The sequence below is a fragment of the Phalacrocorax carbo genome, chromosome 6 (assembly GCF_963921805.1).
Source record: "Phalacrocorax carbo chromosome 6, bPhaCar2.1, whole genome shotgun sequence".
In the NCBI taxonomy this organism is placed as follows: domain Eukaryota; kingdom Metazoa; phylum Chordata; class Aves; order Suliformes; family Phalacrocoracidae; genus Phalacrocorax; species Phalacrocorax carbo.
In genome coordinates, this window is record NC_087518.1 from 53,409,206 (window position 1) to 53,536,616 (window position 127,411).

Genomic DNA, 127,411 nt, shown 5'->3' on the forward strand with positions numbered 1-127,411 from the left:
AATGATGACCCTTTGTAATTGCTGTCTCAGTCTTCTGCTGCTTTCTTCTCTTTTGTTTTCTGCCTGTGATTTTGCTTTTGTTCAGAGTGCAGAGGAGATGGGGTGACATAGATTGACAGATGGGAAAAGAACTTGGTCTTTAAGACACAAATTTCTACCAACCTCAACATCTGTGAGTGCTCCAGGCAAAATGGAGCAAATGTTCACCCCAGGCAAACCATCCTCAGCACAAGTAATCTGCTGTTGAGAAAAGGTGTATACTGGAACCAGGGGAGGTCATCAGACGCATCTGTGTAAGTGTTTACATAACAAAATAGATTAGTAAAAGCATAACAAGGCAAACCCAACAGGAAATTACGGAGTCTGTGTTTACTTATTGTCTCCTTCTGAGGTTAGAGGAGAAAGGTGGCCTCTCATAGCAATGGCAAAGGCACAAAACACGAATTACAAATTTGTGCCATGTATTTTCTAATGCATGAATAAAACACACACATTTGGGTATGGAGGTTTTACTGCTTAATGAAAGGCTGTCATGGTGATCATCAGGTTTCTAACAAAACTGAATCTGAGGGTGTAATCAGTGAACTGCTGAGCAAAACGCAGGTGCTTGGGACACAGAATCACAGAATGGCAGGGGTTGGAAGGGACCTCTGGAGATCACCTCATCCAACCCCCCTGCTTGAGCAGGGACACCTAGAGCAGGGGGCACAGGAACGCATCCAGGGGGGGTGTGAATGTCCCAGGGAAGGGACTCCACACCCTCCCTGGGCAGCCTGTGCCACTGCTCTGGCACATGCACAGGAAAGGGGTTTTTTCTCATGTTTAGTTGGAACTTCCCGTGTTCCAGCTTGTGCCCATTGCCCCTTGGCCTGTCATTGGGCAGCACTGAAAAGAGCCTAGTCCCATCATCCTGACACCCTCCCTTTAGATATTTATAGGTGTTGATGAGATGCCCCCTCAGTCTTCTCTTCTCCAGGCTGAACAAACCCAAGTCTCTCAGCCTTTCCTCATAAGGGAGATGCTCCTATCCCCTGATCATCTTGGTAGCTCTCCAATGGACTTGCTCAAGCAGTTCCATGGCCTTCTTAAACCAGGGGGCCCAAAACTGGACACAGCACTCCAAATGTGGCCTCACCAGGGCAGAGTAGAGTGGGAGGATAACCTCTCTCGATCTGCTGGCCACACGCTTTTTAATGCAGCGCAGGACACTGTTGGCCTTCTTGGCCACAAGGGCGCATTGTTGGCTCATGGTCAGCTTAAACGACTGCCCTTTGCTCGCTTTATTATGGTGAAAGGATTTATATTTTGTATGAATAGTTTCATAGATCTCTCTTGAGAACTTCTCTATGCCAGTAGTTCCACTGTGTGCTTTTTCTCAATAGCAAATTTCATGTGTTCGGTGTGGCTGGTTCAGCAAGCGTATTTTTGTAAACTAATGGCCTTTTTGTAAACTAAAACTGTCTAAAACTTCTTCCAATCAGTTGTGAACATACTATCCTCCTTCTTCCTCTCCACAGCTGGCATCTCATTTATGCTAGGGACCGGAATGAAATGAAACCGCAGTGATAAAAACATCAGGACAAACTATTTTTTCCTTCGTTTAACTTTATCTCTTCTCTTATTCCCACCTTTCTCTTTCATACTGTTCTCTCTCTCACCTCTTCCTGCTTCATTTTCATTTCCACTTCTTTTTAGGTGTTACAGTACAAGGTATGAAGGTATTGTCCTTCGGGACCAAAGGACAGCCAGGGAAGGAGGAAAAAGATCTTATAACTCTTCTTTTTTAAAAAAATATATATGTATATATATTTATATAAAATTTTAATTTTTCACTTTTTGTATTCTTTTCCTCAGGATCAGAGCAGGAGAAAAAAACACAATATATATATTACATAGATACAGACGATAGAGTGGGCTTTCAGTAGTTTGATACCTCATGTTTGTGTTTAATATATGCACTCACTGGTCAGATATTGCCTTCCTCATTGTAAATGTGGGAGCTTGATGGTCAGTTGTTACTCTCGGTCTGCTCTGATCCAGGTTCATGCATTTCCCCGGCTATTAGTGCACACTGTGGGTCTTAGTGTTCACAACAGGTTACTTTTTTCTTAAGTGGGATGTGGCTTTGATTTCTTCATGCTATTTGGGCAGAATTCCTGTGCATGATGTCTTATAATTAATAATATTTTGACTATAATTAATTAGTTGCTAGTGAATTTGTTATTTCTAATAGCCATGATGGATAGTTACAGTCTTTATGGTAATGCTGTAATAGGTAATATGGGGCAATATGGTGCTGCGCTGACATAATGTCGTGAAAAAATGCAAACACCTGCTTCCTTCTAATTATGAAAAAAGCATGATTTATTTTGTTTTTTAATCTTTGATTTCAATGTTCTGGCCTGGCAGTGATTCAAAATGTTATAGCAGATACTTCTAAAATGAGTGTAATTTGCTTCAAAATATCTTCAAGAATGTGCAGTGATCTTTTCTCTTTGCTATGAATTAAAAAGAATTGGAAGAAATTCAGGATTACATAGACAAAAAAATTGTTTGGAGACATTTTCCCGGACTGCTAGCAGTCTAGTTGAACTGCCGGTAAGGTAAGTAGGGATCAAACACAAAAACAGTCTAGGGCATTCTGGTGTCTAACTGTTGTAGTAATGAAAAATAGGGTAAAATATGAGAAGAGGAGAAACCTATTAATTGCTGAGAATCAGAGGGCATCAAAAGACCCATTATAAATATAATTGGTTGCTTTCACCTTGCCAGCTAGTTCTGTCCTTACCAGATATAAGTTGAGGCAGAGGGAAGGACTAGGGAAGAGAAGAAAGCTGTGTCAAGGCTGTGGTGGGAGGGCGAGTTATTGAGGTAGGTCTGGTGCTCTGGCTCCTGTGGTGGCCATGTGCTGACTGATGTGGGGAGGTGGACAAAGCAAAAGCATTAGAAAGAAGCACAGCATTTGTTTGGAATGGAAAAATTACTCTTCTTGGCCCCGGCTACCTTACCATCATTTGAATAACTCTTGCTTATTTAGAACTGAAGGAGCAGCCTATTTCTCGTACACAAATCCCTGTACATGTAATCTCAAGCTCAATAAAAATTAAATTCTCTCTCTTGTTCCTTAAACTCTCTGACAAACAGTATGTCTTAACACCATGAGTCATATCTTATGCCCACTTAAAAATAACGAATAGTGGATAATTTCAGAAAGGACATTCAGCTGGAAGATACCATTTTTCACTCTTTATATTTTCTTCCTCAGGATCAGAGCAGGGGGAAAAATTAGTAGTTTTAAGTAATCTTGCGGAAAAAAGCTATTAATTTATTAGTAAAATAACAGTTTCTGTAGCTGACAGATTTTTTTTCTGTTACACATTGGGAAGCAAATTCCTATATATTTGCATAACATTGATTTAAGATCACTTATGCAGGAGGAAAATTTTAAAAGAGTAGAGTGTCAAGAAGGATTCAAAGGATTCACAGTAAAGAAACTAGGCTCATTTACTGAATTTTATGCTTTATTATTGGCCTGAAAAATGGAAGATAGGATTTATTATGGCTGGAGACACCTATACTCTGTTGATGAATTAAGATAATGAGGTCCACACGTCTCATCTCTGAAAGAACTGATTGGATACAGATTAAATTAGCCTTTCTGGTACTTAAGATTGTATTTGTGAAGCTTGTGTTTTACAGCCTTACATACATGCTTTAAATGGCTGCAAGAAAACACTTTTTTGTATTATTCATTGACTGGAAATTGATCTCATTGAGGTAGTCTATTCAATAAAGTCATTAAGATAAATCAATTTAACACATCAAAACCTAATGAACAATAAGACCAAACCAATTATTCTGTCATTAATTAGTAAGGATTAGACTAAGAGGTGATAAAGTGCTTTTCACCTGCTAATCACAAATCCCTTTGCAAGTCAGCATCACTGGTCCACAGAGAGAGACTGATGTGCTGAAGGTCAGTAATAGTAAATGGGAAATAGGACACAGTTCTACTGGGTCCCAGTCCCCAGAAAATTGCAGAATTAGCCCAATTACACTGAGACGGCTGACCTTTTCTGGAAACACTGCTGAAACTAATGTCATGTATTGCTGCTGAAAAACATTTTGACTTAATGAAAAAATTCCATTTTGAATTATTTTTTTTGCAATCGATAATGTTTTGTTTCCGATTACTGTAAAATTACTCTTCAGCCTTGGTCAGAATATTCAGGAGTGGAAAAATGATCTTTCATTTATTTCAGGATAGTTTCAAGACGTCATGAGTTGACAAGGGAAACCCAGTGTTTTTAATTCTGAAAATAGAGAAATAGATTTTGAACAGGAAAGCTATCTTGTTTGATGTGCATCCTCAGGAAGGAGAACAGAACATTCCCCAGTTCTCTGCTACGGTGTCATTTATATAAAAGGATGGAGTGGAAATGGTTTCTGGACATCTGTGCAGAGCCTTAGGAAAATCTTAAAGGAATCAAAAGAAACCAATAACCCCCACAACCCTTGCATCTTCACCCCCTAACAAACCTCTTGGAGTAAATCTGATAATTTGTATCTTTCTTATCCTTTCTTAAATACACATAAGGGGGACTGCAAACACAGCTTATGAAAATATGATCTCAAAAATTAACACAATAGGGTCAGGAAATGCTAGTTTTAATTTCTGCAAAGATGTCTTAGTTTAAATTTTTTTCTTTTTACCCAATTATGTGTGCTATGACGTACTTGCATGTCACACTTAGCAAGCGACCTGGTAGGTTTTCCATACAAGCGTGGAGGAGAGCACTAGACCTTCAGTTTTGGTGGTAGTTGGTGTAATGGTCCACGCAGAATCTGAAGCAGAAGGCTTCCTTGGAGAACAGGCTGCGTACTGCAACATCTCTCAGTTCTTCTGAAGCCAGTGTGAGCCACTGTGGGGTGCAGGACACAGGGAGAGCTCTCCCCTGCTCTGATGTCACTGTTCCTTTGAAAGACCCTGTTTACGAAGGAATTGCATTGGGTTTTTTTTCTGACTACTTAATTGAAACAAGGTATGTGATATTTCTTATAAATTTGAGTGGGAATCTGATATTTATAAATACATTTGAATGCACACTCAATTTTTAAGGAAAGACTATTAAAATAATCTCACTTATGAGTCACAGAGTATGGACAGGCACAGGTCACTTCTCTCCTGCTCTCTTGGTGGCTTCTTTACATCCTCTGTTCAGTAACTGGGCCCAATGTCTATCATGATATTTTTCAGTGGGTTGACTCTTCTCTGTGCTTTACATGGAGCAGAAGTCTGTAAGTACACATTCAGCTATATTTAAGGCTGAAGACTGTGCCTACAGGTTCTGTCTCTCTTTTTGTTTGTGTAAAATCCCATAGGAGTTAGGTGGAAAAAATAACCATTATGGTACTGGGATTGCCTATGATACTGTTGAATGGTTTGGAATAACCCCTGCAATAGAACAAGTGGAATGCCATAGTTTGTATCTTGCATTCAGGAGCTGGCAGCAAGATGTGGAAAAAAGGGTAAGGGACCAAGATTAAACAAATGTATTGCCATGAACTCAGACCTTAGGATACTGATGGAATGGGTTTGATCGGTATTTCCTGTGGACACATGCTCTCTTTTGGGTGATATTTTTGCCAGACTTGATCTACGGAAATGTTATATGTCTTTTTCCTGCTTTCTAATATCTGAAAGTCTTCTGAACCCATAAGCCAGTTCAGTCTCTTTTGTTACTTGGGTAGGGAATTCCCTTTTAACCTGGAAATATTTTTAGAAACCTGCTTCAAGTGCATGATTAAAAGTGGTGTCACTGTAGTATCAGATGATAATTTCATTTCATAGTGATGTTTTTATCCTTAGACAAGGGCCTTCCCTTGACCCTTTGGCCCTTTGGAATTTCTTCAGTTTTCTGTTTTTTCATTCCGAAGGGCTCTAGAGTCACATCAATGTTATAATGGATGACTGTAACTCACTCTATTTACACAGGTATAAGGACTTCTTTATGTTCACTTGGCAGATAGTTAGTGTGGCTTGAGATGTTACTGTTTCTCTCTCCAACCGAGCAAACAGAGAACGTGTCTGAGCTCCAGGCTACAACCTGGCATCCAAGTTCTAATCCAAGTTAATCAGGAGTTTCATCTAATACGGTGTGGGTGGGAGTGAAGGGAGAGAGGGATTTGTTTGGGTGACTCTGAAGTCAAGGGCATCTGCGAGGGGACTGCAGAAGTGGGGAGCACCCAGACCCCTCACACAGGTGAGTGTGGATCTGCTGTGAAACGGTCCTGCCTCAAGGGGAAGATCCAAGGCACAGATCTTGTCCTTGTTTCTGTGTATTTCATTTTCAGTTTTGGTCACGGTTGTCACTGTAACCAAAAGTCAAAGTCATGGAGTTGCTCCCTCTCCCTTTTGGCTGTGATTACTTCTACTTCATATCGGGTATAGCTGAAGCTTTTGCTGTTTCTGGTTCTGCTGCTCAGGTACTTCAGTGGTGGTTTGTGGGAGCCTGAGCGTAAGGTGCAGCTGACATCTCTTCTGGATTTTGTTTTGGCAGCACTATGTGATTAGCTTCTAAACATAGCTGTGAGCATTTCCAAACCACAGAATGCTCCAGTTATTGAACCGATTAACCATCTGCTTTCTTTGATGGCAACAATATTGTTATCATGAGTCCCCCTTGCTGTACGTATTCATTTACAATGAATTATAACTAATATTTACTTTTCTTTTTTTTTTTTTTATGGCCAGTGTAATTTGGTAGTACTACCTAGGAAACAGACTGTTAAGAAGGGATCTTTCCAGAACAGTAGTTTATCTTGAAAAACATTTCAAGTGGTTTCATCTGTTATATTTTTCCAACCTCCTAGTTCCTTATTTAATGGTTTATTTTGTGTTTTGGTGTTCATTCTGCTCCAAATGGCTTTTTACCCAGAAGTGTCAGTTCAACAAAGATTCTGTGACTGTCCTGAGGTTCAGGTTGGTACTTCAGAAATGTAGTACAGTACAGAAAAAATAATGACAAGAGGTCAAGAAACATTCATATTTATTGTCTTTCAGTGACTGTAGTTTTCATCTAAAACAAGTCGGACTTTTTTCTTTGACCTGTCCTTCCTTTCTTTGTTCCTGGTCCTTATGGGTGACTTCAACTACCCAGGTGTCTGCTGGAAGAACAATACAGCAGCTCGCATGTCATCCACCAAGTTCCTGGAATGTTTAGAGGACTGTTTCCTCATACAAATGTTAGATGTGCCAACCAGGAACGAGGCACTGCAGGACTTGTTATTCACAAACCGAGAAAACTTGCTTTGTAATATCTTGGTTAGTGATAGCCTTGGATGCAGTGATCATAATGTTGTGGAGTTCAGGATCCTGCTGAGCGTGCTGAAGGTCACTTCTAAGAGAAGGGTTCTAGATTTTCGAAGAGCAAACTTCAGCTTGCTCAGAGCTCGGTTGGGAGGGATTCCATGGGATGTTTCCATGGAAGGTAAAGGAGCTAGTGAGTGCTGGGAGTTTTTCAAGAACTCTCTCTTGGAAGCACAAAAACAGTTTATCCCCTATAAGGGAAAGGGAAGTAAGTGGAGCAAGAGGCCCCCTTGGCTCAACCATGACCTCCTGGGTCTACTCAAATCCAAAGGAGAAGCATACCAGAGACGGAGAAGTGGAGGATTATCCATTGAGAACTACAAGGGCATTGCCCTTGTAAGCAAAAGCCCAGCTTGAATTGAAACTGGCCATAGACATCAAAAATAACAAGAAAGGGTTCTTCAGGTATGTCAACCACAAGCAGAAATAGAAGGAAAACATAGGCCCACAGTTAAATAGAAAAGGAGAGTCCAACAATGCTGAAAAGGCAGAGGTTCTCAACACTTTATTCTTCCCTGTCTTCACCAGCACTGTCAGGTCCCAGGCTTTGGGAAAAAAATTCCCAGTTGATCCAAACACCGACCCACCATCAGTGAAGGAAGAGGTAGCAGGTGAATTATTACAGGAGCTTGACTCCTACAAATCGATGGGCCCTGACGCCATCCACCCAAGGGTGTTGAGAGAGCTGGCTGACATCATTGCAAGGCCACTCTCCATAATCTTCGAGAAGTCATGGAGAACAGGGGATGTCCCAGAGGACTGAAGAAAGGCAAGTGTTACCCTTATCTACAAGAAGGGCTCGAGGGAGGATCTGGGTAACTACAGGCCCATCAGCCTTACTTCAATCCCTGGGAAAGTTATGGAATGAATCCTCCTGGGGGCCATCACAAGTCAAATGAAGCACGTGATTGGGAAAAGCCAACATGGCTTCACAAAGGGCAGATCGTGCTTGACAAACCTGGTGGTATTCTACAAGAAAATGACTTTCCTGGTTGACATGGGGTAGGCAGTGGACATTGTCTACCTGGACTTCTCCAAGGCTTTTGATATGGTTCCCTACAGCCTCCTCTTGGAGAAATTGATGTGCTATGGCCTAGATGAGTGGTCTGTGCAGTGGGTGGGGAACCGGCTGACGGGCTGCACCCAAAGGGTGGTGGTAGATAGCTCTTTTTCAAAGTGGTAACCTGTCACAAGTGGGGTCCCCCAGGGATTGGTACTGGGCCCAAAGTTATTCAACATCTTCATAAGTGAGCTGGCTAACGGCATCAAGTGTAGCCTGACGAAGTTTGCAGAGGACACCAATCTGAGTGGGGAAGTAGACTCTCCAGAAGGGGGTCCTGGTGGACAGAAAGCTCAACATGAGTGAACAGTGTGCTGTTGTAGCCAAAAAGGCCAATAGAATGCTGGGTTGCATCAAAAAGGGCATCGCCAGCAGAGATAAAGAAGTCATCCATCTCTACTCAGCACTTGTCAGGCCACACCTGGAGTACTGTGTACAGTTCTGGTCCCCGCTATGCAAAAAGGATGTGGACAGGCTAGAAGGGGTCCAGAGAAGGGCCACCAAGATGATCAGAGGACTGGGAAGCCTCCCATACAAGGATAGGCTGGGAGAGCTGGGTTTGTTCAGCCTTGAGAAAAGGAGGCTTCAAGGAGATCTCATCACCATGTACCAGTACTTAAGGGGTAGCTACAAAGAAGATGGAGACTCCCTTTTTACAAGGAGTCACATGGAGAGGACAAGGGGGAATGGACATGAGTTGCTCTTGGGGAGATTCCGATTGGACACGAGAGGAAAATTTTTCACAGTGAGGACAGTCAACCATTGGAATAATCTCCCCAGGGAAGTGGTTGACTCGGCCACATTGGACACTTTTAAGATTCAGCTGGACAGGGTGCTGGGCCATCTTGTCTAGACTCTGCTCTTCCTAGAAAGGTTGGACTAGATGATCCCTGAGGTCCCTTCCAACCTGGGATTCTGTGATTCAATGTGAATTCTTAAAATCAATGTATTCTTTTTTTCCTCTTTCTCCAATGGTGGTGGTGTATGTCTAACAGATGGCAAGGCTTGGTCTTGCAAGTGGCATGAGTCCTGTTTATAATCCTCTTCCCTCATACTGTTGCTGAGCCAACAGCATTTGCAGGAAGGAGTGGTGGTAAAGGGCTGTTGGTTCAAACATTTTGGGAGCTGTGACTCTGGATATACTAACATGCCCTGGAAAAGACTTATTTCTCAGAAAACAGAAAAAATGAGGGTGTTGGAGTTACAACTTTTGTGTTCTCTTGTTTGACTAAGCTAACAGAGAGGTAAAAGGGCTGTGTTTAATGGACATGCCTTTGAGAGATGTTTGTAATATTCTCTTCAATGGTGCAACTGCAGTGGTTTTCCAGGTTCAAGTCAGATGGTAGAGAAGACAATGGCTCAGACAGTAGGTGCAGTGCTTTCTCCAGCTTTTCACCTTTTTAAAATAACAATGTCCTCTTGCCTTGTACTGTCCTGTAGAAGCAAACTGATCTGCTGCCCTTAGTCTCACTAGGGATCAAAAGCTTGAAAATATTTCTTGACAGTAAACATCCATCACAGTGTTGAGGAAACTGTGCATATAGTTGCAAATGAAAGAAAATTCTGAAGGCTGAATCCAGCTTTCATAAACCTCAAGTGTTTTCGCCTTTGCTTCCCTTGCCTCGGTAATCGGATTCTGCATCAGGATCTGTGTCTGAACACTAAATTTCAGTGACACAGAATGAGCATGAAAGACAACTGGGTGAAAGCTTCTAATGAGCCAGGGAACTACTTTGACACAAAAGAGCAGAAGTAGCTTGCCAAAAAGGAATGGTGAAAGTAAAGTTATTCTCTTTCATCTTATATTCTCAGTCCAAGATTTTTTTTTGTTCCAGAAAAGCTGGATTTCTGTAGAAAAATCCAATTTTCAGCCTGTCTCTGTAATCAGAATTTTCACAATACAATTTAATTTCTCAAGTACAGCCAATTGTTTTCTTTCAGTTTGCTTTAAGTCTTCAATAGATTTTTTTTTTCCCATAAGTAAAAATTCTCACTGGCAATTCCTGAAGAAATGCTCCTTTTATACTGACAGGTAAAGTTATCCTTAACTATGTGCTTTAGAGCTCAATATTTCATGCTGGTAACCATTTTAATGTTTTCTGCTTTGAGGCTTGCAAGTGTTGCCCTGTGAAGAAGTGCATTTTATGGAATTGCTGCTTGTTGTACTTGTCAGTGGAAGTGCCAAACCAAATCTGACATACTTGAACTGGAGGTTTCCATGCACTTTCTGTTCCATTCCCTTGTAAACTTGGAGTTTTCAGTTCAGCCCCTGAATTGTTGCACACATCCTAGTGCTCAGCTAAGAGTGAGAGGTACTTAGTGTGTGTCCTGGTCCTTTCAATTCCACATGAGTTCAAAGTGTTCGTAATGTACCTTTTAAATGTTTTGCTGTTTGATTAAAACAAAAAAATTAAAGAAAAAGAAGTTAACCCACTCAGATAATCTGAGCAGTCCTTTTCCCCATATCTGTGGAAAGGAAAAAAGCAGAACATTCAAACAGCTCTTTTAAAATGCTGGAGGAGGCGGGGGATTTATAAAGTCTATAAAGTCTGCGCTATCATGTGGCTTTAAAGGCTCACTTGACCATTTTACGTAACTCTTGAGTAACTTTTCAACAAAATATTTTTCAGCTGTTATTTCTGTCTCTTCACTTCAAAATCTTGTTTCTAGCAATAGTATTCAACAATTCTGTTGCAGTTGCTGTGAAAACCTCGCATGTCCTGCTTCTGCAGTTTTTCATTTTACCTACTGATTTTTTTCTAGGGAATCACAGAACAATTTAGGTAGAAAGACACCTCAGGAAGTAATTTGATCCAAACCACCAGTCTAAGCAGGCCTAACTTTATATCAGGTTGCTCAGGGCCTTGCACAGTCAAATCCTGATTACTCTGAAGGATGGGAATTTTAACATCACTGGTAAAGTGCTGTTTGATTTCTGTGGTGCAGGACTTGGGCCTAAAGTATTTTAGCCTAAACACTTTAATCCTCAACATTCAGATGATCACCAAAGTTGGGATTTCTGTGATAAACCTGTGGCTTGGGACAGCCCTCAGAAAAGAGTTGGATTTTGTGTAGCCTGAAATGGCACAATGAGAAAGTAGTACTCAGGTCGTAAATAAGGGATGTTTTGCTGTAAACCAGCAATCAGTATTGAATCAGTTCATCACTAATAAATGGTTCACCAGTATTGCTGCTGTGTAGTCCACTAATACCAGGTTATTGTGACAAGCCAGTTTTGAAGTACTTAATACAACCGTATATTCTATTACACATTTGAACTTCGGTGACTTCAGTTTCAGTGGGATCTTGTTATAAATTTATTTTATTGAAGAGCATCCTAATATCTCTTTTTCACTGAAGAAATTAATCTCAAAAATAAATTTAAATGGATTGATTAGTAGGACACTGCCATATAATACTTAAAGAGTAAAACCCACTATGATGTGATTTTTTTTTCTTTTTGTGTATAATGTATACTGGTGTGCACACATGTGTAGAGAGTTCAGTGCAGTTATTTTACTTCCCCCAAAAAAGCATCTAGCCCAGCTAAATAGTCTATTCAGAACTTATTTCTCCTGGCTAAATTTATCCATCTAAAATTGTTTTAACACACATTTTGTCTATAGAAGTACTAGTGTATATGGAAGCTGCATATAGGATATTTGGATTGAATATGTCTACTTCTACTAAGTTACTGTAGATTTGCATTAATGCATGCAGTTCTCCTAAACCAAGCTATGAAAATATACCTCTTATAGAAAAACTAAGGCAAATGATTACACCTTAGAAATGTTGATATGCAGCTTCTATGTTGACATAAAGCAAAAGATGACAGAACAACTTCAGACACAGAACATGAAAGTGGAATTTAAAAAAAAAAAAGTTAATATCATCTATATATTTTTTGTGATGTCTCTATTCTTTCAAACCCACAGGATATATGTGAGAAAAAAAAGTTGTGAGTTTCAAAGGTAAAACACAAAATTTATTTTCTCATGTTTCTTTTGGAGTTCTTGGTATGTAGATGCTCTTTTCAGGAGTGGGCAGGGTTCTATGGAAGCAATCATCTTCTCAGGTTTCCTCCTGGGGGGGGTCTACATCATCAGGGTGCAGTGAGGAATGGGACAGAGCATCTAATATCAGGAAACTAATTCAATTTTATTGTGACCTATACTGTGGGAAATGTGTAGTCATATTGCTTTCCTAATTTCTCTTTCATGCTGGCTCACTCCCAAACAAGATTTAGGAAGACCAGATTCATCTGGAAATGTACTTTTTTTTGTTGTTCTTGCTTTTGCCAAATTGTCAATTAAAAGTGTTCAGCAAGCCAAGAAACCTGCTTCTACTCTCCACTCCCCACCCCCCTTTTTTTCGCTATTTGGAATGTTTTTGTACTTATATAGCCTCACTTTATGTGTATAAACACAAATGTTTGAGAATATTTTCCATGGAGAGGCATGATAGGAAGAGTCCATAATTTTTAGAGAGCAGAGAGAGATGCCAAAGTTCCTCTAATGGGGGCAGCTGTGTAGTTCATGAAAGAACTACATGAAAGAATGAGCTTCCAGTCCTAAAGAGCAGAGCAGGCCCTTACACGTGGATCTCTTCCACTCTATATGAACAAATTACCATGTGGATTATATAAATCTGTCTTATAAGGAATCTTTCTCTTTTAGGAAAAGGGATTTGACACCAATAAATGTCAAAACCTTAAAATCCATAGTGAATTATATTCTTGTCACCGGCCAGCTGTACTTTTTTCTTCCCTCCTTTTCCCCCCATAATTTGTTTGGCCCTTCCTAGGAAAATGGGAAAGCTTTTTGAGGTAGTTCAGTTTCACAGTATTAAAAGCATGGCTCTAAATCTAAAGCATGTAATAACAGCCTCAGTAACAATCTGGGACTGGTGACTTTTCCTGTTAAATGAACAAAGAAAAATGGGATTTTTCACACACAAAAGAAACCTGCATAAGTTAGACCCTGTCTGGTAAAAGACTCAGTGTGATCACTGAAAAGCTATTCAGGTATTCTGTGATCATTTACTTGTTAGTTTTCGAGGTAGAATTAAGTCATATGAGCCATTATTCTTCCTGTAAGAACCAGAGCATTTCCAAAGAAAAAGACCATAATGTGAATGTGACCATTGACCCTTCTTAAAATGCTTAAATGAGAAAAAAGAAAAAAGAAACCATAAAATCCCCTGTCATCTTGAAAATGTTTGGGGCTGAGATGTGCTTGTGAAGCGCTTCCTCTCTGATCCTTGAGGAGGAAGGGTGAATGGGCTCTTTGTATTTTCTCTGAGCAAGAAACTAATAACATTTAATATAGTGCTAAAATGTATACTGAGCAGGGAAGAGGGATGACTCCCCCCAGATGTGATGGGCGGCATGTTGGTTGACATCAGGGAACTCACCATGAAAAGGTACAGCTAGGAAAATAAAGGTAAAGAGGGAAAAGAGCTTGCTGGAACTGGAATAGGAACACTCACTGATCAGTGCACAAAGGAAAAGTAACGCCTAAAACACTCCATGCAAGCAAGGAACTGCTGCTCCTCTACTTGAACGCTCTTCCAAAAGATGGCTTAGTTGAGGGGTTGGGGCAAAAGCAAGTGGCTTCATCAAAATTTCCACTTACTCTTTTACGTAGAAAGAATTCAAAAAGGGAATAAAACTAAAGCTGTCCACCCAGAATTAGACAAAGTTTCATCTTAACCCCTGAGATTTTGTGCTCTAAATTAAACAGGTCAGTTTCTCATGTGGCCAGAAAACAGATAGCTTCTGCAAAACAGGTTGCTACCTTTTACACAGTCTCAGTGCCAGGTGGTATGAGCAACGTTGGCACTGGAAGCAAGATGCCAGCCAGACTACTCTGGTATCCAACATTGAGCTGGGTAATGTGTAGGTCATACAGTTTAGTTTAAAGGCTTCAGACCTCTGTGTTTAAATAGGTCTATACAGTTGTCTCTTGTTCTAGGTAGTAGGTAGTTAAATGACTCTCTTGTCCAAAGTTCCTGTGAGCTCTCAGTAGGGAAATGCCCCCAAAACTCTACTTCTGTTTTGAAGACATCTGTTTTCTGTCACTAGAAAATCCACAAATCCTTGAGGGCATGAGAAGGAACTTGGTCCAAGGCTGCAGTCTAGCTAGACTACCCTTTTTACAAAGGGTTGCTGTTAGGTAGTTTGGGAAGTTCAGGACGGAATCTATGGAATTAGCATTTAGTGATATAAATGAAAGTACTGAGAAGAGACTTTGAGAACTTATGATGTTCTGAAATGCTTAATTTCATAAAATATCTGGAAAGTACATGTTTTTGAAAGCAGTAATTAAATAGATGTGATGATGATCCTTCTTGGGCAGCTGTTTAGCCATGACGAATGGTACAGCATATACTTGAAAAGTGTGCCAGGAGCAGAGGCATGTGCTTCTCCAAATATTGACCCCCAAACATTTATCTTTAGAACTCTGGTCTCTAACTATAAGGAAGTCAGAACTGGAAACAGCAACTGCATGTTTCAAGCTATTGGATCTTCAAAGTGCTTTTCGTTTTTCTGGTGTAATTAAGTCATATTTCTGAACAAGCAAGAAGCTTCCTTTCTAAAGAGGAATCATACAGTAAAATGCTTTACATTTTACTGTGAATACTAATTTTCAGCAAAGTAAAACATGGCAATACTGGGGTCTCCATTAAGATTTCTGAATGCATTTAACAATATTATATCCCTTTTTAAAATTGATCTTTAGTATGCTGTGACTCTCTGATGTCTTTTTAACATTCAGTTTCTTTCAGTCTTTTTGACTATGAAGTTATTGGACAGAATAAAAAGCAGTCTGAAACTGAACCTCGTGTTTGGCAAGGGGAATAATTTTTCCATTAATCTTTCTCTGATTCCTGTCAATTAATCTTTGCCTTCAGTCTTCAGAGATAAGTAAATACTGCCCTTTCATACAGATAGGTCTCAGGGACCTCACACAACCACATCAAACAGACCTAACGCTAGAAATGAGTTTCAAGCATCATGGCTGCAGCCTCACTCTTTTAGCCACACCAATTCAGAGTACCTAAGAAGTCACCCTGAGCCCACTTTTGGCATGTTTTCTTTACTGCTGAAATTGTGCTGGTTCATCGTCTCAATTCTCAATACTGGCAATCAAAATTGCATGGTAATATGCAGGGGTACCTTGATTCCCTCAGGTGCAAAGAAGAAATGCTTAGCATGCCCTAGGAAGACCTGCTGTGAAGAAGTAGAGTGTATTGTCCTTGGGCTCTGAGCTCTACAGGGTTTTACTGTCACCTTTCCTGAAATGCTTGGCAAAGGACATTGCCCAAGAAGTTTGTTGAATCAAACATTAAAAAAAAAAAAAAAAAAAAAAAGGCACCTTTTATCTAATCACTGTCTGAATAGAGGCTAAATAGGTTAATGTGAGAACCCTGAGGGTTAGTCTGGAAAGAGAGTAAGGACATTTATTGCAATTTAGGAAGTGTATCTTTGAAATATTGAAACCAGAGGGTTCCCCGCCTCCCATATTTGATCTACATTAAAGACTAATTTCAATCTCAATTGTGTTTCAGGGATCTATTGAAATTGTATGCCAGGAACTAAAGACAAACATCTTCAGTACATAAATGAAAAGATTTTTTTTTTTTCCTGTAACTGCCAGCCTAGCAAATTCATTTTTAGTCCTGGAAGTCAAATCATGTTCTTTACTTCTATTTTATTACCAGTAATAAGTGGTCAGCAGGTCAAATTAGGCTCCCAGAAAAGTGTGTAATCTGTTCTCATGGCCCGGTAGCATCAAAGCAGGAGCAAAACTGGTCTGTCGCCAGGCAGCATCTCTGACAGCACTGCAGAATAATAGATTCACTGGAGCAGCAAAAGACTGATGCACAGTGAAATATAAAATGGTGTTAGGACTACAGTGAAGTTGTATGGCTACATTTTAAAGGCACAGATTAGGGAAATAACTAGTAAGTATAGATGCTGGAGGAATATTTTTAAAAGAAGCTATTTTTCATGGAGAGATGCAGATACCTCAATGGTTCTAATTCTGACTCTTCACGTGCAATAAGCTTTCACTTGGTGCAGGCTTTTTCACACTGTAATTGTTAATATGCATTAGTCAAGGGCTGCTGACTGGCAGCTCCTAGGGACGGCTGTCTCAAAAGGACATTTCTGCTGAAGGTGCTCTGTGCACTCTAGACCCATCCCTTTCTACCATGGCATGTTATCCCCTGCCCTCCCCTGAGCACCCCCTTTCTGGAGCTTAGTGGATCAAATTGTTTCAACAAGCACCAGAATCTGTCCATGGTTTTGTTCAAAACCTTCAAATCTGAGTCTAAGGTACCTCAGCAGTGCCTAAGCTTTGCTCACTTGTGCTACAAGTGCTGAGGAGGCTTTTGGGGCCTCTGTACGGGGAGAGTGTAAATTGTGTAACTGCTACTGTCAGCTGCTTCCCACACCTGTGCCAAGCGCAGGGCAGAGTAACTGAGAGCTGCTGCTTGTTTATTTGTTCACAGCATCAAGAAGGCTTTCTGTGACGGATGTTGTAGGAATGAATGCTACTGTTCATTGCCATGGACACAAGCCACAAAGGACCATGATACAAAGCCTGAGTATGAGGATGTGTCTATAAATGTATATACACATGCATGTGAGTATATATTATATATGTAGATAGCTAACGTTTCTCCAGAGAAGTGAATATGGGAACAACAGTGCAAATAATTTTCAAGGACAAATTCCGAATAGCTAGCCATTTTACAAGACCTGATCTTAAAGACTTTCACAAAGAAGTATTGTTTCAAACCAGCCTATTGGACAAGCAAAATTATGAAGATGTGGATTTTTTTAAAAGGCCGACTGTAGTTTTAACACATTTTGGTGTTTATGAAAAGCTGTCATATTTTGCTCAGGAAAACACAATAAACATAGCAGAACAAGGCAATAGTAATTGATGTTACATTTTGACAGGCTCAACTTCACTGAAGATTCAGTCAAGTTACTCAGTTTTCATTCTGCTTTTCACCAACTTATGCTAGATTTGTTTATGTCCTTTTATTAATTTTGGTGGCATTACTCTCAATTTGTACTATCATAAGAGTAAGGAGAGGTATTGTGTTAAGAATAATGGCTTAGTCAAGAAGTGTTTTCATTTAATGTTGATCAAGGAGGAGAGGGTACTATGCTATGCCCTGGTTTTTCGCTACTGACTTGTACTCTCGTGCAGGGTGTACATTCAGGACGTTCTCCAGCCTCCTTCCCTCTCTCCTTCTACCTTGTGCTGTGATTCTTTGTTGGTATAGAGAGATTCTGTGTTGATATATATTCTTCTGTCAATAGAAGACCTCTGATAAAAACATCAGCATTAAAAGAAATAATCTGCAAAATATTGATGTGTGCAATATGACACAGTGTTCTTGTATCATTCAAGTCATCATGAAAAAGAATTAGTTTCAGTAGCTTCAAGGAAATGTTAGCTCTAGCTGCCAGTATTAGACAATCATTTTGGATCACTCACGGTCTTATTTCAGCAGTAGAAGAAAGAAGTGGGAGCTTCTTTCAGCGGGATGCTGAAAGTTGCTAGCAATGGCAGGGGCTTTCCAAAAGATTTCTGGGAATTGTTTTGTTTGTTGTTTTTTGTTTTTTAAATAAAATTTCCTGGGAATTGAATTTAATTTATGGTTGAAACTCATGTAATAGGCTCCCTAAACAAGTTGTTCTGTCAGGTCATCCCACTTTCCCATTGAAAACTGAATTTTGCCTTGGATTAAACTGAAGTTTGAAAGTATCTTTTTCTTAAAAATAACTAAAAAAAGGATTTTAAAGAACAGAGGTTTAGTTCCTGTTACTGGAACCTTTCTGGATACTAGTCTCAAAAAACCCTGAAGAGATTTAATTGCATCTTTTCTTTCTAAAACCATATAAAAATTATTTGGCACCAGTTTTTATTTTTACCCAATGTTACACTTTTCTGTGGCCTTCTTTGCTTTATTGTCCAGTTTGGGCACTATAGTTCACAGAGATAGTCAGACTCATGCTTATATTAATTTTGATTAAGTACTTTTATATAAAATTTTCTTCCCCCCTTATTGCTTAATTTTGCATGCAGAGACTGAGCCCATTTATTTTGCCTCTTAGCAGATGGCTGGGAAATAATGAAGAGCAGATAAAGCCAAACTCCTGTCTTTAACACACCTGCCTCTGCAGCCAAGCAGCAGAGACAGTGCAGTGATGTAAATTGGTCTGGATATATTTCACAGTGACTTATTGTGCATGAGAGCAGTGGGGAAGTGTGCAGCAGGCAGACTTTTTTTTTCAGTGACATCCAGGCTTCTCTTCTGCATTATGGAGACCGCAATGTTGCCCCACTGACATCAGAAGAAACCCTCACCCTGATTTCTACAACCAGTGTGTCAATGGTTGGAAGAGTGGAAATCTGTTCCCATGAAGACTTTGATGCTTTTCAGTCTCATTTCTTTGGCCCCGTTCTTGGCAGAAGATGCACAGTCTGATATAGGGTTCTTTTTATTTTTTTTCTTTCATGAAAGAGCTGTCAACCAAATTTTTCAGCATGCTGGATGGTTCCCTGGAAAAGCTTCTAAGTATTCATTTCTCTTGGGAGAAAGAAAAAAATTAATGTAAGTCTCAAAGCTGCTGGACACTCCTTACCTCCTTTCTCATCCGATCCCACCTGGGTTGCCAGAAGCAGTAAGGCCACTTCTGCCCAGCTGCGTCATAACCTGTTGGCTCCGTGGTACGTTGCTGTGCAAGGGCTCTTCGTACTGTTCATAGATAAAGCTCTTTTTTCTGTGATACCAGTTCTCAAGGTTACATGAAGTCTAACACCAAAGAGGTTGCTTAGCAGTTAGTTCTAGAGAAATCGCAGAGAGCAATGCCAAAAATATTTTTTATATACCCATAACTGCAAATTACATAAAGCCCATAGAACTTCTCAGTAAAGAAAACTTCATCCTGCTCAGGAGGGTCCACCCGCAAGAGGATGAAGACAGAGTAAGTGGGGAGTTAATTTTAGAGAAAAATTAATTTAGAGAGGAGGAACAGAATGGTGAGTGGGGTATATAATTTTTTCCTTAGAATTTTATATCTTCTTTTGAGGATTACAGGGGGCAGTGAGTAAGTGTCATCAGTAAATGCTCTTTACAATAGTGAATAAGCCCAGCTCAGGTCTAGATCCAGACATACTTTGCTGACACTGGAATGAACCAATGAAGCACAGCTTCTGTAGGGATTTGCTGATTTGTTTTTTGCCTTGAATTTTACCCCAGATTTCGCCCCCTCTGTGGTTTGCATTCAGATGGCCCTAAAAGCTCAAACTCAGACTCTGCCAAACTGAAGACATGAAGCCAGGTTACTGATTGTAATCGTATGAGGGTGCTGCATTTCAGTGTACTCTGCGATCACCCAAACACTCACACAGCTTGACTCATGGTGACTTACAAATCCACGCAAAAGCTTCAAGAACATTTTTTAAAAAAGAAAAACAATTAAAAAACCCGAGGCTATTTTTCGGATTTATCATGAAATCAAGGGAAATTTCTTTTAGATCCAGATTTCCTAGGAGATTTTGCACTTTATATATCCATGGCCATCCTCTGTTTAGGGCTGTGGAAGCCTGCTACCAATGTCTGTGTTTACTCATCATGCTAAGAGAAATGTGCAGCCTTTGGTTTTGAAATCAGTACTGGGAGAGTTCAGTTGTTCCAGTAGCAGCAGTAAGAGTGCCGGGAGAGAACTGCAGGAGAGGATGCCTTCTCTATTCTTTCACCCTTTGCAGGGTAGTCACTAACTCGGGGAAGAATACAGAGCTAAACTGACTTCAGTCTGATATAAGACCTTTGTTTAATTCTTGTGCTTCTTTCAGTATTCCAAACTTTTTTATAGGTCAGAAATATAAGAGCTGCTATATCATGAAAATATCATGGATTGGTTCCTCAAAGCTGTACATTTTTTTTTCCTGAGGGAAGGAGGGAATTAGATTGCACTCCTTATGGAGAACTCTTATTTTGCATTATTGGCATCAGTCAACACCTTCAGCAGTTTAAAAGGAATATAAAAGTACAATGATTGTGTTAAATGGTAATTGTGCTATTTATCTATAACTGCTTTTAGCAGGTTATCTATCCACCAAGAATTATTTCTGTTCTTACAGATCCAAAATATATTGCTTTTTAATGGAATACAGTGCTTTCCTTTTGTATTCGAATTATGTGTTGGGGTGATAATCAAGAAATAATTGCTTCAGTGTGTCTTCAATGCTTTTGCTAAGTTTTCTGGAACTGCTCGAGGACGCATCTTTCATCCTTTAAAGACTTGCCTTACTATTGGGGCTTTTCTAATACCTCACGTAAGCTTTTCATTGTGCTGACTGATATATGATCAGAAATCAGCTACACAGATGTTGTTAACAAATATATTGCTTAAGATTAGCGTTGCTGGCTGAATTATCTGCATTTAGCTTGCAAGCACAGGTCAGAGGTGAGTGACGGACTGAAGCTAGAGAGGGTGAAGCTGCCAAGTTTAGCTTCCTCAAAACCTCAGTGCTCAAGTTCATTTCCCCTGTTAAGCCCTACACATATAGAAAGGATGGAAAGCTTCTTTTCTTGCCATGGGAAACAGAATTCCTAAAGTTTGCCCCCACAGTGTGGAATTAGAAACAATAAAATGTTCTCAATTGAAATTTCTAATTTTTTTTTTTTAGTTGTTCTTGTCACCATTTTGGAGCACTGGAAATCTATGGGAAATAGGCATACCTGACTAATATTTGGAGCATAAATTGTTGCTGCTCTTTTATTCAAGAAACACATTTGAAGTGTGATCGGTACCCCATCCTGTTCTGGGATAACCCCACACTTTACCAAATGACCATCACACTGTCATAAAACAATCCCATGTTTTCATGACTTTTAAAAGCCTTTCAGCTGGGCTGAGGTAGGATTGTCCTTCCTCCTGCTGACACTCCTTGTTATAGCACTTCCATTTTAAAAATTTGAACATGCTCAGGAAGGAAACTAAAACATTTCTAGGCAGAAGACTATACAGGTCTTGAATTCCTTGGTCTGCTTTGAGTCATCCTGAGCTAAACTTTCAGGAAGTGCTTTTATGAAATTCCCAAATTCTAGACAGGCATCAGCCTTGAAGGAGAGACACCTGAGCCCTGTCGCTGCAGCTAAAGGCTGCAGAGGGTCCAGCATAAGCCAGAGACTGAAAGAAACAATTTAGTTTCCTTGCTTGATGTTGTTGTGCCTGATCATACGGCTACTGGGGAGAAAACACAGGAAATGAAACAATGCCATGTCAAATACGCCTGCAGAAGGAATACCAAGAATACTTGAGAAAACAGTGATAAGCAGGAGATGCAAAACATCCCGATGGGGGAGCGAGGAGGAGCTCTGCTCACCAGGCATCTGACCTGGCGGCAGCCAGCCCTTGCGATGGGGAAGAGACCTTTCTCCAGATACCACAACTGACTCTTTCTCAGTGGCCATGGGCGTGCAGAAGTTACACCGTGGGCTGTGTGGCCATGTAGAGGTCGCAGTGGGCAGCGACGACGTGCACTGGTGGCTGTGCTGGGGCCAGCGTGCGAGGTCCCGTAGCCTGGGGTAACATGAGTTCCCCAGCACCTGCCAACGAATCTGACAGATTCAGGATTTTTGCTTTGCCTTCTGCTCACAAAACGTAACAGTGGAGAAATAGGCTTTACATATACACTTAAAAAAAAAAAAGGGAAGCCAGAGTATTACAAGCTATGCATCATAAACAGGCAAGGGTGTTGTGCACCATAGCACAGACAATATACTATGGGGGCCATCTTGTGGTCAGAGAAAGTTTATTCTCTGTGAGCATAGAAAAAAAATATTCCCAGAAATTTATTCTATACCTGAAGATACCGTCAGTTAGATTGTAATTCTTTGAAATTGGTTCTGATCTGTTGCACAGAGGGGAGCTGCTCTGCTGCTGGTCATTAATCGGGTCATTAATCCTCATGTGACTGACAGCAGGGTTAGCTGTGATGCTGTGCCAATGAACAAAGTAATGTGTTCCACGAGTTGGGAAGGCTGTTGCAGATTAATAACTGGAGTCAGAGTTTTCCCTTGATGAATATTTTATGCCTATTTGCTTTGGAAATTTCTTACATTCTCTATATTGTAGAAAAGCTCTTTGAAATCCATGGATTAAATACCATCACAGTGCTGGAGTTAAGAACACTATTAGGTATTGTCAAATAACAGTTCAAACTGAGAATAAACATCCTTTTCATGGTTATCATCCAACGAACCCACTCTGTGTGAGATTGGTTTCTCAGCTGCACAGCTCTTTAGCTCTATATGCCTGTGTTCTGGGTGAAAGACTGAAATATTGAATTCAAAGTGAAGCCTGCCCTTTCACATCAAAAGTATTCTCCATCACAGGCACGGAAAGCTGAGTATGATCTTTTCTATATCACCTGATCCACAGTCAGAATTACTCCATTTCCCTTTCTTTGTGTGCTTCCCAGTGAATCCAGATGCCTCCTGAAGAACCCAGGAACTTTTATCTAATGCTTCCCTAATGGGAACTGTCAGCCAACAGTGCTGGGCAGGCACAGCTTTGCTTAGTTTATAGGAGCATGATCCACGGTCAATTAACCGGGCTTCTTTGGTTCTAGAAGAGGTGTTTTTACCAAAAAAACCAGCCCCACCATCTGGTACCATTGGCTGTAAGTCTGCTGTATATCAGTCACAAATATTTTTCTCATTTGTCAGCCAGCCTTTGTCCACACACAACTGACTTTTCTAATAACATTAAGTGTTCCTTATTGTGCCATTTTACTGCTACTTATGGATTATTTAATTCTTTTAATGGCTCTGCAATGGTTCATTTGCTTTCTAAAATTATTCTTTAAAGTACTTGTGCAGAGGGAGAAAGGGCTGATTCCTCCTGCAAGGAGCTGTTGATAGATTCAGAGATGCTGGCTGCTGAGCACTGCTGTAAATATTCACTATCTCAGCTCTGCAGGCTTAGCCTCTTTGTAGGGTGTTTGGGAATATCTGATAGTGCAGAATATAAAAGCAGAACAGGGCACAGCTGCCTTCAGCTTCCAAATGAAAATGATTGATTATAAAACCTGTATTTTAATGGCATTGTCTCTCCCAGGGACCTTTTGAAAGTTAAGCCAGCAAAGTCCCAAGCAGACTTTATTGACCAGGCATATCCATAGGTTGTACAGGCATGTGCCATTCACAGGTAGTGTATGTACTGATTCACAGACAGATTCACAGGGAGTTTTATAGCTCTCCATCCATCTTCTCAGCAGTGCTACCAGCTGCAGGGTGTGGAGAGATGCGTTGTCTACACTAGTCATGAACCAGCCCATGAGAGATTTCACTTGGAAGGAGGTTTCATCGACAGCAGCTATCCAGCAAAGACTCAGTTGGCCTTCCTGTTAGGAGCATGGTGTGATAAAACAGTCTGTCTCTTGGATATCTGCTCAGAGAGGGAACCACTGTCACCTTTCCAGGAGGAGAAATGAGAGAAGCATCAGGAAAACAGGCACGCATCCGCTGGGGCGGATGTCCCGTCTCCCTTTCCAGCTTTTTCTGTGCAGGACTGTAGCATATGGTGCTTTCACAGTGCCCTCTGCTGCAGCCTCGTTATTTAAATCACAGCAGAGCTCTGTGTCTGCTGTACATCGGTTGGGAAAGTAGGTGTTTCTCAATAGGTCAGTCCCCAACACTGAAGTATGTATATGTGCAAAGAAATCCTTGACACAGTAAAGGGATTGTGAGCTGAATGAGTTGCGGCATTAAAGTGTATTTAATAACTTGTATTTTTAAAAAATAAAAAGATTTCTTACCTCCATTTATCAGAGTATACAAGTATTAGACTGCTATTAAAGATGTTGGTGAGTTTTCTTGCAACACTGAAACATTGGGGCGCTCTGTTAGAGGTGGAATACACAGTCTGGCAGGAAGCATACCAGATACACATATATAATTAGTGTACCCAGCACACTTTTTAAACACTCTTGAATGGTCTGGTAAGAAATAAAAATTAAAAAAACCTTAAGAAATTCAGATTAGAATTAGCTCAAATAAATAGGACTTTTAAATGAAAGTGGGCGCGCACACACACACATATGTATGCATATATGCAACGTGCTATTTATTCCTTGCTTTCCACCTGAAACAATCAAGATCTTTGACCTGCAAAACACTTGGGTCCAAACTTGCTCGGGACTCTGTCAGTGTATGAGAACTTGAGGGGGTATTTTGACATATTTCTGCAGCTTTTGGAGGGGTAAAGATACTTGAGTCCAAGGTCGATTTGCAGGACTTGGCTTCATTGTATATTTAGTTGGACTTTTCTCCTGCAGATGGAGGAAACATGATTCTCAGTTTTCTCAGGGAACCTTTGCAAAGGAATGGAGAAATCAGTGGCCTGGCGTAGGGCAGAGGCCACCTCTGAAACCCTTTGGCTGTGGATGGACCCTGGTGTGAATGGGCTGTGCTGCTGAGTTTTCTGTCTTGGCTAGAAGAGAGGCAGGGCAAGAGGCTGAGTCCCCTTTCTGACTGCACCAACAGGATTATTTACTCCTTTCTGCTTTTCGTTCTGCTGGAAGGGTGACAGGATTTAAGTCTTTCTCCCACTTCTTCATTTCCATTTCTGACAGCATTTGTAGTAAGTGTCAAGCACACAAAATTATAGCTCTTTAGTGGGTGAGAAAGCTGCTTGCCGCAATCGAAACGAGACAATTAGACACTTGAAAACAGACTTTGGTGCTTGCACAGAGATCAGAATAAATGAGACGTGTCAGGAATGATTCTGATGCCATGCCCAAAGCTTTGGGTGCATCATGCCAAACCTCAGGCCAGATGTTTAACCCTCCCATCTTCTTATGGCATTGCCACTTGTTAATAAAATGTCATCAGTTAAAGGAAAAAAAGATTATTTCCATCTGCGACTGTGCTAAATGCGGTTTCTTGTGCTGAGACATTTCAGAGGGTTTAGTCTGTTCTTTGGAAGGATTGTAGCTGCATTGCCTTCCTCTTTGTAGGGAATAATTGCCCACTTGCAAGAAAATATAGTCAAATACTATCTACTACACTCTCCAATAAAAGCCTTAGCAAATTTTCATATTACAAATAAAGCACGTTGCGCATTTACATGTGCCTTAGTATTAAAATGTTAGCAAAGATAGGAAAAATTAACACTGTCCAATTCATGAACAAGGCCTCATCGAAGTCATTGTTAAAATCTGGTTAATAGTCATTGATATTTTAACTGTGCCACAGCTGGCTTGTATTTTAAATAAGGATAGGATCACATATAGTTCAGAAATGGTTAATACAACTGATCAATTATTAATAGCTACTTTGATAAAAGCAGACCATCATGTTGTTTATTACAAACAACATACAGACCAGCAAACTGGTATCAACAGTATATATCTGTACCTAGTGTTTTCTACTGATTTACTTTTAGCTCTCTGAAACTTAAGAGTATTCATGTGTAAAGCATGCTCGTAACATTTTAATTAATTAGTTTATCTAAACCAGTAATATAAAGCAGGACCCTGTGGCACTGGTGCTGTCTGGTTTATTATCACCCTGCTACCTTTTTGGCAAACAATGCACAAATTTCGCTCTGTAAGAACTCCCCTTGGATTTACTAAGGAGCAGGAGGAAGGGAAAAGAGAAAGGATGTAGAATAAGAATGCTATGTTTGCAACTTGTGCTCACTTTTTGTCCCCTGTGACAGTATAGGTTTGATGTAATATTTAAATACAAGCAAAGCAAAGTCATTGATACAATTTCTTTCCTGTGCCATGATCTATTTGGGCTGAATTCTGTTGACAGCTGAATAACACTGTTACCTGCCAGTATGATTACAGCAGTGTCCGCCTTCATTTTCAAATCCAATTTGCATTTAATAAAATGAAGGATGAAAGCCACCTGGCTGAAAGTGCATCATCAGCACCGGCTTGCTGAATAATGGATTTGAAAGACTGGAAAGAAGTCACCAAACTAGTTACATTGTTGGAGTGAATCTAGGGCAGGGAAACTTCAGCACGACTTATTGCAAGCTGATGACATAAATCATCCAGGAGAGGCCAGTGAAGACCAGCTACTGAGCTTATTTATTGTAGAAGAGATTGGCGTTAATGAGCCGAAGGAGCAGAACGCATTCATCTGGGATCAAAATATCAGCGCGTCCTTCAAAGTAACAGTGACTATTCAGAAAACGCTATAACCAAGGTGTCCAGAAAGACCCCTTGCTCCAAAAACATGGCAGTGTGTCCTGCTGACTGCAATGTCATACCAGCATGTTACGTTGCCCCCCTCTGCAGCACCAGGAAACACACGAGCTGGAAGTGGTCCAGCTGTAATATCATGGGCTAATCCATGGCACTGGCAAGGTCAACGGGTCTGTCTGGGGAGTGGAAACGGGGCTGAATGCTATCGGTGTTGCTCTTTTTATAGCTTGGCTTTCCTGGGTCCAGCTGACGTTACCTATTTTATCCTAACTCTGACTGCATTTCCTTAGTGCTGCCGCTGGTGTGGGGGTTGTGGGGTAAGCTTGTGGTAGTATTACTTACAGATTGTATTAAACCAAAAATCAATCCCTAGTGAAAAACTCTGGGTATCCCTCACTGTGATTCTTATTTTTGGGTACAGGCAGAGAAAATATTTGAGCGTTGGTTCATGCAGGTTGAATTATTGCTATTTGCCGCCTTTGAGCAGAGAGGATTGAAAGTTTGTGGTTTTGGAACTAGTCTTGATTAAGGCCTTTTTTCTCCTCCGGGGGATAAATATTCAGTACTCAGCTGGACTGGGATATTTTCCAGTGCAGTTCTGTTTTCAGCTGTGATTTCCATTTAGCTTCTATTTCTAAATCAAAGACCTTTACAATGAGGATACTGGATGCAGAAAATGGGAGTGGTTGGGTTGGGTTGAGGGGGATTGGATGTAAGGCACATTCCCTGACAATGTACACATGTTATTTTCTTTCCTTTATCTGCTGTACGTTGTAAGGCCTATTACCTAACTGTCATCTTCCTGGCTAGATTTCCTGTTTTGTGTTCTTGTCCCAGGGTATTTATTTCTCTTCTGTCTACACCTGGTGCTCGTAAGTGTCTTAATTTTGTTTTTCCTTGACATGCTCCTGTGATGCTTTATTTTATAAAAGAGGACACCTGGCAGGGAAGCCTTGTTTAGCCCAAGAGTGTTTATCGACTCAAAGAACTTCCTGATGTTTCTGAAGGCGTAAATGAGTTCAGCTACATCTAATATTCAGAGTTGTAAGTTATTTTAGTGGTCGCCTTTTGCAGGAAATGATAATTACACAAGAGTCATTTCTTTCAAGTTTTAGTATCACATGGATTGCAAGGCATGGGAGAAACTCTTTGGTTTCAAAAATCTATGTATCTTAATAGGGATATGACTTTATTTGGGTATTACTGCCGGCATGATCCCTATAATGCTTGTCATTTTAACAAGCTGAAGTAAGTATCCAAAAATCAAGCTATATAAAACATACTTCTGAAGCAAGGAAGGAGGATTTGAATATACCTAACCAGTAAAGATGAGCAGAAAAACTATAAATCTTACTCAGGGAGCTGATGTAATGGAACCAGGATATCAGAACTTTCAAGGGCCTGACAGCTATCAGCTGGGCCTTAAGTGAGGGGAAGCTTTTTTTCAGTGGAGCTGATGAACAGTTTGCTGATGTTAATAGGATATTTTCCATGTACTTTGAAATTTTGGACTTTGAATCAGGTCTAACATTCTTACTGAATGTGTGATATTGCACTCCCTCTGTTGTCATAAGAATGACACCTTCTTCAGAAGAGATTATTTTCTTTTGGAAAGGGAGGGACCACGAAGGAAATAATTGATAGTCTTAAATCCTGTACTTTGGAAATTCAAGTTCTTTTTTATAATCCTCACAGAATAGGAAAAATGACTAGCAACTTCACAATACTTAAAGCACACCTGATAATGGCGTAATTATTTTACAGAAGAGCACATTCTTTATTGCAGAGATGAACATTTAGTTCTATCTATACACAGCTTTGTAATAAAGGTAATAATTTCCACCAGGACATGTATGATTAACTGAGCAACTCCGTATAGAGTTGTCAATCCTGAATGTTCTGGTAGCAAGGAAAGAACAAGGACACCTTGTCTCTGATTATTGTTATTGGGGTAGGGGTGGGCAGAAAGATCTTATGAATAGTGCCTCAGCTCACCTTGGGTGTATCCTTTATATCCACAAAATGCAGAATATAACTGAGAATGGGGGGTAAGGGGAATAAAAAAGCTAAAATGACTGCCTGCTTGCTGCTGAACAAAGCTGTCCTTAGGAAAAATCCAACTTGAAGCAGAAGCAAAAGGTGGGGGAAATGCATGATCTGTACCTAAGGAAAGAAATATGGAAGCAGAATGAGAAAAATTAGCACAACTTAACATTTAGGAGAATAACATTATCTAAACTAAAATTATAGTGCCTTGAAGACAATAAAGATATTTTAAACCATGATTTTCCCCATTTTGAATCTTCTGGGTTTTTTTTTGGTTGTCCCCCCCCCCCCCTTTAAATTAGTAAGAGTCAGAAAAGTGAAGTTCTAGGTCATTCTGTTAAAAGATGCAGGAAGTGATGTTATTCTTTCTGATGGTACATATGAGTGGATTAGTGAAACTTTAAAAAAATAGATTTTTTTTTTTGCCACTGCTTAAATTGATAATGAACATCTGATACAATTGATGAATTGATTATGAACAACTATGTTCATAATCTATTAATGGCAATGTTACTTTCCTGTATTTTGGGTAAAAGACATGCTCCAAAAAAAGAAAAAAAAGCATTAGGGATGTATAGTACAATCCTCAATGTGCTAGTAAAATACTTGAATGGAACATAGTCGAAATTAAAGCAAATTTTTAGGAACAAACATTTGTAATTTACAATTTATATCAAAGGTGTGTCTTCGGAGAGCTGTGGATCACAGCAGCAGTCCCTGCTGTGCCTGTTCAAACCACTAACCTGGTGACATCTTTGGAAGGTGCCCGCCGCAGCACACTTCAGGGTAAGCAGCTTTCTTGTGCTGAGCACTGCACCTATCACCACGACACAGGCAATAAAGCAAGCTTGTTTTCTCATCCCTGAGATTTTGTATTGTGTGGCACAAATTCTGATTAGCTTTTGCTTGGCATTGTGTAAGCAGTGGAACTATCTGCAGTATTTCAGTTTGTTGATGTCCTGTGGCACTGAATTCCACAGGCTGCATTTGCATGAAGTGGGTTTTTCTTGTGGGTTTGTTGTGGTGGTTTTTTTTTTTGTTTGTTTGTTTTTTTATTTCTTCTGACTTTCCTGTTATTTCTCACTTCCAACATTGGGTTGGGAAGACAAAAGACTATGATCTCTGTTTCCTGAGCCCTGTTGTAACAAGAGCTTTTTTTATGGGAACAAAGGACCGGCGGATGACAAGGATGTCTTTGTTGGTGAGCTCACAACTGTAGCAAAACATGAAGAGCTGTGAGCAGTTTGAATGTCACATCAGTGTTTAATTTGCCCATTTGCTGGTTTGCTATTGTCCAGGTGCTGTCCTCTTTGGTGGGAGAGTGGGGTCTGAACTCTCCATCCTCCCGAGGGCCTCTTGACTTTTGAGGTGTTAGTAGTTTGCTACCTATGCTTACACAGATACTTATTGGTAAGTGAGGTGTTAACGCCTAAAGGAAATACTTGTGTTCTGTAAATATTGAGAAATATTGCTAAGAAGAAACCAGATGTTTTTTAGTACCAGGTGTTCTTAGTGATGTAATTTAATGTTTTCTTATACAATCTGAGAAGGTTTGCTATGGCACGTGGTTTATTATAAAATGACTGAACAAATACTATTGATCTTGATTTAAAGAACACAAGCTATGAAATAGCACTGTGTCAGCAAAAGAATCAGGAGAAACATTCAGTCACCCTCTCATGTTTTTGAAGCCTACACATACTGTGAAGGCAGATGCTTATTAGGTTTGAGCTACTGAAGCAAGATGTTGTCCTCTGTAACATTTCTCACCTTACCTATCTGGACTGGGCTGTATGTAAACTTTGTCACCCAATTATCAAACTGCTGATGAAGGTTAATGCATCTTTGTTCATTCTTGGCAACAGGAAACAGTGAAAGCCATCTCATTTTAGGAATCTATTATTCATTCTGTTATTTTCTGCCCCTCCAAGCTGCTGGTGTTTTCATTTCTCTGTTGAAAGGAAATGTACAGGCCATAGGGAAGCCTATGCCAGACCCCAGCACTCACTAACTCACTCCTGCTCATTCAGAGGTATAGGTAAGTGCTAGAAAGCTGTGGATTTGGGATTTAAGGAAATCTAAGCCTCTGCAGTGGAAAAACTCCCCTGTGACAAAAATATAAAGCCCAGACTGCTTCACAGTCCAAAGCTGCAGACCAGAGTGGGAAGGAACCATCCTTAGACACGTACCTTTTTTTTTGACACACAGATGAAAGAAAGCAAATGGCACCCAGAGAAACTTCACAACCCTCTTTCTGAAGTGGATATACTAAATGAAATAGGGACTGTAAGGTATGTGTGAGAGGAAAGCCAAAGTGAGTCTTAGCAAACCTGATGTCCCTGAAACCAGAAAGGATGAGCCATACCTATATAGGTGATATATTCATGTGGGAAGGGTTGGGTTTAAATTTTACACTGGTTAAATCATGTTCTAAGTACACAAGAATGATCTCGGAACCCTTGACTTCTGTTGGTTCAAAATCTACTTACATGTTTTAGTTTGTATATATGCATAGAATTGGTGATTGGATCCTTAACATTTCTGCTAGGCCCCTTCAGCCACCTCAGGGAGGACTCTTCTACATCCCATTCTCTGATCAGCTGAAATCTTACTGAAATCCCACCCTTTCTGCAGTGATAGTTTTAAGAAGGGTTTGGACATAATGAAGCCCTTTTTTTTTTTTTTATCTCCCAGTTTGGTCAGAGTGGAAAAATACACTTCTTTAGATGCAAATATAGCATGAAGATACATAATTTTCCAAATAAATATACCTTAAAAGGAGCATTTTCAAGAAACACACAACGAGGTCTGTCATTGAATAATTGAACCCAATGCTTGTATTTATGAAATCATATTTGTAGAAGGAATTTACAGCACCTATGGTGAGCCTTGTATTTTATTGTGAGCAGAGTTATTGCCTTTTTCTTAATTCAAAATAATTCTATTTCTAAGGGATTGTAGCTGTGCTACCAAATGCATACCTATACAGAAAGCTGCTCATTCTGCACAGCAACTGTTCATGAGAAACTATTCGTTTTCTGTAATTTTTTCCTATTGATTTTGGTTTTGCTGATCAGTTATCTTCCACAGTGAGATAACTGAAGCTTTGTACAGATCAGTTTAGTGAGAAGGGCTGAATGACAAACACGCCTAAAGAACTTAGAAAATAATTTCCTTGTCTTTTCAGGGAACAGTTTATAATCTCCTCATTTCAGATAGTGTGCCGTGTCTAAAAGAACTTGTGGGTCCCTCTCGTTAAGCACAGGGCCAGACTGCATCAGTGATTGCAGGCTGGTGGTTTTGTCAAAGCACCCCTGAGATAAGAATATTTTAATTTCTTTGGTTAAAATCTCAGCAAGGAGGGAAAAATGTTATAAAATTGCTGAGGAAGTTACTCAAATCAGGCTAAAGCAACAAGACTTTGAATAGATCCCTAGCTGAGCATTTCAGTGTCATGCCAAAGGCACTGAGGTGTGGTTAGAAGTAACAAGACTAGGGGCTGAGTGACGGTACAGTTATCTTGGTATTTGCAGGGCGAATTTTTGCTCCCAGTAGGAGAACTTCTGTTAACTTCAGTGGAGCCTATGCCCTCAGTTCAGAGCAGTGCTTTCCAGTTTTTTTCTTCTGAGTGTAACATAAAAAACTTCAACAAGCAGAACATGCTACTTATCTCTTGGATTTGTATGTAAATGCATTGAGTTCAATTTTTTCTCTTTCTTACAGAATAATCATTATCTGTAAAAGTGCTCTTGAGGTAAGAATACATATATGGATACTTATAGCTCATGATCCCTCTTCATATATACAAATACACATTTTCTCACTTAATTATTTGGAAAAAATAATTTGAAGGTTTAGTGTATAAATCCTTTCTAATTGTGTGTCAAGGGTCTCTCACCTTTCTTCCGATGATATCTTTGTTGGATCAATATTTGTGTTCAAAATTATAAGTGACCAGAAGGTGGAAAGTAAAATTACATTGTTTTTTTAACATGCATGTCTCAGCCACCTGACTCAGGCTTTAGAAATGACAGAAGTGTCAGAGATACTGAGCAGACTTTCAGTGCTGTAAAAACAGTGGGGTGGTATCAGCCAGTAATCAGAAGAAAATAGCTTTATTTTCTGAATTCCTTCCTTCAGTGGCATCAACACTCAGAAGTTCCTATCAGGTAAGAAGTTCCTGGTCTGACATTCTTCTAGTCAATACACAGAGAAATTCAAAGCCATATTCCCAAGTTACAACTGTGTGGCTGGGACTGGAATGAGCCTTTGGAAATACGTGTTCAGTTATGCGTATGCCACACTGTTAGTCCGCATCCTGCTTTATCTGTGAGAACCGCAGTGCTGGGTTTCAGATAAAGTTCAGGCACGTAACTCTGTGGGGAGCACCGGCGAGCCTGTTAACCACAGCCCTCTCTCTCCATCTGCAGGTTAGGTGACGAACTTTCAGGTGACTGTAACGCAAGAAATAAAAACAGTCTTTGTTTCGAGATGAAAGTGCAGATGCTCCCTCACCACTGCAACAGAAGTAATTCCAAAACAAGTGCTAGAGACTGCTCTGTGGGCTATGGTGAACTACAGGTTTATTGCCTTTTATATCTTTTGTATAATTTTAAATCTGCCTGGATTTGGATCACCCAGGAAATTTTTGAAAGATTCTTTAAAATTATCTGGGACTGAGAGGAGATAATGTTGTAGATATTTGAGGCAAAGTATATGCATCATAGAATCATAGAATTGTGAAGGTTGGAAAAGACCCTTAAGATCATTGAGTCCAACCACTAACCTATCACTGCCAAGTCCACCACTAAACCATATCCTCAAGCACCACATCTACCCTTCTTCTAAATACCTCCAGGGATGGAGACTCTACCACCTCCCTGGGCAGCCTGTTCCGATGCCTGACAACCCTTTCGGTGAAGAAGTTTTTCCTAATATCCAACCTAAACTTCCCCTGGCACAGCTTGAGGCCATTTCCTCTTGTCCTATTGCTAGTAACTTGGGAGAGGAGACCGATCCCCACCTCGCTACAACCTCCTTTCAGGTAGTTGTAGAGAGCGATAAGATCTCCCCTCAGCCTCCTCTTCTCCAGACTAAACAACCCCAGCTTCCTCAGCCGCTCCTCATAAGACTTGTTCTCTAGACCCTTCGCCAACTTGGTTGCCCTTCTTTGGACATGCTCCAGCACCTCAATGTCCTTCTTGCAGTGAGGGGCCCAAAACTGAACACAGTACTCGAGGTGCGGCCTCACCAGTGCCGAGTACAGGGGCACGATCACCGCCCTGCTCCTGCTGGCCACACTATTCTTGATACAAGCCAGGATGCTGTTGGCCTTCTTGGCCACCTGAGCACACTGCTGGCTCATGTTCAGCCGGCTGTCAACCAAAACCCCCAGGTCCTTTTCCTCCAGGCAGCTCTCCAGCCTCTCCTCCCCAAGCCTGTAGTGTTTCATGGGGTTGTTGTGACCCAAGTGCAGGACCCGGCACTTGGCCTTATTGAATCTCATACTGTTGGCTCTGGCCCAACGATCCAGCCTCTCCAGGTCCCTCTGTAGGGCCTTCCTGCCCTCCAGCAGATCAACACTTGCACCCAGCATGGTGTGACCTGCAAACTTACTGAGGGTGCACTCAACCCCCTCATCCAGATCATCAGTGAAGATATTGAACTGGACCAGCCCCAACACTGAGCCCTGGGGAACACCACTCGTGACCGGCCGCCAACTGGATTTGACTCCATTCACCACCACGCTCTGGGCTTGGCCGTCCAGCCAGTTTTTTACCCAGCACCGAGTGCACTTGTCCAAGCTGTGAGCAGCCAGCTTCTCCAGGAGAATGCTGTGGGAGACAGTGTCAAAGGCCTTACTAAAGTCCAAGCAGACAACGTCCACAGCCTTCCCCTCATCCACTAAACAGGTCACCTTACCATAGAAGGAGACCAGGTTAGTGAGGCAGGACCTCCCTTTCATAAACCCATGCTGGCTGAGCCCAATCCCCTGGTTGTCCCACATGTGCTGTGTATTCAAGATGATCTGCTCCATGACCTTTCCTGACACTGAGGTCAGGTTGACAGGCCTGTAGTTCCCCGGGTCCTCCTTCCGACCCTTCTTGTAGAGGGGCGTCACATTTGCTAGCTTCCAGTCATCTGGGACCTCCCCGGTTGACCAGGACTGCTGATAAATGATGGGCAGTGGCTTGGCGAACTCCTCTGCCAGCTCCCTCAGTATTCTCGGGTGGATCCCATCTGGCCCCATAGACTTGTGAACATCCAGGTGAAGGAGCAGGTCGGTGACTGCCACCTCTCCAACGGCTGGGACTTCATTCTGCATACTATCTCCATCTCCCAGCACAGGGGCCTGACTACCCTGAGGATGACCAGTCTGACTATTAAAGACTGAGGCAAAGAAAGCATTAAGTACCTCAGCCTTCTCCTCATCTTTCCTGGCAAGGTTACCTTCTGCATCCAACAAAGGAGGGAGATTCTCCCTGGCCCTCCTTTTGTCACTGATGTACTTATAAAAACATTTTTTGTTATCTTTAACGGTGGAGGCCAGTTTAAGTTCCAGCTGGGCCTTCGCCTTCCTAATCTTTTCCCTGCATAACCTCACAACATCCTTGTAGTCCTCCTGAGTCACCTGCTTCTTCTTCCAAAGGCAGTAAGCTCCCCTTTTTTTTCTTGAGTTCCAGCCATAGCTCACTATTCAGCCAAGCCGGTCTTCTCCCCTGCCTGTTCGACTTATGGCACACAGGGACGGCCTGCTCCTGCCCTTTGAGACTTCCTTCTTTAATAACATCCAGCCTTCCTGGACTCCTCTGCCCTTCAGGACTGCCTCCCAAGGGACTCTCTTAACCAGACTCCTTAACAATCCAAAGTCTGCCCTTCTGAAGTCCAGGGTAGTGGTTTTGCTGACCCTCTTCCTTACTTCTCCAAGAGTTGAAAACTCTATCGTGTCATGGTTGCTGAGCGCAAGACAGCCTCCAACCACCACATCACCCACCAGGCCTTCTCTGTTCGTGAACAGCAGGTCCAGCAGGCCGTCTCCCCGGTTGGCTCGCTTACCAGCTGCGTCAGGAAGTTATCTCCCACACACTCCAGGAACCTCTGAGACTGCTTCCTCTCTGCTGTGTTGTATTTCCAGCAGACATCTGGTAAGTTGAAGTCTCCCATGAGAACAAGGGCTAGAGATTGTGAAACTTCAGCCAACTGCTTGTAGAGTACTTCGTCTGTCTCCTCATCCTGGTTGGGTGGTCTATAACAGACTCCAACCAGGTTGTCTCCCTTATTGGCCTTCCACCTGATCCTTACCCATAAGCGTTGAGTTCTAGACTCTAGACTAGAGTCAAAACACTCTCTAACATACAAGGCTACCCCTCCACCTCTCCTTCCTTGCCTGTCCCTTCTAAAGAGCTTGTAGCCATCCATTGCAGCGCTCCAGTTGTGCGAATCATGCCACCATGTTTCCATGATGGCGACCACATCATAGTTTCCCTGGTGCGCGATGGCTTCCAGCTCCTCCTGTTTATTGCCCATGCTGCGTGCATTGGTATAAATGCACTTCAACTGATCTATTGATCTCTCTTCTAACACAGGTATGTCACCCCCTGGCTCATTCCTAGCAAGCCTGGTTTTATCCCCTTCCCCCTTCGTATCTAGTTTAAAGCCCTCTCAACGAGGCCTGCTAGCTCCTGAACCAGAATCCTTTTCCCCCTTTGTGACAGGTGAACCCTATCTGTCTCCAGCAGGTCTGGTGCCACATGAAGGTTTATTTTTTAGCATCAGTATTAAAATTTTGGCTTATTTACAGGTATATGACCTAATGATTTAAAGAAACCTTTTGGTAATACAGAATAAGAAATTTGAAAACAATCTGACACACTAGTCAGGACTTTGCAGTCTGGGCTAGGCATACCTAACCAAAAAAGGACACTAACCTTGTTTGCAGGCTGTTTTTGCATCTGGCTGAACAGCAAAGATTTATCTGTCCAAGCTGTCGGTATGGAGAAAGGCAAAGGGCACAAGCAGGGTGTGATAGAAAAATAATTCAAACAAGAAAACCAACAGCTGGTGTGAGTTCGGTCAACCCAAATACCAGTTTATGACACCCATGAAAAAAGAGAAGAAGGCAAGTTGGCTAGGAAAATGCACAGATAAAATTGATTTGCTCTTTAAGGGATGCAATTTGCTGGAATTCCAGAACTCGAGATGTTTTTGTAGACAATAAAAATGTCAGCAAAACAGCCTGCTCTATGATCAGTCTTTATAGAAACTGTTATTTAAAATATGTCTTTACAAATTTTATAAGCAATGCAAAAGATTAGCGAGGACATGGATATAGTTTTGCTTGTGCAGGAGTGACTAGTCCAATGCTTTTTGATAGCCTTTACTATGCTTAATAGGTACAAAAAAAACAGTCACTCCAAAGATGGCAAGGTCTGTGAGACTCTACTGGTTTATACTAGTTAAAGATTTGTCTTCTTGTGCTTCTTCTTCTTTATCTGAAAAATGGAGGTAAAACCAATTTTCTTCTACTCTTGTCTTGTTTGTTCCGACTCTGGGCCTTAATGACAAGGACCATCATTTCTGTCCGGGCAGCTCCCTGACCTCAGTAGCCCTGACCTCAGGCTGGTGTTTCCAAGCACCACAGTTAAAACAGTGACAGTATTAATGTTACCAGTAATAGGCATGTCATCTGACAAGGGAATATATCTGTAAATATTTTTTCTACTTTCCCTTTCAAGAGAAAAGAAGTATCTCCAATTTACTGGGATGTAATTTTTTTATCTCTTCTTTATAAGAGCAGTGTCCATGGTTACCTTGCTGCTGCCAGTCATGCCAAGTGTTATTATCAAGGTCTGACTGTTGCAGTCATACATAATAGAAGTGATTGTATTTATGGAGTTTTTATTAGTCAAAATTATATTTCAGCTGAAAGGTTTACTGAAGATGAAATGGAATTTCACTTTACATTAAACAGGAAAGAGTATGAAGAAAAAAATCCTATTACAATAAGAGACAATGCACTGTATGCAGGTTTATAAATTTGATCCTGATTTTGGAAATGGATCTCTAATCTTGCTGTGCAAGCAAACATGCCGCACAATAACAGCACAGTGATAACATCAGGTTTTAAACACTGCACATTCAACGTGGCAGAATTCCTTCCAAAAAATCTAACTTTTGTGGAGTCTGAGTCAAAGGCAGGTTAATGTTAAGAAACCACATGTTTATTGAGGAAACTGTGGTGACTTACTTTTAATGTTGCACTACTATACCTCCTGGTTATTTGCAAGTGTCTGACCTTTCCACTGAGACAAATTGCATGGTATTTAACCCTTCCAACAGCTACTCATGACTATTGTTGGGCAAGTGGCTAGTCTTGAGAATGAGCTAAAGTAGAGTCATGTTCTCCTAGGAGGTCATCTAGTTGTCTTTGATACTTGAATCTTAGGTACTTTTCCATCCCTATGAAACCCAGGTACCTTGTAGGTTTAAATGCACATATGCTCAAACTGCTTCAGTTAGGTAGGAAATTGCACAGGGTAAAACTGAGGGCAAATTCTCTAAGGAGATACAAGATATTTTGTGCTTGGGGTCGAGGTATCTAACTCTTGGGTGCCCTGAATCCCCATAGGATCAGTAGGGCTCAAGGGTGGGATTCATGAAAGCTGCTCTGCCTGGAGCCACTTCGACAGGCCAGGGGGAAGTGTCCTTTCCATCTGATTGGCACTTAACTCTGGGTTGTAGGCAGAAGGCTTTGTACACCAAAGGCTCAATCCATGGAGAAGGAATGCCTCTTGCATGCTCCCTGATCTTAGGGTGCTGATGTGGAAATGCAGCTGTCCAGCAAATCTCATCCCCCTTGTAGGGAGGGTGAGATATGTTAATAAAGACAAGGGCAGATGAATTATAGCATATTATTCCTTGTCAAATCATCTTTATTCTAAAATCCTTGAGGATATTTATTCTAAAATCCTTTAAGGTATTAATTCCTGGGTAGGGGATTCTCAATTTTGCTTTCCTTTTTTTACAGCCTAATTAAATATTACTTGAAACAGGGGGATGATGCCCCAATTAAATGGATGACTGCTGTAGTCATGGAACATCTTTGAAATTAAATGGGAAGGATTCCTGCTCTAGGTGCAGGCAGTACCATGGATACCAAGGATATGTACAATTTAGAAATTCATAACAATAGTGAAGCGGTAGTAGTTACATTAATGTTACTGACTATTACATATAACTTGTCTTTGACCCAGGGAATCGTAAGGTAGTTTGTACCAAACTGCTTCAATAAAAGAGAAGGAAGTATGTCTGCACTGTGCCATAGAGAGGCAGTACAGAGACACATATCTCATGGCATTCAAGCTGCTGCAGAACTGGAATAATATAGTTGCATCAGCACGTTGCAAATAAGGTCTGCCAAGAGGACTGGCATCATTATCTAACCTAGTGATTATGGAGTGTGGCCAAGAGTGATGTATTCTTGGTTCCAGTCTCTATGTCCTTGATTATTTCTGGCTTGCATTTGTTTTTTAATCCAGATGCCATCTAATGTCAGATGTTTGAACATCCCAGGGAGCAGAAACTGGGTCCCAGGTCTCTTCCACTCAGATCCGGATTTGTGCTGCTTTGTAGGCCCTGCCTGGCTCAGTCCCTCTTGCGTTTTCCCACAGGAGGTAGAAGCTGTAGTTTCAGCCCTCCTCAGCAGGGAAAAGCCTGGAATCCAGGTCTAACACTTCCGAAGCAAATACTCTACTTGGGTATTATGCAAAATGCCACGGCTGTGAATAAAAACTTGGCATGCATTAAGATTGCTCAAAGCATACCAAATAAATCAGACTCTTCAGGAGGGACAGCTAGTTTGTAAATCCCAAACAGCCTTTGTTGACAGAGAAGTGCTTAGATTGTCAGCTCAGCTTGGATTTTCAGAAATCTAGTTCAAAATCCCTTTGTGTCTTCAGTTTTCATCACCCCCTGAGCTGTGAGGCAGAGTATTCGTGTTTGGCATTCAGGATGAGGTGCGTTCCAGCTCTTTGCCTGTCCTGTGCACCTACAGCAGCTGGGCCCCAGAGCCCCTCTGGCGCCCAGGAAGCAGGAGCGGAGCGAGGGCAGGAGTGGTGGTAGCACCATTTGAGGACACAGGCCTGGCAGCGTGCAGCACCCAGTCAGTCAGGGCTCAGCACTGGAGGCTGGTGAATGTTTCACCAGGGAAAGAGCAAAAGACCCCCAGTCTGTCTGCACAGTCAAAAGCTCCTTCTGAAAGAAACGGAGAGAAAAGGCTGTAGGTAAAATAAAGAAGCTGATTTTAAAAGAACTAACTGTAGGAGCACAAATGGGTGGTTTGAATTCAGCTCTGAAATAACCTTTTAATACATACTTGAGCAGTTAACATCTGAACCTTACTAGTTTCCTGAAAAGTGATGCTTATTGCTTCCAAACTGAGTACTCAGAGCGACTGTCCAGAGGCTGTAGCCCACACCTAAGCAGCCAGATAACTTAATAACAAGCAACAGCAAGTTCTTCTATGCAGCTATGCTGCACTTGGCCAGCTGCTCAGGATGTCCTGGAAAATGATGTCTAATGTCAACAGCACAGGTGAGACATTTGTGTCTCGGTTCTTGTTTCAGAAATGTGAAAATTAGAAAGCTTGACATGACTCTTCTGGGTACTGTTCACCTCATGCTACCCAGAGAATTCTTACTATGCTGGCATATCTTTTCCCGGACAGTATTAATTCTCCAGTTGAGCTACACAATGGCTTACATATGCTAAATCTATTTATGTGTTCACAGTATAAAGCTTGCCAGGCCTTATTTGCATCTGTGGTTTATAAAACCTGAACATGATTTCCGGAATGCGTGATGGTGCCATATATCGTCTCCTGATATGCTCTGAAAACCAACCTCCTAATGACTTTTAGCCTATTCCTAAGGCTGCCTACATTATTGTAATGTTGTTGGGTTACCTCTAACAGAGCCAGCAGCTCACTACAGAGATTTCATTCCCTTGTGAGATGGCAGAGCAACTCTTTTTCTCAGCTGCCTTAGTTGTCTCACTGCAGATAACTCGGCCCAGATTTGCATAGGTGTTGAATGTCACAGCTGCATGTCCCAGTGGCTGCAAAAGGCACTGGGGAGTGCTCAGTGCTTTCTGAAAAATGAGACTATTCAGATTTCAAATTTACCACTGCAAATTAGAGGAGTGGAAAGTATGAGGCAATGAAGGATGGGATTTATTTGCATTCTCCTGATTCTAGTATACTGGTGTGACTACTAAATATATTTTAAGATCTCCTGAGTCTTTGAGAGCATGTAATATTTTTGTCTTAACAAGGAAAGGAAGAAAATGATGGATGAAATCGGATCATACAAATTTTATTTAAACATGCTGTCATTGATTTGCATTTTATTTCTTGGTCCAACTGGAGCAGGAAAATCCTGCTTTTTCAGCTCTGCTGAAAACCCCCTAAACGAGAACCCCCTAAAGAGCTGATAAAACAAGTGTGACAATTCAAGATAAATAATTGCTTCTGGCTAATTGTTTCCAAACTACAGATGCAGTCATATAGTCAAAAATCATCCTGGCCAGTTCACGGAACAGCTGTTTCATATAGAAATGCTGTGATTCATTTTGTATTCCTGTCCATTATGTGCTTTTGGTGAATTTAGTGCAATTATGTGTAGAAAAAACGTTATTGCTTTTTTAAGGAAGGCATTGGGAGCTGCCATTTTTCAACAGTGTATTTCTGCATTGTATTACTCCCCCCCCCGCCCCCCCAACAAAAAGCAGCCAGAAAGGTGTGTCAGAAAGAAAAATTATCTTCAAAAATCCATGAAATCTGGCAGTCTGGTTTCAACTCAGTTCTGTGTAATTTATAATTGCTTTCTGTCATGTTAACTGTTAACTGTCCTATTTGGTAAAGATGCATGTTGATAGGAAAAAAATCCAAATGAGAAGCGATAGGATATTCTGAAGAAAATTGCTTGAGAGAAATTTTGCTGGGCTGTTCCTTATATAGCAACAAATAAAGAAACTACCACACAAATAGAAGCGACTCTGCCCAAATTTGGCTTTCCACCCATGGGAATGGATGTGGAACTGAAGCTGCAGTGATCCTGGCTGTTAATTTTCCTGGGTGTTTGCTCTGTTATCTCACTTTTCTCCCTGTAAAATGGGATATTAATCCTTACTTCTTTCAGAGAATTAGTTTGGTTTTGTACAGTCCTTTGGCACTATTAATGAAGGATTTCCTCTGCAATTTAACTTGCCTCTCGCCCTTTGCACAGACTACACCAGGAACCTTTCTCTGCAGAGTCAGATTTGCTGTTTTGTATTAGGAGCTGATGAATGTAAAGCCGAGATTTTCCCTGAGAATCTGGAAGAGAAGCTGAAATCGCTTCAGTGAAAAGTGAGCCAGCGTGGTGAGTTTTATATCCCTAAATTAGCACTGAGGAGAAGGGGAAAACTTAAGAAGTAATTTCACAGTAAAGCCTCAGTGTGCTGGTGGGTAGGAAAATAAAGTATTCTTCATCCATGAATCATGCTCACTCCCAGGGAGGAGAGAGAGATACTTATTGCTCTTGCCATTTACCCTCTAGCCAGCTGTCTGAAGAAGAGTCATGCACCTATAGCCACATGTTGAAAATATCTTCTCTGCTCTCTTGAGTTGTTATAACGGTTAGAACAGAGAGGAATTGTGAAGGACTTCATTATTCTCACCATTTAATTTTGCAGGATGCCCTTTGGTGCTTCTGCTCTGCAGTACAGCAGAGTCATCCTGATTGATGTATACATCTGGTGGACACCAAAATAAGGCTACAGCTACTAAGAAATACCGACTTTGATGTCATGAATTATAAAAAAAAAAAAAAAAGGCACTAAGACCATTTTGGAAATACAAAGTAGCGGTGCTTATTTATTTAGCAGCTGTAGCACAGAAGGAGAACACCAAAAAGCAAATAAAACCTCCCTAAAGTATGGGAGTCTAGTGCTAGCAAGCACCAGTTCATTCTTATCTCCTATGGATACAGTTGGACGCAGCAGCAGGAGTGTTATTTTCTCCCTGCATGATATGAGTCACTTCCACAGGAGACAATATGCAATCCTAAGAGCTAAGCACTAGGTGTTTCATATTTGCTGAATCTCTTGCTTTGAGTCATTGATTTCTTCACATTGAATCCTATCTCTGGCCCAGTTAGTGAGCCATTAAGTGAGGAGTCTACTGTGTTGATGAAATAATAATTCTGTTTACAGTGTGCCTTCTCACCAAGGCACTGGAGGTACAGCACAGTGTCTGCTTAATTCACACTCTTTTAATAATTAAAGCCTTTATACCTAATGCCTTTGTGAAAAACTGAATTCTTGTGTTGTCTTCAACCAGAAGCAATTGCAGAGAGGCTGCTTGGGGATCATTTCCTAGAAGGTTGCCCATTTGTTTGGCACCAAAGCATCCTTTCCTCTAGAATTGAAGAAAGCATTTCCTTCCTTTGAGGAAGATGCTGGGTCCATGTACACAAGCACATCAGCTGAGAAGCAGAATGTAGTGGCACTCCATTTCTGCCATACTTTTGTCTGATTAGGGACCACCATACTCTGCAAACATAATTCATGTGACATTTTGAAGGCTTTTTTCCCCTTCTAAAAATTTAATATATGCTGAAATGATCCCTTAAATTTATTAATTATCCTTTAAAGAACAAATTGGCTGATGGTAGCAGAGAAAGATACCAGAAACTTGGGAAAAGTGAGGGCTAGGATGACTTGCTGCATCCAACCCAATCCTGAATGACAGGAGTTTACCCACCCAGCTGAGAATTCCTCTAGAGGGGAGAAAATCTTGTTCATACAGTTTCAGGCAATCACTTTCTACAGCACTCACTCTTTTTAAATTTTCCTTTAAATTTTAATTCTCATGTCTAAGTAGGGAAGGAAGGAGAAAGGAAGGAACTGAGGTGTGCTGGCTAAGCAGCTGATGTGCTGTCTCATCCCTTAATACCTGCACACTGCTGGCTTAACTGTTAACATTTTCTTGGTGCTCCACTTAAGAGTCCATAGGGGCATTTGTGAAACCTGTCCAGAGATTTACTTCCCTGGCCCACTAAAGCACATTTTGGTAAGCCTAGTGAATCCCACTCAGGAAAGAATAAAGGTTAGTTACAAAGGAAAAAAATATCCTTTTTTTCCCCTCTGTGAACATTCATGAAGTTTTTGTAAAAAGATGCATTAGGGCTCTGTACATACTTTGAGTAGGTGTAAAAATGAAACACACACAAAAAGTGTGTAAAGGGTCAGATGTCATAATCCTAAAGTGCCATCATCAGTGATTTGCATCTGTACACCTCCTCTTGGGCTAATACAGTGTAATTAATTAGTTACATTGGTTAGATACAGCTCTGAAGTGATCATCTGCAGTGGGCTGTGAAAAATGAACCTGAGAAAGCAGCTGTGAAGTGTGGTGACTCTCCCACCTGGCTGACATGACTTCCCTTTACCTGTGGGAAGGGCTCCTGGAAGCTAAAGGTCTTGTAGCAGAGTTTAGTCTCTAGGTCATGTTACTGCTTGTGTTTGAAATATGCTTTGAGCAGGAAGAAAGACAAGCAGGGAAAAGATGATAGTCCATGTTGGCAGGAATGAATTAATTTGCCTCTTGCACCCATGTGAACACTGGCGTCAGGAAGCAGTGTCTGTTCCCACTGCTGTGGCATGACCCATGATGGCTGTGTCAGGGGACCACTGGCATCCTCAATACATTATACTGGTTAGGCTGAAATATCTTGAAAGTGTCCAGCTTTCCCTTAATGTGCTTGTATTTCTGTGCCCTCCCTTCCTATGTTTGAAGGGTCCCTGGCTAAGGAAGGGTGTAGAGATAGACAGTCATTTCAATTCCCATTGCATCATCCCAAACACTTTTTCAGAAGGTAATAGGCTGTAGGAGTAGATGAATAGCTCTGGTGGCATTAGCCCACTTCTGAGTAGTCTCTTTCCTGAAAGCCATCACGTGTCATGGTGTCTGGGTGCTGACAGAGGGCAGGAGCTCATGGGGGAAGGGTCACCAGACCCCCAGGAGAGGTGGTGGCTGAGAGCAAACTGCTGTTGGCCAAACTGCACCCAAGTGGCACTATTGCTGGTGTGAAGGCACGGGAACAAGTAAAACTTATGATCTACTCAAACAAAGCCTTTGAAAATATTTTCCTAAGATTTTTACTTTGCTTCTGTCACAAAAAGCAAGACTGGAAAATAGTTTGAGAGCTCTTTAAGATAAATCCTTTTGTGCCTTTCCTACAGATGCAGGTAATTGCAGAGAGATTTGGGATCTGTCTAAGTCAGATCCTGCCCGTTAAAAAATATATCTCAGGGTTGGATTTGACATGCAGTGTTGACATCCTTCTTTCTATAGTAAGGCAGATGATATGTTTAGCAGACAGCTACTTTGACAACTTCCCTTCTGAGGAGTTGAAGGAAAATGCTGAAAATTTCCTGTAGCTTTTGATATTTTATGTGCTTTCTGGGCTAATCTTTATAAAATCCTGACACTGGGGGGTCACACTCACTGCTACCAGAGGCAGATGCAACTCCAGAGACATCAGTGGAATTGCATCTCATTGCAGTTATGAAGCTAGATCTCCCTTTGAAGGAAAATATTGCCTTGCTGACATTAAGGGGAGAACAGACTCGCCAGCTTCTGAGCTTTAATACCAATTCTACAGGCTTGTACAACTGCAGGATCTTTCCAAACCTATAATTTCTTTCCATTAGGGAAATCACCATACAAACCTTTCAAGAAATTATCAGAAAATATTTCCTCCTCATAGTTTAAATTACTTCTTGGGTTATTCCCTACGCTTTGTGTGTGTCCTTTACTTTCTTCCTTTCACTTTGTTACACTGGAAACTACCTTCTGTATCCTAACGTTGAATAGCTAAATGCCCATATTATGTGGTAATGACTAACTCCAGAAACAGACCCTGAAGCCATTGTAAAGAACTACTGAACGAGACTTGAACTGCCAATGTGCTCATTCAGAATGAGATGAAAGGCAGGCAAGTGCCTTGTAGAGGGAGTCAGTCTAGATGTTTCATTGTATCACCTCCTCCTTTAATAGCAGATTCCCAGAGCGGGATCTCAACAGTTTTCTGGAAACCTTCCAAATGGTTATATTTTTTCAAAATAATTCTTTTCCACAAGGTGAAATGTATCTAGTTTGTTTTCACTTGTATTGGTTTGAATCATATCAAGATGTATTCCAGGTTTTTACCTGAATATTAGAGAAGAGTATTTGACTTTCATATTTATAAAATTTTTAGTGCCACGTGTAACGAAGTGGCAATGCGTTTTGGCACCATTACAACTGTGAATAGTTTTAGTGTGTCTGATATTGGTGTGTCAGGTAAAAGATACCATTCCGTATCTTTTCTGAAGGTACAGTTAGACAAAGAGGCTTCTTCTCATACAATAAGCTGTAATTAAAATTGATTATATATTAATGTAGAGAGATTTCTTTTGTTAAATGGCTTGGTCACGTTTGCCCTCTAGTGGCAGCGAGTTTGCAAACGATGGACCCCCAGGAGCCAGACAAGAAGCGCCCACTGCACAGAACATAGCTAATGGGTTTTATTTAACTCCGTTATTTGATTTATGGTTTGGTCTATTTATCAGCCTCTCTTGCGAGCATGTAACTGTACAGGCAAGGCTTCTTCTCACCTAGCGGTCAAGGTGAAGGGTGAGTAAGCCTTCCTGCTGCTCCATTCCCTCAAAGGCAAGGCCATAGGGGAGACCACCAAGTCTCTTACCTACAAGATAAGCACAGCAGCAGCTGGTAGGAGTGGAGGGGGCTGCAGTTAGGTTTCCTGAGGGTTTTCTGTAGGAATCTGTTTAGCTTGTTGAGACACACTTGATAATGTAGCGCTTTCATTATGACCCTGCTTTCTGCCTAACAAGGGAAAAACAAGCCCTACAAATAGCATAATGAATTCAGGCAAAGAGAATAACTTACAGTAGGAAAGGTCTTTTCATACAAAGGAAACCTTTTGGGGCAGGAAGGGGGGTGAGGAAACCCAGTAGCTATGAAATTGCTGTGTGATAACCAAGTAAGCAACCTCTCAGTCTGCCGGTCAGAAAAATTATTGCAGTTTTCAGACTTGAGTCATTGGAACAGCGTGGCAGATTATGCCACATATTTTATTTCTCATACACTGTTTCAAGAGATCTACCAGTATTTTTGCAGCAGAAGAAACATTTTTTTTTCCTATAGTGCATGTTGGTGTGGAGGAAACCGGCGAGGTTCAATGATTTCAGTGATGTTAGTGCAACTATTGAGGAAATGATTGACATTCAAGGATGATGTAATGTGTAAATTATCAGGTATCTTCCTGAGGGGGCTGACCCTTGGTGATCCCACTTCATCTGTATTCCAAACACCCACTGACTCAAGGCCATTGGTTTTAAAAGAGTACTGTTTTTTATCATCTTGATCGCCTTAGGATGAAGTACTTGTAGAATGGTGGAAGTGTAATGAGAGCCTTATTGGATGAAGGACTTCCTGAGCTAAAATATGAGTTTTGGCAGCTTGGCTAAACAAATCCATTTACAGCTAGCAGTGGTGAAAAATCTCACATTGTCTACAGCACAGAGGTCATTGGAGGTTATGCAAATGTAAGCTGTTGTGGCAGTGCAATGCTTGTCTCTTGTGCTCGATATGAGCTGCAGTTAAAAGGGGACTTGATGACTGGAACAATGGTGAAGGGGTGGACACAAGTACAGAAAATATTTATATTGCTGTTATATATGGGGCAGTTCAGGCGTACAGTCCTGGTCAGGTAATCTCAAACAAATCAGTTGCGTATAAAAATAATTGAAAACAAAACCTTTAAAATGAGACTTCTAAGGAAGGAATATTATCCAAAAGGATACTAGTGATAAGGCAAGAGTTCAAGAGGAGCAAAAACGTATACATTTCAACCACTCTTCAGTGCCATGCTGAAGATGTGCAGCAGGTGAGTGAAGGTGGCATTCAAATATTTGTACCATAAAGGATTTAGCCTTAGAATTTGTGGTAGAAGCTTTGAAAGAAATGAGAAATCCTCCTTAACTATATTTGTATTTATATTGACATGATATAAATCAATACTATAGTCTGATCTATGACTCTGCCTTGGCCAGGCCAGGATTCTCTCTGTAGGTGTTCATGTTAAGCTGCAGATTTGGTAGTACTGAGTAGCACACAAAGCACAGAGCTTTGCTTGTGCCTGTAACCTAAACCTTGACCGTTAATTCAGTTAGTCTGTGCCTACCCACCAAGGGAAAGCTGGAATGGGAGGCCGAATGATGTACAAAAATTAGTGCTTTGGCCTTCAGATACCTTCAAAAATATAAATTAAATAACCTCATCACACCATACCTGAAAACCTCCTCTCTCCCATGCATGAGCGAAGAAAAAGAGGCAGAGAGCAGCCTGTACGCACTGCAAAAAGGAACTGCGTCTCAGGGGACCTTCGGGCTGTCACATTGCGTCTCACCCTGTGCAGGAGGGAGATGTCGGCATCCCAGCATTTCTCATGAGTGGAGCAATCCATTTTGTCGATACACCAGCTGGCCAAAAGGTGGGGGGAGTGCCAGGCTCCCTGTCTGCCTGGTGCTAACCAGCTGGCCCTGGGCACGCTTAGGAGCCTGCAGAGCCAAGCTGAAGGCAGGAGGCAGCGCGGGGGAGCTGGCTGGTTGCTGGACTTGGAGCTGGCAACCTTACCCGGCCCAGGAACTGTGTAATCCGTACGGCTGCAGCTGGGGATCTGAGGACCTGGCAAAGGGGACAACCTGCCTGCCAGATTTATTTTGGTCTGTCAAGCAAGGTCACCAATTAATTCCTCTGGAGCATTTCAGTTTGGTTGCATCAGGATTTTCCAATGTGAAGCTGTAGCATTGTAGAGACTGATACCCAGCTTCACAGAGGAAAGTGAAAGACTTATATACAATGTAGGTGCTTATACTCCAGGCTGAAATTCTTAATACTCCCTTCTATCACCTTTAAACAACAAAGTCTATTGGTGCCTAATTTTCACAAACCGTGCAGCAATCCAGCATCATAAAGAACAGCCTTGCCTCTGCTCAGCAGTGCTGGAAAAGCTGCGGGGCTCAGCCCCTTCTCACACATAAGACATGAAAACCCTCACACAAGATGTTCTTCCCTCTGCACCCCTTAATCTCTTATCAGTGAGTCCCACAAAAGCACGGTATTTGTGATTATGCTCATTCAGTCATACAACTGTGGTTCCCACCTATTTTCATACAATGATTTAATGGGTTGAACAGTCACCTGAGTTGTAAGACTTCTTCCCCTCCCCACCATCCCCCAGCTGGGTTTCAGAAGGGGCAATGTAGCTGCCAGAACCTAGAAGATGATTTCAGGTATGGAAACCTGTTACCAGCAAGCCCAGGGCCCTGGGAAATGGGATGTGTATGATGACCTCTTCAGCATTTGCTATTGAATAACCTCAGTAGCTATCAGGCTGGAGGGGGGAAGATACCTTAGATCCCACCTAGAGTACTTAACTCTCCTTAATATACGGCATTTAGTACATCACTCTTGGGAGAAGATTGTGCTCTGGTTTCAGATACAGGAAAGTTAGGAGTGATAATACAGTGAACCGTAATATGAGAGGCAATGGGGGCACTATGACTCATGGTGTAGAAATGTCCAAGTTAGTATCAAACAGAAGTGGTATAGCCACATTTCATAGAGGTGAAACACCATTCAGAGATACCAATGTATCTGCATTGAGTCTGAAGTAACGTAGACAGGTTAGTGTCACGGTGAGATAAGCATTTGACTGCCAGTTCTAGCCCCCGCCTGAGCCTGCATCCACCTCTTATGCCCTTGGTGAAACTAATCTGTATATCATCCCCCAAGTCTCATGGTCTTGAACAGATCCTGAATATTAATAGTTTTGTTTTGACCACATAAGCAGGAATCTAAGTAAAAGTCTAGTATGTTAGCTTATTCAGCCCAAATTCTTGACTCTATTTCTTTTGCTATAATTATCTTTTTATCAGCTGGCAAGAAAACAAAACATCAAAGTAGCTGTAGCTAGAGTAAATTCTCAACCACATAAGACACAGATATGACCACTATTAAACAAGGCACTTAAATATTGTTTCATATAATGTCTATAAAGAATGTTGAGTTACTTCTATTTGTGATGGTTAAGACAATACATGGAGGAAAAAATGTAAAAGAATAATGGAGGTAGGTTTGAGGGGAGCTAGCCATAACGTTGTGTGCATTTGTCACCACTTACTATATTTTGAAATTCATTTCATTACCAAGAAAGATTTTAAGAGTCGTGAAAATGCCCTGAAGCTTCAGAACGAAAAGAGACTGCGATCCATTTTCCCAGTGATACAAAACAAAGATGTGGCAAAAGCTTGAGGATTGTTATTTCAGCACCTTAGTTTAGCACTATATTTGTGACAGTGACCTTGCAGAATTCAGGCAGGACTCAGGGTTTGATGGTGCAAGTCTCCAAAGCACTCACAATTTACCTAAAGGCAAAATGCAACCAAAATGATGTAAAACGTGTCTATCCAGTAACAGGACCCAAGTTTACTTGGGCTAACAGTATGCACAGCCTGATGAGTCCCAGTTAGCTGCTACTGTAAGGAATTAGATTTAATTTTGCCTTTGTTATGCAGATGGCAATTGGAGTACTCCAGGATAATCCAAGGAGGTCTTGGATGTTCAAACTCCTTCTGGGCCCTGAACTCCAACCTTGCCTAACACCAACAAGCCACCTTTACAACAACTACAGTGTCACACACGGCCCTGGCCCTTAGCCTGTTTGTAATTATAGATGAATGAAAGATACAGCAGGAGGAGAGCACCGAGAGAAGAGAGATCACGTTTGTAAAGCTCCAATAGCTTCAGCAGGCTGATGTTTTAACATGGCGTGCAATGTGAATTTTGAAGCTGTCTGAATAGCTTCTAGATGGGGCACGGTGCGCAGCTGCAGGGCTGCCTGGTCCCCCTGGCAGCTGCCTGAAGGTGTGCTGTGATGCCCACGTTTGGCCTGCTGAGAGAAGCTGAACAAGCCAGTGGACACAGATAAATAGGGAAGGGAAACTGGGATGTCAGGAAGAAACAGGCTACAGATAATGAAGGGAAGTGCTGTGATCAGATCTATCTATATATAATTCCTGCTTCCTGAAACCCATTTGAAAGTAAACTTAATAATATTAGGACATATAAGTGTTCACTGTGAATTACAGCTAAGTGAACTGCAAGGGGAAAAAGAAGTAATCCCAGATATTTCTTGGTACATTAAAGTATTTTCAGGTACCAAAATAACAACCTTCTCACACTGATTAAAGGAAGAACCGTAAGTGCTATTTTCGTCCAGCTTTGGATTTTCTTAGTAAACTGTTCTCCCAGCTCTGCTTGCAATGTAATTACTGCCTATCCAGCAATAACAGAAATGAGAATGTCTTAGGTGATGTCTTTTCCCTCCAGAGACAATGTGAAATGGTGTTCAGAAAGGTACAGAATTGTAATGTACTTACAGGAAAAAAAAACCCACATAGTAATCAAGTGTGGAGGTTAGAGGGAAAAAACCCACCCCAAACCTTGATTAGAATTTATATAAAACTGCCTGGAATGTATCCGACCTATAAATAAACCTAGAGGAAAAAAGATTTAAATCACTGTTAGTAAACAAAAAAGCCAGTAGATGGCGAGAGAGACCTTGCGATTCAACATAAAGCTCAGGCGGCCACTAATAGCTACTCTCTGCTGCAACCTTCTGTGCTGTCCCTGGTTTTAGCCCTAACTACTGTATTTGCTAGATTCCCGAGGTTTCTTATTCATCAGCTGCACTTAGATCCGCACAGTACATTTATTTTTAGGGACAACTAAAGTTCGTTTCATAACTCATTCAAACATGCTGAGTAAAAGCCTAGCTCTGTTGAGTTTAACCGTTGACTTCAGTGGGGTTAGAATTGTACACGGTTTTTTTTTTTAATGTTCATGCTGCGGAGCAGGCATTTCATTTCCAGGAGGGGTCTGGTATTACCGGTTTTGTCCTTGCCTATCACGCCGCAGCTGCTTTCTCTGGAGCAGAATGACCATGCTTTCCTGAGAGTCACTGTGTCATTTAAAATTAGTGAATCAGAAGAGCCAGGTCTGATGGACAAAAGGTTTGCTGTCTTTGTCTAGGATACAAAAGGCTATGTCTCCAATAGCCTTTTGCCTATCCCACTGTAATAGCAGGCTCCAATTTTAGGCTTTTATGAATAATCCACTAAGGTTTAACCAAAGCTGACTGTGAACAAATCAAATACATTGTTTTGATTTTTTTCCAAATGTATAGTTATTTTACAGTTGGATGAATCTGAAAATGAAAACCTTCAACTTAGCAATAAAATATACTCGTGTGGTTAGGCGATCTAGTGAAAAAATTTACTTTTCATCTCTAGAATCACTGAAGACCTTGCAAAAGACATACGGGACTATAAATTCATAAGCATTTCTGACTCCATCAGGTAGGCAAGTAGTCATATCCTTCTGATGCAGAAAATGAGGCACAGAAATCCCCAGCCTCATGCAAAACCGCATTATGGAGCTGCAAAGGCAGGATTAGGACTCAAGCCTGGCCTATGCTAAGGCCTGCATCTTTTCTCTGACACTCATTTTTTTTAAACAATATTGGAGTACTGTAATTGCAAGGTCATGTTCCTTGATTACTACAGTAAAGTCCAGAGTTCATTAATTCATACCATTGAGAAGCACTAGGAATGAAAAGTAGAGTGCATAAAAGCTCAGACTGTGACGTACACATTTGAATACTCGGTAGGCTATATAACTTTGGTTTGCTTTATAAGATAGGACAGGCATGATTTCCAAATGAGATTTAAATCTGGACTGCAGCTATCCTCTCAGAAGGGTTGGAAATGTCTATGTGGTGCATTAGAAACTCCAGAAGGGCTTTTTCACACTTGTACTGCTAATGCTCTTAATTCCTTTGGCAAAATGAGCTGGTTCTAAGTGTTTTGCTTTGCTGTGCCCACTGCCAACCTCAGGCTTTACTAACTTTCACTATATTTGGATTTCACAGCTGCAACATCAGCAGAGTCTTTCAGTCAGTCAAAGGCATTCAGCTGTCTCAGCAAGAGGGCACTAATGAACAGGAACTGGACAGAAATGAAAGCTACCCCTTCGAAATGGAAATAATAAGAGCTGTGTTTCACCGTGCCCTGTACAGACCAGTGAAAGGAGTGTGCCTGGGTTTTGCTAGTGACTGCTTTCCCCTCTGGCTGAGCCTGCACCGCGGCCAGGGCTGCATTACTGGTAGGGTGATGGTGAGTGAATTCCCTGGCCGTGCTCTGACGTTGTGGGGCATTTTCACCTTTCTTTCCTTCTGTCTGGGGCAGTGCATGAGCCAGGAGTTTCTTTAGGACTTTTGGGCTCAAGCTGTCGCATGCAGCATCTCGCTGTTGGGAGATTTATTGCCCGTGAGCACTGCAGCCAGTAGAAAGCGCTAACAGAGGAGCTTCTGCTGGGGGAAAGGCGTACGTGTGTGGTTTTAGCATGGGCAGGCTATGCTTGTCCAGGCATGACTGGCAGAAAGAGATGTGTAGCTGTTCTGGTGGATCCCTTTAATTGTGGTGATGGAGGTGCCTTCCCGTTGGTGCAGGATCCAAAGCGGGGCTTCAGCAGGGACAGGCCTGACCTGGCATGCTTACTGTTTTTAATGCTGTACAGTATGTATTATTACTATATATTGTCATTGAAGAATAAACTGATTTATGACTGCTGATCAGTACCCGCCTTCAAGTTTTTTTCAATGACTTTAACAATCTGTAAATTGTTTCTGGGAGAAGGCATTTGCCCTTATGAGCTGCTTGTATTTTTTGTACTGTACATCTCAGCTTGATCATTGTTAATTAGTGTCATGCTTCTGTGTAGATGACTGTGTTTTACCGCGAGCAGCATTACTTCTCTTAGTAATGGCTCTTTGCTGTTACTAAATTCCTGTTCTAGTAGTTGTGCATGAAAGTTCATTTTTCTTCTCTCACTACATCTCTTCACTACCTTTGTTTTATCTGAAGTGGTTGACTGGCAAAAGTTTCTCTTTTGTAAACAAGCAGATTAAAGAGAAAGGTTGGATTAAAGATGACAGTCTGATCCCATGAAAGTCAATGGTGAATCTTCCATAAGCCACAGTGAAAACAATACCAGAAAGAGAAGGGCTCTCCAGGTGTGATAGCGTGATTTTAAAGGAAAGTGGGATGCAATGTTCTTCATCTCCCCTCTTGTTTGGGACTACCCTTTTTGCAGTGTAGCACTTCTGATGAGTTAGCAAAGCACAGCTTTGGTACAGGGAAACTGTGAATGCTTCATTACAAATAAAACCACAGTGCACGAACTCATGTTATTGGTCTTAGTTTGAACACACTTGCATGAAAAAAAAGCTGTTGAATTGAGCACTGGATATGCGCGTGTACACCCAGTACACATGAAGGTTCTCAAATAGAACACATAGCCTAAAATAAGGCTGGGAGAAGGGAGAGAGGAAGGTAACCCCCTTTTGCCCTTTCTTAGGTTATACTCAGGAGAGAGGCTTAGGGGCAGAGGAAAACATGCTGGCCACAGGGTATGCACCAGGCATCAAGGCTCAGCCCATTGAGCCCTGGTTGGAACAAACTCCTAATGGCTTACTTTCTTCTGGAAGTAACGAAGTAAGTGCAGGCCACTGAGAAAAACTGGGTCCTTTCTAATTTCAAGTTGGTTGCAAGCTGGAACTTGAGAGAGAGTGAGAGGAGTACTATACATTCTCATGTTTCTGCTCTTGAAATAAAAGCACTGAGAAATGTTATTCTGTAGTTGTTCAGCTATTTAGTCGTTAGTTGCTTTTCTGGTAGCTCAGGTTTTAGTTAGAAATAAAAGTATTTTCTTTAATGACAGTTTCTTGACAGCATTTGGGTTCATCAGTACCTTGCCTAAGTCACAAATACCTAAGGCTTCTCTTGGAAGAACATGCCGGCTGCTATTGCCTGCTATGGAAAATGTATCAGGGCTCACTGCATGGCTGATTCGTGTACAAGGTGAAGAGATATGTGCTGTTGCTTGGGTTTGAAGGTGCCACCTATTCCTGGTTCCCTGGCCTGGGAGGGAATTGCCTTTCTACATAGGCTTAGTAAAAGCTAGCCGAGTCACACTTCACTGGTTAAACACAGTTTAACTGTCCTGTTTTTACTTTATTTTAGCTTTATGATGCTATTGATCTCATATTTTTCTATATATTACTTTTCTGGAGTATTTGGAATGCTACCTGATGTATTATTTTCCCTGAAGTTTCTGAAGGCATCATTTTCACAGATATACAACAGGAGATGGTAAACTGGAAAAAAAAAAAATTTCCTATTCATACTTTTAGCTCATGAAGCAACAGCATATCCATTGAAATTTAAATGAAAATGGGGACTGTGTCACACACTATAGCTCTCTGGAAAGCTACAGTGGGAGTCTAGCAGTCCAATTCATTCCTTTGTAGAATGTACTAAGGCTAATGGTCTTGCTGGGAGTAAAATGTATTTTTTTGCAGAATGGTTCCAAGAACAGACTTCGCTCTTTACCAGAAAACATAAAAGAAAACAAATGCTTACTGTGTCTTTAGTATGCTAAATATGAAATTCTTCGCACAATGGAATGTTAGCAGTAGCTGTAATCATGTTTTCCTTTCATCACCTAGTGAACATAATTTTAAGAGAGGACTGCTGTAATTATATTTCAGATAAAAGGAAGCAGAATTTCTGGATAATATTATAGTTTGTCTGATTGTTTTGTTGATAGGGAAAAATAAAGAGAGAGACCACATGAATACTTATTTAATGAACAACATATTTATTACCCAGCGCAGACTGTACATAATGCATTTGACTTAGGATGCAATGCAGTAGGCTTATTTTCTTCAAGCACATTTCTTAATATTTTACTACAGCTATTACGTTCCCTTCTTATCTGTCCAACTATTCAATTATTTGTATAGTATGTCTATAGCACAACACTAAAGCGTTTAGCTTAACTACAGTCACCAGTGCAGGTACAATCAATGTCAGCATCCACAGACTCCACAACATCCTCACATGCAGATTTCTTATCACTGCTTCTCTGCCATTCCAGCAGGCTTACAGCAGTATCTGTCAGAAGAGTGAAGCCATTGTTAACTAACATCAAGCAAATTAACACATTTCAAGGAAATACTGTTTTGATGGCTGCCAACTCCCTCATCAAGTAAAGAATGAAATCCTGCCCCCACAACTGACATCTAACTGACTCATTGACTTGAAGCAGGATTTTCATCCATGATATAATTACTATAATACTTCCCTAAAAACAAAATGAATAACATTTCACAAAGCACAAAGACAACGGGCAGGAGCCTGTAAAAGTGCTGGGGGTAGCCACCTTCAAAGTAAGACCACCATGTACCAATACACATCAGCAATCTCTTTTTACGTTAGTGCTGCATATCACTGCATATTTAAGCTGACTATTTGTCGAAGTTCATTCTGAAGGATAAGCCCTTTGGAGAATTTTCAGAGGTTCATAAACTTCTAATTAAAGTTTCCCGTATATTGTGAAGTCTGGCAGAGCATTGTCAGTTGCAGTATTAACCTTACCACACTGCTTTATCAACAGCAGCTTGAATAAGCTGTATCCCTTAATGCTGAAATAATCTAAATGGAATAATGATATTCACCCTCCTAATAAATATTCTTAGCTAGTTGGAGGTTTATCATTGCACCTAGAAGACTATTAGGATGTCCATTTAGATTAAGTTTGTATAATGAGAATGGGTAAAGCTTTCATAATTTTACCTCCATTTGTTTTGTCCCTGAGTTGGACAATACATTTATAACAAGCCATCTCTCATCACAGGGAAATCTGGAGAATGCTGTATGGGTTCAGGTTATATCAGTCACTTATCTCCTGAGATGCTAACACTCTCCTTGGCTAAATTACTGTCCAACCTGAAGCACAGGTTTGCATAATAAACTGGACAATACGTATTTCCCAGAAGGGTGCTGGAGACGTTTTTTTAAAAATATATAATATTTTCAAGCTGTGAAATGAGAAATGCTATAAAATGTCTGGGTTCTGGTTTTTTATATACATTAATTCTTGTTATGCCTCTTACTCTTGCACACACTGTGGGTCTGATCACATTCATATCCATGTAGGTAATAGTTCTCTTGGCAAACGGGATCATGGCTGAGTAACTACAATCCCTATGGGTAGTGCTAGTGGCATGTTTGAAACGGGGACTTAAACCTGGAGTGATGTCTGATTCAGTCAAGATGCTAAGACTACCGTCTCACTGATTTGAGGACAACAGGGGAAATTCTGCATCCTTGTACTTCATTTTATCCTTGCTCCAGTGATGACAGCGATGGGGTCCCTCTCTTTTAAAACAGCAGACTATCAGGTCTGAGTTCTCATACAAAGAGCTGAGAAAGGTCTTTGTCCAGTGTATGCAAATAAATGTTCTCAGCTTGAGAAAGATGGGGATTTTGTTTCTGTTTCTTCTCCAAGTCATAAAACAAAGAAAGAAAAAGAACAGGTTTTAAGGGCTGGCCTGATATTCCTATTGATCCTTAGACTGAGGAAAACCAATCATCTTGCTAAAAAAACACAAATGGCATCTTTTCCCTTCCTCCTCCTCCTCCTCCTCCTCCTCAGGATAAATAAATAAAAAAGCCCTTGATTAGGAGAGCTGCTAGCAGTCTTCCCAGTCTCTGGTTTAGTAAATGAACCAGAGAAGCCTGCAGTTGCTGTAAAAGCAGCACTGACTGCGACAACTAAAATATCTTTTTTTTGTGATTTTCCTCTTTTCTCACACATTTTTGTGAGAGAATGAGACAGCTTTATTATCGCCTAATATTCTGAGGCAGTGAGTGGCCTGGGGTGATGACATTTCAGAGATACAGACTTGGACACACAAAAGAAATCTGTGAAACATGGATATGACAAGATTTTGGAAGGTGTTTGTTTTTTTTTTTGTTGAGGGTGGGTTTTTCTTTTTATAAAAGGATGCATCAATTCACATCTCAGGGAGCTGTCAGAAAACTATTAGCACTCTCTCTGTGCTACTTGTTGAATAGGCTGTTGTAGGTGGTTGGCTGTTACAGAAAGATACTCACTGCTTTTATGGGCTGATTCAGCACGTTAATAACATGAGCAAAGTGCAAAGTCCTACACAGACGTTGTTTAAAATCAGACATAAAATACTCTGTTCCTCTCCAGTATTACTCAACACAGGGATCCACTGGCTTCAGTGAAACTACACTGGATTATCCCAGCTAACAATGGATTTGGACAACAATGGTTAATACAGTGAACAGACCACTTCAGCTGATACTCCCTAATGGTAGGTTTCCCTCTCAGGTATTTATGTACTGTGTAGTTCATTAAAAGGTTTAGGAAGGAATGTACCAGAAGTATCTGTAGGTTCCAGGCTGGATTCTGCTGTTGTGTTTATATCGCTTTAGTGTGAACTTGTGTTAGACAATGCATTGTGTCCATGACAAATTGGTGTAAGTGAAAGGAGAAAAAGCCCCAGTATTTTTAAAAATCTGGGTCACAAGTGTGTGTGCATAAAATACCTTCAAAAACAAACCATTTTTTGGAACAATCTAGAGAACATTTCAGCAATGTGTTTTTTGCTGATGTATTGCACAGTGGTATAGCATGGCAGCCTAATCACAGCAGTCATGTCACACTACTTGACTGCCTTTCAATTGCCTTGCTTGCCCTGGTCTGCACAAAATTGCAGGCTGTAATGTGCATAAAAGGACTCAAGGACTCAGTGTTGCTTATCTCAACTTTATGGAGATCCTGAAAACGTGAAAAAAATTTTATCGATCACTGCTGCCCCTTTTACCACCTCAAATGTTTTTCTCAGATGATGCTACCTGCCATCATCTAAACTACCTTTTAGCTGGCCAGTACTGTCAGTGGTTACAGCAAATATTAATGGGATTAAAAACAGCAGCTCAGGGAGGAGCCGGAGCAATACAGGTCTGTGCGCGGCTGTGCTATGTTTTGTTCTTTCGAGTGCTCTGACAGAGCTCCCACAGTACGAGACACAGAGGGAGAAAAATATCATACCTTTTGGGAAACAGTGGAAGCCAACCTTAACTGAAGTTTTTTCGATTGGAGTACAGTCTTTCATACATTTCAGTACTGGGTCAACAGAGTAGCACGTAGATTCCTCTCCATCAATAGTAGGATTTCGATTCAGCTTCACATAACTGCGCTGCAGCTTGCACCCTAAGAGGAAAAGGAAAGGTAGTTAGAATTGTAGAAATAAATCCCAATCGATCCTTGCAATAATAAAGGTCCATATTTTCTCTTCAGCTTTTATTAAAACACGGGTGCCTGACAAACCATTTTCACAGTAGCGAGGTTATCAAGATAGGATGATAATAAGTTGGGGTATAGAGGAAAGAGTCTGAAAAGGGAGCTATTTTTAAAATCTAATTGCACAATATAACCCAAATGGAATCATGTATACCCAGTTTTTAAGAACTACATAATACACAGAAAATAACCTCTCATGTCTGAAAGCTATTAAGAATAGATACTGCAAGCACAATGGCTACTTCATTGCATTAGGAAAAATGTCAAATGTAGTGAATGGATAAAAAAAAAAAGACAGCATTTATATAATAACATCAAGGATAATTTTTGTATTGGATGATTTTTATAATGCTGCAATTATCTCACTAGAAAGGTATAATGTAACTTAACAGGATCCCAGCTATGACTCTGTTTCCTGACACACAGATAAGTACAACTCTGCTGCCACTGAAGTCAAGGAGAAAACAGCCATTAACTTCAATAAAGTTATCTCAGGTCCAAGGTAAATGGAGACCTACAGAACAAAACCGTATTGATGTTATGGTAGACCATCATTATTTTTCCAGCTATGTGTGAGAGTGATTTCTGATAACAGCAGTGGCGATGCGCCTGGGCTGGCCGATGGCCAGGGCATTGCTGCTGTTTCTGTGCCGCTGCACTGGACAGGCTGGAACTCCAGTGTCAACTCGAGACAAAGGGACTGTGACCTGTGGATGTGTCCCCGTGGGAGCAGGACACCCCAAAGCATTTGTGGCTGTGGATAAGCCCATGCCAGAGCAGGTATGCCCTGAAGTGCCTGTGGCTGTTGTTATGTCTGCACGGCAGCAGAGGGAATGTGGCTCAAGGATAAGTCCATGCTGCAGCAGGTACACCTTGAAGCATCACTGGCTGTGCATGAGGTCATCTTAGAGCACCTCAGAGCGTGTGGCTGTGGATAAGCCCATGATAAAGCAGGTACATCCCTGAAGGGACTGCAGCCATGGGCGAGGCCATGTTGGAGCAGGTTTACTTCTGAAGGGACTGTGGCTGTGGGAAAGGCCACACTGGAGCAGGTGTACCTCTCGAGGCATGTGGCCCATGGAGAAGGCCACACTGGAACAGGCACACATCAAAGTGACTGTGGCTGTGGACTAGTCTATGCCACAGCAGATGTGCCCCTGGAGAGACTGTGGCTCATAGATAAGGCTCCACTTGGAGCAGGTACTCCTCTAAGGGATTGCAGTCTGTGGGTAAGTCCCAGCCAGAGCAGGGGCAAGGGCAGGAGTTCTTTGCAAAGTTAAACCCTTTGGTCTGGTCCACAGGGACCGGGTGGCGATTGTAATGAAGATAATGCTTAGTTGCATTAAACCACAGGCTGGGGTTAAACCATGACATAGAGGAAGCTCTTTTACTTTAGGAGTATTTCTAAATATTTCCCTGGGATTACTCCCTCAGATAGGGCAGAACAAAAATGAAATTTTTTTCATTCTGAAAATTCACATAAACTGAAGATCTGACACTCATTCATAGCTTGCAACTTGTTTGATTAAATTAAGTCTGCAGACAACAGCTGAAACTGCTTTGATTCAGTGGTAAAAATCACACTGACTTCAGTGGGAGCAAAATTGAGCCTGATTTTACCTCTCAAAGAAAAAAGCTACTCAGTGTAAGAAATTAAACAAGAATCAATAATTTAACATTGAAGTGCACATGAGACAAAACTTTTGCTGTAGTGTGTACTCTCTATGTTCACAGGCACTGATTTAAACAGTCAGTGGTTAATGAAGTTAAAATGGATATATATTGCTATTGTCTTTTCTAAGTAAAAGATATCTGCTGCTTTAAAAAAAATATTTTCTAGCTATTGGCAGAGGAAAAGTGAAATTGTATTCTCCCCAAGCATAAATTATTTTCAGATCTACTCACCACCAGAGCAGGTTTCTTCTAGCAATACCCATGAATGAACAAAAGCAGAACAGCTGTGTGCCAGCTTATGATTTGGCATTAGGAGTTCATTGTGCTTTTCTCTGTCATTATTTCCACAGACTCCACAGGTCTTTCCTCTCATCCATGAAGCAACGGTAACCTATAAAATAGCACATCTTTGTCTAGTGAATACTGAATTGTTGGTCTGGTACATTGCCAAGGTACTAAAAAGAAAGTGGTAACCTTGAAAGTAAGCCCAATACCTTAAGGATAACACCATCAAAAGTCACATTCTTCAGTCCGTGTGTTGGAGCTTCCACGATAACAGTTGCTCCATTTTTATAAATTTTAACATCGCCTGTAAAAAGGCAGTAAATCATAAGGTGATCTGCTTAATTTCAAATCGGTGGAGAAATTGAGTAACACAAAATACACCATAAAGCATTTTCCTTCATAATGATAATTTTGCTGCTACAGTGGACTTTTTGGTTTTTTTTTGTGTGTGTGGAGAGAGGAGGCAAAAATAGAAGAAATTATGCTTCATTTGTAAAAATATTCTACTGCTGTTCCCTGTAGTTGGAACTGACTTTTGTCTCCAGTCTGCTAAGTCTCAAAATGATAATGACACTGGTGCTGCTCCAGCTAAATATCTGAACCAAAGCATCTAGCTGTAACTATAACAAGCACTTTTTTCTAAACAATCACCAACCTGGACATACCATATATATAAGAAACGGCTTTATTTACCTTCCAGTTATGCTGGGGGAAAGTAAGAGTGTATATACTAGAGGAAACAGGAATGTAAGTCAATACAACTCTTAAGAAAGTAAAGTCTTTAGTTATTTTTTTTAATTAATCACACTCATGTTTTCTTTACATTGAGATTTTTCTGTGGAGTTTATAAAAACATCTCGAAGAGCTATAGTTTCCAGGTCAGTCCTGGAAAAGTGGGTTTCACAGTTTACCTTTTTCATACTCGGAAACTCCACTGTGTGATAGAATTGGTTCTTCATTACATGCCACAAGGAGAGATGAAGTTGCAGTAGGACAGATCGTGATGTTCCTTCAGAAAACGAAAAAAAAAGAAGAAACTAGTGGTTAATTTGAAATGTGAAAAGTAGAGATATTTGTCACCAAAGCTAGCAGAGAAACAATTTGAATATCTGAATTTCGAATGAATGAATGAGTTGTTTTCTTTCCAAATAGCAAAATTCATTGGGATGTCAAGTGCTGAGATGCAACCTTTAAAGAAAAGACAGCGTGGGGACTTAATGAGCAGGTTATCAGATAATGGTGGCTGTGAAATTGAAGACAAGAGCGACTAAACCAAAGAGGCTAAGATGAGGATTCCTTCTGGAAATCTGTCTTTCCTCAAATAACTGATTGCAAACCAGTTTCACTTAGGAACTAGACATCTCCCACGCCCAGACTAATTCCCTGAAACACTATACCTAATATCTGAGTCCTCAGAATAAACCACACTTACGCTGAGGTTGTGTTTATGTGAACCTCTCTTGAGAAAGACTGAGGATCAACCTTTCTTGTAGTAATGATGAATTTTGGGTGTTCAGTACAGTCTTGGGCCAATATCAGGTTGCAGCTTTTATTGAAAGAATATGTAAGGCTCACGCGATCAAATGTTTTGAAATCTCCCTCACTGACTTCACATGTGGCTGCAAAACAAAACCAGAAAAGAAATGGCAGATGTGACAATGGCGTGGATGCTGCTGCAGGGTATTGAAGGCCACCTCTGTGAGATCAAACTACCCAGCAAACAGGAAAGAAACTTCAACATCTCTTTGGCAGAAGCTTTCAATGCTGCCAGAGTCTGTACGGACAGGATAGCACTACAGAATAACTACCAGACACAGACATATGAGAACTGATTTTGATTACATGCTAAACACAAATGTCAAGCTAACATGGACTAAAATGTACCAAACTCTTGAGAAACTAAAAATAGTAACCAGGATAAAAAGAGTTCATATTTCCCACAGAAGTGCTAGGCACCAACAAGCTAAGACTCACATGACTCCATTTTGAAGAAAATAAACAGGACAGAAAATATATGATCTGTCTTGTACCCATCATCTGATGCATCTCATTGCAGAGACGGCACCCTCCTGGAAGGGGCAAAAGACAACCCCTAGGACTTGCAGACAGGACTGATTCCAGAACTCTGAATATTTACATCAGTTTGAAGTATTATCGTAAACCTGCCAACAAACATGCTCCTAAGCGAAGGAAGGAGCTGTTCAGAAAGCATGGTTAGAGATGTTATGCTTCCCTAATAAGACCACTGCAGGGAAAGGCAAGGCCCAGTCATGGCAGAGGAAGGATCTACAAACATTGCTTATTCATGAGACAAGCATATAAGTAATATTTACATTGATCTTCTTGTGCTATTTGTGAAGCTATTTCAGGAAATATATTCCAGGCAGTGATATCTCGGGTCTCGTAAGTTGGAGATGGGCCTAAGGGCAGAGTGAATGGCATTCGGAGTGCCTGATAGTAAAGTGTTACCTGAAAAAGCAGAATGAAAATACATTAAGATAAATTGAACCATATTGCCGAAGATATGACTGCTAACAAAAAAAAGACTCTTATCTGGAAAAAAAAATATCTTGAAGATGCATTTATACAATTGCAGTTGTCTTTGTCTCTCCAGGATGCACCCAAACCTTAAGCTTTTGTGAGGAATCATTGTCTTCTCTTCTAGTCACACTTCTTGACTTTTTGAGAAATTAAGGACATTGGAAAGTAACTGACATAGATGAAGTTTAAGTGATAATTAAGTGACTCCTTAAAAAATAAGGTAACAAGTTAAGTAACTGTGTAAGTCGTTGGATGTGTCTGGAAAAGTGACCAGCACCCATTACAGGCTGAAAACTGGCATGAAGAGCATTGGTGTAAGATCCCTCACTGCTGCTTCAAATTACGTTTACCAAGAGAATCAAATTAATACCTAGTGTGTCTACTTCTTCATTATCATTTATTAAAGATCCTGCAATACTGAGCATCATGGAAGGTTAAAGACACGCTAATTTCTCTGTGTATGACTAGCTAGCTGTTATTAATTTGCCAGAGATCCATAGGGGAAATTTTTCAAAGTGGTGTATAGGGATTTGGTGGACAAGGACCAATTAATCAGTGGGAATCTGCAGATCCTGCCTGTGCAAGCTGCTCTGAGAGTATAACTAACGGCTCCAGTTTGGTTACGGAGGAGTTGTATTTGTGGTTGTCGTAACTTGCTCAGACCTGTCTCATCAAGCACGGTTACTGCAGGTGTGGAACTTGAGTGCCAACACGGGTAGATGCTGTACATGGTTGCAACGGATGACAAGGTGATCTCAAGGCCTCCTTTATCTGACACCCCTATACATCCCACAGAACTAGTCACCCTGGGTAAAATGAATAAAGGTGTGAGTGCAGAGCAGTCATACTTGAGATAATTTGGGCCTAACTGCAGTTCTCAGCGTGGAAATAAGGTGTTTGACTACAGAGTCTGATTTTCAACTTATCGCTACGTTGCACCAGAGCAGCACAAAATCAGGAGTACTCCTGTGTGTATTTCAAAACCCATGTAATGTAGGCAGGTGTATAGCAGCTTCTCTAAAAGGGAATGTTTTGTTTTTTATTCTTTACATTAAGTATCAAAATACTATTAGTTGAAAACATATTAAAGGTAAGGAAAAGGAAAATAAAAATTGACACATACCCCAGGAGCTTTAATTACTGTATCAATTGTTCGTGCAGATGTTGCAGCTGCCCTTACTATAAATTCATGAGATGGATTTCTCTGATGTGCTTCTGAGAAGCCCAATATGAATGCTGCACCAGGAATGTATTGCATGAATCTAGAGATAAAGAAGATGTGAGTAACTCAGGTACATGAGCAAAAGCAGACATGGGAGGCTGAGGACTACTGGCAGTTCTGAAAAATCAGAGAAACAATGGAAGAACTGAAAAGTCAAAGAAAGAATACTTTGAGTCAAATGAAATAGGTGATTTTATCCAGAGAAAACGCACTGGTTTTACTTTGCTCACTGAATAGAAGAACATTTCAAAACAAAAAGGCATTTTGAACTGAAATATCAAATAATTTTATATGAAAAATGAAATTAAGCATGTAAAGTTTTTAAATATTTGGGACATATATTTTAATATGAAACTTGTGGAGAAATTAGAACAGATTCACAAAACACTTTTGTGCCATTGAACTTGTGCTTTCCAACCAAAAAAAGAGCCCCAAACATGTTTGGGTTGAAAAGTTTCATCCAATTTATTCAGTGTCTTTATAAAGCCAGCTAGTGTAAGAAAGGTAAAATGACAACTTAGGAAAGAGTGAATTACGTACGCTGTGCTTGTCTTTTTTATCCAGGATGGAAGGTTTCCCCATTGCACCTTCAGCTGCACAGCCGGCTTCCTTGCCAGTTGGCCCGTGGTAGCCACGGCTGCTATCCTGTAGTCCTGGCACTCCTTGCCCCATCTCAGCCTAGCCTTTACAAACAGGGAAACAGCCATCCAACTTTCAGAAAAGAATCACAGAACCACCCTTGATGATTTCAAAATATAAGTTTTTCCTAATTCCGCAAACTTCACATTGATCCTTAATGTTTCCAAGTCTTTCTTTTGCTCTAAATAGGCTCACAGAGAAATTTTGACTACATTTGGAAAAAGCTGAGACATAATAGAAAAAGAGTTGCATGTTCTTGTACACGTTCTTGTCTCAAAGCAGACCTGGGCACTTTAGGTTTGCCATAATTCCCTGAGATTTCCTTAGACTTGGTAACTTCATATACATTTTTCTAGAAGATGACTGTACTGTAATTTCTATTAGCCTTCCCCAATACCTCTTGATTTGAACCCTACCCCACTTTCTTCAACACTGAAATATCATGCTCACTTTGTTATCTGCAGCTGCGAAAAGCAGAGGTTTGTAAATTGTTACGCAAAGACCTCTTGCATTAAGAGGTACACGGGAAGCGCAGCACAGGGAGACACGAAAAAGAAAAGGAAAGACCTGGTCCTCCATTTATGACGCTCTCTCTACCCAACTTTACTTTTTCCATCTCTTCATGTAAACCCTAAGAAGTACAACATTTCAAATTTGAGCTAGGAGTCTTCTGAAATGAATTACATAGAGAAAACCAGCCAGATTCTCAGACAAGCAGATTCATAGTAGAGCAAATAATATATAGGTAGTAATAAGGCGGTTCATTTTTCAAACATTTTTTATACCTCTCGTGGTCATATTTTGACGTATCTTGAAAGTCAATATCTTTTTTTGCCAGATTTTGAAGTGGTTGATTTTTAACAGTTTTTGGTTTTAATTCAAAAGAATGGTGAAAGATAGGAACATTTTCTGAAATTTCACAAATTTTGTCAAACATTTAAAAACATGTATGTTTTTCCTGTATTGGTTCTTCTAATGAGCAGGTGCTCTGTGCTTATTTAAAAAACTCTGGCCTTGTTAGATGACTTGCTAGGGAAAGCTGCCTGTGTGCTTACCTGGGCTTTCAGAGGCAGTATTACAGCATCAGCACACGCTTTCCAATTGGTTTCAGCCAGCTGAACCACAACTAGTTGCACATCAACTTTGGCAGCATCAGAACGAACATATGTTGTAGCTTGATAACCTTGATTTCTGTTGTCACTCCTTACTGCCTGTGCCACAATCGTAATGCCAGGTGGAATTACGTCTCCCAGGAAGTTGCGCTGAAAAACAACCCCCAACCATCTGTGCTTAAGTATTTCTGTGTATTCACTGGAGAGCCTACAGTCCAGTTTATGTGCGCTGAGAGCAGGAAGCAGCCGTTGTCCTTCATCAGTTTAGTTTGTAGTATGTATTTCTATATCCCCAATATTTAAGAATAAATTTAGTTAAAATCTTGATTATTTCCTTACCTCCAGGAATTTTCAAAGTTGTGACTGTTTTGATGTGGACCCAAGACCCTTCCAAACTATCTTTATGCACTGAGTAAGATTTTGTGCATTATTTTAATATTTCACATAGCTGCCTACAATATGTACTAGATATCTTCATAGCAGTATACACATTAACGACATATTTTAGTATACCACAGCTCCTTCAAGCCAATTGTTTATTTTGAAATCCTTCTTAGTAGCAGAGTTCCCATAGACATTGCCTGCATTTGCAGCTATTTGCTCTACTATCATCTAGATACCTTTACTTAGCACAATTATAGAATACCAAGTGTGTAATAAATATAAAGATGAACTGTGCTTAATGGGACTTTACATTCACCAATCAGTAATGACCATGGAGAATCTGATTTTAGTTACTCTCTGCACATACTCATGACCTCAGGTCTACATCTAAAAGTAATTAGGAGGACTTAAGTTTAAAAAAGTCTTTAAATAAAACCTATTTATTTCCTCCCCATTTTTACCTTAATATAATTAATTTTGCATTTTGGGCTTTCACAGGAGAAAGAAAATTCCTTCCACTCTAACTTGCAACCCCATTGCCTTTAATTTTCATCATTTCCAAATCCAGACTTTCACATACTGCAAACACCTTTAGAAATGAAGGAAAATATACCCAAGGAACAAGCAAACAAGACCCTAAGGCCAAGGGAATTTGGCAAAAATATTTTAATGAGGGGAAAATATGTCATCGGACTTTGACTTTCCATTTACAAACTTGACTTGCAGTGCACTCCTGAGCCTAACCCCCTAGCTGGTTGGAGTGCCACCACACCTACAGTTCCCGCTCAGCAGCCAGCAAAGCCCGGCTTGTACCACGCAGACAGCAGTACCTCACGCGTCAGGCTGGAACCGTGGCTGTGGTGCATGCTGACTCCCCTGCTCACGTGGCTCCTTGAGCTGTGGCCAGTGTTCTCTCCATGGCGGTGGCTGCTACTGCTGCTGGTGCCACTGCTGCTGCTGTTGCTGCTGGTGCCACTGCTGCTGCTCTTGCTGCTTCCCGGCTCAGAGGAAGATGATGATGAGCTGCTTGATATCTTCTGATCTGGATGCTGTGAAAAAAAAAAGGGTTAAAAAACTATGGCATGGCCTCTGGTTGTACAGTATAGACATCAAAATCAGAGCTATCAGCCTCCCTCTAGAGGAAAGAGACAGACTTAGACATATCTAGAGTGTTATTTTTATTGTCATAATGCAGGCATCAGATACATTAGGTAGGAATGTGCCTCAGGTCTACCTGGACCCCTCTGCTGATAGGAAGGCCGCACAGTGATTGCAAATGGCAACATCACAGTGTCCAGGTCCAATGTTAGGGAAAATAAAAACTGACATATAACAAGTGGTCAAATATACCCATATTTTTTAGAAATAAAAATGATTACAATTTAATTAAAAACACTATAAAGAATCTTATTCTTATATAAGCAGAATACGTAGTAACTTTACAGGTAACACCTACAAAAGCCACTACATTATCATCCTACACTTAAATACGTCTGTGCCATAATGCATACTGAACCTGGTTTCTGATACAAAACACATATGTGATGTTTTTACTATGATTGCCTAAAAGCTGTGTACGTGGCTGTACCTACTGGAAGACCCTGCTGTTTTATAATTCCCCCATGGTCTTTGTTAACTTAGCATTTGGCTGCAGAATCTGCCCCAAAGGTGTCCTGGCTAAAATCTGAAGATTGCAAGTGCTACAACAACAGAAGGATGCAGTGTAATAGTCGGTATTTTGGTAATAAATACCCTTATTGTGCCCATTGTCATTGCTGATATTGGACAGTATGGAATGCTCAAGTGAAGTGAACCAAAGCCTTTCAGTACTATGCTTGATCGTATCCACTGTAGCCACCATAGGAATGTGCACTTCAATTAGGGACCTACCCAATGGAAGTGAGCAGACCTGAAATGGAGCCGGTATACTTTTGGGAGGTGATATACCTGCAAAATTCCAAAAGAAGTTATTACCTACAGCTCAGTAAGCATAACCTCCTAGCAGGAGTCAAAGCATTAGAAAATTTTACCCGTTCTGTAGGAATGTGGTAACTACTGTGGCTGTTACATAGGGACTTGACGTGTGTCGGCTCAGCTTGTCTGTTGTATTTGCTGTGGCGATGGGAAACACCAATGCTTTCGCTGCTGCTGCTGGTGCTGCTGCTGGTGCTTCTGCTGCTACTGCTGCTACTCTGTGTTTTATCCTTCTGCGCACGGACACTTCCCGCTCTTTCAGCAGCGCTGGCATGTGGAAATGATGTGGTCTTGGACTGCTTCTTAGCCTTATGCTTTATACCAGATGCTCTGCTGCTGCTGCTACTACCAGCACTGCTACTGCTGTTGCTACTACCAGCTCTGCTACTGCTGCTGCTTTTGCTGCTGCTGCTACTGCTGCTGCTGCTTCTTTTGCTGCTACCACTGCTGCTACTACTGCTGCTCTTGCTGCTGCTACTGCCACTGCTGCCACTGCCCTTGCTGCTGCTACTACTGCCCTTGCTGCTGCTACTACTGCCCTTGCTGCTGCTACTACTGCTTTTGCTGCTGCTACTACTGCTTTTGCTACTGCTACTGCTGCTTTTGCTGCTACTACTACTGCTTTTGCTACTGCTACTGCTGCTTTTGCTACTGCTACTACTACTACTACTACTACTTCTGCTACTACTACTGCTTTTGCTGCTGCTACCACTACTGCTGCTGCTGCTGCTGCTGCTGCCACTGTCCCCAAAAGGGTAGAATTTCTTTCCTTTGGCTTTGGACCGTCTTGTTTTCAGACTTATCTGTGTGCCTCCCTGTGATGCTCTGTTGTCAGAGTCGCTGCTGGAGGGACTACTTGTTGTACTCTCGGCACTTCCACTGCTGCTGCTGGCTCTGGATGATGAGCTTCTGGATTTTCTTGTCCCCTAGTCAATGGTACCATTGGAAAAACAAAATTATTTTTCTGTGTTCCTGCAGAAGGGATACAGAGACCTATGAATCTCTCTGCTGCCTTAGAAGACTAAATGTACGCCTGATAGCATTCTTGCAGTACATCACAATAAGGCAAATTCATAACAATGTGTTAAAACCACACATAAGTAGAACAATACCCCAAACCCTTTTGTGATAATGAACATGTGTAGAAATTGTTGATTATACAACTACATGTAATTAATGTTAGTTATGACAGTGCTTTAGCTGTGACTATCTCAGGGCAAGTTGTGCAGGTAGGTCTCATACCTTTTTGCTACAGTTCCAGTAGCTGGAAAGAGCAGACTACTTTTTGGGCATACAATAGCTATTTTGTCTTACAAGAGATTTTCAGAAAAACCTACAAAACCAACCTGCACTTTCTAATGTCCTTCACCTGCAGAAAAGATGAATGCAACCAAAAGACCTGCAGAAAGACACGTGTACCCAAAAGCCTGTCTTTATTTCCCAGTTTTTGTATACTATCTAAACGAAGGAGGCTACTTAGTAAAAGAACTATAAATAACTAAGCTTTGTGCAATGTCTCCCACAAATCTAGAATTGGATTTTTACAGCAGTACCTGGTCATCAGTATCATCAAGGATTTTCTTCACTCTTTTAATTACTTCTTTGCTGGAAGATACTTCTGCCTCTGGATCTTCAAATGTTACTAAACGTACCATTTTTGTAGGAGCTTGGTCTCCTGCTTGAATTGTGACTTGTATTTTTTCAATAGGTGCCTCTGTGTAAACTGAAATTGCATGATAATTTGTATTGCTGTTAGTAATAGCAACTGAATAATAGAATAAGCCAATTTTGGTTATAATTTATTTAGCCATTCTTCCCCAAATGAAAATATAAATGTTCATTGATTATTTTTGGTATTGAGCAACTTTGATAGAAAATTCTATAATAGCTAAAGCACATACTGACAATAACCAAATTTTAAAATATTAACATGATACTATATTCTTTTCAAGTTAATAAACAGAATCGTCAGCAGATTTAAGTCAAGTGAACCAGATAACCAGACAACGCTATGGCATCACAAATCAGGCGTCAGAGAGGAATTGATGCTCAACTCTTGAAATGCAAAGAGCAGCCCAATCGTTAGGCCATTAGTTTGATTCTTAAGAGACCTAGATTCAGTGGCCTGCTGTGCTTTTACTTCTTGTGATCATGGATTAAGACATTAAGGACTAGATCCTGGCAGGGTTAATCCATAATTCCCTTTAAGAGCCTGGGTTTTTAGAATGTAGCTACAGGACACTGCATCAGATCTGTTGTCCATGTCCAATTGCTCTGTGCTTCCATCCCAAATCCAATGATTCAGGATGCATCAGACACGCTCTGCAGGCACAGATCAGTTCTGCTTGACTCTGGCCATGCTGAGTGGCATTGCTGGGAGAGCTGGGAAACCACTGCTCTGACGAGTTGGGGAGAAATGGATTCCTGCTACAAGCATAGTCCATTGCCCATACTGGCAGGGCTGGTAGATCTAATGGTAGTTTCAGTGGTTCTTAAGATACAAAAGATATATAAGTACATATATAAATATATATGTGTATATATACACACCCCTACCCACCCACCAGTTACTTTCTTTTTTGTGCACAGTTGCATTTACCTGGCTTGAAGCTCACCCTAAGGGCGTGTTCTCCGACTAGGTAATAAAGAGGCACATTTTTGATAAATGCCGCATGTATGCTTTTCCTCTCAATGCACACTTGAAACCCAAATGTACTTGCATTGGAACACATGGACTGAACAAATGGCTCTTTTTGGGAAGAAGAGGGTCCAAAGGAAAAGGAATTTCCCAGTGAAACACCATCTGCATACTGTCTGTCCTATTAGATAATACACATGTCAGGTTAAACTGGAAAACAGTAAGAGGAATACTTGCGTGTTATGAGTCCTGTTTGGTACAGGTGTTTTTTTCGGTACATGTATGTTTCTGTTACATGTATTGTGCAGGAGGAATTAACCAGTTTATTTGAGATAGCAAGGCCGTGGCTTAGGACAACTTGGTTTTCAGTTGGACAAAATTATCAACTCTATGGGTTGATTAGACTGTCTGGTGTAAAAGATCTTCAGGCTATAAGAATGGAAAATTATATCACACAGTAATTCTAAATATTTAATTTTCTTTTCCAGGAGTATTAGAGAGTGTTAACATGTACTTGATAAATCTGAGTGTGCTCTTGACTGACTGGAGTTCTTTCCTTTGATTTATGATTGGGTCAAACAGCAGAACCTTCATCTATGTCCATGAAAATTCTGTCTCAGTTGAGGTCTGACATAAATGTGAGACTATATCAACTAGATGGTCAAAGCACATCAGATTTTAGAAATTTCCACTCAAAACTATGTAATTTACATGGGCTAAGCAAAGCTTGCAGAAGAACAAATTAAAATTAATTAAAATTAGAATCAAATCCATGAAATGAAAACTGTGATTTCCTGGAGCAACGAAGCAAATAGCTAAAGACACATAATCATAAGCTTTCATTTCACATGTAATACAGGTTTGCAATTAATTTTTTTACTCAGTTTATCATGTCTCACAAGATTCCAAACTTGTATGAACCCCAGTGAAAAAGTGAAATTTTAATGCTAGTATTTTCTTTCCAAAAGAAATTCTAATGATACTGGGAAATGCTCCAGTTAGTGCCATTTTTCAGTTGCTGTTCATTTAAGAATATTTGCGGAGTGCTGAGTTTTCAGGAAGAGCAGCACAGAGGCACAAAGTAGAACAACTTTGCTTGTTCCAGGATGTTGGAAACTGCCCTCACTGACAGTATGTTTGACTTCTCTATAGGAAAGTTCTGTACTCATCCTTTGCTCATCTCTTATTTTGTCTGAAAACCCTTCAGAGTTGCAGGACAACAATGAAACCAGAACAGGACAGTGTATTCCTCACCTCTGTCAGTCTTTCACCAAATGAACTGTCACAGTGATGCCTTCACAATGCTGCCCATCACAGAAAGCCTGTACTGGCTTTTAGGGAAAACTGTAGCTCAGGAAGACATCTGACTTGACACACAAACTGCCAGCCATCCCTGAATTGGGATGCTTATAAGCATTAAATTTGGCTCTACAAGTTGAGTAATGGAGCGTCTCTTAGAACACTTGTGGCTGCCCAAGGAATGTGATGCTTGCATAATGGTTGCAAAGTATTTTAAAGATTGTGGGCCTATCCTGTAGATGGCAGTGTAAAATTAATTACCAAAGAAAACGCTTTTGCTTTTGAAAAAGTATTGCAAGTCTGATGTGTTACAATTCAGATTTTAAAATAATATTACTGTAGGGCTATTTGTGTTATTAGATTGAACTTGACTTATTTTGAGTGAAGCAGCATTGGTCAGAGATGAATTGTAAAGTTTCCTATGGAGAAAAGAAATAGTGTCCCACTGATTAAAAGCCCAAAAAAGAATAGTCAGACACATCATTTACCCTGATGTTATCAGTCTCGCCTGATGCAGAATCTGAATCGAAGGACATCTTCATTATGTCAGGCACTGCTTCAGGTAGAAGAACTGGAGTCATCTTACTTGCAGCCAAATCCCCAACATTTCGTGTAACAGCAAATGTCTTAGACCTGCAGAATAAACAGTAGAGGAAACCTGTATTGATAAGGTGCTGCTGAGGAAAAGACCTGAATAATGCCTTGTAGCATGTCCTCAGCAACAAGTATCATACCTTGCAAATTGCTTTATAGATATTTACAGAATCTTTCCTGTTGTATTTTCAAGGACTCCTAAGAATGAATAAAGACATGGACCAATCTCAGGGGCTGGTAGCCCACTTGGGCTTTTAGAATCATGTGCACAGGTTAAAAGCGTTGTTGTTGATGGAATCTCTTTATGCCTAACTCCTGGAAGAACAGCCCACTTACTTAGAAGCCTGGCTGTGGATTATATTATTAAATTTTTGCATGTCCTATTTTGATCTTTTGGACCTCTAAATTTTTAAACTCCTCTTCTGTGTGTTCACTGCTAAATTTAGTTCTCATTTCCTTTGACATTATAATTGGGAAAGTACTACCATAACTTCAAAAAACAACCGTGGGACTGGTGACTACTGAATGCTGTTTCCAGTGTAACTTTTGTTAAAGCCAAATTAAAGAAAGGAGCTTTAATCATTGACGTGTCTTGAGCTTGATGTAAATTCACTGGTACTCGTAGCTTGGCAAGACATCACGGAGAGATATGTAGGAAGGTTAAGACCCTATTTACATAAATGTGTTCTGTGCATTGTTTTCAGTGTTGTGGACTCTGAGAACATTAGGATCCACGATGAACGATATAGGGTGCAACATGAGACTGAGACTCTCATGGCTAAATATCCCGGTCCCCTAGCTCCATACGCCATGCTCTTCACGGAAGTTGCTACAGTGGTGTGATAACTGAGTTTTGTTTTGGGTCAGAGAAACATCTTGAATACTGAACACTTTTGAGAGATGAAAAAGTGTTTCCCTCAGATATTAATATTGTGCTAAATCTACCTTGTTAGCCATTTATCAGTGCTAATATCCAGCTCAAAATTCCCTACGTGCTGTTTCTCAAGTGTGAAGCTGATCTGCTTGCCCTGGGTCTTTTGTGGTCTGCCAATGGAGGTGGCCTTTGTGACAGGTGGTCTGCAAAATGGTCTCTATTTTAGTATGGTCCACACTGTACTAGCCCGAGCAATTCCAATCTAACCTATTTGAAAGATGAATTGGTATTCATTTGATAGCCCTCTCTTCCTCTTGAAGGCTCCTACCGTGCTGTGTGCACTGTAAAGCACACAATTGCACTTCATGTGGAACACCTCAATAAAATGTGTGTCACCTGTGGGCTTTGTTTTCTTTTCCATCTCTCTCTTTTTTTAGATAAGGACATGACAGCAACGCTCCACGCTGGGTGATAGGAGAACCTCGAAGAATGGAATCTGAAATAAAATATTCTCCCTAACAAGCTGAGCGGATAAAAGAAAATACAAATCAACTTGCGTTTCAGATGGCTCATCTGGGTAAAGGGACAAAAAGGGAAATGGCTTTTATTTTAATCCCATTCAATAATTTAAATGACCACTGAACTGCAGGCTGGGTCTCCAAGCAGAAAGTCCTGGGGTTTTTCTTCCAATTTTTTTTAGGATTTTTTATGCCAATAGTCTACTCCTGCCACCTAATGAAAGTGGAGGATCGATTCCTCCCTGTTGAGCACAGAGAGCCGACAAATGTAGCTGCATCACAGGTGACACATGTCAATGTCTGCAGAATCACACGGCACAGTAAAAATAGGCTACAAGAGCCAGCTCTGGTGCTTTAACAAGAAAAACAGTCACAAAGAAGGCCTAAAGCTATGGTATGAAAGAATCTGTTCTCTCTGATCCCACACAAGGGAGAAAAAATAAAAGGGAGATTTTCCAATATGTGTTAGTGTATTTTTTTGGATGAGAGAAGAAGCTGTGCTATAGTACAAGCCAAATTCACTGCAGGGGTAAGGGACAAGCAATTCAGCTGTGTTGGGCCCACTGATGTTTCAGTGATTGTGGCCTTACCTATATCCCTAACATTGGGACAGAAGACCTCAATATCTGTTTAAAATAAGGAAAATCAATGAAAAACTATTTTCTTAGGTTTTAAAGCACAGCATGACATCATATCTAAATAAATGAGAATCAAGAGGCAATCTTCCAACCAGATCTTTAGCTCTTTTTCCACTGTGGTGGAAACAAAAATTTCTGCCTTTCCTATGCATCATCCTTCCGACCTTGGTGTAAAGGGGTTACAAAAACAGAAGCTTGGAGCACCAGCCACTTCTCTTCTCTGTCCCCAGACACACCGCACTGCCTCTCGAGCTCACAGCGAACACTGGCTTTTCTGCATTTTCCGTTACATGTGCTGTATATATGTTGCATATAGCATTGTAATTTCATACTTCATCTTATAAATAAGATGCCCGTGTGAAGCGATTTCTGCTTATCCTATAGTTAAAACAAGAAAAAAAGCCCTGTGATAGAAGCTCTATTCAAGATTATGTATATACTTCAGTAGCCTGTCATTATGAATATGTGATGTATGTGCGAAGTGCGTTCTCTGGCAGCTCTCCATATTTATACTTTAATCACAGGGCTCTAATTTTCCCCTGAAATTGATTTGATTTTTACTTCTTCCTGTAAATGTTGTTTAAAAGTATGTTTAAGTAGCCATCTGTAGTATACCAAATAATTATGTTAAAAGAGCCCTAAAAATAACTATTATTTTTAATTAAATTTACCTTTGATAGGATTGAATTGAAACACATGCTATATATTCTCTCCATGATATGATTAATTATTTTGCTCTGATTTTTGCTATAAAGAAAGTTGAGTCCATAATGCGCTGATTTGTCTTGGGAATGCAATCTCTCTATCACCAAAGTTTTCATTATTTTTTTCTTTAGAGTCTGTGATTGCTCACCTGAGTTTCTCTTCGGCTCCTGAAAATTTATATAAATCCCACACCTGTGACAGGTTATAACCTGTACGGTGTGTAGGATATAACTGAACTTAACACTATTGAAGACTATTTGCTTCCTGCGTCTGGGTGTGAGAGATGAAGGGGAAAACAATATCACATCCTGACTAGCTTTAATGACGTGGTACTATAGAAAGTAACCCACTGGCCGTCAGGACAAAGTGCCCAACACTAAAATATTTTGAACAGAGCTCACAAACAAATGAAAGAGCAATAGCGTCCCAGAACCATTTCTTTAAATGGGGAATTTAAAGCTCACAAGGGAAGGTATCAGAATATCTCTAAAATATTGAATTCAATAGTTTCTTTATTCTTTGGTGAATCTATGCAAAAGGAAGAGAAAGTCTATGTTAAACGAAAACTTTTGACTCATTCTACATTGAATATATATGTATCCTTTCTCTCTCTATCACGCCTGCTTGTTTCTCTTCATACCTTTAAAGTTTTACTTTGCTTGGTCTTTGACCTCCTCAGTGATGTGGTTCAACATTACATTCTTTAGTTATTGCTTTGCCTTCACCGGTACTCATTGCTGTTTCACTGCTCTGTGTGGTTTCCAATGACCATTTGTTCTGTAACAGTGAATGGGAATGCTTTTTGGAGAAAAAATTGATGGTGCTAAAAGTTAGCTAGTGAGTATTAGCTTTCTCATATACTTAGCATTATAGAGCTATTTCCAACTGACTACTTCACCTTATAAATGATAATGCTGCAGGGTCTAGAGCAGGGCTCGCTCTGGAACTCATGGACCTCTCCGCTGTAATCCCTTGCCTCTGATACTGACTTGCTTTATGATTTTTAGCAACGCATTTAACTCTTTTGTGTCTGATTTGATTTACCCTTAAGTCAAAGGAGGAAAATATTTTTTTATTTTACTTTGCAGGGAGGATCCTTCTCCTAATGTTCATAGTTCTTCCTGAGGCTTTAAAGTCCATATCAGTGTCCAACACTCTCATTTCAGTTCATCAGTTACTGAGTTCATTACTATCTGCCTCACCCTCTCCAACAGTGGGAGCTAGTGAGACCAGGTACCTGCTGTCCCTGATGACCTTGGGAGCAGACTGGCCTCGTCTTCACAAGAAACTGAACAAAACTTTTGGGCTGTGGTGCCCCAGCAGCTTACACAGAGCTGACTGATGCTCTGTGAGCTGCCGAAACCCTCTCTCCCCTGCATGGAGAACCTGATTACAGTCACATTTGATGAAGCGGAGGAATCATCTTAGGGAGGAGGATGTGATGTCAAATGCATGCTAGGATGGCCTGTGACCACTGAAGGGCAAGGCAGAATAATGATTAGCCTAACTGGCGGCTAAACTGAGGAGGCCTGCAGAGTTTCTCTGGGCCAGCAGCCATGAACGCTAATTGCAGCTGGATCAAGCAACTGAGCTCTTTTGTTACGGCTATATTCCTAGAGCAGAAACTTGTTAACATTTCTGCGGATTGTATAATAGCTGATTTCTGTTGTCAGCGATGCTTCTTCCTTTGTGATGAATTTTCGGCTTGTCTTAGTATTTTTTTCACACGTGTGTTTGTGTGCGTGTGTGAAGGATTTCTAAGCTTTGGTCTACTGCTTTGATTCCTCGGACATACTCTTTCTGTTTCCTCGCTCTCTTTGTGCTTGTATTTCCATCTGTTTTCATTTGTTTGGCATCTGGCTACAACAGTTTTCCAGAGTGTATTGTAATTGCATGCACTGATAATAAATCAAGTAGACCTAACAGGCAAGAAAACCAAATGGCAGCCACAGGGAAACAAGGTAAAAACACAAGAAACACCAAATCATCTATGCTTCAAGGCATCAAATGCAAATATATATGGGTTATCTGCTATAACTGATAGGATTCAGCTGGCTTATATCTTACCTAGTGTCTCCAGTCCAAATATACATATTGGGATAGAAATTTTATGCCATTTGTGTTTTAAATAGCTCATGGGTCTCAACAGCTAAGCATGGTCCTAAAGAGGATTTTCAGGTGAAGACCACAGGAAGTAACGGATATTTTCAAGCAAAGCTTTGATACATGTCACTTCATTTAAAATAAATAAACTGCACCAATCATTGCCAGTTACCCATGCTGTCAGTCAAAGGCAAGATCCCTAAGCAAATGTTCTGTTTCATTTGGAAGGACTGCATTGCTCCATAGAAAGATAATAAGTGCTATGTCTTACCTTACAGTAATTATGTTAGTCTCATCTTTACATGATGGAATTTCAGTTTTGATATTTTTTTCCTTCATATGAACAGTGGCAACAACATTCACAGGTACATGAGCATTCACTTTGGTGTGTGCCTCCAGCCCTGCCTGGATCATTTGTGTGTTGGTCCCCATTACAAAAATAATCTCTTTAGCCATGCTGAAAAGGTAGAATGAGGGTAAAGTTATGTTCAGACAGCAAAAAACTGACGAATTTTTATGGCCTCTGCCACTTGGAAATGTAATTCTTTTTTGTTATACTTAATACATACCTCAGACTAATTTTGGATCTCAGCCTAATGTTGGCGTTTAGTAACTCAGCCAGTCTGAAATCAGACTTTGGAGAAGGTGTAATCTGTGCTTGAACTATTACAAAGAAAGCAAAAAAAAAGTGTTTAACCCCCCCTCCCCAGTACTGACAAGCATGTTTGTATTGCTCAAGTCTTGAAACACATTACCATTTCCTGCCACTTTTGTGACAGAAGAGTAATAGAAGCTAGTCTCCATCGGGAACCCGGTGCAGGTGGGCACGATACGACGCATCTCAGAGGACAGTAAAGCTTTGGTCCACTGCCTCCCTACACCACTCTGAAGGCTACTGATTATTCTTCTTATCGAAGGGATTTTTTCATCAGGTCCATACCATGCCTGCAATTACAGAGTTCAACTTGTCTAAATAAGCAGAACTTGAATATCATGATCCGTGTCATTAACTGTGCCTCAGGGGAAGGTCTGCCAACAATGATTATAGCTAATCCTGATCAAAGCTTGACCTTATTTGCCTTGATTAATACTAAAGACAAAAACCTTCTTGAATTAAAATGTTAAAAGGGAGACAATGTGTGAAAGAAATGGTATTTTAAAGCTTTTGATTCTTGGGTGGTGGTGTTTTCAAAATGATACCTGCAATGCATTTTGGATGGCTTTTTTATCAAGTCCACCAAAGAACAACTCTTGGCCAAACATCTTCAGGTAGACTGAGGTAAAAGGTTTGTCACTGGAGAATGCCTTCCAGTCAGAGAGCTACATGAGAAGAGGAGGAAAGTTTTATTCTTCATAACATTTGGGGAACCAATGCCTTAGAGCTTTTATTTTCCCTGAGAATTTACCGTTTTCAGGATTTCCTTGAAGTCATAGTCAGTCTCTGAGTTCCCGTCAGGAGAGTAAACTTTAGCAAACATCTCCTGCAGTCCTTCAACTGTTATTCCCACCTGTGGGAAGAAGTAAATTTGGATGATGGTCGTAAGATGTGCTGTGAGGGCAAAGTGTGGGTAGACCCAATTACCTCCAAGGGATCAGCCACTCTTCCAAGGAAGTGTGCCCGGAGCTGGGACATTGCCACCTTTGGAATTAAGCTGCCTGCATTATTCAATACCAGATATTTAGCTGCCAGTCCACTCATAAGGAACTCTGAAGAGAAATAGGCAGTAAAACATAGCAGTTAGTTTTTAAAGCCACAGTGTGCAGATTGTATCAATTTACTAATTGCATAATTCAACTGATCCAGCATGATATGAGAAAGGCCAGAAAACCCAGCTATAAAACTGATTATATAAACCAGTCATAAACAGAATATTCTGCATTTTTGAACTATTAATGGGCAAAATTACAAGCCCCCTGCTCATTTCGTAGTGGTTATGCTATTTTTCCAATGCAAAATATCATTTACATCCGGTCAAATTCTGTAACGTCAGCTTATGAATTGCTTTTATGAGACATCATCTAGGGCAACTTGACAAAGGGGAACAGAAATAAAACCACATTTGCCATCCTTAGCTAATAGTTTAGGAAAAGTGATATAGATGTCCTACAAGGACAGATGGTGAGGTGTAGATTTGTCTCTCAAATGACGCAGAGGCAATTTAATACATCTAGTTCCAAATGCTGTAACTCCTTACATGAAATGCATTAATTGTTAAGTAATTGTTAACTATTAAGTGAACTTTGAGCAAGCATAATTTGTCTACTTATTTTCTCTACATTAGATTTATCGTCTATAATGTTACTTGATACAAATAATCAGTGCAGTGCACAGTCATGTATTCTTCCCAATCTTGGCACAGGTCTGTATAGTCCTGTTTTCTGAGTTAAAGTAATCCCAAGACTTTTCTAAGTTTCCTTAGGTTTCAAGAGTAACAAGGCTGACATGGTATGTAGGCACCCTGATGTGCTTTCCTTCTTCCAGCCCTCATCTCTCTTCTCTTCCTACATTAGTTGGAGGACAGAGAAATATCTTAGGAGTCCCTATGTTAAATTTCTGCTATACTCATGTTAGATATAGGCACCATATACTCTTTAGATCCCTCCAGAAATCATCTTTGGAAATCCAGTACAGCCAGGATAATTGCAGAGCCCTGGAAGAACCAGACAAATAATTTCAGTACCTGTACAGAAATTATTGATGAACTGTAGGAAATATATTTTCAAACATTATGAGAGGGAGTGAGTCTTTGACCTCTTTCCAGAAAAGGACTGCCTAATTTCTCATAAATTATTTAGCTAAAAGTTAAAGAAAAGATTATTGCTTGGTTCACAAAAGTGGGGTGTTACGAGTACTCATGCCCATATTACTTCTCTAGTGCCACTCTCTGTGTGTCAGATAACATCTCACTTGTGAGTCAACACTTTCCCATTCTCTTCTGAATCTTTGCATGCAAACAAGGGTCTGGATGGTCCTTTACCCTTGTTTACTCCTTACGCTAAGTTGTGTTTGCATATGGGACTAATTTAATTTCTAATTTCTCAGGACAGATTCCAACTTATCATGTATTTGAGAAGCAGTCTGTTGGAAAAGCAATCTGCTTAGTCTACTAAATCTGTATGAACCGGCATTTCACTACATCATCCTCACTCTTTTGCTGTATGAAGCTCCTGTGTTATCCAAAGTACTAGGCACCAGCTATCTACAACATACGTTGTCCAGTAACAGCTCCTACAATCAAAATACAGGTATATATGCCACCCTATTGATGGCAGAGGAATCAGTAGAGAACCTTCAGCAGACAGCAAGGAGACATGACAAAAGCTCACATATTAATGCTGATCCTATAGAAAATAAAAAGCACAGTGATGCCACACCAGGACATTTTTAATAAGCTGACTTGAGACCTGGAAATGTGAAGACTAGTTTTTCTCTGAGTGAGCTTAGTCAGAACAGTCCTAGGTGTTATGTGGACTGGACACTAGAGTGAGGCATGGCACTCCCAGTGAATTCATTAAGGCTCTTTTTTTTTGTATTCTAACCCACAAAATCTGTTAGTTAAAAAAAAAACCAATGGTACTTACTGATACTTAATAAGAAGTGTTGCTCATGAATGATTAAATGATTATACAGAAATCACTGACTTGAAGAGAGTAGGGATATTTTCCATACCTCAGGCATTACATAGTGCTAATGCTCTAAGAAAATATTTACCAAAGAAGAATCCTACTGACACGGTCAGATGATGCACTGTAGCCACTTCACTGTAAGGGTGTCATGGCACCCACACATATCTTACTACGTACCTTGCCCCAAGGAAGAGGGAAAGGAAATCGGTGATCAAAGAAAACAGTCTTTGGTAGCTATGAACATTAGTACACATATTTAATTATATGAATCTGTGCATAATGAAAGTCAGATCCTGTCAGTCCTCACACTGAGCAGAACCTGGATCATCCCTTTGATTTCAGTTGCAGTGTGTAGGGCATGAAGCACTATCAGTGGTGGCCATGTGTCAGATTCCAGTTTAGAAATAGATTCAGCTGACATTATTGCCTGTCATTAAAAATTCAGCATCTAGCACCACAAAGATCTGTGATGCTGAGGGCACATTTTTGTTTTTAGCAAGGAAATAAGTACTGCATTACAGCTGTCTCTATGGTAACTCCTCCAGAATGGACTCACTGAAACACATTTCACTTGTGGCTAGTGGTGACAAATCAAATCAGAAAGCTAGAGGATGGATCCTCCTCCCACACCAGTGTAATAGAGGATTGACTTCATTTAGCTAACTGAGTTATCCAAGTCTAAGATTAGCATGTGTGAGAAAAGGATCTTGTTCCTTATTCTTCAGGATGAGAGGTTTAAATATTACATATCCATGGTGACCAATTTTCTGACACCGGTCTTCACCAAGAAGTAACAGCAATTCACTTGTGTGCTGTATTTCCAGGCTACAGCCAGGACAAAGTAATCCATGTCACATAGCCCTCTGCCAGCTACCCTCATGCGTACTGCACCCTTCTTTCTCACTGTGTGAAAATTCAGATAGCTTCATTTTAAAAGCAAAAATAAGAGGAGAAAATGAGTACCTAAAACTAGAAACACATATCTGCGTATTACTGGAGAATTTATCTCTCCCTGAATTAATTTTAAATGGTACCGAAGTTCACACAGTGTGTGTTAGTGTCTATTTCTCTGGGCACTCTCTGTCTCATCTCTGAGGCAGCAAGCATGTGTATTGTATATTACTGTGGTTCTTGTGTTATGTATTACATTTATTTTTGTTATAGAGCAGATTAAATGTAACAGGGGCAGGGCAACAATAAGATCTACAAAAGTCTTTCAGACTACTCCCCCCCTCCAAAAAGAAAGCAAAAGTACATTTAGCACTATGGATTTGAGATGTTTCAGGGTATCTGTTTATATAGATTAATTTGCAAAGAATATTTACGTGTACCAGTGGATAACAAAAATGCTAAAAGCATCGAAGTCCTCCTAGATAAACAGCATGTGTAAGGAGACTGTGTTTGTAGATATAATCTCCCTAGTCTGCCAGCTACGTACGCCAAATCACTGAGGCTGTCATGGTCATTTACATATTGAGTTGCGTAAAAAATCTCTACTGAGAAAAATAACATACATGGAAAATAGAAATAGCTACAGTTTGGCCCAGCAAGAGCTGTCTTCTAATCTGGTCCTCTGCATTCTGATTACATTTTTATGTGCAACTCCCATGGATGTAACTGGTCACCCCCCAGATCCCGTGCATGGATCTGCTCGTTCCAGTAATGAATTTGGTAGGAAGGTGCAAGAAGAATCTTTAGACAATAAGGCTGAATTAGCTGCTCATGGGTGCAATGAATTGCCTCATCTGAATGTTTTCAGAGTTTGCTGTTTCATTGGCACTAGTGTTGGGGTGTTGGGGTGAAGAATATTTAGCATCACATTTGAATTCAGCAAGAGTTGTAGGTGTTCAGCACCAGCAGAAATTAATCCACTTCAGCAGTAGTTTAGGTCCCTTCTGTTTGTGCAGTGCTGAACAATGGTATGATACTGGAGCATTTGATACAGGAGCATGTGCCTCACCGGCTAATGAAAATGGAGAGTTAGAACCTCACAAGCCCTCTGGTAATTTCCTGCTGGCAGTGTACAATGCAAAATACACAGGGACCTAAACGCTCTCCAAATGGACAGCCTGAGATTTTTATATTTTTTTCATCACTGAACATTGGAGAATATGGAGGGACAACATGCACCTAACCAGCTGGCCAGGAGATTTCTGTTCTCATACTGTATGATTTTTCTCACACATTGACCTGTATATATTTCTCTACAGAATTTTCTGAATCTTACCTTTAAACATACTGAAGCGGAGAACCTTGCTGAACTGATATCCAGATCTGTCGAATTTGGGACTTAATATTCTGACAGCCATCCTGCAGGCAGAAGCCCTGAAAAAATCCAGTGAGCACATTAACACCTCTATTAGTTAGCAACATGTTTTTCATCTAGGGGAGGGACCCAGATTTTCCTTACATCACTTGAAGATCTGGAGCTGTGCTTCTGCCCAGGGCCCTCAGGTGAGAGTAGATGAAACTTGCCACTTGCATGCTCGGTTCCTTCAGCACAGCATCAGCTAATGTCATTAGTATTGGAAGACCCGGTTTGGTTTCAAGCAAAACCACTGCAGCTAACATTCGGATCTGACAATGAATGTTGTGATTCAGGAAAATCTCAAGGGTTATAGCCTGGACCTGAAATAATAGATACATTCAAATTTACAGAATGTTTGAACATTTTGCTAATAACCATTCATCGCCGGTGAATGATCTCTTCATCACTAGTACAGTGAAAATTTGTATTATTTATTATGGCAACGGTGTTCCTGGTTTCATAGTCTGAGGTTGGAAGGGGCATTATGGTAATGTAGTCTGACTTCCTACACAATCAAAGCCAAGGAACCTCTCTGGATAACTTCTACATCAAATATGTTATCTGTTTTTGAGATATAGCGAAGTATATCTGTAGCATAACCACTCTCTAGGCAAAAGAGATTTCATGGATCCATCACATACCTGAGAAGTGGTTTCAGTGACAACTTATCCCTCCCCATAAAGGTATGCCTTATTTCTAATAATTTGATCTCCTGGAGACCTTTCTGTTAGAATAAAAACCAGTTTACTACCAGAAATCTCTGTCATGTAGGCAGTTTAAAACTGCAAGTTTATGCAAGAAACGTAATTTCCACAGTACTGCTTGTGACCAATGTGTTTGACCCTGGCAATATTCAGTATCAAGGCTAATTTTGTACTGGAACATTTCCAGTTTCCATGAGCTGCACTGAAGCCTTTGACCCCTTCAAAATGGATGTGGATGGTGTAACACTGTTCTGGCACCCAAGGTAAAAGTGGTGACAAGGATGCAGTAGCCTCTTTCTAAATATAACTACCTTTTAAAATGAAACAATAAAAAAAGACAGACCACGTATTAACTCTGTTTAATACAAATATGGGTGTGTAGCTAGCTGCAAACCAGGCATTAAACTGGTTTTTGAACAATGTAAAATCCATCCACAGACATTAACTTGCCCCAGATCAATTTTCTCCAGAGAAAATGCATAGAAAATGGGTGGTTTGGGTCATGTGTGGAAAGTTGGGCCGAAGGGCAATCAGAAACACAGCATTGTTGTCAAACATCAAACTGGCTTTTTTCTTCTGCAGCAAATACCCTAACTCCTACCCTTGCTATTCTCTCCTCCCCTCTGCTTTTCCCCATCTAGCTCCTGCACTCTAGTAAATTGTTTCTTTATTCTTTTGCTTAAAAGCATACCCTGGCACACTATTGTCTGTGGATCAATATGTGCACTCAAACTGGGAGACATGCAAAAAATGAGTATAATGGAAAAACTGATACAGATTAGTAGGAAAATAGTTAATGAAAGCTTTTATTTTACTTTTTGTATTAAGAATGGTCTTATATAAAACAAAAATTTCAATATTATGAAAAAAAAACTTGAAAATACAAGGCTTCCTTTTAGAAGCAGATTGCTTTCAGGTGAAAATGATTGTAAAAGTGATGTTCGTGGTGGGTGAGAGTATGCCTGCGTAACCATTGTATGTGATGTCTAATCATCTTGTTCGGGGACAAAAGTCACATTTACTACATGTTCTGTTTATGACTTAAACCCACACAATGTCTGTAAATTTGTAATTAGGATGCAAACCTCTAGTACCTATTTGATTTATGGTTAGATGTGACATGTAGTATTAAATGTCAATTCTCTGAAAACCTTGTTTTGTGGTTCTCTCACATACCAAAGCTGAAGTAGCACTAAACACATTTTGGTCAATAATTTACTTTCTGTCTAATGTCCTTGGAAAATAAATGTTTGTAATGGAAATACTGATTTGCCTTCAACAACAGGGTAATGAATAGATAGGGTAACGAATGTGTCCTTTTAATGGGATCTTTGCTGCAGTATGAAATGCTAGAGGTTGATGTCAAAAGGAATAAGGCATGCCAACTAAGGTTAAGTATTTAAAAAAAATACTACAGCTATATTTGAAAAAAGGTGTGCTACCCCCTCATCACCCACCATCGATTAGCGGCCTTGGGTTGGGTTACCTTAAGTGCAAAGGAGGCAGCTGTGTTTCCTTACCATTTTGGGGTCTTTCATGCCTATGTTTTTCAGGGCCATCACAGCAGTCGCGTGGACCTTGACTGGCAGATCTGAGGCACCAGCTGCGTATCCTGGTAAAAATTTCTTGATGTGCTTGATGCTGGCTGGATGTCCTACATTCCCAAGGGCTTTCAAAGCCAGGGAAATTTCTTCTGTGTTAGACTTGCTCAATGCCTCTCCTGCAAAGCCATGAAGTAGCTGAAGAAAGAAAACAAATTTGTTGAGTTCAATTCCAGCCCTTATCTATATCCCATCCCCCAGCCTATTCTGCGGTTTGACTTTGATAATTTCAGTTTGTTCAATTCACTTATTTTAAATATTTTCAAATTCTTTTTGTCCTCATGAATAGGACATTTTATTCATAGACAAGAAAGCTGCAATGAACAGCTGCTTCATCACTATGCCTTAAAGTGACCAAGTAAGATTTTTAAAGGAAAAAGTAATGGCTAGGAGCTAGTTCCCGCTGCCATTCAGCATGAGTTGGGAACCCTGCAATAATGCTGTTTGAATATCTCTGTCTAATGGTTGACGACAGGTGCAAAAATGCAGATACAGTTAAATTCCTCAGACCCTTAAATAAGATTCCTGAAGATATGGCTAGTGGTGGTGCCCTTAACTTCAACTGTGGATTAACAGCTGGCAATGTGATCATCAGGTCATTTTTCAGCCTTCGTTGTAAGCAACTGGATCACAGTTAACATTTATGTGGCAAGATTAGAAATAGTTGTCTGAAGGCTGAATATAAGAAAAGAACTAAATCCTGATAGAAAACTGCTTTCAGTGCTAAACTATGGCTCTAAAAAAGAAACGCTGAGATGTTATTGAATAATTTCAATACAGTTCGCATGCTTTAAAACATCACATTTGAGATTCATTGATGGTGCAGAAACAGTCCATTTGATATTACTAATCAAATGAATGAACATTTGAAATGCATTGAATAAGTCTGTACAATCATTTGCTTTGGGAAAGAATTTCTATTCCCCGGCACTGGGCTTAGATTTTATTAGCTCAAGAGCATTGGTGGCAGTCGTAACACAGGAGATGCATGCAGGAATGTCGGCCATGCCTGTGTACTATAGGAAAAAAAATATCATGGCAGGCACACAGTGTATTGGGAACACCCTGCTCTTACTGGGGATGGTGGACTGACCAGTGCTGAGGTCTGAAAACTCGTATTTCTCTTTCCCTCCCTATCACTGGTTGGGTGGCGAACCTCTGTAAACCATGACGTGCATCTTTAGAATGGGGAAATGCTATTTACTGCCTATTTAAACTGTTTTCAGCCTGATGATTAAAAGCGGTGCAAAACAGGGAGGGTATTACTATTATTAAAAGGTTATAGTAGTGGATGAGTGGGATCTGCTTCTGGGCTACATGGGCAAAACCCTGGGCTTTTGTGTCACTTAGTTTATTTATAAGTATATATAAGTACCTATATTTAAAGAGTTTCAAAGCAGTGCCATGGGACTTCATTAATAATTGGCAATAAAGCTCTCAGAGATAGATAGAAAGTGCTATGAATTATATGCTTCTTCCTCTCACTCTCTTTTGTGTCTTAATCTGAAGATAAAAATGCTGTATTTAACCAACTAGGGTTCCTTTCCCCAAAGGAAACACTGTCGTGAAGTGAAATACAGGTTTCTGAATAATGAAGCAAGAACTCAAGACTTAATTTTTCTCTTAAACAATAAATAACAATGTGGTTACCTGGAGACATTCAGAGCAGGAGTCTGATGAAGAGCACTGTTTGTGGCACAGTGACGCATAGCTGAGATGGCAAACCTTTCCAAGTACAGTACTTGAGCGTGGGCAATGTTTTCTCACGATGAGCTGGGGAGAAAGAAGTTGTTCATTACCACCATTAACGAAGAGCAACAATATTAAAAAATACGCTTCTGCCAAATGCAAGGCAAAACCAGGCTTTTGATATTTTTGTATCAATGGATTTATGGTTAATCTGTGGATATTACTGTATTTGAAAATGCAATTGTAAAGTAATTCCAAGTAACATCTGGAAGGCAGATCTGTTGCTTTTATAGTGTTTCAGATTTAAATTTGGCATCGGCTGTAATCCAAAGGGAGGAAATCACCCTGTTATGGAATGGAAAACCACACTTTATTCAAGAAACATTCATCATTGTTTTATAATTGCCGCAGCTATACGTACAAAAAACTTGAGATACATTGTGAGCGGACCTCAGTACTTTGGGCAGACAGGAATATTTCGTATAAATGTAGGAGCTGACAGGAGGCACCAGCCCACTGCTTCCTTGAGCGGGAAGCAGAGCATTACTGCACGGTAACAGCTGGGCTGTCACGGCTTTTACAGAGGGCGAAACCCCGGTCTGAGATATGAGGCCTCTACCTTGGGTAGGCAGAGATAAGTTCCTTGTGTTCTGAGGCTAGAATTAGACCCTGCAGAAGAGGAAAACATTGTAAAAATTGTTAGACTTTCTCCTATGTGGGCTCCACATTGGCGTAATTCCATTGATTTTGATAGATCTGCTCTGATTTGTACCCATCCTGCTAGGTCAATCAGGGCAAATACAGGATATAACAAATATGTATTTCTTACTCCCTGGTCTTTGTAGACACTCAGTTGGAGATCTAATCTGATGTAACGATAATGCACATTTAGACAAAGGGAGACTAGAAACCACTGTTTGCAGCAATAACCTCTGTCTCTGAGGAATATTTTACTCTTTTTTCCTGTTTCATTCTGGATTCATTTTTGTCCTTTTGGTTTGCATTCTCCTCCCATAAGACAGTCAGGAAATAAGCTTCTTTCGACCTCACTAGAGGCCAGAAGACCTTTATATTTTCAAAGCCTTTGCAATCTCATCAAAGGAATAAATATGACAGATGCTGAAATCAGTAAAGAGTGATTCGAGAGTGTTTAGAGAATCCTACTGTTGCTTCCTCCATCACGTCCCGAGTTGGTGTGCTTGAGTGCAGGGCCACCAGCACCGTCTGAGCCGCTTCCCAGTTGGTGAGTTCTTGCCTTTCCATTTTATACCTCAAGAACCTGAGTGCATGGAGACTGGCAACTGCAGGAATTATATCCAAAATGTAACGCCTGTAATGGGAAAGGCAAGGACCATTTTCCAGATGTGCATTTGAACATAGTTATTCCAGATGGTCTCCAACAGAGTTTATCAGCAGAAGAACCACCACTTGAATTGCTTGTACCTGTATGCTGGCCGACTGGAGAACTGCTTCCACACTGACTCATAATTCTCCTCATTTGCTGCACGGAAGAGGTGCATAAGCTTGAGGGCTTTTGCTGGTGCATCACTGGGAAGCTGTTCAGACGTGGTGTCTACTAGGTCTTGCAGGCTTTCCTCTATCTGCAGGAAGATTAAAATGCAAGAAGCTCACATGTAATGTTTTCCACACACATGGACTCCAACTTCCCACAAAGAGTCTGACCAGTGACTGAACTTTACCTGGCTTTCCACATTTTTTACTCTGAATAAGTGGACAGGAAGCTGAAGCAATTCACTGCCAAACTGGTACTGAAGTGACCCACGATTCTGGAATTCTTTTGGTGGGACTTCTGCCATTTGCTTTTGCACGTCAGTCAAAACAAGTTTCTGCCTGGAATGGAGGAACCCGGGGAGATAACATCACAAGGTGTAGGGTACAAATGAAAAAGAGAACAGCGTTTCTGCCTCCCTGAATTGCACGGCGACTGCAGTTGTTTCAAACGGTTTTTGTTACTGAGGGGCAAACGTATTTATAAATAGATACATTTGGACATGATGCTGAGAACCATACTCTGAGAAGGTGTGCACTTACACAGCAGGGCTCAAATCGGAGCCAGCCTTTGCCTTCCTTTGGGAATAACATGGCTTGAGACTTTAAGGAAGAAGTGGGAGGTGAGCAGCGGTGGCCTGAAGGAGATCACAGGAACTGTGTGTTGTGTCTTAAGGAATAAATTAAGGATTAGAGAAAAATAGCTTTTTTAGAAATTGTCACTTAATTTAAACCTTTTAAGAAGTTCATAAAAGCTCTTACATGTCTGTACCTCCTGGAAGCTTCAAAAGGAATTGAAAATTGTTAGATACAACAAGAAATGGTACAATCTTTTTACTTGTACTATTACAATTCTATCCCCATTTTGCTTGCCAAGCTGACAGTCCAGGGGTCTGTAGAAGATAAAAGATTCTCATGAAGTTTCAAACTGTATTCCCCAAACAAAAAGGGCCAGATAAATTCAGCATAACGTTTTGGAAAAGTACTCAACATTTTGGAAACTTTTCAAGGAGTACCAAACCTTCATCCTTTGTTATTAAGAATAATTCCAAAGAGAGACTGTCTTTGTAAATGTTTTCTATCTTTGCTACATTTTCAGCTAAAGGGATGCATCCTATCCCACTAATTATGTTTAAAATAGGCTGTTTAGGACCCTATAATAAAGTTAGGCATTTGTACTGAAAAACTGAAAACATTCCAAAAGCAATATTATTGTACTACACAGTATCTCAAAATCTCTGTAGAAAATTGGCGTGTTTATTTTGGAATCTCTAAGATGATCTTCTGTATCATTTCTATCCACTCCTTCCATATGGATTGCAGAGAACTGCTGCAGAAAATAGCATATAACTGCTTTGTAGACAAGCCACTGGAATTTGAATAGATATTGATACAGAATCAGCAGAGATTTTTTTCTCTCTTGAAATTTTATACAAGATTATTGACAGGGCATTTGAGTTCAAAAATATAACATCAGGTGCATTTGGACAGATTTAACTGCCCCTTCCAGAACATGATGAATCTATCATGTCTTCATCATCATTTTGAGAAGAGACATATCTGCCTAGAATAAATAGGAAAATCTTGTACTCTGAAGAGAAAAGCAAATTAATGCTAAAGATAGGATTAAAAGGGTGAAACAATAGTAAAACCTCTCAGCTTTGAAAGGTGCTGCAAGAGGCTTATGCTGAAGAGCTCTGAAAACTCAGCTCCAACTGTCCTTTCCACCAAGCACCCAGAAAGTCCTTTGTAGAAATTTTGTAGAAATAACTTCTGAAGACTTGGGTGACATGTCCACATCTTCCCAGCTATCTTGTGTTTGGCCCATTCTGCTGGGCAATGCAAAAGATGTCGAGAAAATGGGGAAAAGTAAAGGCACTACTCCTTCTGGGGGCTCAATACCTGAGGGAGAACAGTAAGGAAGCCAGTCTATGGAGGCTTGCAGAAGGTGAGTTTAAATCAGCAAAAGTCCATTGGCTCCAGATTAATCCTTGCTCGCAGCAACCTATAATTTGATAAAAGCACTACAGTTGTATCTATCTTCACCTTGATTGCATGACATAGTAAAGCCACTTAAGCCACTTTCACCTTTACTGTTCTTTTTTTTTTTTTTTGGTTAACCAAACTGAACATGTTCATCACAGTAATGAAGCAAATCAGTGATTTATTGACATGAGCTTTTTCTGATGTTGCAGTTTCCAAACCTGTATATTATACCAATAGATTTTTGCAGAAGCTAATGGAGCAATGCAAGATTAAAGCAGCTGGAGGGGGCCTGAGGTATGTCTTCTGTACAGTGACCTTTATGCAAAGTCTGCCTCTTCAGTAGGGCTCCCCTGTCTACAGAGACCATCACTAAAGCAGGTAACTAAAAGTTTTTTCCATAGATGATTTCAAGCAGATGAAAAAATTTTCAAACACTGAATATCTGGGGGCTTGAGCTAAAAATGAGCAGGGGTTTAATTTCTTAGACAACCGCATTGTCATTTTGCCCCAAACTTGTTTAAGAAATATGCAAAATTTGCTGTGGAAAAGCAAATGCATTTGATATGCTTTGTGCCCAATCTTTTTGCAATAAAACCCAATTTCCTATCAAGAAACTGTTTTGATGGGAGATTTGTAAGCAGCCCACTGTACTTAGGAAGTATATCAGAATCCAAAGTCCTATCTAGGTTTCTTGTGAACTAGTCTCCAGGGTCTCTTACTGCATTATTATTTTCTAGGGAACTCTCTTTCAGTGAGTAACTGTCTTTCAAAGTATTTTACTGCAAATATATTAGTTCACAGTTTTTCAGATGGAATTATATTTGTTTTGGCTTTTATGACATAAATCAAATATCCCTGAGAAATAAAAGAGTCAAACCCTGCCAAGTTTAGCTAACAAAATTTGGATAGTGATGTGCATGTTTCAGATTTACAACTAACAGTGAAGGTTGTTTTTATGAACTGTTTGGGATTTTATATAATTAAATACCGGCAAACAATAGGCTGTGGAAGTAAAGGCTTTATTTCAGTTATGGAGTTTGACCAGATTACTGAGATGCTGAGTTAGTTGCTGAATTAAACGCATATGTACAGTACCTTGCTTCTACTATAGCATTTCCTCCCGTTATCTCATTGAAGGGTGCAAACTGGTGGATTTCCTCAACATCAGCTTGTGTAATTACAGCTTCATTACGTGTATATTTAATTTTGTAATTGTAAGTAGCAGTTGCCCGGGAATTCTTGTTTCTCTTTATAATATAAAAAAGCAAAGAAACAAAGAAAATAGGAAGTCATTGAACTTCTAAATTCTGTGACTAGAAGCTATTACATCACCCAGTTCAACCCACTTATTTTCCAGGGCTGTTTTGTTCATTGTCCGCATGAGCATTTTATGTGAGTTCTGCGTGCACACTTCCATGGAAGAGGTCAGGCACGCTGCCTGGCTCGTTACTTCTACTGTCAAGAAGTGTTAGCTGGTTTTTCCCTTTCCCAAATATAAGTAATTGGTTATTCCCTTGAGAAGGAGACACATTTTCTGAGGAGAGCAGCAGCATAAGCCACATGATTTCTTATTTCAAAGTTAGGATTATAATAAGATGCAGCAGTACCTATCTTGAATAGCAGAAACTGGACATTGTGACTATCTTTTTTACTCAGTGGAGTAGGTGAATTAACTCATGCTGATTATTAACAGTTTCCAAGCCAGCTAGTTTAAGCTAGTTGAAGTGTTTCTGCGGTACATGACAGCTGCAGCACAGACCTCTGCTGCTCTGTGGATCTGATTTTCATACAGAAAGAAAGAGTTGATAACTAGATGCAGAAGATCTGACTCTTCTCTCATTTTAAGTGTAACAAAGCAAGAGATAATGTGGACACCAAGTGGCTCCCTGTATATGTATATAAAATACATATACATAATACGACTCTAACTTACCTGCTGGCAGGTCTGGCACGGACGAGTGTATGCTGAACCTGTGACCATTTGAACTTTCTTTTCACAACTGTTCAAGTCCTTGGATTTGGTCAGATAGACTAAGTTTGCTCGCTTGTTTTCCTGGATTGTGTATGTTGTGTTGCAAATACCTCCGATCCCAGCCTGGCAAAAATGAAAATGTGATCAGAGAAGTTCACCCCTATGCAAAGCTTCATCAGTTCCCCACATGGGTTTTCCTGTTTAATTCTGTATTTTCAAAATTCCCGAGAAAAATGAATGCTTTTTCGTTTATGGTGCTCTCTAGAAATAAAAGTGGGATGCTCATTACTTTCATCTCTTTTTTACATGTACAGGCTTCCAGTAAGCCAAATCAGAGTTTCACTGAGAGAACTAGAATTCTCAAGTGTTTCACTGAGGCAAGATATGGAGTCTCAGGAAAGGGAAGTAACAATTTCCAGTTAGAGCTGTCAATTATGAAATACAATTTAAGGAATATTAATAAAAGGTGCCAAAATAATTGGATCACTCAGAATAAAATCTCAACAGCAAAGTATTTTAAGGTTGGAGATGACATTCTGCCCTTAAAATCTGCTTTTATAGGCCACTTATAAATGCCTATGGAACAGGCCTTGCGGTATCAGAGATCTGTCACAATACAAACAGCAATAATTAAAAAGAATTTCACGAAAGCAGAGTTTTGATTGTGGGTTTTCTTGAGTTTTCAGTTTTAGCTCAGATCTTCAATAATATTTCAAGCATATATATTTATAAGATCTCTTAAATCTCCTCAGTCAGTGAGGAGATTTTTGGAGAGGAAAATATTTGATTGCATTTTAGGAGGAAGGGTTATTTTCATGATTTTTTTATTGTTATTGATAGCATAGCCACTCCAGAGAGCAGCTCTGGGCTATGTCAGAACAGCAAAATAGTAATGTGGTGGTTGGGAGGCAAGATATACCCACTTCATCCTTCGCTTAACAGTATTCCTGAAGACAATGCAGCTTTGGTAAGGGCTAGAAATAAGAATTGCCCAAGCTTTCTGAAAGAATTGTACTCTGCACATACAGGTGTGGGGCTCCTCCGCAGACTGCAGGGTGTGGAAGAGACACCTAGGCTTTAAATGGGAATGTCCAGCCCCCTGGGCTCAGTGGGATGAAGCAGCCTCCTGCCTAGCTGGACTTTCTAGCTGTGTGCAGTTCACAGCTAACTTAGATACCCTTACCCTACACCCTGCAGGGTGTGAGGTAGGCTTCCCCAGGTTAGTCCCTCAAACCTCTCTGCAGCGCAGATTTTGGGACTAATTATGCTTATCTTCCTTTACTGAATGATTTGAGATTGTCAGGCAAGGGTGCCAGTGTTCATTAATCAGTTACTGTCTGAGAAAAACAAAGCAAATTTGGAAATGATTCTAGGAAGTGAAGTCACATATATTGCTCAGCAGTGAGAGTAGGACGTATTGCTAACTGAATTAGAAAGAATGGAGATGTAAAACTAGATATGAGAAAACAGCGCTGCAGAATATGAGACACCACCGCCCGGGTTTTTATGTGCAACAAGCAGCGTGAAAATATTAAATCATGTAGTTCCTTTCCCAGAAACAACTCTACTTACATAAAAATAGATTTTTAAAAAATTAAAGTTACTCCAGTCTGCATTTTCAATAAAAATAACATGAAAGTATAATAATTTCAAGGTTCTTTGCTGATCTCTGAATCAAATATAGTCTAATCAATGTAAATATGGTTTCACAAAAACTAAATACATTGCAATTTCTGTGGTGAATAGTAATATCAGATGATTTACCTTGACTAAGATATTAAAACCTGAAAAACAGTGGAAGTTCCAATACAGCATCAACAGCAACTGTCAAAGCTAATACAGTAATGTCATGGCATATATACCGTTTTCCTCTTAAAAGAGGAGCCAGAAGAGATTAAAATATATATGATTGGTAAAAAAGTTAAATTACCGTTATTTTGGCTTTAATCTTGTGCTGTATGCTTAAGCTTGTTTGAATACAGTATTCAAATTTTGTGTAGGCTTCAGCTTTCATAGGAGTTTACTTTCTCCAGAATCACAAGCCAAATTTTCTAATGGTCTAATACTGCAAATGCATTTTCTGAAACGCTTTGATCAGCCAGATTAAAAACCTGCTATTCTGTTGTCCTGTTTAGCTACAGCTCCATCAAATGCTGTCCCATAACAGCAACTTAATTATGATTTCCCAGGCTTAGGTGTTTCTTGTTAGTGAATTTTATATCAAGGATGAATTCAAAATAATTCAGAAGAACCTGAAGGGAAGGTATATTTATTTACAAAGTGACCGCAATGGCCGAAACAGAAAGCTCACCTCCTGTAAGGTGTATGAATGCTGCATCTTCTTTATACTCAGCTCCAGCACATTCAGAATCCCTCTGAAGATGTTGAGACCATCATCTGAGACAGTATCAGGAGCCATAAGGCTTCCAACGTGGCCATTGTTATACTCAAACTTGATGGGGTTACTAAGTTGCCCGGTTAGTACCTGGGCCAGTTTGAGTGATCGAGAGAATGAGCTTGTAGGCCAGACACCATTGTACTCCGCTGCTTCGACTGAGTGAATCTAGAGTGGGGGGGAATATAATTCCTCTTTAATTTTTTCAGTTAACATTTTCCAATGCACATAAGCATCTATAGTTTTACACACGTCAAAAATACAGTTTTAATTAACACAAAGCTTCTTCAAAGGGAAAACTTAAAAGCTGTCATTTAACATAGCTAGTATCGATATACATATTTCCATGTATAAAAGGAGAGTCATGCAAATGACTGTGATATTTCCACAGCCCTGCACTCTGTTCTGTTTCATAGCTAATCCATATTGCCAAAGGTTGACTTCTTTGAAGAAATGAGCCAGAGAAGAGCCACATGAAGCAGGTTGCTACCCAAAAGTGGTATGGAAAGATCTGCAGGAAATTGCAGGAGAAAGCTAATGTTGCATAAAGCATCATTAACTCCTGTTGTGAACTTTGTCGTCTCCCTCGCTGGGGTCACAGAGCACAGACAGCAGTCAGAAACTAATAACAACATGGCTGCTGGGCCAGCCAGATAGTCATAATTAGTTTGAGCAGTGGAGAGCAGATTACAAAAATTGCCCTTCCTTACATGTTTTGCTGTGGAGCCGAAGGCTCAGGCAGTGCCCCCAACCCCGCTCTGCACTTCGCACTCCAGCCTCAACCTGGGGCACATCCAAGCAAGTGGAAAGTTGTGCTAAACTATGCATAACTGGAATGATTTCTACCCCATGGGAATGGGGCATGTTTAGCTTAGTTTCTCAGAGGACCCTTCCTTTCTATATATTTTGACAATTTAAGGAGATTTTTCTCTGACACCTGAGGCTGGCGATGTGATGCAAGACGCGGATTAATTTCATAAAAAGCCACACAAACTAAATCCTCATACAGCAAATCACTGGAGACGGCACTTTTATATTTATTTTTGTTATTGTTGGTGGAGATCACTGCCAACCCCGGTAACTGAATCTTACAGAGGAGGCTGTTACAGAGCAAATCCCTCATGCTGCCTCTTGGACATGCTTCTGGCGTATTGCATACGGGCAGGTTTGGGACTGCTCTGCAGGGTCAGGGTGAAGTAGTTTTCCCCAGCCCTCGGGGCCCAGGCAAGACTTATGTAGTCTGCTGGGTTTTGAACACAGCTGGCAATTCTTACTTGTGAGTTTGTGATGAAAAAATTGTCAGCTGGAAACCGCCCAGGGAACACAGCGTTTTGCTTGGGCTGAATGCGAACTGGTAGGCTACAGATGAAAGATTAATTCCCTGAACCATCCCTCCGAACTGTCTAATTTAAATATAACAGCAGCAAAATAAACTTCTCCCAGAGCAGAAGGGAATAAACGTATCATTACCCTTCACTTAGAACTTGTCCCAAAATCTTGGGATTTTTTTTTCTTTTTTATCTTTTTTTTTTTTTTTCTTGCCTGAAATTCTTTCTGTACCTACTTTTGAGACAGAAACTTTTTTCCAAATTAAGGAGAGCGGGTGAAACAGTGTTGGAAGGTTTTAGGGAACAGGGGTCAATTTTTGGTGGAGGCTAGCCCTGACACACCAAGAGCTGTTTTGGCAGGTATGGGGGAGGATGTGGGGCAAAGACGAGACTGCTTCTGCCTCCTCTCTGCCACGGAAGTCTTCTACTCACCTGTACAGACGTGTGACTCTTATTTCCTTGCTTTTTTGCAAAAAAAAAAAAAAAAATCCAGCTATTTGCAAAGGTCATGCAAAAGCAATGTTTCCTGTCTAGTTCTATTATAATTTGAACTTATAAAAATACCTAGTAAAAGAAGGCTAATTCAGGCTGGAAGGCTACAGCGTTTACAAGCATTTATCAGACAGTCACCAGTCTTTTTAATCTGCAGTTTTCCATTTGCCAAATAAAAGCTATTAAAAAGATCATTTTTCTTCCACATATATACAAGACTAAGTGGAGTTTGTGTAAAGCAATTGAGGAGTGCGTTTCAATACATTCATTAGAAGCACGTATAGGCTTCTGTTAAAGGCAAAAGTGTTTTTCACATAATCAAAAGTCTTAGTAATTGCTCAGTGTGCAGTAGACATACACAATTGAGGATGACAAAGAATGTCATTTGGGACCCTGCAGAAAAAGAAGCCACCAGATGACATTAATTATGCTAAATATTGAATCACATCCAGCTACTGTCGCATGTTTTATTGACTTTCATTTGTTGGTTACGAAATCAGTTGATTAAATAATCCTAGGTTGTACAGTTTGGAACAATTGGATTGATCCAGTAATAAATTATTGTGCATTTCAAATTACATTCCATTGTCTCCCTGACCACAAAGCAGAAGAAATCCTTCAAGCCCAGGGTTGGCTTGAGCTGAGAATTACCTAGCAAAGTGCAAATAGAATTTAGGGCACTGCATGAAAAATAATAGTGTTAGTTACATTCTCTCTGAGTAAGCACAATACATGATGAAACTTAATTACTTCCCAAAAGCTTAAAAAAGAAGTCAAGTATGAAGAGAATTTTACCTTTCAAACTGAATACATTTTCTTACCCTAATAAGACAAAGTTTTGGCCCAATACCACTAATTTCCACTTTACTTTTTATTCTTATTCCAGCTCTTGCAAGTCCTTTCTCTGGAAGTCCACTGAGAAGCGTGCTTTCGTAATTAAATGTATAAACCTTGTTTTCACCGAAATCAGGTTCTGCAAAGAAATGGTTCCCATAAAACATTGTAGAGACTGTACAGAACATATTAAAGTGCTTGGATTACAATGTATGGAACAAAAAAGATGAATTTGTTCATTTTTGTATTGCACCTGGACAAAATTAGCTGTTGTAAAATTATATTAAACATTGATATACTTTTCAGATTCTATTTTGAATTTCACTCATTATAATTATATTAGCTGATAGGAAAATTACTTACGGTAATTAAGATGCTGGCTCCCTGAAAGAGAAGGGGAAAAAAAAAAAAAAAGAGTAATGAAATGACAAAGCAAAAAAACCCCCCAACTCCAAAATGTTAATGTATTTTAGTATGAAAGGCTATATCTCATCTTGTACATATGGCATAACTCTTTCTAATTAACATTACTTCTAGTTCAGCACAGAGCCAAAAAACCTTTTTTCCCTAAACAACAAAAAACCCTGCCATAAAATAATTTTTTTATATAAAATGTTAAAGTTCATGTTTGTAAGACAACTTTATATTTATTTATATATACATATATATATATTTAGGTTCTGAAACTTTTTCCTGTATGTATTATTTTAAATTCATCAAAGCAGATAAGTTACTTACCCACCAGGGTTAAAACCAGGGCTAATATCAAGCCCCTCATGATGGAGATAAAGTAAAGGTGAACATGCTGGGTTCTCGTTTATAAAGGTATGTGTTATCACTTGTTTCTTTTGGCATGTTGGTTTGACCGTAGTTTAGAATGCATATTGATCAATCAAAAAATAAACACCTCTGAGGTCATGAATGCTGACAGCTTCAAATCCCCTCATGATTTCAACTAACTTATTTCTATGTGAAATAGAGACTCCATTTTCAAAATATCTTGCTTGCTATTTTTTCTCCAATCTCTCTGCATTGTGGCTATATAGTAAAAAAATTAATTAAAATTTAAAATTAAATAAAAATAGTTCCTCAATCATAACTGAAATAATTTAGCTTTTCTCCAATCACGTCTTCAATCTCCTGATAAGTTACTCATGCTAAGGGTCACAGCTTTGGAGACACACCTTGCTCTGTAACATTGAAACTCTACTTTCAGAGGAGAATTTGTGATTGGTTTCAAAGATTTAGGATCGAGATACCTTAGAGATCATAGACATCCAATGAGAAACTGTCTTTCCAAGTATACCTGGGAAGAAAAATCTTGTTGATATGACCTTCACATTACATTCTGATTGATGTCAAAGTTTATACTATGAAAACAGGAGGGAAATTATTTTCTTTGTTTATAAGAAGAATCTAATAAAAAACAAGTTACATTTCCAGAAGGACGTCAGTGAGTTGGGAGCATTGGGCCCTTCTCAGTGGGTTCTCGGGGGCTTTGGCCACTGCCACTCTTGGGAAAATATATCCAGAATTTCCCACTTGTAGTAATAACATTTAGATCAATCCTTAGTTTTACTAAGCCAGGAGGGAATTTGCTCCCTAACCTCACTTATACATATTTTTTGCAAGTGTTTAACATTTACTCTGAATTTAAGCTTTCCTTCTGGTCAAATGGTAAATTAAATATCACATAAAAAAACCACCTGGGTACAAGGGTTACTGAGGGGGCAGGAAGCAGAGCTCAGGAATGTATATCTGGTATTTCCTTGAGGCTGTGAAAGGTACAACATACTCGCAAGTAATGCAGACAGTCAGGCAGCTAGACTGCATCTTCCAGGAGGAGAACAGGGTTTTCTCGGCTGTTGCTATTCATCAGGGAGGAGAAGGGTGAAACCTGAGCACAGGTCCTGAGGCCTCCACTATCAGACCTGAGAATATATTTACTGCAGGCCCCATCAAACAGTCCCTTTACACGATTGCTTCATTTACTTGGAGTGATGCCACCTGCCTGAGGAATAATGAAGTTGATTATCATGGTGCCAGTGCACCTGAGCCGGAGTCAGGGATGCAGCCGCGCGGCGCTCGCTCGGCCCCTCTGCTCTGCCGCTGCTCCCTGCAGCCGTGCTGGCTGGAGAAACACGGGAAAGGCAGAAATCAAACGAGGCCTGCCTCGGTTGGGCACCTTTACTACCAATACCTCCAAAAAATCTCAAGAATTTTAATAATGCAGCTTGTTTTCATAAAGGGAAAGCTACACAACTGGATGAGTAGTCAGATCTTCCTAGAAATGAAATATGTGTCTAGTAAAATATTTACAAATATATGCTAGGCATATGAACCATTACAAGAGATTAATAACTGGGGTGTTGGTTCACTGTGGATTCAGATGGCGAAAAATTAAGCACACGTGGATTTTCCCTGATGTTTTCGTCTAGGGTGCTAACTAATGTGTGAGGTATGACAAGATGCACCATGCCTGTGGGCCCTGTGAATTCAGCGGCATACCTTGGCTGGCACATATACGCTGTCAAACATGGTTCGAAACGCCTTACAAACAGTCACATTTTTTGCAGCCAGAATGGAAGGAAACGCACAGCAGCAGTGTAATACTGTAAGGGGTAACATGCAAAACTCTCCTGCTTCGGTCACCCTGCTTTTATGGCACTGCTCATCAGTGCCACAGCTTGATCTCTGCAGTAATATTGTGCTGTCGTGCTCAACTAGCCACACTTCCACAGGACAGAATATATAAGAATATATATAACTTATATACAGAACTATATAAGCGAGACTATTAATTTAAACATTGTTATTAACAGCATATTGAAATAATGTGTAATGGACACATACATATTAAAATGGAGCTATAACATTTTTCAAGTGTAATAAAAGGCTTTATAATTAAGGTGTAACATGAATAGATTTATGCTAACTGGGTATGAAAATGCTGCATTTCTTTTTTTTAATTGGGAACATTGAGTCTAAGCTTGCAATCAGGATGTGGACAGCTGATTGTTAGACAGCTAAAATAATGAAGATTGTGCAGGCTGCTGTGTTCTCTTCATCTGCAGCATGTCTTCTTTCTTTTTAATAGCTCCTCTCTACCCAGGCTTGTTTTCTTGGGGGTGAGGAGAAAGCGATCTCAGAATTGTTGTACCCATTATTACTTTAAAGGGACAACCTAATAAATTCACTAAGTGGAGAGGAGACACAGCTAGAGTTTGAGGGTCGTGGCACTGGGCTCTAATCCTTTCTCTAAAGCAGACATGTCCTTCCAGCTAGCTCAGAGGGAATAAACAGACAATCTATCACTTGAAGGAAATGGATAAAAGGAGGGAAGGTGAGAGCCACACTTTTTAAAGTCAATACAATTTTTCTTGAACACTCAACGTGTCATGTTAATGAGCAAGAAAATACATGAAAAATAAATAAAATGCAATTAAGCAGGCCCTCCACAAACAACTTCCAAGTGCCTAATTTGGTTGCAGAGGAAAGAACTTCAATGTGGGCATGGGCTTTATACACAACAGGTAATTTTTCCTTTTTCTCTTGTTTTTAGCCATAAACAATGGAGAAAATGAATTCTTAAAAAGTGATAGGAAATACCTTGGTATTTTTTTTTAAGGAAGAAAATATATGGTGTTGAGTGTTACAGAGATCATGACAGCTGTATAAGAGGTGCAATAAGATGAGGTAGACTGCTTTGAATTTACAGGGCACTTGTACCATAAATGGAACATGAATACAGCCTAATTAACCTGATTAGAGCTATTGCTTCTACACTGCAATTGCCTTTACATAACACATTCTGCTTGAGTAACAGAGTCTTATTATCTGCTGTTGTACTTCTGCCGATAGCTCTGCACACTCCTTGTTCTGTATTCATATTGCTGAATTATGGTGCAGTGATGCCATTTCCATCCTGGTAACATATAGCCTAATGACAAAGCAGGGATTAGCAAAAGAGCTCCCAAGCAACCATAGCAAGTTAAAAGAGATATAATCAGTTGGCTAAACTAAGTGATTTTTAGCCTTCAGTTTTCCTCATTTGTAAATATGAAGAAAACTTACTTAAAAAACAATTTAAAAAATTCACACCTATTTCATATTTAACATTCACTCCTTGAATTATTTTTTTCCCCCAAATATTCAGCATTTGCTGTTGTAGCATAGCCTCCAAGATAATGTTTGATAGTCTCTCCAGACACTCTAATGAATAAGAATGTGTTCTGGGTTGGGCTAAATTGCCATATGCTGATTCTAGTACATTCACAAAGGGATTTTGTTATATTAGCTTGCTTTAAAAGGTGCTTTTTGGTTTTTTGACTTCCATTCCTTTTACTAGAGAGAAAGCAACAGGCCCAATTCCCAGCTGTTACCCCAGTTTGATGCTGGCACACCACCAATGGAGTAATAACTGTGGGAATTGGATACAAGGTTTGCAAAATGAAAGAGGTAGAAATGCTATTTATATGTTATCTAGCTTTCGGAGTATGCATGGTTTGAAAGATCCTGTTGGTTTAGATTTATAGTAGAGTTTTGTTTTGATAAATTTTTTTTTTTTGTTAAAAGATACTGTTAAGCCAAAGCCATGTCTTCGTGCATTTCAGCAAAGTAGTCAATGGGACTGTTCCTGATGCCTAGCATGGATTTTCTTGACATTTCCAGAGAAAAGAATGAAATTAAGGAAAAGAGAGGAAAAGTGTGGAATCCACTTCTGACATTCTCAATCCGAATCATTTTGATACAGCTTAGCTTTACTAAGGTGTTCAAAGGGTTTTATTTTAATTTGAATACGGAAAACATTCTGAAGCCTAACAGTCCACCGTCATTGCTATCAACATCGGCTCATCAGCCAGCATACTGATTAAGAGGCTTCAGGATTTCCCTCCCCCTTCCAGTATATACTATTTCCCAAGTCATCCAGTAGAGTTAAATGTTAGACAACTTGCCATCTGAGATTTGAGTCACGTCGTATTTGAGGACTGCTGTTTGCTATGTGGTTCTATTGCACTAGAAGATAACTTCTCCAAGTTTATCTTAACCCTAACTTAGACTTCATGGTCACACAGTGATTAACTGCTGTGACATTGGTACTGATGGGAAATCAGGTAGCCCTGAAATTTAGCCTTGTCAGGTCTCCACCTCAGTCACGTTGGGATGAAATGGTGACTGCGCATATAAGACACCGGAGAGCTCTGCATGCTGCATTGAACGTTGTTCTACTGAGGTACTGCTTGTAATTGCATGCTTGGTTAGAGCTATCATGGTTAGTAACTTATCCAGAGGGAAAAATACTTGTGTAATGTTTATTCCAATGAACTCTGACTGGATAAAATGTGGGCACTGCTGCAGGGACGTGTGGAGATCCCAGGCCACCCCGTGTGCCTTAGAATGGACGGCAGGAAGAGGGAGCACACCTGTTTTAGCAGACTTGGCATTAACAACCCTTTTGCAGGAGGTGATATGAGCACATAAACAATTTGCCGCTTGAGAAAAAGGCCCATTATCCTCTGTAATCCCCTGTCAGGATACTTTTCTATTCTTGGAGAAACAAGGCCTGAGTCATTGGTGGGGGAATCTTAGAGCGAAGAAAATTCTCAATTCTTTACTTCAGGCCAAATATATTAGGGCTGCATAACTTCAGACTCTCCTAAGAAAGGAGTTGGGCTTATTACTTTTTTTAAAGTGTGCATTTGTACAAATATATAACGAATTATCAAAATTGTTACTTATTTTGTGGTTTTACCCAAAATGTGTAGGAATCTTTATGAATGTAGGGGAAAGCATTGACTTTTTCCCCAGAAGCAAATATTCTCAAGTACAATGTTGATTATTTTTTTATAGAGCTTCACCTTCATGACTTATTCCCTTATACTAGAGAACCACTGCAAGAACATGATGGATCTGGAGGAAGCTCAATATGAACTTACTCTCAGTACAAAATATATGAGGTGTGTGATACCTTAGTTTCACAGCACTGGGTCACTGTGACATTAGGTCATGGGTCAGATAAGACAGGGAGTGTATTATTCCCAAGGAAGGAGCAGATAATACTCTGCCAGTTCAAACAACAGGCATTGACTTTACCCTCAAAAAAAAAAAAGCAAAATCACCTACCAGTATTTAACCAATGACGTTGACTTCCAAAGATTAAAAGGTCTAAACATATAAAAATAAGAACACAATTTTTTTTTAAGTTACTGTGAAAGTTAGTTCAGTAATAAATTGAGCACCCTATGTTTCATTACTTTGAAAGTTGCTACATGATTATTCACATTACAGCATGTATTAACCATAATTCCTTTTTCTGTATAAGACAATTACAGTTTAAAGTATTAAATGGAGCACTGATGTTCATATCTGCTTATCAAGGAATGTAGACTCATGACTGTATTATTTACACATCACCCATAAACATCAGAAAACAAGCTAACTCTTGAACACACCTTCAGCTAGGACTATGAAGAAATAATTTCTTCCCCCTGATATAAAGAATGAAGGTTGAACAAATTCCTATATCCAGGAGATGTTGGATCTGGATGCAATTTTCAGCTGACTGTTGTCTTATGCTCTTACACAAGTGCATTTTCTCCCACCTTTCAGGGAATTTCTTACCCATTTGACTGGGAACAGCTCTAACTTGTGATAAAGACTGTCTTTTGCTGCAGGAAGAATTTAACATGGCCAGAACACAGCATTTGTAATGCTGTTCTTCAGCATGGTGTGTGCAGCTTTAATGTTTAACTGCTCAAATTCTATTTTCAAGGCTTTTAGTACGAATATAAGCAAAAGTTAAAGGCAGACTCTGGCTCACTACACTCTCAACCCTGCACTGAAGTTAATGGTCTCTGTTCACAGAGTTTTACTGGAGCTATATCTAGTACATGCTGACACTAATTTGCTCTTTGAGTAATCACAGTAACTTTAGTGCAAACATGCAAGAATAAAATGGTTCTCAATAGGAATAGGGCTTGAAAATCTGCTCTATCATAGGTACTCTCAGAACATTAAAAAAAGTTCTTTAAGACTTTATTTCAGAAGCCATCCAGTTTCTTAACTGTTCATTTATTTATTTTTTTACAGTAATATCTAAATTAATTTCTTTTTGCTGATCTCTGGAGAAGAGACTAGGAAGATTGTTATTTTATTGGTGTTCAAAGGCAAATGAGTGGGAAAGCAACTTCTGAATTTAATTTTCAAGGAACTCCTGCACTGATTAACAAACAACGCTGGTCTCAAAACTGAAAATGGACATAATTATCCATTTTTTAAAATTCTTCAGGGCAAGAGATGGAATGAAGCCAGAGAGATTCCATGTACATTTTCTACAGTTTTGTCGTTTTGGCTTTCCTTTCCCCTCTGAAAATTTAGTAGTGATTCATTCACAGGGTGAGTTTCTTCTGGGATAAACCGATTGGGTCAGTTTATCCCAGCTGTGTACCTAACCCAATATTTTCAAATTTTTTTACATAGGAAGGTGTTTGTTGATGCTTTCTTCTTATTTTCTTTGAACTGATTACTAGTGCCTGAACCCTGTAATTGAGTGCTTATGCTGCAAAACACACAGAAACGTAAGTATTATCTAGTACCTAATTCAAACACTCCTATTAATTCTCCCAGAATTTCTGGACACTGTGACTCTTAAAATGAAAACTGGAAGAAGTAAAAGCAACTGGAAGTTTGGCATCCTCTTCATTTAAAGATTGATTTAAGACCTTTCGTACAGCTAATAAAACTATTTGTGAGTTTTCTGAAGTTAACGTCAACTTTACCACTCCACTGTACTTGCACACTTATAAATACATGCAACATATAACCCTATAAGGTATAATAAATGTATGCATTTAAACACATACATTTATTTAACTCCTAACTAGTTATACAAACATCCTATAATACTTGCATTCTTGGTCTAGCACCACTGGCAACTTTTCTTCAGTGCAGGTGCCTGTGGCTGCCATCTCACACACAGTTTCCGCAGAACTGCCTATTAACACAGCCAAGCCTCTTAACACAGGATTTTTCTGTGTTTATAAAGCTCAGATCTCTTTCTCAGTGTAACTATTGCTCATAAGCATTAAGGATTTTTTGAAATGCATCCACGTTTAGGCTCTCCAGATAGCTCCTGGGCTTTCCGTAGCAGCAGTGTGCGTGAGCCATTGTTCTAATAGATGATGGCACTGTCATTGTTGAACCTGGAGTCAAAAGATGCTATCATTTTAGGTTGAAGTGTTGATATTAAATAATTCAATGTCTTTCTGGAAGGTAGCAGCCCTATAACCTTTCAGTTCTCCTCACCAACCTTTCTACAAAGAAATGTTGCTAGGAGAAGCCATGGAGGAGTGTGGGAACAGCTCGTCTTCCAGGCATAAAAGTAACCGCTGGTAACAACAAAGGGAAATTATAATATGAGACATACAGCTGTAAAAGAAAATATGCTCTACATGAAAGCACATCAGCAGCTCCATCTGTAAATTTCCACTCACGCAACATGTTGGGAAATGTATAGAAAAAGATAAAAGGGAGTGACAGCAGTGAATGTACCAAGACTTAGGCAATGTCTGAAGAGAGGGTAACAAATTCTCTGTCTTAATGAAGCACGGAAAAGAAACCGATCTCACAGTACAGTTTGAAATGCCAGCCCAATCACCTGGGAAACAAGAAAAAGGTAAAAACAAGCAAACAGTCTATCAGCTCAAGCCTCACAAAGCATTCATGAAATGAAACTACCATAGACTTGTAAGTTGGTGGTTAATAGGCTCTAAAATTATGGAACTGTCTACACTACACATGGACCCATAGGTATGAGCCAACCTTAGCACTGAAGAAGATAATTACAGAAGCAGCAGGTTCAGAGTGTATTGAAATGACAACCATTAAAGGTATTTCTAGAGACATTTCTCTGACTCCAAGGAGCATTTTAGTGATGGGCTTGAAACAAGTTGCTTTTTCATCCTGAAGTTACAGCAAAAGGGAGTTTGTTGCCATTTAATGTGTAAATTGTCTCTTCCTCTCAGGAAGAGTGAGACCTGAGGACAGATCTTCAAAATGGACCTGGGCTGAGCCCATGGACCTTCAGTTGCGAGAAATAAAGCGCCAAGGACCACAATCAAAGGCAAAATAAGGCAGTGTCCTTCTTCAGAAACAGTGGGAAGAATAGTCACTGAAGTTGGCCTGAGCTGCCTGCAATGAAGGTGGCACAAGGGGTGAGGAGAAGACTTTTAGAAACCATATGGAAGGGCAGGTTCAGGGAAGCAGCCGATTTTTCATGAGGGTATTCCCTGACCCTGAGAGATAAGGGGAGGGTATTTTGCTAAAGAGCACGAGGCACACAAAAAGCCGACAACAACTTCAAATTGATCTGGAGAGAGGGAAGAGATGCTGGACTTCCCAGGGAGGAAGCCGTTCGATTTCTCGTCATAGCAGTTTGCCTTCAATGTCACTCATTTCACTCTGGAGCCTTATAAGATCTTCGACCCAAAACAGGTGTTTTTGTCTCACTAATGATACTTAATTGGAAACCTATTGTTTTTACAGAGAGACTCTTAGGTCTCCTCGATAGGCAAATTGAAATAACATGAGGGAAAAAGGGATTTAAACTGAAATACACAGGTGATATTTTGTCCATTTTATTACCTCAGCATTAAGTAGTTTATTTTCGGCTCTCTGTGTTGGGGAAAAATGATTTGGATTTGCCTTTGTAAACAAAGGAAGACAGAGAGGTTTTAAACAATTTAAATAAATACATACCAAAACCAAATGAGAACAATTTGAAGTTACACAATAAAAACCATACATGCACACACACACACACACACACACACACATACACACATATAAGTCTACTTTTCCATTTTGAAGCCCATTTAAAATTCTTCACATAAGAAGGCTGGAGAAGGTGTCTACTTCAGTCTCTTATCTGAAGCCAAGAGCAAGTGTATGATGCAGAAAAAAAGGAACCAAAACTGAACTTTTTTTTTCTTCTTTGATCCCTCCCTGGATCCTTCAGAACAATATAAGCGAGCTTCAGGTATTTTCTTTTTCTTAGTCTTGCACTTCTGGAAGACCCCTGAATTTCATATATTCTGTCTTCCCCAGTTCATTTTTCTTTCTTATCTAGAAAAGTTATTCTAACATCTCTTTCCATTTCCAGCCTGTCCCTTGCTTTGTGGCACTATAGATATGGTGACTCTGGCCCAAATTCAAAGCTGAATGAGAAGCTCAGTGCAACAATGCCCTTCAGACAGTTCCTTGATCTCTTAAAAAGCCCATGCTGCTGTTTTTTAAACCTCTCACTAATTTACGTTGCTTCATGGGGACTTAAACTGTACTAACTATGAAGAAGATTGAATAAAACTGGAGAGAGATGAGTACTCCTCTTAGCTGTCCAGAGAATGGAAAGAGACCTCAATTTAAACCATACTTAAGGTGCTGTTGCCTCTTCATGTGGTGCCTGGACTATGCCACTGTGACAGCAAGTTTGGCATTGACCTTGCCCCTTCCCTCCTTTACGCACTCACACTAAGATGCGGGAGGCACTGTCTTCCTCAAGTGCTCACGAAATTAGTCTTGTGTTTACTATAGGTGTTGCTAATAAACAATAATCAAAAAAAGCCCCACAAAATCCCAACCAAACAACCCCAAAATACCAGAGTTATTTGTATAAAGTGTTCTCTGTCTTGTGTGTACGCTATGCTGATTACCATGTATGCTAATGGTTGCCATAGGCACTCTAAAAGTGAAAAAACCCAGCTTCACCTCAGTGTTACAGCATAAGGGATAAAGAGAAAGAGAGAAACAGCAAATATGTAAGAAGGCAGTCACTTGGTGGGAAGAATGTGCTCCAAGCAGGGATGCAAGGGGAGAGAAAAGAATGTTGACTTATGAGCTCCACTCATACAAATAAATGTTACTGTTTGCTTGTGAAATACAAGAGATAACAGCACTTAATGTATATCTGCTTGAAGGAGGTTAACAGGGGTGCCGTCTCTCTCCACATTTCTCTTTTTTACTGTATTTCATTAGGTAAGAACTCTCCATCAACAATTTATCTTAACCCTATTAACAATCTCCAACAACAGTTTTCACTCCAGCTTTGCTTCCCCCAAATCCTTATGATCAAGAAAGACACAGTTCACAGTTTTCTCTTCCCCAATTTTATCCAGGTTTGGTTGGTGTTTTTGTTGGCTTTTTTTTTTTTTTTTAAATGAAAGCCTGCAGTATGTAATGAACGATTGCTGCCAGGAGCACACTGCAAAGTGTCTATGTGACGATTATGTGAGAGGTTCATAGTCCTTCACGTTCCATAGTACAGAAGTGAGCCTTTGGGGCACCTCAAAAAGTTTTAAAACACTTGATTTCATTCAGGGAAGAATCAAAGAGTTTCACCAGAAGAAATTGTCTTTACACACATAAAAAATGAAGGTTTCTAAAGGGATCTTTTAGTCAGATGACAGGAAACCTGCATTTTGTAATACCGCAGGGGTTCTTTTAATAAGTCACTGAAAAGTTCCATTTGACAAGTTAAACCTTGAATTTTTTTTCATACTTATTATAGCCAAGGAGGTGCTAACCTAATACAATGGGCAAAGGAGTGTTATCACAATACAATAGACCAGACAGAGTTAGTACAATACTGGGCAATAAGGGATCTCACTATAATGAGTGAGAGAAGCAGTGTCTGCAACATAAGAAGTATGCTTCAGAAAAGAGAAAAAAAAATGTGTTTGGTTTGTTACTGGTCATTTTGTAGCTGCAATTGTTACCCAATGCAGTGACCTCAAGACGCTTAAGTCTTCTTTTAAAAGTGGAATGATCATTTCAAAGGTTCACAGGCCAAAAGGGACCATTATGGTACCTAAACTACGGACCTCGGTAACACAGGCTATAAATTTTTGCACAGTGTTGCCTCTATCTAACCTGATAATTTGGAGTTACACCAGTGGTGTTAGGCTGGAGCTTAGTTTGGCCCTCTAGATTGCTCACATCGGTGTGCTGTGAGGACTATGGGAGTATTTAGAGGACGAGATGAGATAGTTACTCCTGGCTTCCATTTAACTATATTTGACGAAAAGTTGCATAAAATAAGCCTGAAACCACTTATTTTTTTTTCTGTACTTTTTTTGGTATCTGTTTCCATGATTTTTATTATATTCTTGGCCCTCAAGTCACTTGCTTCCATTTATATTCACTTCCCAGATCATGCTCAAATTTCAAGGACCACTAGCTTTGGCATCAGGATAGTCCTGTAGAAAATACAAAGGGCGTTTTGCTAGAAGAACATTCCCATCCACCACATCACTCTAAAGCACAATGCAGGCAAAGGATACTCAGAAGAAATCTGTACAATGTGCTATATGTAAATCTCCACAGGTATTCAGCGAACTACACTCTGCAAATTTATGTGACCTACTTTTTCAGATTGTTTAGTACCTAATCGTGTCCTTGCTGCCAATCAAATGGCAACTGCAAATATAATATATGTTCTTGATCTGGGAAGAATAGAATGATCTATGGATAACTTGAATAAAACTTGGGCAAGGTGCAGGAGAAAATGACATGGGTATGAGTTAGAAAATATACAACACAGCTGTATGAATGCTTGGCTGGGGAAAAAGTACCGGTCACTCACTTGGTAAGTGGCCAGAATGAAATATGTGGGGTAGAATGGTGACATTAAGCATAACTGTCATATACAGAGATAAAATTTGGATCACTTACGTATGCATATGACAAGCATCTGAAAGTCCAACACCCTTCCTGATTACCAAGAAGCTCTAATACAAAACTTCATACAAACAGTGATACAGTGATATGCTTAAAAATACCTGTCAGCAATCATAATGGAGGTATTAAAAGACATGTAGATGAGATGCTTAGGGGCATGGTTTAGTGGTAGACTTGGCAGTGTTGCATTAGTGGTTGGACTTGATGATCTTAAGGGTCTTTTCCAACCTAAATGATTCTATGATTCTATGTATGACGCACTAACTTTTCTGAGGTAGGTATGAAAAAGAGGCAAGCAAAGTATATTGGAGTTACTTGGTGCAGCTCAGTTTAAGGAGGAATGCACTCACTTCAGGACCATTTTTTTTTTTAAACATTTTTAATAGTTTAGTACTGAGGAAAAAGGACATTCTCATCTAGCACAGAAAAGCCGTAGTGGATTTTAAACATGACAAACACGACAAACACAGCAAAGTTACAAACATTACTAGAATGAAACATTTTACCTTCAGTAAGATCCAATTTACAGGTACTAAGAAAAAGAGACTGTGAAATATTTTTGTGTTCCAATTGCTAAATAGCTTGCAGGAGTCAGAAAGCTTGGTTTTGTGGTTGAGGCAGTGGATACAGTCTGAGAAGAACTGGTTTCAATTTATGGTTCCATGTTGCTCTTGGAGCAAATCACTCTTAATACAAAATGTGGATAGTATGTCATGCCTATTGGACTATAAAAGTTTTAAGGCAGGGAAAATCTCTCACTAGGTGAAGAGTCGGCATCTACCTCAAAGAAATATCTATCTTGACTGAGAGGCCGAGGTATCCTTATATTAGAAATACTGATCAATAACAAAAACAGATATTGCTGTCTCTTCCCAGCCTCCCCTGGTTGCTGGAGCTTATCTCAGATGTGAGACTGGGTACACAGATTTTCTTCTGCACTTAGCTTTGTTGTGGTGCTGGGGGCAGTCAGCTCTTTCTTGTTGAGGGTCAGGAAGGCTGGCAAAGAAGAAAATGAATGAAATGAAAGAGGTGAGGGAAAACAGAAAGGAGGAACTGATGGAAGAAAATGAGCTGCCAAAGATATTCTGGTGGGCAGATGGTGAAAAGCAGTTGCTTCAGAAGACCACTGTTGAGACCAGGTAGTGATGGCTGAACTAATGCTATTGAAACAGAAGACAGGCTGCTGGCAAAACAGAGGCAAAGGCACATGTGAATTACACGTGCTGTATGAAAAGCATTTCCTTGTCCACATGTTTATAAGACAGAAACATGGGCTTTCCAGGTCTTTTTTGCTTAGTGTCAGTAAGGATCGGTGCTTATCCCAAGAGATTTCCACTTTGTAGTCTGGCACTAGCTAGAATAGAAAGTTCTCAGGGAATTAGAGATTGATGTTTTCACCTCAAAAATAAACCAAGCATAGGGGTAATGATTAAGGGGAAAAAAACCCCTGATTATATAGTCAAGTATCCACAGTTCAGAAACAGGGTACAAAGAATAAGAAACAGCAAGGACGAGAGCGCCAAGTCTTTTTTTCTAGCCAGCACTCAGTGTAAAAACTAACCCTTGCTCTGAATTATCTTCTCCTTGTTCCTGTGTTTGATACTTCATGCAGTCCCCACCATCCTACTTTTCTTATCCTTTCTTTTCAAAAGCCCCTGCGTCCACAACACCGCTGCGCCTTGCTTTAGGACATAACCTAGCACTTCGGATGAAGGCTAATGGTTTCAATAGACATATATGCTTTTTCTTCAGAATGGAGAGGGCATAGGTTAGAGAATGAGCTGCCCCCTCTTTATCAGCCTTATTCTCTTCCTTCTCTAAGGGATAGTTGGGGTATAATGTGGTGGGAAGACATGTTACAGATGGATAAAACATGGTGAGAAGTTGGTTTTATCTGCCTCAAATTAGACATGGAGATAGAAAGGACAGCAGTTTCTGGATATTAGAAGGAAGGGTTGTTTGGCAAGGGTTTTGAAACTCAGTCATATTTTTTTGTTTAACAGCTTACAAGATCGTGTATTATAAGACTGAGTGAGTGTTTATGATCTGTGCTGGAAAAGGACTATGGGATGAAGGTTGATGGTGAAAGTGGTTTCAGTTTATGTCTGAAAAGGCTGGCAGGGATGAAGAAGGCACTGTTTGGCTTGGCCCTTAATCCTGGAGAACTGGACACCGACCACCCTACTTCTGCTCCGTGGCTCCTCCTGGGGCAGAACAATAGTCGCTACCATTTCACCGTGAGAGTTCAGCACAGAGTAATTACTGCACTCCCATGTTTTTGGAGGAACAGAGCAACTTCCTTCAGTTTATACAAGCGTATGCATTTATTGCTAAGGGAATCTAGCTTCCCATTAAGTGACTCTCAACTCAGATGGCTCCGATTGTTCTGTCTTAAAGATGTGAGACGTGCTTTTTTTGTGAAAGCATGTAGAAAAAGACCTATACTACCAAAGACAACTTTTCTTGCTTCTTACCCTTTAAAGGCTTTGCAAAATGTTCCTATTTAATAACAGTTATCTTTATGTAGTAGTTGAATCTTTTCATAAGCTAATAGTTGTAAAGCACTGTCTACTTTGCTTAATGATACTATTTTCCTAATATAAAACAGGGCTAATGGGTGTCAAATGTGAAAGCAATATTCCTGCAATTTATCACTTAAGCCTTCTTTCACTCTTTTGGGGTGAATTGTTGTATTTTTAAAGGGAAATTGATTGCCTTGAGTGAATTCTTTTATTCTTCTACATTAACAATTCATGAATGAAGCCAATAGCTGCAACACAATCTTCAGTTCCTTGTCCCACCAATAACCTCAGCTGTGTCCTGGAGGGTAAACTCACACTGCATCAATCAACAGTCTTCGTGGTCTGCAGCATAGCCATGTGAACTGTGGCTTAAACTATGTTCTCGTTTGCTCCCTTGACTTCTGGCAGTTGGGAACTGCACAAAAAAAATGAATTAACTGTTACAAAGTTTCCTGGCATGCTGTACTTTACATGATTGGAAAGTTACTTTACTAGAAAGAACAAAGAATATAGACATTTACTCTGAGGTTTAGAACCAAATGCCAACAGTCAAATGATCCTTGTGCACCTTTCTTCTCTGCTCTGCCCCTCTCCCTGCCATTGTTAAACGTTGGGCTAGCCCAGTTAAAAAGGTTCTGGGAGACCAAAGAGATGCCAGTTAAGGGACATTTAGAACTACTTATTTAAAAAAACAAAGAGCGCAGAAAACCCAACCCCCAAACAGCACTATAAAACTGAACGGGGAAAGGCAAGGAGGCCAGCAATTTAAGCGTCCATTAAGATTGCACCTGCAAATGAGTTCATTCATTTCTTTCCATGAGCAAACCCAGTGTTTCTATTCCCAAATGAGAAATAAACATACAACGTTGGGCAGGCAGACATCCAAATGCCCAGACTTAGTGTAACTCTGTGCCTACAAAACTCATATGTAGAAAATGGAAGCTGTTAATGTGTACTTCAGCTTAACTTGTAAAGCCAGAGCTGTTGTGGAGGTAAAATGATCAAAGTGTGGTGTAATGGCTGACTTTGAGTCACTGGTAAAACTTATCTCTGGCATGTCCCTCTCCTTGCCGCTGCTGGCTCCTCTCTTGAAAGCCACCTGTCTTTAAGCACATTCTCCTTCTTTACCAGCTTTTTTTTTGGCTCAGTCTCCACATAAGCATGTGTATGCATGTGCCTTTTGCTGTTGTGGCTCCTCTCCAGCCAAATTTGTTGTCTCTGTATGCTGCAACCCATACCCACACGCCCACATACAGCTCCTGCACTGGGGAGCTGCTGGTCTGCACACCCAGGCTGTGCTGGAGCAGGCTTCTCCCAGCAGTAACACCTTTGACTTTATGGACACCTGAGCGCATTTACATGTTCGGCAAAGCATCACAAGCGTCACCTCGTAAGAGGTCACTTCTAAAATGTGGGGCTGATTTTCAGCTCATTTCTACTAGATCTGTACTAATTTAAACCTGCCATTTAGCATGTGTCTTAAAAAAGAGACACACATATGTACATCCACAAGCTATTTATGATTTTTTCATAATAATTTTCATTATTTTTCTGTATTCCCTTATATATGCTGCTAACTCTTTTCATCACACCCATTTCTAGCTCAGTTTCATCATGGCACTTGGCATGGCTGGTTATACCCTTCTGTACAGCAAAAAAACCCCCAAACTTCTGGTTTACAAAAAAATAAAGATAAAAATCCGAATGTCTTTAATTAGGGAAAACATTGTTTTGGTGACCAAACCCCAGTGAAACTTGGCAAACTGTTACTTTATTTTCTCAGGAAAACAACAAATGAAGACGCATATAAATAGTCCACCCTTGTCATTGAAACTATATTTAAGAGGCGCTGCTGTGGCTTCAGTTCTGAAGCGTTTGACCTCCTTAGGATAGAGCAGATACAAAAGATTTTTATTTGTTTGCAGATTGTAAGATAACAAGCAATGCATCTGAAAATACACACCCAAGATGACTCTTCTTACAAATGATCTTGGGAAATAGGAACGGGTACAAGAAAAGAAAAAAAAAAGAGGCAGAGAAAAGAATGACAGAGGTGCAGGTTCTACGAATAAAGAGCTAAGAAAAGACCTGTGGAAATAATTGATTTTTCTGTTCACCACTGACATTTCTTAAAAATCCCCGAGTAATCTGATGTCTACCTGAACCTAGTATTATTTTTTTTTTTTCCAGAAGTATCCACAATTGAAACAAAAATTGCTTGGGGTTAAATAAAAATTTTTAATTTTATTTGAATTGAGTTTTAACTTTCATTTGAGGTATTTTTTGAGACTGTAAAAAAGTAAAATAAGAACTTGAAAACAAAGGATTTGATTCACAGGGACTTAAGCAGCACTGCTAAAACAGAAGAAGAGAAGAACAAGTAATGATGGTCCCTTTCACAAAATGGAGCAGGAGCAACGCTTGGGATGTGGAAAACTCAGGCTCAGATTTCACCTCCACCAAAGCTGCAGTACAGACATTAACGTAGCTCTTCTTTCCTATCCTCACGTAATTTATTCAGAAAAACATTCAATAAGATTTTGATTACATGTTCAGTATTCAGCCTGTAACAAAATAATGATTATAGAGCCCAGCTGAGATAAGGGTCCTGTGTACACCAGACAGCGTTAAAGAGGTGACCTTACTCCACGTAATGGAGAGGGAAGATCTGCATTCTGTTCTTCAGCTGTGGCAATATACAGAAAGGCTAAAGGTTTCTTGTTTTTTTCAAAGCAACCCTTGGAAACTGAAGTCAGAAATCCTGAGTGCTGATTCAGTGACTTTTCTGAAAAATATTCCCCAAGACATGCTATAAAGACTCTCTCTTATGTCCCTCCACCCCTTTGCTCCATGAACTCATAGCGCTGAGACTCCAGGACCGCTCCGACCAGATAACCTGGATTGACAAAACATTTTACATGGACAAGGGCAAGGTAAACTTCCCCAGACTAGTCTGCAGTGTCATAAATGTTTGCAGGATTGACCGTTCCCTCCAGAGGCAGCCTCATGCTTGACAGTCCTTGCTGCATTCAAATGAAGTCACTCCACAACACAATCAAGTGCATGCGCTGTGGTGTGACCTCCTGCTTGGTGACATCCATCAGCGAAATGTTCTCTGGGAGCGGCTGTCTGAAGATCATCTCGTACATGAATTTTTACTCTGATTTCACTAAAGCCCAATCAATAAGGGCACATAGCTTTAGTGTTCTCATATACTTGCTCTGTGAATAAGGTAGATGAAATATTTGCGCAGACTTCTGTGATTCATTTTGAAGGGCCTGACCAGAAATTGGAACGTGTCAGGAGCTGGAAGGAGGGGACTACTGACAAGCAGCATTGCATGCATATGAACTGCAAAATCCTCCCTTCTGGGTAGAGTGAAAGGAAAATCAAGCCAAATATGAAAGAGTACTTAGAAAAAATTTTGAAAGATTCATTTGGCCTAAGTTAGTATTGTACTCTCTGACGCCGGGCCTTGCTGAGTCTGTAATTCTGATTAAATTAAAGGAGCAGTATAGACAGGTGTTCAAATATCAGTATATTTTTGTATACCCAGTATTTGTATATCCTGGCTATACCTATATTTGCATAGGAACTTGTGAAAAAGATTCTCTGGGCAAAATACTTGTAAGTATATTATGGGGGAATTTTGGTTTTCCTGCAAAAAGTAAAACCATAAACCAGCCCAATTACTTTTTAATTATGGAAAGGTTAAGTTGCAAGTGGAAACAATTGCTCACTTTGTATTCTAATAAGAAAACTTATTTTCTTGAAGCAGACCAAACAAAAGTGCAAGTAGCTGTTTCAAAACAAAAGGATATTTCTCTTTGCTTAAGTGCGTCATTAAGCTCCGGGCTCCTTTTCACAAAGTGTCCTGGCTATTGAAAAATTAACATGGCTAATTGGAAAGCTTCTGAAACAAATAGCCATTAAGGTCATACCTGGATCAAAAAACGACCCAGTGCCCCTGGTGGCAGCACAGAAAATATCATATATGCTTGTTATGTGCTGAAGTTCATTCTTAGGTATTGTCTTTTAGTCACTCTCACAGACAGGACATGTGGCTTTGTGAATAAGAATAGCAGTGCCTACGTGAGGCAGCAGGGTTATTATTCCTAAACATTAGGTTATTGTTCTTAAAACATTCTTCTGCTGAAAAGCAATGCGACAAGATAAAAACAATACTAGTATGCTCAGAAGAAACAACAATTTTAGCTTTGTTTTTCTTTTTAAAATCAACTCTGGGAAATGGAGAGGCAATTTTGCAAAAGAGCTCTTGTTCATTTTAAAAATCAAGCAGGGTATTATGTTTTGCTTTGCAAGGGTTTACACGGGACTGAAGACACAAAATGGCTAAGAGCAGAGACCAGAGCATTTAAAATGAGCTATTCAGATGTTTACTAAACAGATACACGTCTTGCATCAGGGACAGCTGATAGTAACCCTTTGCCTCCTCCAGGTTTTTGATTCTGATAAAAGTGTGGGTAAAAGATAAACATATCTGCTCGTGTTTATTACTGTTCTAGTGAGAGAAAGAAATGTGATTAAAACAGTAATTTACTTTCCAGCTACAGAAGTTATATGGTAGTCTTCGGTGTTCAATAAGAGATTGTTGTGTGATCTCAAGCATTAAGACTCATGGGTGCCCTGTCTTAAAATCCTCCATCTTCTCACCAGTTCTCTTAATTTTTGCTCCTATCTTAGTCCCTAACTCCTTTTCCAGCTGTCCACAATTATAAAGATAAATGATTTCAATATGATGCAAAAGAGTAAACAAACCCTTACCCTGCAATTGTTCTAGGCACTGTGGAAGAACAAATAATCATTTTGACAGGTAGACAGGAGACAGGTCAAAGTGATCTGCTGAAAGTCTGCCTTCAAGAAAGGTCAGCAATGTAAAGCTTCTTTCTCCTTTTATTTCTTGCACCTCTTTGTTTTCTTTCCTTCCCCCTCCCCACTAAATTTCAGGGTGACCCAACAGCATTAACAGATATTGAGCTAAAATAATCAGTGACTTTGTTCATAGAAAACCAGTTCGTTTCTTAGGCAGGTGTTGCAGAAGTATATAATCTTTTCTGTATTTTTTTAAATAGTTCTATGAGATCCCCTTGCTTTTGCATAATGATACAAAAAGCCACTGCCATGGTATACAAAAATTACAACAAAATACACTCTGAACAGTAACTTCTTAGAGGGAGGGTAATAAGTAACTTTCCTCTAAGATGAAAAGTTTGGACATGGGGATGGGAGAAGACCAGTTCACCAACTTTTTCTTTCTGCTTCTCACTATTGCAAGAAGGGCTCCTGTGCTGTTAAAACAAGTTACATACTTTGAAATAATAATCCAAGCCCTAAAATATGGAGCTTGAAAAAATAAAATGCTGCAAAATATTTATAGAGACTTAGAAATATATTACACATATATCTTTATATGAATAATGAATTTTTTATTCTTTTTAAGTAGTTCCTGTCTCTTTTTCTGAAAATTCATTCGTGTTCTCAAGCTTTTGCCCTCCCCCAGGCTATGAAGATTAGATTTTTCCTCCCTCTACTGGCAGCTGGCACCATGCTGCAATAATTGCTTTCCAGGAGCTGGCCTTTTCGAGCTGGTATGTGGCCAGCCGTATCCTGATCTGGGGACAAGGGGCAGTTGGGACACTTGATTCTGGCACTCATGGCCTTGTGTGATTCGTGGGGGGGATTGTGGTGGGAGCTGTGACAGGGAAGAGGCAGTTCCTGGCCGCAGCGTCCCGGGAGCAGGGCGGTGGATGGAGGTGCTGCCGCCCCTCCAACGGGGGCTGCCACGTGGGGAATGGAGGCGGCAGGGAGCACTGATGGCCAAGCGCTGGGCACAAACCTGACACAGCCTTGGTCTGTTTCCTTGTGTATGGAGATGGGTTTCAGGAGGCATCACCAACCCTCCTTGGAGACCTTTGTATTCTGGTAGCCCTCAACTATACATTTGCTTGTGGTGTTGTTTCTCATGCAAGCTGGCTTAAACTAACAAGGGTAATTCTAGGACAAGCTACAATTACAATTTCTTTATGCTGTGTAGACATGACCTTTGACTATTTGATTGCAACTGGCTTTGGATCAGGGCCCACAGCCAAAGCTGTGTCGCTAGCATAGCATGCAACACTCTCTGCAGAGCCTCCGAGTATAAGCCATCACCTCTCTGATCTAAAATACACGTAATTGCAATGAGCTGGGAGATCCTCCAGCATTTCACAGCATATAGAAGAGATTTATTAACAAAGATTTTCTGTTTGCAAATACAGAAATACACAGACAGCCAAATTCTTAGCTTGCGTGAAGCTTAATGTGTGTGGAAGGGATGAAACGCTGGGGGTTGTGTGCGTGCATGGGGACACACTGTTTCCGTGTGCCACTTGGTAGTTCCATGAGGATAGATTTATGAAGGAGCTGGAAAAACCTGACAAGATGTTTGTGGCTTTACTTGGGCATCCCACATGCTGTTGCTAGATAAATTTTGGTCCTGCCTTTTACATACAGAGTGATGGGAAATTCTTATTAGTAATTCATACATATGCCAGAATTACAGTTCTGAATTTGTGGAAGAATCGTAGCTAAGACCAGTTCAGCAATCAGAGAAATATGAGGGGTGCATCAGCATCTCAGCTTTAGGTGCAACATAGGGCTGTCTGCATCAGTAAGACTTTGACTTCAGCTCTTCTACACTGTGCAAGATGGGGAGCAGCGTATTCTGGCTCTAATGACATAGGGGGTCTGTCAGAGGAGCACTGCAGCTACCAGTGCCTTGAATAGCATAGAATCTATCAGCATCAAAAAAACCAAACCCAAAAATTTCTCTCAAAAGCAGCCGCCCTGTCAACCCCTACATAATCTGATTTATCTGTCACACACGCTTTGTAAAAGCATCAAACCATTAATTTCAACAGGGTCAACTTCACACTCACTAAAAAGGGAACGGGACACAACGAATAGGTTTTGGTCAGGCACGGTACAATATTTATGACCTTTTTTCCCCACTACAGTTATGCTACGAATGTATTTTGTGTGAGCAGATCTCATTAGACAAGCAGGCGTTTGCAAAACATTGCAAATGCAACAGAGTATAATGAGTACACTTCCAGAGAGGATATTCTAGTACCCTCCAGGCCTTGATTGGGCAGCTCATTTAAACATCAGGTTAAATCCTGTTTAAGTGAAGTGCCTTACAGAAGTTTTTCAGCAGTGCTCCTAATGGATGCGAAAAAAATGATGGGAAACAGAATAAAGTCAGTTCTCATTTTCTTTCCCTTTTTCAGCTAACCACCCTAAGAAACCTTACTCATTTTTTTTATTTTCCAGACACATGAATCCTGCATGGGTGGCTATTTATTTCCCTCTCCCGTGGTGTTGTGTGCCCCGATGCTACACCACCACCACTTTCTTGTATGAGCTTTTTGTGCCTCCGGCTGCATGGGACCAAAACCCCATGTCCCCTCTGGCTTCCCGTTCACCTTGGGCAGGGGTTTTCTGGCAGTCCAGCTGTTTCCAGCTGTGGCAGCCGGGGCGGGCTCGGCGGGCCCCGGGAGCGGGGGTCCCCCGGCAGGTGGCACTCGGGCTCCGCCGCCCCGGCCCGGCCCGGCGGGCAGCAAGGCAGGGGTGTTTGCAAACACGTATTTCATTCCCTGGGATCGAGGCAAAGAGGAGCTTTCTGTGCTTAAATTATTAGCAGCATCTGTTGTGAGCACAGTTTTGTCGTTCAGGGGAAGCCGGGACAGCCCGAGGTGGGTGCGCGGCCGGAGGGGCTGCAAGGTGCACCCCTCCTGGAAGGAGCCGGGGCTTATGTCTGAGCATATGTGATATCACAGCAAACCATCATGGAAGCAGAATTTAAAACGTAGTTATTATCCTCGCGGGAAATGTCTGCATCAAGAGGGGAATGTATGTGCATACTGTAACTCCTATTAGTGTTAATGGGAATTATGTGTGCAAATCCCCAAATCCCGGTGTACAAAGATGAGAGTGTCCCTGTAAGGGGCTGAAATATGCATTTGAATTAAGCCTGACTATTGGGAAACTCATAATGCTGTGGCTGTTATTATAAATTTATACTTACTAGGACTAAGTTTCACCTGAAACAACAGAGCCTGAAGCGTTATTTGTTCCAGCAAATTATTTTGTTAGATGTGATAATCAGTTCACAGCAGGACTGCGAGAGGCTACTCAGATTGTTGACAATTCTGGGTCCCATCCAGCTTCAAGCAGCTTCTGAAGCAGCTCCAAAGGCCACAGAGGGGCCTCCCAAACCCAGCTCCTCAGGGGGATGTGGCCGGGGCAAGGCTGACTGTCCACAGCCACTTCCCAGGACAACCCTTTCCCAGGGCAGAGTTACCTGTCCTGGCAAGCACATTCCCACCCCAAAGCACAAACAATAGGTGATAGGTGTGACTCAGCGGAGGTGCTGCAGCTCCCAGCCCTCTGTATTTTGTCAGGTGGATGAGATTTTTTTCTTATGAGCTAAGTGCCTAAGACACAGTCTGAGGTGGAGGAGGAGCTGCAAATCAGTTCACCTTGACTTACTGGGCTACTCTGTAGTTTATATCAGGAATTACGTGACCTAAGGGTATGCCTTCCATTAGCATCACCTTTGAATTAGGAAGATGCCTTTCACAGGAACTTTAGTCCCATATTTATCAGCTCAACCTCAGATCAGATTTAATCCCAGGGTATGCCTCCTCTCAAGGCTGCATGTTCTCCCTAGGGGTTGTGAGGAAGGAGACCCTCTCCTGACTCTTGTGTCAGCAGCTGTGTCAGGTGAGTAGTCATAGCACTGTAGGAGGGGTGCCACGTGTTGGGGAGGCTCCTAATGGGGAAATGGGTCTAAAGAAGCCACAGCCGCTGCTTCTTCCTTCCCTGTGTCACCTTCACCTATTATATGGCCCAACACCTAAAGGGACATGAAAGCATAGAGGACAGGTGTGGAGGGCCTGAGCCAGCAGTGCCTGCAAGGAGGGGAGGGGTCCCCTTTCCCGGGGTGTCCAACTTGCATGCCGCAGGGATGCAATGGTGCTGGGTGCCAGCATGAGCCTCAGGGCCACTGCGCAGGGGAACTGCCACAGCCATGGTGGGAAACACATGCCAAACAGCACCTCACTCCCTCTCACTCTGTCATATTTTCTCCTCCTTCTTGACTCTTTTCATACCAGTGCCCAGACTCTCCATTCCCCTTGATTAGCCCACTCGAGAGCAGCCATGCGTGCCCTTTAATCCTGTGCAGTGCCAAGGTTAGGCTGCACGTAACACCACCCTTGATTTAAATACCATTCATAGAGATAGGAAGTTGCTTTATTCTGAATGTTTCCTTAATCTACTGAGTTATTTGGAATAGCATATTTAATTATTTTTAAACGCCACTCTCCTAATTTTAGCCTGGGTGTGACTCCAACAAATTCACTTTCAAATCTTGTAATGGAATAGAAATATTGCCAGTGCTCATTAAAAACACCGCAAAAGCCACAGCAGCCGCGCTGTGTTCCTTGTAATGATTTGTTTCACTGATAGATCAAACGGCCTGTTGACAATGGTTGACTGCAACCGACAGCCTCTTCTAATAAGATAAAGAAGTTGTACATTTTATTGATTATAAAGCAAATTGGGTTTTTTGTCCCTTTAAATTTTTTATTGGCTACAAAATGGAGGACTTATGCCTTTGAAATTGCAGCTTACCATGACATTACAATGAATTATAATCTTAACCTATTCATGCTTCCTCAAAGACCTAACCCATTTGCCTGCCTTGCAAGTGTGTTGTAAAATGTCCTGCATTTACATACACATTTTCAGGAGCTTTTATTCAAGAACTGCAGCAGGCTCAAGAAAGGGAAAGGGGCTGAATAGGCAAGAATTCTTGGGATCCTGGAATTTTAAGAGTCTTGCAATATCTCATCACAAGCCACAAGCTTGAGGCAGATGTTTTTGCATAAGTTTCTTAGTTTTTCGTTACACAGGAGGTGAAGTTTTTAATCCCTTCCGTCTCTGAAGATCTATGTTCTTGAACATCCTGGGAATGCTCATATTGCCAAAATAAATCTAACACTTTCTAGATTAATATTTAGGATCAGATTTTACAGAAGCTCAAGAAACAGCAAGGGGCTCTTTAAAGGCCAACCACCAAAATCAGGACCCCCAAATCTGCTCTCAACATCTCTCCTGCAACCCTAGATATCTCCCTGCCTGACCCCAAACTGTGCAGGTGCCTCCAGCTCTGCCCGTGCCTTTGCACAGAGCGGAGCAGGTACATCGTCATCTGCAGCAATACAGTGCCCGAGCGGTACCTGAGCCCTCTGCGTAGCATTGAGCAAAGGGGGAGGCCAGTGAACACCTGTGACTATCAGGGCAGAGCACCTTAAAAACACTGTAGTGTCAACTTTACTCTCCTAACATAATGAGAGAGGGAAAGGGAGAAGAGAGCAGTTGCTTGTCCTTTCCGTGACACATCTTTGTGGATAAGAAAGCCGGAGCACTTGACTCTGGCAGTAAAGCCATGCAGTCGAGACAGTGGCAGGGAGGAGTCCTGATTTCTGGTCTCTAGTCTCAGGGCTATTTCTGTTCTCTCCCTCTTTCTGCTGTATTCTTGTTCATACCTAGCAGCTGGACAATATAAATGGAGGGGGGAAGAGAAGGAAGAAAAGTCTTGGAAGGAGCTGTCAGAGTACAGGTTTCCATCACCTGGCTCAGTGCACTGCCAAAGAGTTCATTCAGGCGCTCTTGGCCCCATGAGTTTTTGCTTTCAGTAGCTGAGATTTGTCAGGAAAACTTGCCCCTACTCTGCTGAGTCCCAGCTCATGGGCAGGTGTCTGGCAAAGGCTCCCATCAAGTAAGAGACGTAGATCTGAACCCTTTCAGGATCTGGAGCATGCCCTACCCAGATCCACTGCTCCCAGCTACTAGGCACTTAGGTATAAGTGGATCAGTGTCACCGTTGTTGGCTATGAATTAAGAGGGGGAAAAACAACCCTTGCTCTGTTATTAAGCAACTGCGTTATTAAGCAACAGGATGTAGGTTACATCTTCCAGAAATGTGGGATCCAGCACATATGATGGCAGTTGCCTTCCTAGCAATCACCTCTGCGTTGAGGGCAGACTATCCTTGTGCTCCTCCTTTTTCAATCTTGTTCTTATATGAGAAAATACTACAAAATGTCAGATATCACACCACCCTGAAAACACTCTGGACCAAGCATTTTATCCATATGACCCTGTGCATGTACTCGTCTTCAGCCTCTTTCAGTAAGGAGAAAAGCACAAACACACAGAGTCCACAGCACATGGCAAGGGAAACTCTGTAGTGGAAACTCAGTTTCCAGCTACTTTAGGGTGGGCAATTCATGAGCTGCTGCCCGCAAAGTGATGAGACACCATGAACGGATGCTACCAGCCTGCAACGACCATCGGGCTTTCAGCTCCCAGGAACCTCTGTCCCCATGTGGGGACTAGCTCCCAGATCAGCACGTCTGGTCTATCGGCCTGAAAACTGGATCTGAAACACAGCTCTTCTAAGTGGCAGTATTTCCACAAGCAGTGACCAACCGATTAAACCCATAGTTTGGCACTTATATACCTTATTATGTTTTAAAATTAGTGTCTGAAATGATTTAGTAATTCCAGCATTGATTTCAGTGCCAGTGTTTGAGCTTAGGAAACAGGTTTGTGAGTTTTGGATCAAATACATGGGTTATTACTAGGTAACAGCCATTTACCCACAAAGAGGATCAGTTAAAAGAAGCTTGCAGTGCAACAGTTCATGCCATCTCTGTCCTGCAGGGACTGAAGTCCTTCGGTTTCCTCTTTGTCGATCGGGTGCTTTCACCAGGGCTCAAGTCAGTCAAAGGGAGAAAAAAAAAATTAACAGAGCTTCATAGAAATATTGCATTCTTTCCTAGAGTGGAGGCAAAACAAACAGAAGTTTAAAGTAAACAGTCTCTACCAGCAGATCGTTTCCCCTTTTATTGCATGAATTACAATGCCCTTCAGCCAGCAGAAGGCAGAGAAAGTTCTGCCAGAAAAAAAAGGGTTATTTGAAAAAGTTTAAAGTAAACTTTTGTTTGCTTTGCTGTGCACACATGCCCACGTGCGCGCACATACACCCACACACGAGAAGAGAGACCCTTTCTTCTACCACTTTAGCGCTAGGCAGAAAAAAATTTGATTTCTCTATTGGCTGGTATATGGCTGGCAGAAGTAAGGTCAAGTTTCCTCATGGTCATGTCTCTGTGCTCAACCACGATCTGGAAGAACATCGTGAGATAAAGCAGGACCGTCGTGTTCACCTAGGACATGCAGACCAGTGGAAAAAACAAACGCGAGCGTCTCTGATCATCCCGGAGATATAAACAAGCACAAAGCTACCAAAGCCAAACAGCATCATTTTATTGCAATAAAACTGCTCAATGAATCATTGTGTTCTGAATCTCTGTCCCCTTTGTAATGAAGACAAAAGGCGCGGCCTGTTTTCATTCACACTCCTGTAAATCTGGAGTAACTGTAAGTCTACTGGAAGACAGCTAAAAAAGCTCTGTAGTTGGTTAGGACAGAAATTCTGCATAAAAAGTAAAGCAGTCTCAAAACAGCAACCATCACCTTTTGTGAAAAATGTTCCCATTTCTGATCAGTTCTAATGTTTCTATTTGAAACAGACTCCTTGATCAGAAGTTAATAAAAGCATGTCATGTGAAATACGCAGAGCACTTTATAAAACATATAAGAAAAACAGGGTTGTGTTCTGAAGACTTTATAACAGGCAGAATAAGAAAAAGAGACAAAGGAAGATAAAAAGACATTTCTAGCAATGTATAAGCAAAGTGGGATAAAGCTGAATAGCAGCTGGATTAGTGCAGCATGAGTTTGTTTTTAAAGCACATCCTTTTTCTGCACTTCCACCCTCTCCCGTCTGCCCCACAGCCCTGACCTTGTTCCTCTCTATTTCAAAAGAGCCGTCCCTCCTTATTTCTCTTCTGACCTGCATTCCTCACTGCTGGCTGTAATGTGGCGATAAAGGCACAAGTAAACCCAGCCAGCTTGTCTAAGATCAGAAGATACGGAGGGTGATGTTAGCAAATTAACTGATTGGTATAAAACAAAAGGGGGGAAAAAAAGTTGTCAGGAAGCTGAGAACTTTTGAACCCATTTAACAAATAAGTGGCAGAGGAGCAGGCTTGTCTGTCACAGGAATACTGTCTGCAAGAGCCAAGCCAGAGCTTGGAAGCTATGACAACCAATGCAGCCTCCGAGAGCAGCCCCTGGGAGTGGAACAGAGCTGTTTAAGAAAGGGGAGTTCCTGCCTTTCAAAAGGCAGGACACAATGGGATGCTGCCCGCTGCCATTCCCACCCCTCGCAGACTCTGAGCAACCTGA

The 127,411-nt window shown here is 40.5% G+C and overlaps 1 protein-coding gene and 1 long non-coding RNA gene across 5 annotated transcripts; one reads left to right on the forward strand and one right to left on the reverse strand.

The window, feature by feature from the left end:
- Positions 1–55,587: 55,587 nt before the first annotated feature.
- On the reverse strand, positions 55,588–99,600 carry LOC104042005 (vitellogenin-1). Of its 3 annotated transcripts, XM_064455380.1 has the most exons (35): positions 99,513–99,600; positions 99,138–99,158; positions 98,762–98,913; positions 96,037–96,288; positions 93,687–93,848; positions 92,849–93,000; positions 89,959–90,109; positions 89,702–89,859; positions 89,423–89,588; positions 88,220–88,342; positions 86,489–86,707; positions 84,367–84,584; positions 84,184–84,281; positions 79,912–80,036; positions 79,736–79,837; positions 79,530–79,649; positions 79,085–79,274; positions 78,899–78,992; positions 78,601–78,786; positions 73,386–73,530; positions 71,560–71,779; positions 70,514–70,683; positions 69,017–69,886; positions 68,877–68,933; positions 67,817–68,035; positions 66,546–66,752; positions 65,392–65,534; positions 64,753–64,891; positions 63,422–63,557; positions 62,521–62,707; positions 62,000–62,097; positions 61,298–61,392; positions 61,035–61,194; positions 58,878–59,039; positions 55,588–55,906 (listed from the first exon to the last, which is right to left on the reverse strand). In XM_064455380.1, the coding sequence occupies exons 1-35, from the start codon at positions 99,550–99,552 to the stop codon at positions 55,788–55,790; spliced, it is 5,856 nt and encodes a 1,951-aa protein (XP_064311450.1). In that variant the 5' UTR covers positions 99,553–99,600; the 3' UTR covers positions 55,588–55,787. The 3 variants fall into 3 exon arrangements, with proteins under 3 accessions (XP_064311450.1, XP_064311452.1, XP_064311451.1); XM_064455382.1 differs by lacking the exon at positions 79,530–79,649; XM_064455381.1 differs by lacking the exon at positions 68,877–68,933.
- A 6,677-nt stretch (positions 99,601–106,277) lies between these two features.
- LOC135313959 (uncharacterized) lies at positions 106,278–116,271 on the forward strand. 2 transcript variants are annotated; one of them, XR_010373463.1, is made up of 2 exons: positions 106,278–106,351; positions 110,979–116,271. It is a non-coding gene; the product is annotated as an uncharacterized LOC135313959 (long non-coding RNA). The 2 variants fall into 2 exon arrangements; XR_010373464.1 differs by having other exon boundaries at positions 113,510–116,271.
- The last annotated feature ends 11,140 nt before the right edge of the window (positions 116,272–127,411 follow it).

What these genes read in the sequence shown, in the direction of transcription:
- LOC104042005 (XM_064455380.1), bottom strand. Translation starts at nt 99,552, where the DNA reads ATGAGGGGCTTGATATTAGCCCTGGTTTTAACCCTGGTGG. An exon ending in ATTCATACACCTTACAGGAG is followed by an intron (nt 93,849 to 96,036) that starts GTGAGCTTTCTG and finishes CATTTTTGCCAG; the next exon opens with GCTGGGATCGGAGGTATTTG. An exon ending in ACGTGATGGAGGAAGCAACA is followed by an intron (nt 88,343 to 89,422) that starts GTAGGATTCTCT and finishes CTTTCTCCCCAG; the next exon opens with CTCATCGTGAGAAAACATTG.